At 47.6% G+C, this 113502-nt stretch overlaps 2 protein-coding genes across 3 annotated transcripts in view; both read right to left on the bottom strand.

Moving 5' to 3' along the window:
- DHX40 (DEAH-box helicase 40) overlaps positions 1-7036 on the bottom strand; it is a 28059-nt gene extending 21023 nt beyond the window's left edge. For both annotated transcript variants that reach the window (XM_081172050.1, XM_081172051.1), the window contains exons 1-5: positions 6929-7036; positions 5362-5563; positions 4708-4853; positions 4085-4204; positions 2754-2984 (exon numbers count right to left, since the gene is read on the bottom strand). In XM_081172050.1, coding sequence (XP_081028176.1) covers positions 2754-2984; positions 4085-4204; positions 4708-4853; positions 5362-5545 — 681 coding nt within the window. In that variant the 5' untranslated portion in view covers positions 5546-5563; positions 6929-7036. The remainder of the gene's footprint in view (positions 1-2753; positions 2985-4084; positions 4205-4707; positions 4854-5361; positions 5564-6928) is intronic.
- Positions 7037-48167: 41131 nt separating this feature from the next.
- YPEL2 (yippee like 2) lies at positions 48168-102804 on the bottom strand. The gene is made up of 5 exons (XM_081172240.1): positions 102678-102804; positions 65579-65893; positions 55153-55196; positions 54686-54794; positions 48168-52928 (listed from the first exon to the last, which is right to left on the bottom strand). The coding sequence occupies exons 2-5, from the start codon at positions 65693-65695 to the stop codon at positions 52839-52841; spliced, it is 360 nt and encodes a 119-aa protein (XP_081028366.1). The 5' UTR covers positions 65696-65893; positions 102678-102804; the 3' UTR covers positions 48168-52838.
- Positions 102805-113502: the final 10698 nt, after the last annotated feature.

The following is a 113502-nucleotide window of genomic DNA, read 5'->3' on the forward strand; positions in this document are numbered from 1 at the left end:
AGCCAGACCCCATCATAACTTAGAAGAGATGGAGAAATAATGCATTCATTGACACTTCAGAAGTCCTGGGATGCATCCTGCATTCACCAAGGCCACATTCACACATCTACAGCTGTATAGTATCACTTTAAAAGAGTCATAAAAAGGTCAAGGTAAAGGGAGCCCTGACCATTAGGTCCAGTCGCAGACAACTCTGGGGTTGCGGCGCTCATCTCGCTTTACTGGCCGAGGGAGCCGTCGTACAGCTTCAGGGTCATGTGGCCAGCATGACTAAGCCACTTCTGGCGAACCAGAGCAGCGCACGGAAACGCCGTTTACCTTCCTGTCGGAACGGTACCTATTTATCTACTTGCACTCTGACGTGCTTTCGAACTGCTAGGTTGGCAGGAGCAGGGACCGAGCAACAGGAGCTCACCCCATCGCAGGGATTCAAACCACTGACCTTCTGATCGGCAAGCCCAAGGCTCAGTGGTTTAACCCACAGCGCCACCCGCGTCCCAAGAGTCATAGCTTTCCCCAAATAATTTTGGGAGCTGTAATTTGTTAAGGGTGCTGAAAGTTGTTAGGAAACCCCTATTCCCCACATAGAGCTACAATTTTATTACAGTGGTGCCTCACAAGACGAAATTAATTCGTTCCGCAAGTTTTTTCTTCTTGCGAGTTTTTCGTCTTGCGAAGCACGGTTTCCCATAGGAATGCATTGAAAATCAATTAATGCGTTCCTAGGGAAACCGCCTTCAGACCAGGTCCGGGGACAGTCTGTCCCCCGACCTCTTCTGAAGGCTGGGGGGGGGGGGGAACAAGGGCTTTTCTTCCCACTGCCAGCCTTCAGAAGGCTGTTCTGAAGGCTGGCGGTGGGAAGAAAAGCCCTTCTTCCCACCTCCCGCCCCGCAAGCTCCGGGGACAGGAGGGCTTTGATGCCGACCGCCAGCATTTTAAAAGCCCCTGCTGTCCCGGGGCGATTTTAAAATGCTGGCGGGCGGGAGCGAAGCCTCCGCTGTCCCGGGGAGATTTTAAAATGCTGGGGGTCGGCAGCGAATGCTTCGCTCCCGCCCGCCAGCATTTTAAGATCGCCCGGGGCAGCGGAGAAGTCTCCGCTGTCCCGGGAAGGCAGGCGGGGGGGGGAGCAAAGACTTTTGCCCCCCGCCGGCCTTCAGAAGAGGTCCAGGACCTCTTCTGAAGGCCGGCTGTTGGCGAAAGTCTTTGCTCCCGACCGCCAGCAATTTAAAACAGGTCCCCGGAGATTTCCCTATGGGCTTTCTTCTTGCGAAGCAAGCCCATAGGGAAATTCGTCTTGCGAAGCGCCTCCAAAACAGAAAACCCTTTCGTCTTGCGGGTTTTCTGTCTTGCGAGGCATTCGTCTTGCGGGGTACCACTGTATCATTATTTATTAAGTTCCCAGGGTGGTTTAACAACCAATCCCTCTTCAGAGAGAACTCTGGGAATTGTAGCTCTGTGAGAGCCTCCTAACAACTCTCAGCACCCTTAGCAAACTACAGCTCCCAGAATTCTTTAGGAGAAGCCATGACTCTTTAAAGTGGTATCATAGTGTTTTAGATATACCAAGTCAGTGCAGGAAATGGCAAAAAGCCTTTGTAGGCCTAGCCATTTTCCTTGGTGACCCCGTGGAGGACCATAATGCAGTGGTAAAACACTGAAAAGTTTAAAAGGTTAAAAAAAAAGGTTTTAAAAATCATTAGAATGAAGAGTAAAACCTGTATAGGTAAACACGGAGAACGGCTGTTGAGCTCCCTTTGAAACTGATTTACAATTCTTGGGTCCCCCGAGAATAAAACAACACTAAAATGGGCCTTGCCCCCTGATAAATTAGATAGCGGCTGAACCAACACCACCACTATCACACAGAAAGAAAAACAAACAAACCCCAGTTAAACCATTAAAAGAGCCTGCGGAGATCAGCCAAGAACGACCTTTCTCGACGCCACCTTGGCTGGAAGTCCAGAGGCCCATAATGAAGAAAATGATGATTAGATGTGATTTTAATCCACTTCCAGAAAAGATTAACAGGCAAGGTGGGAGCAGCCAGAGGTTGTTAAGGCATTGGAAAGGTGCTTTCCTCACCAGAACTGAGCACAGAAAACAGCCATACCAGGTCAGAAAACAGCTCCATTTTGCTCAAGGCTGTCTACACTGCCTGCCAGTGGCCCTCCAGGCTTTCAGACAGCAGGACATTCCCAGTCCCTACCTGGAGATGCTGGGGTTGAACCTGGGACCTCTCCGCAAGCGAGGCCGGTGCTGCTTACTGCTGAGCCACAGACCTTCCCAATGCTACCAGCAAGTACTGTATTTTTCGCTCTATAGGATGCACTTTCCCCCCTCCAAAAATTAAGGGGAAATGTGTGTGTGTCCTATGGAGCGAATGCAGGCTCCTTGGCTTCAGCGATAGCAATGCGAAGCCTCCAAAGCGCAGAGGGAGCGCTCCCTCCAGGCTTCAGGGATAGCTGCCTGAAGCCTTTGGAGCGCAGCGGGACCTCGCACTGCGCTCCAAAGGCTTCGGGTTCCTTTTGCTGAAGCCGGGAGAGCAAGACTCTCCTGGCTTGAGCAGAGAGGGAGAGATGCGCAGCGCCCCGTCAGCAAAGCGGGAGGAGAAATGGAAGGGGCTCCGTTTCTCCTGCCGCTTTGCTGAAGGGGCGCTGAGCAGAGAGGGGGAGAATTTTTTCCCTTGTTCTCCCCCTCTAAAACAGGGTGCGTCCTATGGTCAGGTGCATCCTATAAAGCGAAAAATACGTTACCTCTGTAACATACGCAGAGCCGTCAGCATCCCTCGGGCCCACCAGACCACAGAACCTCTCCTCCACCGGATAGTTCCTTCCAGGAATGTCCACCACTGGGCAGTGATTGAAGAATTCAGAGAACTTGTCCGTGTCCAGTGTGGCCGACATCACCACCACTTTCAAGGGCCTTTTTCTCTCTGGCGGCTTCTTCCCTTGAAACATTTGCTTCAGCAGGCCAAACAGGATATCCTGGAAGCGGGAGGGGAGCCAAGCATCCAGTCACCATTAAATTCCCAGGGATGACATAAGAGGGTCTTCCAAGCCTTCTTCCACCCAGACACACAAAAAACCCACAGCCTGCTGCATCAGGCCAATAGCCCATCTAGTCCAGCATCCTGTTCTCACAGCGGCCAACCATTTGTCCACAGGGAACCCTCAAGCAGGATTCGAACACAACAGCACTCTCTACCCTCTTGTGGGCTCCAGTAAGTGGCATTTGGAAGCACTGCTGCCTCCAGCCGTAGAGGCAGAACATAGCTATTGTGGCTAGCAGCCACCGATGGCTTTTGCCTCCGTCAATCTGTCAAGTCGTCTTTTAAAACCGTACAAGTTGGTGGACATCACTGTCTCCTGGGGAAGCGAGTTCCACAGTTTAACTGAGCACTACGTGAAGAAGCAATTTATTTTCCTCTATCCTGAATCTTTCATCTGCATTGGATGTCCACGAGGTCTACAGGGAACCAGGCAGAGGGCCTTCTCGGTGGTGGCGCCTGCCCTGTGGAACACCCTCCCACCAGATGTCAAAGAGAACAACAACTACCAGACTTTTAGAAGACATCTGAAGGCAGCCCTCTTTAGGGAAGCTTTTAATGTTTGATGCATTACTGTATTTTAATATTTTGTTGGAAACCGCCCAGAGTGGCTTGGGAAGCCCAGCCAGATGGGCGGAGTATAAATAATAAATTATTATTATTATTATTATTATTATTATTATTATTATTATTATGACTACTACTGCTACTGTTAGGGAGAAAAACTTTTCTCTAGCCACACTCTCCATGCATAATTTTACAAACGCCTATCATGCTTGCCTTTCCCCCAATCTAAAAAGCCCCAAATGCTTTCACCTGTCTCCCTAGGGGAGTTGCTCCCTCCCTTGGATCATTTTGGGTGCCATTTTCTGGCCCTTTTCCAACTCTACAATGTCCTTTTTTTGGAGGTGAGGCATCCAGAACTGTAGACAGTGTCCCAAACTGTACGCTTGCTTCCCCTGCCTAGTCTCCTGAAGGCGATTTCTAGGCGACCAAGCAAGCATCTCTTTATAAGCCCATTCTGGCTTAGTTACTCACCGTGCTCAGACTCCGCTCGTGAGCTTCGTCAAGAATGACAATGCTGTATTTGGTGAGATGTGGATCTGCCAGTATCTGCCGCAAGAAGCAGCCATCCGTCATGTATCGGATGGAAGTATCCTGTGCGGTTTCAAGATCAGGCATTTGGTTAGAGCACATGTGGAGAACCTTTCTCAACCCGAGGGCCGCATCGCTTCTGGGGGCACCGCATGCCAGTAGAGGGCGGGGCCAGAGGCAAAAGTGGGCGGAGCAACAAATGTACACAGTTGTCAGGGCCTGGCTGGATGCCGAAGCATAGGGATCCCCTAGCGAAGCCGCAGAGGAAGAAGGCTTGGACCCAGAAGATTGGTGGTAGGACACAGAAGAAAGATCAGAAGAGGGAGAAAACTAGAGGGTGGAAGACACAGGAGACTTGAAGAAGAGCCTGAGGCAGGGAGCCCTCCAAGGACATGACTGGGTGCAGAGGGACACACTTGGAGCTCAGAATCTGGAGGAGAGGACAGGCGCTGCAACAGCTTCACAACCGCTTCCTGATCCCTCTGCCTTGAGCTCCCCTCCCCCTTTGACTCAGAGGTGGCAGGGGATACGAGATAAGGTTTGATAAGACTGATTCCGACTCGTACCTCCGAGACACATTCATCAAAGCGAACCTGATACCCCACGATGCTCCCTAAAGGGCAGTCCATCTCCTCCGCCACCCTCTGAGCCACGGACGTGGCAGCCACTCGCCGCGGTTGTGTCACGCCAATCGCCCCGTGCTTGGCAAAACCTGCAAAAGGGAGCAGAAGGACTTATGAAGTTGCACAGGAAGAGGAAAGAGACTGACTGGACTAACAACCCTTTAAAAAAAGAAAAAGCAGCAATTCATTATTTTATGTGGAATTGTCAGGATAAAGGACACAGACCCCTCTGGACAGAGAGACATGTGTAATCCATATACAGTGGTATCTTGGGTTAAGTACTTAATTTGTTCTGGAGGTCTGTTCTTAACATGAAACTGTTCTTAACTTGAAGCACCACTTTAGCTAATGGAGCACAATTTCTGTTCTCATCCTGAAGCAAAGTTCTTAACCCGAGGTACTATTTCTGGGTTAGCGGAGTCTGTAACCTGAAGCGTATGTAACCCGAGGTACCACTGTATTTTGCTCTATAACTCCCATTGGTTCCAGGAGGCACAGCCATGCTGCCTGGGGCTAATGGGATTGATATTCCAAAATGCAATAAAGGGGGGAAAAATATAGTCACTGCTTTTACCATATAGAAAAATATATGGTTACCTTCTTCAAATAAGTATTTTGGAAGCTGGGTGGTTTTACCACTGCCTGTTTCGCCCGTCACTACAATAAATGAGTTATCTCGAACGGCCTCAACTAATTTCTTCCGGTATCTGCAGATTGGCAGAGAGGGAAAGCCCAGATCATCTCTCCTTTCTCCTTGGTGCAATTTGGATTTTCGTTTCATCTGTACAACACAGCAGGGCTAAAGAGAGAGATATAAACACGCCATGATCAATGATGCAACTCCAGATGTCACCTGAAGGCCACAATTCTAAACAGACTTATTTGGGAGTAAGTCCCACTGAGCACAGGAGTACGGAGAGCTGTTTCTTTGTTTGCTGTTTATTACATTTATATCCCACCTTTCCTCCACAGAGCTCAAGCATGCTGAGTGGGGAAGTGGCACCTGCTAGATGTGTTTGTCAACAAGCTCAGAATCAGCTCAGTAAAAAAGAAAAAAGGGAGGCAGCCCTACACACAACCTCTAGCAGGAAGTGGCCTGATACAAATTGTTCACCAGAAGCAATGAGGAACTGACAACCCTCCAGATCTTAAAAGGTAAAGGGACCCCTGACCATTAGGCGACGCTAATCTCACTTTATTGTTCCGCCAGGCCTTTGGTCAGGGCGCAGCCTGACTCCCTCCTCTGGCAACCTGCACAGAATTTTGCTTAATTGGTTGCCATCAATTTGATTTAATTAATTTTTATAATAAAATATTTTTAGATTGTGTGACTATTTGACTGTTTGATTATTTGATTGTTGTTAGCCGCCCTGAGCCCGGCTTCGGCTGGGGAGGGCGGGATATGAATAAAATTTATTATTATTATTATTATTATTATTATTATTATTATTATTATTTATTGGTTGAAGGAGCCGGCGTACAGCTTCCGGGTCATGTGGCCAGCATGACTAAGCCGCTTCTGGCGAACCAGAGCGGCACACGGAAACGCTGTTTACCTTCCCGCCGAAGTGGTAGCTATTTATCTACTTGCACTTTGACGTGCTTTCGAACTGCTAGGTTGGCAGGAGCAGGGACCGAGCAACGGGAGCTTACCCCGTCGCAGGGATTCAAACCGCCGACCTTCTGATCGGCAAGTCCTAGGCTCTGTGGTTTAACCCACAGTGCCACCCGCGTCCCCCCAGATCTTACTGGGATACAGTTCCTTTTCCCCTCGGCCACTGACCATGCTGGCTGAGGCTGATGGGAGCTGGAGTCCAGCAACATCTGGAGCACCGCAGCTTCCACACGCCTGCTCTGACTGGCAACAGTTGCCTTAAGAGTCTCAGCTCGAGAAAGTCTGTCCCAGCCACGTCCGACCTGATCCGTTTTTTAAAAAAAGGCAGATATTGAACCTGGGACTTTTAATAATTGCAATAACCCGCCCTTCACCATAAGGTCCCAGGGCGGATTACACAATATTGGCAACAGTTTTAAATCACAAAATGTGGCTCCTAAATATAGAACATCTCCAGTGTTCTATATTCAGCAAAAGCCCCCCTTCCCATACCATTGAAGAGGGGAGAAACAGGAGCCCCCCCGCTTCTCCCTCCCTGAGCTCACACACCTTCTGCAGGTAGAAAACCACGTGGCCCGGCTAGAGGCGACTCTTCCCCCCTTGTTTTTCCTCTCCCAACTCAAAATCAGCAGGGAAGCGGCGCGCGCCTATGACGTTGCCGTCCTCCCTGCACAAGCCACGCCCACCGCACCGAGCCACGCCTACCGCTTCATTTTCTTGCATCTCCCTGCTGGGACGTTAGCGAAGCCGCGGCTCTTGCGTGCTCGGCAATTGCACTTGCTTTGCAAGAATGGCCAGGCAACCCATAATATCCTGTTGGGATTTTGAATATCCTCTGCCCTTACTAGGATCTGCTTTGCACGCAGAAGATGCCCGGTTCAACCCCATCGGCATCATCAGGCTGGAGTTGGGATGCCCCCAGTCTGGAGACTCTGCCGGATTTACATACGGGCCGAGTGGGCTGTATCCCAGGGCCTCGTTATAATCTCTTGCCAAATTACTATTTTTTAGAAAACAGACTATTTTGTTGTTGTTTAGTCGTGTCCGACTCTTCGTGACCCCCTGGACCAGAGCACGTCAGGCACTCCTGTCTTCCGCTGCCTCCCGCAGTTTGGTCAAACTCATGCTGGTAGCTTCGAGAACACTGTCCAACCATCTCGTCCTCTGTCGTCCCCTTCTCCTTGTGCCCTCCATCTTTCCCAACATTAGGGTCTCTTCCAGAGAGTCTTCTCTTCTCATGAGGTGGCCAAAGTCTTGGAGCCTCAGCTTCAGGATCTGTCCTTCCAGTGAGCACTCAGGGCTGATTTCCTTCAGAATAGATTGGTTTGATCTTCTTGCAGCCCATGGGACTCTCAAGAGTCTCCTCCAGCACCATAATTCAAAAGCATCCATTCTTCTGCAATCAGCCTTCTTGATGGTCCAGCTCTCACTTCCATACATCACTACTGGGAAAACCATAGCTTTAACTATACTATTCTAGAGTATACTATACTAACTAGACTATTTTACAAAGCTCTTATTCCCCTCTAAATGCTCTGTTTACTTTTGTAAACTTACTGAAAGTTATAAATTTATCAATGATATTTTCATCAATGCTAAAATTTCAGCGACGTTCTACTTCTGTTGAATAGGTAAACATAACATGAGGACGAAGTCTTACTTATCATGATGCGATTAAATTGGGTCCTCCCAAGGTCTCCAAACTGCCTTAATCCCGGGCTGCCTGGAGAGAGGTGCTGCCAGATAGTGTAGACAATATTGAGCTAGATGGATGTCATGATAATGTAACTCTGTTTAAAGTAGCTTCCTGTGTTCCTGTTTAAATCAGCTTTTAATGCAGAACCGCTCAGTCGGTAGAGCATGAGATTCTGAATTTCAGGGTTGTGGTTTCAAGCGTCACCATTGGGCAAAAGATTCCTGCATTCAAGGGGTTTGGACTAGACGACCCTTGTGGGCCCTTCAATACAGTGGTGCCTCGCAAGACGAAAAGAATTCGTTCTGTGAGTCTTTTCGTCTTGCGATGTTTTTCGTCTTGCGAAGCACGGTCCGTCGCAACTGCGCCTCTTCAAGCGGCTTTAAAAAAAAGCGCAAGACGTTTTCGTCTTGCGAAGCAAGCCCATAGGGAAATTCATCTAGCGAAGCAACGCAAAAACGGAAAACCCTTTCGTCTAGCGAGTTTTTCGTCTTGCGAGGCATTCGTCTTGCGGGGCACCACTGTACTATAATCCTATGAAGACTGGAACCCTCTTTTATTTCTAAGGGAGAGGAAGTGTGCAGCCTTTTGTATGCAGAAGGTCCTGGGATCAATCCCAGCATCTGCAGGTAGGAGATTGCCATGCAGTTATTGCTGTGCAGCGATTCCAGGGATTACCCGAAGGTGGCAGACTAACAATACGAAACACAGAGGGGGGTGAGGTAACAGGACAGAGCATCACAAGAGACCTGCATCTGGATCAGGCCTGTGACCCAATTAGCACAGGGTCCTCTTCCCGCAATAGCCCACCAGGTGCCACGATGGGAAGCCCAAAACGGCACTCTCCCCAGTTGCAATTCCCAGCAACTCCACAAATTTGTCTAATCTTTTAAAGCCTGCTAACTTAGTAGCCATCATTGCCTCCTGTGGGGATGAGTTCCGTAGTTTAATAATAATAATAATAATAATAATAATAATAATAATAATAATAATAATTTATTTATATTCCGCCCTCCCCAGCCAGAGCCAGGCTCAGAGCGGCTAACAACAATAAAAGTAACACAATTTACAGAAAATCACAGTCAATTAATTAAAATACATTCTAAAATCAATTCAGAATCAAATTAATGGCAACCATTGGGCTAGAGGTCTATGAGGATTACAGAAGGAGGGGGTCAGACTGTGCCTTGGCCAAAGGCCTGGTGGAACAGCTCTGTCTTGCAGGCCCTGCGGAAAGATGTCAAGTCCCGCAGTCCCCTAGTCTCTTGTGACAGAGTGTTCCACCAGATTGGGGCCACAGCCAAAAAAGCCCTGGCTCTGGTTGAGGCCAGCCTAACCTCTCTGTGGCCTGGGACCTCCAAGGTGTTTTTGTTTGAAGACCGTAAGGTCCTCTGTGGGACATACCAGGAGAGGTGGTCCCGTAGGTATGAGGGTCCTAGGCCATGAAGGGCTTTAAAGGTTAAAACCAGCACCTTCAACCTGATCCTGTACTCCACCGGGAGCCAGTGCAGCTGGTATAGCACCGGGTGAATGTGATCCCACGGTGAGGACCCTGTAAGGAGTCTCGCCGCGGCATTCTGCATCTGCTGGAGTTTCTGGGTCAGTCTCAAAGGCAGCCCCAAATAGAGTGAGTTACAAAGTCTGGAGGTGACCATCGCGTGGATCACAGTGGCAAGGTCAGGGCGAGAGAGGCGCGCTCCCCTCCACCCCCACTTTTTTGTGTCTGTAAAGCACAAAGGTAAGCACAGTCCCATAGCTGAAGGGAGATCCTCAGGTGCGCAGCGGGACCTCTCCCCACGAACCATCCCTGCCCCTAACAGATCTCACTCCTTTAGGTCAGGACTGGGCAGGCTGCAGATCTGTTCGAACGAAAGAAGAAGGTGCATCTTCTGTTCTTGTTTAAATCCAAACCATGAGGACTGGAATCTTGTTTTATTCTTAGAGGAACAGCCATAACTCCACAGTAGAACACCTGCTTTGCATGCAGAAGGTCCCAGGTTTAATCCCCGGCCGCTGGGAGAGAACCCTGCATGAAACCCTGCACAGCTGCTGCTGCTGCTGCTGCTGCCACTCAGTGTAGAGAATACTGAACTAGATGGACCAATGGTGGGACTCAGTTTAAGGCAGCTTCCAATGTTCCTAGAAGCCAGAAAGCCACCGATCAGGGAGTCTGTAGTTACTTTCTATCCTGTGATCCTACATTGAGCAAAACACTGGATTAGATCAGGGAATTCCAACCTCCTTGGGCCCAGGGGCACATTTGGGAAATCTAAGGAAGTATTGTTGGCACCGCACAAAATGCCCATCGCACAAGAGGAAAACTGGCGAAGCTCAGATATTGTTGGGATAGCTCAGTTGGCAAAGCGTGGGACTCTTAATCACAGGGTCATAGGTTCAAAACCTGGGTTGGACAAAAGATTCCTGCATTCCAGGGGGTTGGAATAGATGACCCTGGTGATTCCTTCCAACTGTACAATTCTCTGGTTGTGTGAAAATTTAAAATAAAAAGCTAGTAGGGGCAGCAGGCCTTGGAGGGGGCTATGGTGGGTGTCTCAGGGCACCCTAGGCCTTAATGCACTTTAAGCAGGCAAAGCTGACGTTCAGGTCTGCGGCTGAATCACTCCTTCAGAGCGCAGACGTTCTGCAGGTGCCCTTGGTCTGCAGATGTTAGCAGGAGCAGGTCCTTGTTTACCCTCCACCTGCAGAAGATCTTAAAGGCGCAGGAGATCCGTGGGCCATACCTTGGAGGACTAGACTGAAGGAGGGGTGGTTTTCAGCTCAACTCGGAGAGAACAAAAACAACATAAACCTTCCCCCCCCCCTAAAAAAAGAAAGAAAACAAGAGCACTTTGCTTCACAAATCGTTGCCTCCCTAGACTGCTGCTGCTGCTGCTATTTTGAGAAGGCCTAAAGGAGAGGGATGTTTTCTGTCTCAATAAAATACAGAGAGCCCCAAGCAGGGAAGCATGAAGTTGACAGAGGGCCCCGTTAACATCAGCACAATCTGAGCTGTCAAGCCAGTTTAGAAAGCAGAGGATGGCATGCCAGAAAAAGCGGTGGCTTCGGTGGCAGGGAAAAGAAGGGCTTCTTCAAAGCTCTGTCGGCATATGGGGTCTTTTGCAGAATAGCATAAGCCACACAAACACAGAGGGGTGAGGAGGAGCACTTCCAAAATGCATGTTGCCTCATTTGTGCTGTCACAAATATATATGCAGTGGTACCTCGTGGGTGGCACTGTGGGTAAAACCTCAGTGCCTAGGACTTGCCGATTGTATGGTCGGCGGTTCGAATCCCCGCGGCGGGGTGAGCTCCCGTCGTTTGGTCCCAGCTCCTGCCCACCTAGCAGTTCGAAAGCACCCTTAAGTGCAAGTAGATAAATAGGTACCGCTTTATAGCAGGAAGGTAAGTGGCGTTTCCGTGTGCTGCGCTGTTTCCGTGTGCTCGCCAGAGCAGCTTCGTCACGCTGGCCACGTGACCCGGAAGTGTCCTCGGACGGCGCCGGCTCCCGGCCTCTAGAGTGAGATGAGCGCACAAGCCTAGAGTCGGTCACGACTGGCCTTCGGGCAGGGGTACCTTTACCTTTACCTTTTTACCTTACATACGCTTCAGGTTACAGACGCTTCAGGTTACAGACTCCGCTAACCCAGAAATAGTACCTCGGGTTAAGAACTTTGCTTCAGGATGAGAACAGAAATCGTGCTCCGGCGGCACAGCAGCAGCAGGAGGCCCCATTAGCTAAAGTGGTGCTTCAGGTTAAGAACAGTTTCAGGTTAAGAACGGACCTCTGGAACAAATTAAGTACTTAACCCGAGGTACCACTGTATCAGGGATGTAAAGAGAGAGAGAGAGAGAGAGAGAGAGAGAGAGAGAGAGAGAGAGAATTTATTATGGTCGGAGACCAGCTTATAAAACACACTTGGGGGTACAGTCCCAGAAGGAAAACAAACAATTAAAACAAAGTACAACAATAAATTTAAAATTTATAAATGCGATAAGGTTCTCCTCCCCCCCATTTTATCCTCACAACAACCCTGGAAGGCAGGTTCGGCTGAGATGCAGTGACTGGTCCAAGGTCACCAGTGAGCTTTGTAGCTGAGTGGGGGATTTGAACCCTAGTCTCCTACGTTCCTAGTCCAACACACTAACCACTGCACCACCCTGGCTCTCACACTGTGTGTGTGTTTATATACCTGTATGTCTTCTAATCCAGGGTCCTTAGTAAATGTGGGCACTTGGGAATACATAACATCTCTGCCCGAGATCATAGGACTGGGTTTTAGCAAGAAGATCCAGGTCTCTGGTCCTCACTGAATTGGTGAACTCATCTCGGGGCTGCACGACATCGGGATCTGCAGTAGCGTAGCCTGCCCAAATCTCTGGGTGCTTGCTGTGGTTACAGGCCCAGGCAGGTAGAAAAAAACCCTGGTGGCAATGTCTGCATGGCATTTGACAAATAGAGCCCCTTCAGAGACTTTTTGGTGTATGGATTCTGCAACAACTCGTTGATACAATAATAGTGCATTCGTGGTGGGTTTCCTACAATCACCTGGTTGGTCCTTGTGAGAACAAGATGCTCGAATAGATAGGCCATTGGCCTGTTCCGGAAGGCTCTTGGGTTTCAAACTCCACCTCTGTGACATATGTATGGGTGTGTGTGTTTAATCATCTGTACCAAATCACCAGAACTTCCCACTAGAATTCTGCAGTTTTAGCAGAAGGGAGAGAGGCGCAGGCAGAGGCAGGAAAAAGCTGAGTCCACATTGCAACCCAGCGACCTTTCCCTTCGCAGTTTGCACCTGGTTCCTTTTGCACAGGAGGGCCTTGGAAACAGCTGCGCGTCTGATTCTCTCATTAATTAGACGAAATTGTTTAATGCCCAGATTAATCAAATCATGCATATTTTAAGGTGGCACAAACACACTGGAGAAATAACCTGAAGCCTGAACGGGAGCATCTGCTGTGGGAGTTTAATTACCACATGAAAATAAACTCGTACAATTAGCTATTCTTTGCAAGATGCGGATGAATCAAGGCTGCCATTCAGCATGGTTATGTGGGGCTTTTATCTTGCTAAAAACAAAAAACAAAACTAGTGGGATTGAAGCCCAGATAACTCATGCCGGCTGGCACCTGAAATAATAATAATTGCAACTCTGAAAGGTGAATGCAGGCATTTCCTGTGATTCTGATTTTAGGTGAGCTGCCTGATGTCCTAATGATGGGAGTTGGAGCAGCTTGATGACTCCACCGCCTTGACTATCCCTGTTTAATATTGACTTGCAGTGGCTCTCCAAGGTTTCAGACAGGCTTGTATCCCAGCCCTGCTTGGAGATGTTGGGGGTCGAGCCTGGGGTGTTTTGCATGCGTGTGCTCTAACCACTAGGCTATGCCGCCCGAGAGACTTAATGCATCTGATAAAGCAGGCTCGTTAGTTTACTGAATTTTCCCATGATGAATGTATTAAGCTGTATCGGCACCAAACATTTAAAGCACCAGGATGTACTGGGATTCCTCCAAAGAATCTTGGGAGCTGAGAGTCTGGGTTTGCTGAGAGTTGTTACGAGAGAGGCCCTTGTTCCCCTCCCAAAACTACATTTCCCAGAGTTCCCTGGGAAGAAGTATTGATTGTTAAACCCACTGAGAATTGTAGCTCAGGGAAGGGAATGTTGTCGTTGAGTCGTTGAGTCGTGTCCGACTCTTCGTGACCCCCTGGACCAGAGCACGCCAGGCACTCCTGTCTTCCACTGCCTCCCACAGTTTGGTCAAACTCAGGCTGGTAGCTTCGAGAACACTGCCCAACCATCTCGTCCTCTGTCGTTCCCTTCTCCTTGTGCCCTCCATCTTTCCCAACATCAGGGTCTTTTCCAGGGAGTCTTCTCTTCTCATGAGGTGGCCAAAGTACTGGAGCCTCAGCTTCAGGATCTGTCCTTCCAGTGAGCACTCAGGGCTGATTTCCTTCAGAATAGATTGGTTTGATCTTCTTGCAGTCCATGGGACTCTCAAGAGTCTCCTCCAGCACCATAATTCAAAAGCATCAATTCTTCGGCGATCAGCCTTCTTTATGGTCCAGCTCTCACTTCCATACATCACTACTGGGAAAACCATAGCTTTAACTATACGGACCTTTGTTGGCAAGGTGATAGGGATCTTCTAACCACTCTCAGTCGCCGTAACAAAGAACAGCTCCCAGGATCCTCTGGGAGAAACTGTAGCAGTAAAAGTGTTATCATACTGCTTTAAACATACAGTGCAGATAGAGGTCTCTGTTTCTAAGGTGCTGAAAGACTTTTTGTTGTCGGTTGTGTTTGCCTTCCAACTGTAGGCGTAAGCAATAGGTGGAAGCAACAGGAGGTTCACAAGCATGTTTGCAGAGAGTGTGCGATGTGCTCATGAATCATTCCTGCGTTCGATAATATGTGGGCTAGTCAAAGAGATGGAGGAGATTTGAAGTGGCGAAGATGAGCAATTGCCTCTCTTCAGTGCCTCACTATTACAAATCAGAACAAATTGGGCGGCCTTCTGTCCTCCTGTGACTCATTCTGCGTCATCCCCGGGTATTTTGAATAAAAATGGGGAAAGCTCCGTTTTGGTCGAGGAACAGAAAACATGCTACTAGGCCTCATTGCTCAGACTCAGAAAGCAAATTATATATATATATATAAAGAAGCCAAATGTTATGGTATCATTTACTCAACGGGCACTTAAGGTAAAGGGACCCCTGACCATTAAGTCCAGTCGCGGACGACTCTGGGGTTGCGGCGCTCATCTCGCTTTATTGGCCGAGGGAGCCGGCGTACAGCTTCCGGTTCATGTGGCCAGCATGAGTAAGCCGCTTCTGGTGAACCAGAACAGCGCACGGAAACGCCGTTTACCTTCCTGCCGGAGTGGTACCTATTTATCTACTTCCACTTTGATGTGCTTTTGAACTGCTAGGTTGGCAGGAGCAGGGACTGAGCAACGGGAGCTCACGCCATCACGGGGATTCGAACCACCGACCTTCTGATCGGCAAGTCCTAGGCTCTGTGGTTTAACCCACAGCACCATCCACATCCCACAACGGGCACTTACTTTAGAGTAAACAATGGGTTGTATTGTAAGTTGACCTACATGACCCGTGGTCATTTTGGCTGCCATCCTTATAAATGAGTTCCTGAGAACAGGATGGGAAGTCACGCAGAGGAATCTGCTGTTCATTTCATGGCGTTTTTGGCCCTCTGCTTACGCCAGCACTGCCACCCCACCTTGCCACCTCCCAGTAAGCACAGCAACATGGCTGACAGGAGGCCAGGAGCTCTACTGGGCAGCTCTACCCACTGGCCACCCCTCTTCCCGCATCAAGCAGCGGGTTGCACTAGATGGCCTCTGAGGGGCCCCCTCCAACTCTCTGATCAAGGATCTGCTAAGAACAAACAAACCAACTAGCCGCAATTTAGAAGCAGCTGACACAGTCGTTCTCACTTTGCTCGCCAACGGATCCAAACCCTCCCAACCAACAAGTTCAATTAACGGTTTCCAAATGACTTTCCTTAACTCTAATGGGTTTTCTTAATTACCGTGCCCATTAAGAGTTTAATCAAAATACCGTGCTGGGGCCCAGGAGGGTGGGGAACCCGTCTGAGAAGTTACTGGAGTTGGCACAAAGTCATTCCCGTCTTCCATTCGCAGCTGTTCCTGTCTTTGCTTTTGAACTCGTGAAATCCTGGTCAGCAACCACATTTGGGCAGAGGGCTTGTTTCAAAAAGGGAGCAAGGAACAGGAAGCAGAGATCTGGAGCTGTATGTCCTCAAACACCTACTAAAGTCTTGGTTGTCTTGAAGGCACACCTTGAATTTGTGAGAGGCTGAGGTCCTGTGTCAGCAACAAACATGGAATTAGAATATTTCAGAAGCTGACTTACACTAACTCCATACTGTCTACTCTGACTGGCAGAGTCTGTCCTGTGTTTCAGATGGCCCATTGCAGCCCTACCTGGGAATACCAGGGATTGAGCCTGGGACATCTGCATGCGAACCAGGTGCTCTGCTGCTGAGCAATGGCCCCTTCCCTACAAGCAAAGCAAGATGCTAGCTTTGAATTATAATAATAATAATAATAATTTTTTATTTATACCCCGCCCTCCCCAGCCAAGGCCGGGCTCAGAGCGGCTTACAAGCAATAATAAAAACAAGATGAGTGATTACAACTTAAAAACAAAAATAAAATACAACATTAAAATAATGGAACATTAAAATATTAAAATGGAGCCTCATTGCAGGAGAAGGAAAAGAAAAAAGAAAAAGGGGGCGGAGGGAATCAAATTGGCTCCAATCCAAAGGCCAGGCAGAACAACTCTGTCTTACAGGCCCTGCGGAAAGAGATCAGATCCTGCAGGGCCCTGGTCTCATGAGACAGAGCGTTCCACCAAGTTGGGGCCAGTGCTGAAAAGGCCCTGGCTCTGGTTGAAGCCAATCTAACTTCCTTAGGGCCTGGGACCACTAGGGTGTTGTTATTTATGGACCTTGAGGCTCTCCGTGGGGCATACCAGGCGAGGCGGTCCCGTAGGTACGAGGGTCCTAGGCCGTGAAGGGCTTTAAAGGTCAAAAGCAGCACCTTAAATCTGACCCTGTACTCCACCGGGAGCCAGTGCAGCTTGAAAAGCACTGGATGAATATGCTCCCATGGCAGAGACCATGGCAGAGAATTAAGGGCTGGTTTTAATAGGAACACAAGACGTTTGGTTATAGCAGTCAGGCTATTGGCTCACCTAGCTCAGTATAGTCTTCTGTGCTGAGTGGCAGTGACTCTTCAGGGTTTCGGAGAGGAAATCTTCCCCAGCCCCACTTGTGAGATGCTGGGGACCTTCTACATTCAAAGTGGGCACTCTACCAATGAACTACAGCCCCTCCCCTAATATGGTCCATAAGACGATGCCTTGATCTGAGTCAGACTCTCAGCCCATGCAGCTTGGTGTTGTCTACATTTGGGGATAGTGTTGCCAGATTAGGAGCACCCCGCACCCTGCGATTTCAGGGTTCAAAGCTGAGACCTAGGGGCTGCCTCAGGTGATGCCATGGGGACGGCTGAGCCCTGGAGACGGAGGTTAATTGGGAGAGGAGAGCACAGGAGGACAGACCCTGCAGAATGTCTTATGCTTTCCAGCTAGCTCCTGCTGGGCTAAAGCTTGCCATATACAGTCTTAATATTTTTATTTTTATTATTCAAGGCATTCTCACCTGCCTGCAGACTCAGGCCTATGCCTGCCACCAGGATGGGGCCAGGCAAGATTTTAGAGATCACCTGGAGGTCTGGGAACCCTTCCCAGGAAGGGGGACCTTTTGTAGCCTGGGGGCAGTCACGTTCCCTTCCAGGGCCAAACATGCCAGAGCAAAAGTAGTAAATGTCACCGTTGTGCAGCAGGAATAATAATAATAATAATAATAATAATAATAATAATAATAATAATAATAATATGCTGTCCATATTCCTGGGTTGCCCCAGCCACGCTGGACCACTTCCAACAATGGATAAAACCACAGTAAAAACTGAACATTTAAAACAACTTGGGGAGAGGAAGGATATGGCAAGGAGAGAGTCCTAAGGGCCAGACAAAGATGTAAATCAGGCCCCTGATCCTGAGAGTCTCTGCCCTACACTGAGCCTTTGCCAGGCCCACCAGGTAATTGAACCCAGAGCAGATGTTCTGTCAGTGAGCGATGCCCCTTTTCTGACAGGGGGTGTGTGCGTGTGAAGGATTGACACACTTACAACCTTGTACACAACACAAAAGCACTCTCTCTGTGTTCATCTGTCACAACGGCTACAAAAAGCTGAAGCCTCCCTGACTCGACACGCCGGGATGTATAAATATCTCCCTCTGATCTGCTTTTAGAACAACCTCCTTGTCAGGTTTTCTCTCAGGCAAAGAAAGCAGGCAGGAAATATATATGTATTAAAAAGCCACCTAATTAAATATTAACCTTTGCTTTTTGTTCCTGCTTTAGAAAACCCTGTTAAAAGCATTTAAATCAAAAGTCGGGAGAGAGAAGGGAAGGGAGAGGTTTGCTTGTTATTTGTTCCCAAGCCAGCTGCTTGGCCAAATATATCCATTTTATTTTATTTATATCTCACCCTAGGAGCTCAAGGTAGCAGACATGACTCAGGTCACGTTTAAGCTACCTTGTTCCCCTGCCCCCACAAAATTACTGGGAACTGTAGCTTCCCCCTCATATACGGAAAATACGCTCCTAACAAACTACAGTTCCCATAATTGGGGGGGGGTGCTTTAAATGTATGGTGCTGATGTGATTTCTTCCCCCTCCCATCTTCTCACAATGACCCTGTGAGGTAGGCTAGGCTGAGAGAGAACATCTGGCTCACAATCACCTAGTACAGTGATGGTCAAACTCCAAACGTGGCCCTCCAGCTGTTTTGGGACTACATCTCCCATCATCCCTAGCTAACAGGACCAGTGGTCAGGGATGATGGGAATTGTAGTCCCCAAACAGCTGGAGAACCAAGTTTGGCCATCACTGACCTAGTAAGAGCTGCATTTGAACCCAGATCTCCCCGGTCCAACCCTGACACTGTAACATGAGGCCTTCTGCACCCAAAACAGGTGATCTGCCACTGAACTACACCTCACTGCCTCCCTATAGTACGTGTTGGGATCCGTTGGTCCCCAGGATGTTGCAAGCGTGACCAAAAGCTGAGGATGGGAGGTGTAGTTCAGCAACATCTGGAGGGACAAAGCTACCCCACACCTGCTCTGTAGAGAGAAGGAGTAGCAGAGATTATGGCGACTGGTCTGATGGTTTTCCACTGGAATCATTTGACCGTTTTTACTAGGACTGTTATATTATTACTTTATAGAATTCGCTACCTGCCATGCTACTAATGTCTTTCCACCACTTGTTGGACTTTCCTCTTCCAACAAGTATTCAAAGTGGAGATAAAAAAAACAAAAACAAATCCCATTTAGTATATGTATTGGATTTGAAATGGTTTTCTAAAGTGCGCCTTCCCCAATGCTAACCATCTTGGACCGGCTCCTGGAAGCCAAGGCACTATGCCCGCCCATCCCTGTTGTTGTTTTTTTAGGTGCCAGGACCCCTCATAGTTCAGAGGGCATTTGGCTCTGCCCCCTGGCTCCTCTTGACATTGCATGCATGACGTCAGGACGTCACATCAGACCCCCTCATTGTCTGGAGAAGCTGGGACTCGACAATCAGCAGTTGAGAGGTCTTTTTGGTGGTTGCCCCGGTTGTGCTGACTCACACCAGGGCCTTTCTAATGGTGGCTCCACAGCTGTGGAATGCCCTACCTAGTGAGGTGTGCCTGTCTGCATCATTATTAACTTTCAGGAGGAATTTGAAAACATTGCTGCATTTGGTGGCCAAAGGACACTATTCCTGGCAACCCCATGATCATTGAGTGGAATAATCTTTTTAACTGCTTTCAGTCGTTTTTCATTGTAATTGCTTTGAGGCTGTTTAAATCTGTTTTAAAATGTTTTTGCTTTGTTTTGGTTTTTTTTACATCATATATCTCTTTGCTGCCCTGGGCTCCTTGTGGCGAGGAAGAGCAGAGTATAAATTAGATAAATAAAATTAGGTGTGCAATTGTTTAACTGCCTTCATTACCAGTAATCATATAAACAGTTAAAATGGTTGCATGGGAATTGTTGTGCATGCAATTGTTCCATGTGTTTTTAATTCTGTTGTGAAATCAGTTTGATATGCTTCACAGGAAGTGATTCGTAAATTAAGTTATTATTTTTGTCTTGCCAAGAGAGCCTCCGTTTTGGAGGAGAGTTCCTGCACCCCCTCATTTTACTTGACTGAGGTAGTTTGTATATAAAGGCCGCTATCCTAAGCAAGATGAAAGTAGGTCATCAGTAGGCACACAAATATTTGACTCCTACAGTATTGTGGTATAATTACATTAAGTAAGCAAAGTATTTCCTCCTTTGATCTTACCAACTGTGAAGTATTCCATTTCCCATCCTCTTTGATCTTCCAAAAGTGGGGAATCATATTTAAAATAAAATTATTTATGAATCCATGAGAGGGGTTGCCTTAAATTGATTTTGTTTCTTTTAAGTGGTTCCCCCCCTTTTCCTTTTTTAAATATAGCGCTTCATCCGTTGTTTCATTTATTGGTCCGAAGGCAGCCAAGGGAGAATGATGACTGAGCTCTTGCAATATTCAGTGTGCTGGAACAGGCAGAATTGGCTGGAGACGTTTCGCAGGAGGGATTGTCTAAAGGCCATTTATTGGCCATGGTTGAATTAGCAAATATATTGTCACTGTCAAAGTTAACTTATTTATATACCACTCTTTCCATCTATCCAGCTATCTATCTGCTATCTATCTATAGCTAATAGCAGTTTGCATCCAATATTGTACTGTGAAATCACTTTGATATGCTTGATCGGAAATGATTCATAAAGGAAATAAGCAACAGCAATAAGACATGTCGGCCCTCAACAATATATCACAAGTGATGCTATAAAAGCAGCTCGAAGCAAGTTCATAGTGCCAGCTTAAACAAAACATTGCGACAATACACAGTTACATACTGTATTAAAATGTTACATTAATACAGAGTTACTAACATACATATATATACAGTGGTACCTCAGGTTAAGAACTTAATTTGTTCTGGAGGTCCGTTCTTAACCTGAAACCGTTCTTAACCTGAGGTACCACTTTAGCTAATGGGGCCTCCCGCTGTCGCCACCGCACAATTTCTGTTCTCACCCTGAAGCAAAGTTCTTAACCCAAGGTACTATTTCTGGGTTAGCGGAGTCTGTAACCTGAAGCGTATGTAACCTGAGGTACCACTGTAAATCAGCATCAATCCATTTTCTTTCCAGCACACCCTCCTTCCCAGCACCCAGACATAGGAGTCAAGGCCTAGGATCAAGGGGGCTTTGGCCCCCCAATAAAATATCTGAGGAGGCCGGGACCTCCAAAGTTGATGGGCATTCCCATTCAAATGGTGTGCATGCACTGTGCCATGTGATCAATTCTATGTGTAAGCCTCTCGCCCCCCCCCCAATATTTTATCCAAGTTGGTACCCCTGCCCCCAGAACGCCCCATTTTGGGGGACTTAGATCAGCCTCAGCTCAGAGCCTAATGTACCTCACAGGGTTGCTGTGGGCATTAAATGAGGAGGGGGAGAACTAGAGCTCCTTGGTGGGGGGAAAGGCGAGACACAAACTCAATAAATATATAAATAAAGTTATGACAATGGATCTTTGGCAGAACCGGGGTTAGGGACTTAAGGCCAGCTGAGCTGGAGACCCACTGAATCCTAAGCTGCTCTCCCTGGTGGGTCTTGCCATAGGATTTCCCCCTTATAACTATCCATCATAGAATCATAGGGACCCTGAGGATCATCCAGTCCAACCCCCTGCAATATGCTGCTGCCCCATACAGGAATCGAACCTGCAACCTTGGCATTATCAGCGCCACGCTCTAACCAACTGAGCTTTCCTCTGTGTAACGAGCACAAACCATCACGAACGCACCACAAAACGGACGCCTACCATATGTTGAATTGGACCATTGTTCCCTCCCTGAATGTGACTTCCTTGGATGTCACCCACAGCACTGCCCATAAACATAGGCACAAAATGAATGTCCGCATGCTATTACTATTTCCATAGCTACTTTTTCCATGTTGCTATTTCCATAGCCTGAGTCAGGAGGGTGAGTTTTCGGTTCCCCGGGAGAATTATTGCAAAAACATTTACTCAATTGCAGTCGTGTGCAGGCAGCCTTAAGGTTTTTTTCTTTTCTTTTTCCAGAAGGCCTTAAATAAACTCTGCTCAATTCCCAGGGCAGACACCGGCTGCTGAGGAATCAGCTTTAGTTTCGTTTTTCGTAGAGGCAGCCTGGAATCTAAATCTGGAAGTGGGGGAGGAAATAAGTTGCTTATAGCTCACTTTGTTCAGACCCACGGGGCAAGAGTGACACAAAGCAGGCTGGATTTTTGTTTTTAAAACATGTTTTGCATGGGCTACGTAGCCTAGTGGTGCAACACATAGTTCTTATGTGAAAAGGTCATAGGTGCAGTCCCTGGTGTCTCCAGGTAGGAAGGGGGGAAATTTCCCTGCGTAAAGACCTGGGGAGCTGCTGCCTGTCAGTGTACTGTAAACAATACTAAGCTACCATATTTTTTGCTCTATAAGACTCACTTGTTCCCTCCTAAAATGTAAGGGGAAATGTGTGTGTGTTATGGAGCGAATGCAGGCTGTGCAGCTATCCCAGAAGCCAGAACAGCAAGAGGGATTGCTGCTTTCGCTGCACAGCGATCCCTCTTGTTGTTCTGGCTTCTGAGATTCAGAATATATTTTTTTCTTGTTTTCCTCCTCCAAAAACTAGGTGCGTCTTATAGTCTGATGCGTCTTATGGAGCGAAAAATACAGTAAATGTACAAATTGTCTGCCTCCAAATAAGGCAGCTTCCGGAGTTCCTATTCAATCAGCCCTTCACTCCAAAAGACACAGTCCTCCACTTCTTCTGAGACAGGCCAATGCTATCATAGGCATGGAGAACCCATGAGGACTAGAATCGTGCTTTGTTTTTAAGTGGAGGTCTGTAGCTCAGTGACAGAACATCTGCCTTGCATGAAAAAGGTCTCCTTCCTCAGCTTCTCTGAGCAAGGCTAGGAAATACTCCCTGCCCTGCTGTGTTAACTTAAAACACACATTCCCAGCATGGCTGCAGTCCCGTCTCAAGGACATCTGCACTGGCTTGGTAGATGGAAGATGGCAGGATCCCCAAGGACGTGCTCTTTGGGGAGCTGGCTTCAGGCGCCAGGCCCGTTGGGTCCCTGCCAACTCTACAATTCAATGATTCTATACAAATATGTCTGCAAACGTGACACGAAGGCTGGCAACGTCAACCCTGCTGTGTGGGAATCCCTTGCAGATGACTGCCTTGCCTGCAGGCAGACAGTCAGGTTGTGTATCCACAGCAGTGACTAGAGGAGGAATTACCTCTGGGAGGAGCGCAGAGAGAAGAAACGCCATGGCGCATCTGCATCAGCACAACTGGATGCCTTCCTCTGCCCCGGCTGCAGCAAAACATGTCTCTCCCACATCAGTCTCTACAGCCACAGCAGGCGCTGTAACTCTCCAACGGTTTGATTTCACCCCCCAAAGGCTTCACTCCTCCATTGTCTCCCGTGATAGACAGATGCCGACAAGGGATTAATTTGATTCCCTTTGCCTTTATAAGCAAGCCTACTTACCGTACATCACCCTGCCAACAAAGGTCTGTATAGTTAAAGCCATGGTTAGACTTCCGGGTTGGCGCGATCTGGAAATGGCGGATTCCCTCCGAGCTGCGGAGGGAATCGGCTCAACCGAGGACGGGTCTTTGCCGCGCCGGCGACGCGGGGACCCTTAAAAACCGCAGGCGCGGAAGCCTGCGGACTGAAGACTCGGCGGGTGCCTTAAGCGCCCCCCCGATCCACGAAGAGCCTTTTTAAAGGCTGCAGAGAGGATACGGAGGGTGGTGTGGCACTGAGAGTCGATCGCTACCTCGGTGGAGCGAAGCCGCGAGCCATGACCGGAGAGCGCTGACTTCCTTCCTTGAAATTTGGACTGAAAAGAATTACCCGTGAGTAAGACGGAATTGGATTTTAAAAATATTACCCTGAATTGGAGACGACCGGGGGGTGTGCTAAAAGGAAGTCCGCACCCCCCCCTCTTGCAGACGATCTAAGCAACGACAAAGTACTAAGTTGGAGAGCCTACCCTTGGAAGGGTGAGTTAAAAAGGACACTAACTTCCAAGATTTAGCTAAAAGAAATTTTGAGCTGGAGAGTGGAGACTGGGAAGCTTTCTTTTTGTTTTAAACAACCCCCCCTCCCGGGCCCGGGAGCGTCCTGTCACTGTGTCTGTGTAAGAGCTGCGGACTTTGACAGCTGTCAAAGCTGTCAAACGGGAAGTTTAGAGTGGAAAAATTGCTATTTAAGATCCCTCTGGACTAAGATGAGTTACAATTGAACCAAGATTGTTGGAAACAAAGTAATAATAATAAGTTAAAGGATTGTTGGAGAAAAGACTAATAAGTAACCAGATTCCCCCTAGGGGGAACTCTGTGAAACTACAATGGCTACAATGGCTGTGGATGGAAAGTTACTAGTGGAAATCGAAAGGATGTTTCAATTGGTGGGAATCTTACAAGAGCAGAGCTTGGCTATGAATAAACAACTTGAGACCTTGACTTCTGGAACAGCCAGCTCTGCTGTATGTATTGAGGACTTGGATGAGAAAGAATCCACAGCTGAATGGGAAATGATATCTAAAGAGGTGGAAGAGACTAAACAAGAAAAAGAGAAAGTAAAGCTGGGAAGTAACAACCAAAAGCTGACATCTGTGGAATACAAACAAGGAGACTTTTGGATTACATTCACCACAAGTCTGCGAAAGACACAGAAGATGAAGGAGGAGGTCCCAGGAGTTTATGGAATACAGAAACTTAAAACAAAGAAATATGATTGGGGCCTCCATTCTGACTTTGATTCTGAAGATGCAGGATTTGTGGAAATTTTCCAGCAGTTGTTTCCAAATGCCCTTGTGGGAAGAGGATATGGTTTGATGGCGAAAGAACTCTTTCCAGACTTGACAACTGATATAAAGGACTACCAACAAGCCCGACGGAGAGGGACTGAAAGAGACTTGAAAGCCTCGGACGTGAGGAACCCAGGCTAAGAACTGCTATTCTGGATATGGATTGGGAAGGGACAAAACCGGGGATGGGAGGGAGGGAAGAAGAGAATCTTAAAAACACTCAAGACCTTTAGGTTTAGTTAATATGACTTTTAATTAAGACAAAATGAGAAATCGATGGAAGAGAATTTGAGTCCAACTTAGGAAAAATTTATATTTCTTTATAAAAGAGGTAATAAGATGGTCAAGAGGAGAAATACTAATTTGCTGACACAATTTTGGGAATTGGGATGCAAGAGGGGGGGTGGGGGGAAGTCAGGGAATAGGGTTAGGAAACTAGGACTTTCTGAATTTATACATGTTTTTGTCTTGTGTCCTCTTTGTGTGTGTTTTGTCTTTATAAAAGTGGAAAAACCAATAAAAAATAATAATATATATATATATATATATAGTTAAAGCCATGGTTTTCCCAGTAGTGATGTATGGAAGTGAGAGCTGGACCATAAAGAAGGCTGATCACTGAAGAATTGATGCTTTTGAATTATGGTGCTAGAGGAGACTCTTGAGAGTCCCATGGACTGCAAGAAGATCAAACCTCTCCATTCTTAAGGAAATCAGCCCTGAGTGCTCACTGGAAGGACAGATCCTGAAGCTGAGGCTCCAGTACTTTGGCCACCTCATGAGAAGAGAAGACTCCCTGGAAAAGACCCTGATGTTGGGAAAGATGGAGGGCACAAGGAGAAGGGGACGACAGAGGACAAGAGGGTTGGACAGTGTTCTCGAAGCTACAAACATGAGTCTGACCAAACTGCGAGAGGCAGTGGAAGACAGGAGTGCCTGGCGTGCTCTGGTCCAGGGGGTCACGAAGAGGCGGACACGACTAAACAACAACAAACCGGATTCACACTTTGTGAAACAATCCATAAACTGAGACACAGTTTCAAAATCCACTCTTCTTCCAAATTTGCAATGCCAGGGTTCAAATCTCCACTCGGCCATGAAGTTCAGTGAGTGACCTTGCGCCAGTCTCCGCCTTTCAGCCTAACCTACATCACAGGGTTGTTGTGCGGATTCAATAAGGAAAACCATGTATGCTACCTTGAGCTCCTAGGAGGAAAAAAGGTGGGATATGTATGCAATAAATAAATAAAATGTGTTGGTCCAAGACTTTCTGTGGTCTTCTGCTAGATAGTTCCTTGCAAAAAAATAAATAAAAAGTTGCCTTCCTAAAAATCCACTTCTGCCCAGTCAAAGCCAAATGCTGTTTGAGATGCTTTCAGGGCCAAGAGGGACCAGAGAGGTAAGTCAATATTATTTTTTACCCAAAAGGAAATTTATATTGTGTTTACCTCTCAGCTCCTCGCAAAAGAAACTAGACAGGACCGAATTTCCTCCTTCCTAACTTAATATTTACTCAGCTGAGGAGCAAAGTTCAGCTGTCTTTATCAATACATTATTTTAGCAGTTCCTTAAGAAAACAGAAGAGGCTGGAGTGGGGGGTGAAGGGGAGATGGGGCGATGTTTGGCTTGAAGCACTAACTGTGGATGGCTCACTCCTGTATTCTCAAGAACCAGCTGTGTTCTCCAAAAGTGGGTGGGGGGCCTGGGACCCTTCCAGCCCCCCCCCCTACAGGGCCCAGCTCTATCTAAAAGCTGGCGCCACCAACAGTTAGGTAATTTTAGTCTCTGGACTTAGTGGACTTATTCTCTCTCTCTATCATACCACTTTAAACAGTCGTGGCTTCCCCAAAGAATTCTGGGAGCTGTAGTTTGTCAAGGGTGCTGGGACTCTGGGTAAGAGACCCCTGTTCCCTCACAGAGCTACAATTTCCAGAGTGGTTTTGCAATCAGTCCCTCTTCCTGAAGAGCTCTGGGGGTTGTAGTTCTGGGAGGGGAATAGGGTGCCTGGTAACAGCTCTCCGTACCCTTAACCAACTACAGCTCCCAGAATTCTTTGGGGGAAGCCATGGCTGCTTAAAGCCATGGCTGCAGATTTGCATAGTGTACAGCATAGCTGTGTACAGCATAGCTGTCAACGTTTCCCGTTTTTTAAGGGAAATTCCCTTATTCCGAATAGGATTCCTCGCAAGAAAAGGGAAAAGTTGACAGCTATGGTGTACAGTGGTACCTCAGGTTAAGAACTTTATTCGTCCCGGAGGTCCGTTCTTAACCTGAAACCATTCTTAACCTGAGGTACCACTTTAGCTAATGGGGCCTCCCGCTGCCACGCAATTTCTGTTCTCATCCTGAGGTAAAGTTCTTAACCCGAAGTGTTTGTAACCCGAGGTACCACTGTACTTTTCTTTAAAAGTGGATCCCAAATGGAATCAGTGAAGCTTACCGAAATGCGGCTCACGGTCAAACAAAATCTCTGGACGATCATAGCACTGTCAAAATTGACACATCTGACTAAGCTTGGGGAAGAAAGGGCAAGTTCATTGAAGAAATTAGGAATTATTGGGCAGGGGGGAAAGGTCTGTTGGATTGCCTCTCAAGAGCAGCAACAACATATCCAGTTGCGTAATTTAAACAGCAGAAGAAATGTCGTGAGGCTGATCAGATGCCTGCTAGCTCATGTTCAGGCTATGTGACTACATGTGCTATTAAGATAACGGACAAAGAGATAAGGGGGAAATTGACAACCAAACACGCACCTACTTGTTCCTGCTCAGAATGCCAGCCAGCCACCTTGTTTGGCCTCTCAGTACTCCATTCCATCCTTTATTCCAACTTTCTATTTATTTGCTATTTCCCCCCTAACACTCATATGGGCTATCTGTGTGTATTCGTAAGCATTTAGTGTCCTGTCCCACCCTGCATATTTTTTTATTCAAAACTCTTCTTCCAGTTTCCTTGAGTATGCTAATATCTTTGTTTTGAGCTCCTGGAAGGAAAGGTGCGATAGAAATGCGGCAAATAATCGCGGCGTTGATGATCGTCTCTCTTATGCGCTCATAGCGAACTCAGATGGTGGGTGCTGACTGGGACAAAAACTGAAAGGGCCACTAAGAAACCAAAAGGGAAAATATTAGGATACTCAAGGAAACTGTGGAAGAAGATTTTAATAAAGTTTTATAAAGTTCTCTCCTTCCTGTTTCAGCCTCACAACAACCCTGAGAGGTAGGTTAGGCTGAGAGAGAGACAGAGACAGAGAGATGGTAACCGGCCCAGGGTCACCCAGTAGGTCTCAGGCCTGAGCAGGGATTCGAACCCAGGCCTCCAAGTCCTAGCCTGACGTTCTAATAGCCACTAGGTCACACTGGTGGAAAAGTTCCAGGCTTGATTTAAAGACACAAGTGGAGATCAAATGGAAACCATGATGCACAAGTATGTGTGTGGATTGTTCATTCAGTCATTCAATCAATCAATCAATCAATCAATCAATCAATCAATAGATATATCTATATCCGATCTCAACAGATATATAGACAGCAAAAGAGAAAAAAAGGGGCTGCACGCACACCATACATTTAAAACACATGGCTTTCCCATTGAATCCTGGAAACTGTAGTGTGTTAGGGGTGCTGGGAATTGTAGCACTTTGAGGAGCAAGCTACAGTTCCCACAATCCTTTGAGTGTATCAATGTGTGGGTGTGTATAGCCAGAGAAATGAGATATGGATATTTTATGGAAGCGTTTAGAATACTTTAAAATATAAAGCTGAGCATTCAGGGGAGGCTGGGGGAAATGTAGGGTAGGATGGGGGCGGGCAAAGTCCTTGCCACTTGCCCACCCCATCTACATCCCTATCGGGAAAGCACAGAGGCCTTTTCTGTAGCATATTATCCATTTCCATGCTCTCGGCCAAACCGCTTTGGTTCCCCCCCCTCCCACCCCCTGGATCATTCCATCTGTGTGGGCTTGTTCTGTTTCGCCTGAACTGAGTGCCTTTCAGCTCCGCAAGGGGGGGGGGGGAGGCGAGCTCGACGACCTTTATGCAACTTGAGTGGAAGTACTACTGCTCCCCGAAGCATCGTAAAGGCTCCAGGCCTTCAAGCCAGGATTTTGAACACTGATGTCATTATATATATTTCCCACAGAGGCGGGATATGACCCCAAAGCTCTCAGAATGGGGGGGGGGCAGGGGAGAGAGGCGACGTTGGAAGTTTGAAGTAGGGGAGGAGCAGGTCCAGGATTCGAATTCGCAACAGCACATAATTTGGCACTGTGGGAGCCTTAGCCATTGGTTCCCGCCACCACCCCTCCAACGTTTCTCCGATGAAAGTAGGGAAGTCTATGATGATGATGATGATGATGATGATGATTTTATTTATACCCCACTCATCTGACTGGATTGCCCCAGCCACTCTAGGCAGCTTCCTACATATATAAATACATAACAAAACATTAAACTTCCCTATACAGGGATGCTTTCAGATGTTGTCTTCTAAAGGTTATAGAATTACTTATTTCAGGGGTCATATAACTCCATACTCTCCCATGGAAATAGGGACATCCTAAGGAAAAGAGGGACATTCTGGGATCAAAGGAGAAACTGGGATGACTTTTGTAAATCCAGGACTGTCCCTGGAAAATAGGGGTCTCCTAGCAGTCCTCAGCACATAGCTGTCAACCTTCCCTTTTTTTGTGGTAAATTACCTTATTCCAGCGCCATTTCCCACTGCTATCCCAGATTGTTAGATATCCCGTAGACTGTCCCTGGGACAGGTGAGACTGCTGATCCCTTATTTTCAAGGCTGCTGATCCCTTATTTTCAAATCTGAAAGGTGACAGCTGTGCCTCAGCACCCTTAATGAACTACATCTCCCAGAATTCTTTGGGAGGGGAAGCCCTGACTGCTTAATCCAGGCATGTCCGTTTTGGGGGCCTAATCCGGCCCACCAGTGAATTTAATCCAGCCCCCATGGCAGTATATGTCCTGGGGTAAAATTCTCAAAAAAGCTCAGCGACTTCAACCTCATGCATGTTCATCAAATCTGGCCCTCTTTGAAAAAGTTTGGGCACCCCTGGCGCCTTAATCGTAGTGCTTTAAACATATTGTGTGAATGTGGCCTATATTTTGGAGCACATCTGGAGAGGGCCCCAGTCTGCTTTCAGCCACACGGTCTGAAGTTGTTCAGAGCAGAAGGAATTGTTGCAGAAGGCAGCTCAGGAGTCTGGTGTGTCAAACTGTAATTTCGCCTCCTCACCCAACAGAGCACAGCTGTAAGCGGCGCGAAACATCTCCTCTGCTGGCCAGCTGCTGAGATTTATTTTTACACACACCTCCTTTGAAAGATGTTCTCAGTACGGATGTAGAGCTTAAATGTTACTCCCTCATCTGTCCGTCCGCCCTCCCCGCCCCGGGGGAAATAGGTCAAGAAGCTTTGAAAGTCAGGGAGCTCCTATGCCGCTGCTACTCTGTGTCTAGGGAGTCGATTGCACAACGGCACAAATTTAGGTTTGCACAACTAAAGTGCCTTTTGGCGCCCTGGCGCAACCAACACGCCTCTGTAGACACAAATCAGACACTCTCTGCAGTGAGAAAAGTGCCAGGAAAACGTCCCGGGAAGTGGGGGAACGTCACCATGGCTTGACGCAACCTCGCATAATGACCCACAGACAAATCAAAAGACATGCTCATTAAACAGCTAACGTCATATCTTCCTGGAAACTCTGTGCAAATGAATCAGGACACATGTTCTTAAAAACACGAGAGCTGGATGAGGCTAGAGGGGGACCCATCTAGGGCAGTATCCTGCTCTCACAGTGGCCAAATTGACTAATTCTCTCTTAAAGTTGTCCAAATTGGTGGCCATCCCTTTTCTCGTGGGAGGGAGTTCCAAAGTTTTAGCGATGTGCTGTATGTGTGGAGAAGTACTGTATTTTCTGGCGTATAAGACTACTTTTTAACCCAGGAAAATCTTCTCAAAAGTCGGGGGTCGACTTATACGCCGGCTACAGCGGCAGCTCCTGCAGCAACTCCCCACCAAAGGACAAAACGACAGCAAATTGAATCAGAGGACGCCGAGCTCTCTAGATGAAGCAGAAATATGCTTGAAAATTGGCCCCAGAAGCCCCCACAACCACCTGCTCTCTTGGAGTGCTAGCCACCGTGGAGTAGGCTCAGGTCGCCTTGACTGGTTTTTTTAATTTTTATTTGGTGTGCGTTGGAAGAGGGGTGGTCTTATACGGTGAGTATATCCCAAACTCTATATTTTAACTGGAAAAGTTGGGGGTCGTCTTAGACACCCAGTCGTCTTCTATGCCAGAAAATACGGTACTTACCGTACTTCCTTTTGACTGCCCTGAACTGTCCAGCATTCAGCTTCATGGCCACAGGTTCTAGCATTTATGCACAATAAACATGTCATTGTAGTTCCTCCTAGGGTAGGGGCTCTGAGTAGCTGCCTGGATGGCAGAAATTTAACAGGTCAGACTTCTCTCATGACTGCATTGAATCAGATTTGCATTGCATTTTACTCTCTCTCTCTCTTAGTGTATCTCATTCTGCTAAGGTTCCTGCCAGCATTCCGTCTGAGACTCCGATCCAGCAAAAATCTGGCTCTATCAGCGCTTAACTCATCAGTCTATGAATCTCTGTCTGTGCTGGCTACTGCCCCAGCCAAAGACAGACTTTTTTTTTAAAAAAAAGGAACACCGTCCTCTTCAAACCTCCCTTTGCAGGCTCATAAATCCAAGACACTTTCTTCCCCAGCTGTAAGCATTTGCTGTTTTACTTACAAAGGCTGAATAAAAATAGCTCCATGATGGGGAAAGAAACCCCCCCCCGACTCCCGTCACCCAGTGGAAAAGAAAACATCAGTCTAACTTTCCAAAGGAAGCATGGAATGCTGTTCAAACATACATAGCCGCACACACTCCTATATTGTATTATTTTTGAAAAGGGTTCAAGACTCCGCATGGAACAGTCTGGCGAGAGGATGTGCTGCGTACATTTTCCGTTGGGGCAGCAAAGCGGTTGCAAAAAACGCCAAGCTTTGTCTCAGCTGAAACAAATGACCCGTCTTCACTATATATTTAAAGCACTATCATGCCACTTTTAACAGCCATGGCTTCCCTCCCCCCCCCCCGCCCCAAGAACCATGGGAAATGTAGCTCCGTATAGTAAAAGCTATGGTTTTCCCAGTAGTGATGTATGGAAGTGAGAGCTGGACCATCAAGAAGGCTGATCGCCAAAGAATTGATGCTTTTGAATTCTGGTGCTGGAGGAGACTCTTGAGAGTCCCATGGACTGCAAGAAGATCAAACCTCTCCATTCTGAAGGAAATCAGCCCTGAGTGCTCACTGGAAGGACAGATCCTGAAGCTGAGGCTCCAAGACTTTGGCCACCTCATGAGAAGAGAAGACTCCCTGGAAAAGACCCTGATGTTGGGGAAGATGGAGGGCACAAGGAGAAGGGGACGACAGAGGACGAGATGGTTGGACAGTATTCTTGAAGCTACCAGCATGAGTTTGACCAAACTGCAGGAGTCAGTGGAAGACAGGAGTGCCTGGCGTGCTTTGGTCCAGGGGATCACCAAGAGTCGGACACGACTAAACGACTCAACAACAACAACAAAAGGGTGCTGATTGTTGTTAGAGGAGACCTGGCTCTCTTCCCAAAGCTGCAATTCCCAGAGTAGTTTAACAGTCCGTCCCTCTTCTCAGGGAACTCTGGGAAATGTAGCTGTGCTGGAGTAGTTAAGAAGCGCTTGTTCTTCTCAGAGAACTGCAATTCCCAGGTTGGTTTATTAGTTAATCCCTCTTCCTAAGGAACTCTGGGAATTAGGATCAGGCCCATAGCTCCTCTAGTCCAACATCCCAGTCTCACACTGGCTGCCCAGATGACTGTGGGAAACCTGGAAGTAGGATTCGATCCCAGAGAGCACTCTCCCCTCCCACAATAACCAACAACTGGTATTCAGAAACATTACTGCCTCTAACTGTGGAGGCAGAGAACAGCCTTCATGGCTAGTAGCCATTGTAGCCTAAATTAAGTATCATGAGGACTGGAGCTTCGGTATATTTGTAGGAAAGCAGCCTTGCCTTGGATTGTAGAAGCTCCCAGATCCAGTCTCTGGCATTTTATATTTAATAATAATAATAATAATAATAATAATAATAATAATAATAATAATAAATTGATATTTATACCCCGCCCTTCCCGGTTCAGAAAACCGGGCTCAGGGCGGCTAACAACAAATTTAAAACATTTAATTGATGCAACAAAAAAAGCATAAAATACAGTATAAAACATGAATAACCATAAATTCAGAATTCAAAAATCAATTTAGGGGGGAAATCCATCCGATAAACATAGGATGATCACCAGGGCTAGCTGGCTAAATTAGTCCTATTTGGGCCAGCGTGGAGACCAGGGGAGAATTAACTGTGGGATCCCAGAGTGCGTAATCTTCATAAAAAGGGGAGAAGGAGGGAAGGAAAGGTAATAAAAGATCAGGCTAAGTTCAGATTGAAAGCCAGTAAGAATAGCTCTGTCTTACAGGCCCTGCGTAAGGAAGTTAAATCATGCAGGGCCCTGGTCTCATGTGAACAGAGCATTCCACCAGGTTGGAGCCATCACTGAGAAGGCCCTGGCCCTGGTGGAGGGTAATCTGATTTCCTTAGGGCCCAGGACCTCTAAACCAGTGTTTCCCAACCACTGTTCCGTGGCACACTAGTGTGCCGCGAGATGTTGCCTGGTGTGCCGCGAGATGTTGCCTGGAGGGAGGCGGGCGAGTTGGGCGGCGAGAGGCAGGGCGGCGGTGGTGAGGAGAGGCCGCCCAGCACAGGGCTCTCGCCGTCTGCCTGGCTGGCTGCCTGCGAGCTCGGCGGGCAGCGCCTCCGTCCGCAGAGCCCGCCTCGCGGCTCTCATTCCCTGCCCCTGCCAAAGCTCACCCAGCCAAGCCGCGCTCTCCTTCCTGCCTCGCTTTGCTGCCTCCTCCCCCCCCCACCCCCAAAGCTTGGAGGTTCCCCGGCAAGGGGGAGGGGAAAAAATTGAAACTTACACTTTCATGCGTCCCTCCCGGCGTGACGCTGCACGCTGACGTCACGGGGCTGTAATGGTGGTGTGCCTCGAGATTTTTTTCATCAAACAAGTGTGCCTTTGCCCAAAAAAGGTTGGGAAACACTGCTCTAAACTATGATTATTCATGGAGCTTAAGGTCCTCTGTGGGGTGTACCAGGAAAGGCAGTCCCATAAATATTGTGATTTTATGTTGTGAACTGCCCTAAGATCTACAAGTATAGGGCGGTACACAAATTTAATAAATAACATAAAAATAAATATCCAAGTAGGGCTGCGAAAGACACTCTGTCTGAAACCCTGGAGGAAAACACACATATGCACAAATACACAATTCAGTCTTCTCTCCAGAGCTCACTTTATGCACCAGTAGCTCAGCTAAGCACTAGCCAGTCCTGGCCCGCTTTCTAGACAGAAAAGAAATGACATCTGCTCAGACCAGAGAACAGGCACCAAGAAACGGACTCCATCTGTTCACCTCTGTGCTCTGCTCCCAAAAGAACCACCCTGTGCATCCCTCGGGGCTGCCCACCTGCCGTTCTTCTCCCAGGTGATGTTTGTGTCTGCTGCGTTTGGCTGTTTCACAGATCCAGCCTCGATCTGTTGACCAAGAGGCAACAAGAATCATGCAGAGAATAGTTCCCTTTCCTCTCCCAAAGCAGTAGAACTCCATGGGCATCCCATGTTGCAGGATTCAGAACAGACAAAAGGAAGTGCTTAACACTGTATGTCAGCCACACTGGAAGCCTTTCATTCATTCAGAGCAGGGTACACATGCTCTGAATGAATGAATTAATGAATGAATGAAATTTCTGGCCCTGTAGATACTCTTGGACTCTATCTCCCATCAGCCCCCACCAGAAAAACCAAGAACCAGAGATGATGGAAGCTGTAGTCCAGCAACCTGGGGAAGGCCACACATTATCCCCTATCCCTGCTTTATGTATTAACATTTAAGTGTGGCAGCACCTACACTTTGGAACTCCATGCCACTTGACACCAGGGAGGTGTCTTCACTGAACTCTTTTCTGTGCCTGCTAAAAAACATTTTTATTTAGGCAAACCTATCCAGGTAAGTGGGACGCGGGTGGCACTGTGGGTTAAACCACAGAGCCTAGGACTTGCCGATCAGAAGGTCGGCGGTTCAAATCCCCACGACGGGGTGAGCTCCCGTTGCTTGGTCCCTGCTCCTGCCAACCTAGCAGTTCGAAAGCACATCAAAGTGCAAGTAGATAAATAGGTACCACTCTGGCGGGAAGGTAAACGGTGTTTCCGTGCGCTGCTCTGGATCGCCAGAAGTGGCTTAGTCATGCTGGCCACATGACCCAGAAGCTGTATGCCGGCTCCCTCAGCCAATAAAGCGAGATGAGTACCGCAACCCCAGAGTTGTCCGCGACTGGACCTAACGGTCAGGGGTCCCTTTACCTTTACCTTTATCCAGGTAAGTAAAATGTTGGCATGCATTTTAACCTGGCTTTTTGCTTATTGGTTATTTAATACTAGTGTACTGGAAGAAGCAAAGATCACCAGTGTCAAAGCAATGATTAGTCAACATCAACTTCATTGGACTGGTCATGTCGTGCGGATGCCTGATAATCGTCTTCCAAAGCAACTACTCTATTCCAAACTTAAAAATGGAAAGTGTAATGCTGGTGGTCAAGAAAAGAGGCTTAAAGACTGTCTCAAGACAAATTAAAAAACATGTAGTATAAACGCCAACAATTGGGAAACACTTGCCTGCGAGCGCTCCAACTGGAGAACAGCCTTTACCAAAAGGTGTGTTGGGCTTTGAAGACACTCGAACTCAGGACGCAAGGGAGAAACGTGCTAAGAGGAAGGCACGCTTGGCAAAATCCACACCGTGATCAACTCCCGCCCAGAAACCCATGTCCCCACAGTGGAAGGACGTGTGGATCCAGAATTGGCCTCCACAGTCACTTACGGACTCATTGTTAAAACCGTGTTTATGGAAGACAATCTTACTTGGCTACAAGTGATCACTAAATAATAATAATAATACAGTGGTACCTCGGGTTACATGCACTTCATGTTACAGGTGCTTCAGGTTACAAACTCTGCTAACCCAGAAATAATACCTCGGGTTAAGAACTTTGCTTCAGGATGAGAACAGAAATCATGCTCCGGCGGCGCGGCGGCCTCATTAGCTAAAATGGTGCTTCAGGTTAAGAACAGTTTCAGGTTAAGAACAGACCTCTGGAACAAAGGTAATAAATAATAATAATAATAAATGTTTTAAGTAGCTGTTTTTAACTGCTTTTTAACCTCTAACGTTATCGTTTTGGAAACAGCTTTGGAAACTTCCCCTGCATGCAAAGACAGGCTCTGGTGGATTGAACAGATGAGACTAATTGTGTATCCAAACGGTCAAGAAAGAGAGTTTTTGCGCATGCTGTGAGGGGCAGGTGGGGCTAATCCACCTGAGAACGTAGCTCATCTCGAAGAAAAACTCTGGTCCTAAACCTCCTCTGCCCTGCAGGATATCTTCAGAAGAAAACGCTAAAGAGTAAACCCTACACAAACCTGGAATGGAGTCCCTAAGGTATTTGGATGGCACCTGGTACACCTCCTTCCAGCAACTCCTGCAGCCCAGCTGGTGACAAATGTCTTGCTCTGCTTTCCTTTGGACCACACCAGGGAGGCCAAGGTGTGTGTGTGTGTGTGTGTGTGTGTGTGTGTGTGTGTGTGTGTGTGTCTTGTTATCTCAGCAGCGCAGGACCTCCCGCCACACTGCCCAGGCTTGTGCCCCAGGGAGCTCACTTTGATGCATTTGACTTCACCCCTGGAGGCACACTCCATTGCCTCTCAAGACAGACGGATGCCGAAAACAAATAGCTTTGATTCTGTGTGGTTTGAAAAACAAAGAAAGAAAGAAACAAGCAGTAGAGATATATATATAATGAAATGAAATCCAGTCATGGGGAAAAGAAATTTGAATTCTGTGGTTTTGCATATGAAGACATAATATCAATCATTTGTTCCTTAGCAGGTCTTCAAATTAGGTAAATACAACCTCAGATGAACAACAACCATGACACTAAAGCCAAAATGGAAAAGCCGTGTGTGAAAAACTAAGTACAGCACACCTTAGGATACAGTAGCTGGTAGAACCACCTTTGCAGCAATAACATGAACCAACTGTTTTCTGTAGGACTTTATCACTCTCTCACATCATTGTGGAAGAATTTTAGCCCATTCTTCTTTACAATGTTGCTTCAGTTCTTGGAGGTTTGCTGGTATTTGTTGATGCACAACTCTCTTAAGGTCCCGCATGGCATTTCAGCTGGATTGAGGTCTGGATTTCGACTGGGCCATTGCAACCCCTTGATTCTGTTTTTTCCCCCTCAGGCATTCTGTTGCAGATTTGCTGGTGTGCTTGGGATCCTTCTCCTGTTGCATGATGATGACGATGACGATGATGATGATGGTGATAATAATAATAATAATTTTATTATTTATACCCCACCCATCAGGCTGGGTTTCCCCAGTCACTCTGGGCGGCTTCCAACAAAATATTAAAATACAATAGTCTGTTAAACATTAAAAGCTTCCCTAAACATGACCCAATTTCAGCCAAACTTTAGCTGCTGGGCATATGGCCACACATTTGACTGTAGAATATTTTGGTATACAGAGTTGTTCATGGTCCACTCAGTGACTGCAAGGTCCCCAGGCCCTGTGTCTGCAAAACAAGCCCTAATCATCACCCCTCCACCACTGTGCTTGACCTTTGGTATGAGGTGCTTGTGCTGATATGCTGTGTTGGGTTTTTGCTAAACTATGGCAAACATCTCCACTTTGGTCTCATCTGTCCAAAGGACATTGTTCCAGAAATCTCATGGTTTGGTCAGATGCAACTCTTCAAACCAAAACCGTGCTACCGTGTTCTTTTTCGAGAGGCAAGGCTTTCTCCTGGAAACCCTTCCAAACAAACCATACTAGTTCAGTCTTTTTCTAATCATACTGTCATGAATTTTAACATTTAACCTGCTAACTGAGGCCTCTAGAGCCTGAGATGTAACCCTTGGGTTTCCTGCAATTTCTCATGAGCATTGCACGGTCTGACTTGGGGTGAATTTACTGGGACGTCCACTCCTGAGAAGACTGGCAACTGTCTTGAATGTTTTCCACTTTTGAATAATCTTTCTCACTGTAGAATGATGGACTTAGAATTGGTTGGAGACGGCCTTAGAACTTTTCCCAGTTTCATTGGCAACAGCACTTGCTTCTCTGAGAGCATTGTGTCGTCTTTCCTCCTTGAGGGACACGGGTGGCACTGTGATCTAAACCACTGAGCCTCTTGGCCTTGCCGATCAGAAGGTCAGCGGTTCAAATCCCTGCGATAGGGTGAGCTCCCATTGCTCTGTCCCAGCTTCTGCCAACCTAGCAGTTCGAAAGCACACCAGTGCAAGTAGATAAATAGGTACCACTGCAGCAGGAAGGTAAATGGCATTTCTGTGTGCTTTGGTTCCCATCAGTGTCCCATTGCGCCAGAAGCAGTTTAGTCATGTTGGTCACATGACCCGGAAAGCTGTCTGTGGACAAATGCTGGCTCCCTTGGCCTGGAAGCAAGATGAGCGCCGCAACCCCATAGTCACCTTTGACTGGACTTAACCGTCCAGGGGTCCTTTACCTTTACCTTCCTCCTTGGCATTGTGTTAAAGCACACCCGAATGCTCCAGACCAGCAAACTGCTAAATCTTTGGCTTTCCTAGAGATAGGCACACTTGCTGATGATTTGATTTGCACTCCTTGTCTGTTACTTAGCCTCTTAATTCCTGTGGAAGCGGTATGGGTGTTATCATGGGATTGCTACAAGCTATTGAATCCTAAGGTGTACTTAGTTTTTCACACATGATTACTCCATCCTGTCTTTATTTCTGTTAAATAAATCATGACACAGAGTCATATGTCATGTGTTGTTCATCTGAGGTTGCATTTACCTAATTTTAAGATCTGCTAAGGAACAAATGATTGCTATTATGTCCTGATATGTAAAACCACATGATTCAAAGGCATTTTCTTTCCCCCATGACTGTAAAATAACCTAGGAGCAAGTCTTGTTGAACTGAATGGGACTGACTTCTGAATAGAGGCATATAAGATTGCACTGACTGCCAGACCCCAAAATATGAACTTCCTGCCAGCAGGGGCCTGTAACAGGATCCGAGGACTTAGGCTCTTGGAAATATGTACTAATCTACGCAGGGTTCAAAATGCGCCAACAGCCTGTGCAAAGCCTTTGGGGAAGTGGGGCCACTGAATGGGAAACAATCTCCCTTTTGGATCTGAAATAGCACCTTGTGACTGGAACAGGTGCAAGAAACTGACCGGCTAAGCTGCTCGTGGGTCGTACACAGCTCTTTGGGAAGGAGAGGGTCGGGTGTCAAGGAAGATTTGCTTGACAGGAAGAGAAGTATATGTCTTAATTTTTTAAAAGCCTCTTGCGGCATTTTAAAGACTAACAGATTTAGTGCGGGCACAAGCTTTCGTGGACTCAACTTCACTTTGTCAGGCATGAAGAGCAAACTACTGTGGCCCATGTTTCGTTAGCCGAAAAATGGAAAACGAGCGAGGTCCCAACTAAAGAAGAATGGTCACTTAAGCTGATGGAATATGCGCAGCTTGCAGACCTAACATATAGAATAAGAAAACAAGAAGAACATATGTTTAAAGAAGGTTGGAAAATGTTTATTGAATATATGGGGGGAAATTGTGTACACTTGAAAACATTGGCAGCATTCAACTGTGTAAATAAGTTTTGATGGATGTAATAAAGGAATACTGAATACTGAATGGTTGAGTTTATGTAAAATATGCAGGGATTTATGGTATGCAAAATGAACCATGGAAAGAGAAGAAAGGAAGTCACTGATATTTTAAGGCTGTTTAAATGAGTATTCAAAATTGTAAAGCAGAACATTTAATAAAAATTATAATAAAAAAGGTCGTCAAAGACAAGACGCAAAGCTGAAATGCATGAAAGTTTAAGCGTAGCGACCGTTTTCAACAGCTAAGTGGCAACAATAGTATTCTAATTTTTCACCCATGGGGGGAGGCAGTGTGGTGTAGTGGTTAGAGTATTGGGCTAGGACCTGAGAGACGGCCGGGTTCAATTCCCCTCTGGGCTATGAAGCTGACTTGGTGAGCTCCAGCTGCTTTTGAACAATATTATTTGTTTGTTTGTTTGTTTGTTTATACATACCCCACCCATCTGGCTGGGCTTCCCCAGCCACTCTGGGCAGCTTCCAACAAAATATTAATACACAGTAATGCATCAGACATTAAAAGCTTCCCTAAACAGGGCTGCCTTCAGATGTCTTCTAGAAGTCTGGTAGTTGTTTATCTCTTTGACATCTGGTGGGAGGGCGTTCCACAGGGCAGGCGCCACCACCGAGAAGGCCGCTGCCTGGTTCCCTGTAACTTGGCTTCTCACAGTGAAGGAACCACCAGAAGGCTCTCGGCGCTGGAACTCAGTGTCTGGGCAGAACGATGGGGGTGGAGGCGCTCCTTCAGAGCATCATCCCTGACCACTGGTCTTGCTAGCTAGGGATGGTGGGAGTTGTGGTCAGAAAACAGCTGGAGACCCAAGTTTGGGAAACTTTGTTTCGGACAGATGTCTTCTCCAGGCCTACCTGAGGATGCAAGGACCTCAGTCTGTCACCTTCTGCATGCAAAGCAGCTGCTCTAAGCTGGTGGTGGCTGGGAGGCAAGAGAGAAGGCAGGGAGCCCAACAGTAGGGGAGGCCAGAGTCAATGAGAGGCAGATTCTGCTAAATCCTGCTGAGACTATGAAGAGGAGAAGGGATGCGGGTGGCGTTGTGGGTTAAACCACAGAGCCTAGGACTTGCCGATCAGAAGGTCAGCGGTTCGAATCCCCATGACGGAGTGAGCTCCCATTGCTCGGTCCCTGCTCCTGCCAAACTAGCTGTTCGAAAGCACGTCAAAGTGCAAGTAGATAAATAGGTACCACTCCAGCGGGAAGGAAAACGTTGTTTCCGTGTGCTGCTCTGGTTCGCCAGAAGCGGCTTAGTCATGCTGGCCACATGACCTGGAAGCTGTACGCCGGCTCCCTCAGCCAATAAAGTGGGATGAGCGCCGCAACCCCAGAGTCGGCCACGACTGGACCTAATGGTCAGGGGTCCCTTTACCTTTATGAAGAGGAGAAGGAAGCTGGCCGGCAGGGACAAGCCCTGAACTGGTTGTAAGTAAGGAGGACAGTCGAGTGGGGGGCTGGCTGAGAGGGCAGACAGAGGATGATGAGGCAGTGCCCCATTTACCCTAATAAACCCACCTCCACTTGCAGACTCTCCAACATTTATCCAATGAAAACAGGGACATCTTCATCAATAAACAACAACAGTTTTACTATTATTATGCAGCTTCCAACAGATTTTTTAAAAATAAGAAAACACTAAGCATTTTTTTAAAAACTTCCTTATCCAGGGCTATTTTCAGGTGGCTTGGGGGTCGGATAACTCCAACATTTATCCGATGAAAATAGGGACATCGTAAGGAACAGCGGGACATTCTGGGATCAAATCAGAAACTGGAACGACTTCTGTAAATAGGGGCACTTAGAGGGTCTGCACTGGTTCCCCGAACCCCAAGTTACCGCTCTGACCCTTAACAACAATTAGAAACTGACCTGCAATCAGTTTAAAATGTAGGGCAAGAAGCCAAGTTACAGGGAACGAGGCAGAGGGCCTTCTCGGTGATGGCACCCGCCCTGTGGAACGCCCTCCCACCAGATGTCAAAGAGAACAACAACTACCAGACTTTTAGGAGACATCTGAAGGCAGCCCTGTTTAGGGAAGCTTTTAATGTTTAACAGACCACTGTATTTTAATACTTTGTTGAAAGCTGCCTAGGGTGGCCCAGCCAGATGGGTGAGGTATAAATAATAAAATTATTATTATTATTATTAGGTGTAGGCATCTTTGCAAATGCATAGCTCCAGGCACCTTGGTGCAGAATTTGGAGTGATGTGGGAGGAGGCAGGGGAAGCAGATAGGTGCTTCAAAACAGTAGCCAAACCTCCTCCATTTCCTTAGAGATCTTTTGGCACCAATCCTGTGAACAGCGGGAGATGATGACCTCTAGGTGACCTCTCTCCCCTGCCTTGCAGCTGCTCTCTGCAAGGCATTTAATCTAGCTATGCCCTGTCCCAGGAAAAGAATAACCCACTGTGCTATTTATACCCCAAAGCGTACATCTTGAACAGAAATAGCCCCCCGGGCGTCAGAACGCGCTGTCCAGCTTCAGGGCCCATTAGAAAATCTGCTGTCACCAGAAGCAGAAAACCTACGCCATCCAGAATGCTACCTAAATATGTCACAGGCAGGGATGCAGCGAAGAAAACAAGCACCACTCCACTCAGCAGTCATCGAGGTTCCCAGAACCACAAGGCCCCACAAGCTCAGGGTCAGGACACCTGCGTGGAATGCAGAAGGCCCCCAGTTCGTATTCAATATAGTTAGTTTGGCTTGCCAGGTCACTTTGCAAATTTGCACAAAAATTCATCAAATCTTTAATGCTGCAATAGACACATTTCTCTAAGCAATTTTGCCTAATAGGAACTCTTGCAAAGCAATTTCCCTTACTATAATGGTGTAGTGGTTAGAGTCATGTACTAGGACTAGGGAGACAGCAGGGTTCAAATCCCCTCTTGGCCAGTCCACTGGGTTGCCTCGGGCCAGTCACAGCCTCTCCGCCTACCTCACAGGGTTGTGAGGAAGGTAAAATAGGACAAGAACCCATGCATGCCACCTGGAGCTCCCTGGAGAAAAGGTGTGATATAAATGTAACAATATATTATAATGCACTTTTGCAGGTCTTTTTCATGATTATACACACTTTTATGAACACTTTACCCCAGTGTATGCATTTGTTTTGTACCCATTACTTGGCTGGGTAAGTGCCCTACAAAACCACAAAAAGACGGGCGTGTTTTGGCTAGGATTAGGCGGGCTTGTACCTTTTCATGTGAACTGAACCTGATTTTTCTCCCATTGCTACATCCGGTTAAAAGGATGTTAGGCAGAGCAAGGGATGGGGAAAAGAGCCTCTTCTCTCTGCCGTATAATAGTCTGGAGAGAAGGCCAGACAGAGTAAGCCAGAACTGGGTCGGATTCGGCATCAAGCAGTTTCATACACAGAAGAAAACAATTAACACCCCCATCCTTAATGACCCGGCTAGCAGCTTGGCTGTGACAAGACGAACAGATGCCAAGCCTTGCTCTCGGTTCCATGCGGCCATTACGGACTATTAGCCGAGCTTCTGTTCCAAGATGCAAACGAAATGGTGATTCATAGACAGGGTGGGTGTTTTATCTGCAAATCTGCTCCCTGATCACAACAATCCCACGGAAGGAGGACCGTTGCAAATCGCCCAGGGGGATGACAGCAACACAAGGCTATGCTTTGCCTTATATGGTGTCTTGCCATATGTCCACCCAGTTCAGTATTTTCTACGTTGGCAGCAGCTTTTCAGGGTCTCAGCCAAGCAGTGCCTCTTCCAGCCCTGCCTGGAGAGGCTGGGGACTGAGCCTAGGGCCTCCCCCTAAAAATGAAGCAAGATTCCAGTCCTCATGGTTCTGAATTAAGTGGAATTTAATTGGAAACTGCGGGAGCTGCCTTTAGATACTGGGGAAGATCATTATTCTAGCCCAATATTGCGCACACTGACTTACAGCAGCTCTTCAGTAAGGGCCTTACTCTACCTGCTTGAAAAGTAGATGTTGTAGCGTGGAGCACACATTTAAAAGCTGATGTAGCCATTCATTTTGGAGTAAGACTGGGAAAGACCCGGGTTCAAATCAATTCAGCCACAGAGCAGCAGCAGCTCACGTTACAATGGAGCGTTTGAGTGCTCTCTTTGCCACCCGCCCGAACCCATCTTCACATTTCGGCAACACAACACCAAGAGGCTAGCGGAGGTGAAACCCAGTACCAGGGTATCATCTGTCACCATGGAAACAGTGGGCTCCTCCATGCCGCTGTCATGGAAACACAAAGCTACAGAGCAGGATGAGTGAGAAGGAAGATTCTCTGCAGGAATAAAAGGGAGGGGGGAGGTCAAGCTGTTTGGATTTGGGGTATAACTTCTGGCCACTTCAAAATAAACCAGGCCCAAAGGGCCTTTGCTGTCTGAGGGCGATGACGAGACGTAGACACCAACAGCTGTTCAGTCTTGTTTTAATGGCCTGCTCCTCCACCTGCCTCACTTTGTCCTAAGGTAAAATCATAGAACTACAGAATCCCAGTGACGCAGGAATATCAACTAAAGCATCCATGACAGATGGCCACCCAACCTCTGCTTGAAAACCTGCAATGAAGGCAGGTCCACAAGCTCCTGAGGGAGACTGTTCCACTGTCAAACAGCTCTTGCTGTCTTCCTGATGTTGCCTCGGAATCCCCTTTCTTGTAACTTGAAGCCATTGGTTCGGGTCCTACCCCACAGAGCAGGAGAAACAAGCTTGCTCCATCCTCCATGTGCGAGCCCTTCAGATATTTGAAGTTGGCTCTCATATCTCCTTTCAGTCTCCTCTTTTCCAGGTTAAACATACCCAGCTCCTTCAACCACTCCTCATCAGGCTTTGTTTCCCAACCCTTGATCATCTTGGTCTCCCTCCTCTGCACACCTTCCAGCTTGTCAACATCCTTCTTAAATTGGGGCGCCCAGAACTGGACAGTCTTCCAGGTGTGGTCTGACCAAGGCAGAATAGAGCGGTACCACTCCTTCCCTCTGGACACTAGACTTCTTCTGTTGATGCAGCCTAGAATAGCATTAGCTTTTTTTGCTGCTGCGTCACACGCTGGACTCATGTTAAGCCTGTGGTCCACTAAGGGATAGCACCACTTCAAGCCTAGAATCTGGGCATAGCTGTCAACTTTTCCCTTTTCTTGCGAGGAATCCTATTTGGAATAAGGGAATTTCCCTTTAAAAAAGGGAAACGTTGACAGCTATGAACTTGGGAGGTTTGCCAGGTGAGCTCAAAAAGGTCCTGGACCTGTGCGTACGCCTGTCACAAAGGAGACAGAGATAATCACCTCCTAACTCAGGGGAAGGGATTTTTTTTCACCAAGGGCCATATTCACTTCTAGGTAACATTCTGGGGGCCACATGCCAGGAGTAGGCGGGGCCAGAAGTAAAAATGGGTGGAGCAATCAGCATTACAAATCTCAGGTATGCTTTCTTAGAATCTCTTGATTCCCCCACTCCTTTGAGATATTTGATTTAATGCATATGTTCAGAAACTATAGGGTTTGTTTGTTTTAAGCAAAAAATAAGAGGGAGGCTAGAAATCACCACTACCACAGAGCTGTGGCTTTTTAATATTGGAAAACTTTTATTTTATTTTATTTTCTCTTCCAAATGAGCACCAACACATATCGTAAATAGGTCAACAAATGCTTCCTTCCTTCCAATACTGAAGTACTATGTACAATTATACAAAGGACATGACGAGGTGAAGACCCCCCCCCAAAAAAAGAAAACCCCAAAACAATTAAAAACATTTATTACTGAAGCAAAAAAACGACCTGAAGAATATGCCAAACAATAAAAATAAAATACAAATAAAACAAAAACACAAGAAATATGTACACACAGTTTGTAAACACAAGGGCGTCAACACGACAGGCTGGTATTGGAAAAATAGTTGCTTCATTTAAAGAAAGCATTAAGGTGCCCATTGTATCTTACCCATAATGCTATTCTGCTCACAGTTAAGTGGGCAGGGTTTTTTTTAAAATTTAAAGTTAAAAACCATTTGTTTTCTCCTTCTTCAACCGTTTTCCAGCATTCAACTTCCTTTTTCTTTTTTCTTTTAAAAAAAGATTCCTGAAAGTCAACACACAAACAAATATTCCAGAACATTCCACTCCCCGGTTTTCTCTCAGACAGGTAAAGCATTTCTTCAGCTACTCATTCATTTCTTTCATCATGAGCGACGCAAAGCTGGGTTGTGTGTGTGGTGGGAAGTGCGATTCTTCCTCATCTTTGAAATGATACTATGAAATGTATATTTAATGCATAATTATCTCAGTTCGAAAACACATACATACACACAGGAATAAAAAACAAACAAACCAATACGCGAACACGAGGAACAAGAGATTTCACCTGCTTGTTTTGTCGTTTAAAATGTGTGTGCACCAGAAAGTTTTATGGGAAGGGGCAGGGCGTGTGGAGAAATGAAGCACATGCAGCATTGATCAAGCATACTGCCAAAGAGTCATATTGCCAAAGCGCAATCCAATCATTTGTGCTGTTGGTCCACTTGGGAGATTTATAGAGCAATCAAAACTGGGGTAAAAGGAAAGACTGAACAGCGACGAAAAAAAAAAGAGAGACCCATTAACGCCAGAGATGTAAACATGTCGCCAGAATCTAGAACAGTGATGGCCAAACTTGGACCTCCAGCTGTTTTGGGAGTACAATTCCCATCACCCCTGACCACTGGTCCTGTTAGCTAGGGATGATGGGAGTTGTAGTCCCAAAACAGCTGGAGGGCCTAAACAGATAGAATCAGAGGTTGCCACCTTTTCTTTCTGACCCTGCTCCTGCGCCTTTAAATGACAGCTAAATAGAGCCACTGAGATGTCACAGGAGGGGAGGAAAAAGACCCCCCCTCACTAGTTCCTCCCCATGCTGAGAAATTTTGCTCTGCCTGCAAATTTGTGTGTGAGGGTGCTGTTAAAAAAAGGTGGCAACCCTAGACAAGATCTGCTGCCGCACACCCCAAAAACCTAAAACAGGAGGCCTGCTTACAATACAGAGACCCGTGGCTAAAGAACAGGACAGGAAGCAGCTTGTGCTGTTTGGAGATATTATTATTTTAAAAAAGGACAATCTATGTTGCCAACTCACTTGCCTTGCTAAGCTGCCTGCCACTTGAAGCCTCATTCTAGAAGACAGTTTCCATATTATTCACCTTACTGAATTAGATGGTTCACCTGGTAAAACAGAGATTTACGGAAATCCGGCAGCAGAGATTCACGAGCTACTTCTTATTGTGAACAGAGCACGGCCATTGCTAGTGCTATAGTGACTCCGGAGGCAATGAACAAGCTCTGAAATTGATTCTTTGGTCTGGTTCAGAGGAAGTCTCTACATACAGACATATAGACAGAGGTGGCCCAATACATTTGGTGGTGCCTAAGGCAAGAAAATCTAAATGGTACCTCCCTCCCGCCCCTCCACGGTAAACATATAACAAAATAAATAAATCATAGACAAGTTTCGATACGAAATCATTCCTGCATCGTGCAGCGGAACCTAGCTAATGTGTCCGGAGGGAAAGTCTGGGGCGGTGCGAGAAATTAAGACCCGGCGAGTCCAATGGTTGGGGTGCCTGTTGCACCTCTCTTGCTGTAGGGGAGGCACATGCTGAACACGGACTCATGCAGAAACACACAAGAGATGGGCTTCTCTGGGGCAGTGGAGAGGGTGGTTTCACTGGTTGTGGCTGCTCCCACTGATGGCAGGGATAGAGGGGAGAGAGATGTTGATGGACAAAAACTCCCTTCACCCCCAACACCACTAGCCGCGTCCGGAGAGCCATTGATGTTCCCTAGGCTGTCAATCAAGTTGAAGGGAACGACAAACTAATCCACTCCTGTTTGGATAGAGAACTGCTCATGTTAGCCTACAACGCCAGAAAGGAGGAAAGAAGACAGTGTCTTTCAAGAACTGTTCCCAGGTCCAGATGAGGGTCTCAGCTAGGCCAAGGCCACATCCACACCCAGCATTTAAAAGCAGTTATAACATTTTAGCATACCCCTCAAGTGTCCCGGGGGGAAAAAAAGGGAAACTCTGTTTCTTATTGTAAGAGAACAGTGGCCATTTGGGTTGATCTCGCGGCATGATTTCTCCCGCAAAATGTGTTTTTGTGGGGGTTGCGATTTCACACGGTGCCCAGAACTTAGGCTGTGCAATTTTTGTTTCCCCCCAAAAAAGCTCACAACTTTGCGGGTGTCAGGAATTTTACTTTTTGAAATATGGCAACTGATCCCTCTTCCCAGGGAACTCTGGGGACTGTTGTTCTGAGTGGGGAATAGGGGGCCTTCCTAACCGCTCTCAGTACCCATGACAAACTAAGGCTCCCAGAATTCATTGGGGGAAGCCATGACTGCCTAAAGTGGTACCACAGAGCTTTAAATGTATGGTGCAGATATGGCCTAAGGCCCAGGCCACAGCTTTGCAGCGGCTGAGGTGTTCCTAGGGTGTCCCTTGACAAGAAGATCAGGCAGCTCAGAAACTAGAAAGCAGTCACAGAGTGGCTCAGGAATATACTTTAAGGCAGTGTTTCCCAACCTTGGGCCTCCAGCTGTTTTTGAACTACAATTCCCATCATCCCTGACCACTGGTCTTGCTAGCTAGGGATGATGGGAGTTGTAGTCCAAAAACAGCTGGAGGCCCAAGGTTGGGAAACACTGCTTTAAGGAAGCAGACAATCCCAGTAAGTCTTGAGAGATTTCCCAAACCGAGGCTTCCCTCTAACACCCCGCCGTTATCAACCCCGGACACAAAAGACTAGACAGCCTGGTGCTATTTAAATCCTTGCAAACCACAGCCTAAACTTCCTTGCTTCTAAGTATAGCTCAACATCTGTCTCTGCCTACCTTGCGCTTTAGCCGTGACAAATGCCACCCCCTTCAGATGTAGGTACAAGTCACATCCCAACTGAAATCAATGAAAGTCCAGCTTATGTTAATGGAGTTAGAATTATATCTTCAGTCTCTTTCTTTTGACACTACATTTGGCCCTGCCTTGACAAATAAATATATATGAGGGTTTGCTCCCATTTTATCCTAACAAGAACGCTGAAAGATGGCCTTTCCTGAAGAGATTCAGGGAGCTCTTTGACACTCAAGTGCCCGATTTGAAAACATGTTCCCCTGATTCAAATCTGAACACCCCAATTATTGTATCGTACAAACATGTTTTCCACACTTCTCTCTGGGACAACGATGAGGGGGCTCCAAAGACAGAGAATTTGAAAAGACGAAAAGGCACAAGATTTAAAACAACATCATGCAAAAGTTAGCAGCATAGCGTAAGCCATTGAACGGCACTCACTGAGATTATCAGGAGCAACCCATATACACTCAAATGGAAGTCCCAAGACAAGAAATTATTTCAACATCTGTCTCTGTCTACATTCAAGAGTGTGAATTACCGTGCGTCCCTGAATTTATTTATATACTTAAAAGTGAATCCTTGCCTCCAGACGTTCCAATGGGCTTTTCATTAACCACGAAACTGGCTGTATATTAGTTTCTTCCCTGCCCTGCATTTCTTAAGGTCTTGTTTGATTTGAACGCAACTCCCTGCTAACAAACATCTGCCTAACATCTGCATTATTTCCCTTTAAATAATAGTTTGCAAGACAGAGAGAGAATAAAAGTTTAGAAAAATCCAAAACTGTAACACGCAAAAGTGGTTTGGTGGGGGGGCCGGCGGGGTGTAAAAGACCACATATATATTATTTTTTAAATTCAACATTATTAACATAAAAAGTACATATGCTACTGCCTTGTATGGTATGTAGATATTATAATCAGGGTGTCATTTTTATATGATCCAGGAACCCAAGGGAAGAACAAAGTAGAACGGGCAAGCAGAGGAATACTGTAACCCTATCAAATTCTGCAAGTCAGAGGGATATAATTCAAGATCTATTCTTTCCATCAGCCAAGGGGAACTCACTATGAGACAGGGACGGTGTTTCCACCTACAACCTGTAGGATTCAGGGGGGGAATGGCCGTGGTTCTAGCCCTCATGATCAGGAGATAACTTCAACTCTCATTGCTTAATGCTCGTTTTAAATCCCCCCCCCCGGAGACAACGGCTGACCTCTGCAGTCTGCTACCCATCAGGAAAAGATGGTACCTATCAACTAACTTGGGGACAAAAAAAAATAGCCAAGTTCTTTGGTCATGCTGTAAAAAGAGAGAAATCAAATTTCCAAAAGCCATTGATTCAGAACACAGTGTTTTTGAGCATAAACTCAAAATCACCGGGGGGGGGGGGGAGGGCATCAGGATGCTGATGGGCTTCCAACTCCCAGCAGCCCCAGCGGCCAGCATGGCCAATGGTGAGGGACGATGGGAGTCCAACAACGTCCAAGAAGGCCTCAGGTTCCCCACAAGTAGTTTAGGGCATCTACTTTTGCTTTTCCCCCTACCATTACCAAACACAAAACGCTGTCACACGAGTCTGTACTCTAAGAGCAGGTGATGGGCGATTTAGCAGCAAAATCTAGCAAAAGTTAAGAAGCACTTGAGGTTAATGTTTCAGCAGAGCAGGAAGACTGAAGCTAGATCTCAGAAGGGACAGGCCAAAAGGGTGCTTCCGATATCAAATGGTTTAGAGAGGGGAATGGGCTGCAGCCACACAATAAAAATGGGATGTCCTATCAGGTAAACAACAGACGCTTGTAGTGGAACAGGCTTGGATTTTGAGAGACTGGACTTCCCAGGTCCAAGCTGGGTATTGCACTGTTATTAGGACTAGCATGTAAACAGGTGGTGTGGAGATGTATCCAGACTCCTGCTAATCCTTTCATCTGCAAAGGCAGCAATTCGTGGATCTGTGCCCTGAAATTAAGCGTTTTGCTACAAAGTATGATTATGGGGGTGCTTCTCTTGCACCAGAGCCAATTAATCAGCAAACATTAGTGATTGAACCTAATTCCCTCCTCCTCACCCCAAATTTTCTCTTTGCTTATCACTCTCAAGTGGGCATCCCCCCCCCCCACTGCTGCTAACCTGAGTTTCTGCCGCAGAAAAAGGAATCCCAACAGGAGGCCAGGAAAACCGGATGGTTCTCAACGCCTGCCCTGTCCAAAATAAACAACAACAAAAACCCACACCATGGGCTATACTGGATCTCTTTCTTGCCAGCAGATTGCGACAGATTTGCAGAGCAGATTAACCTACATGAGAAGATTTCCACCAATAAAGCAAGGGTGGAATGAGAAAAAGAGAGGCAGCGAGGGGGGAAGGATGGAAAGGAATTCATTTAGATGTGTACAAATTCAGCCTGACTTCACTTGTCAGACACCGGAGTCGCTTTGATGCAGAATGCAAATTCACAGTGTCATTGACAATGCATTGAAATGCAAAAGAACAGGGGGCTCTCAAAGCTCTCCCCTTGCGGCCTCCTGTGCCCCCCCCCAAAAAAGACCCCTTAACTTGACCAGAGGGAGGCCTTGAAGCAAAACAGGAGTGATTCAAAAGACGGCTACCCCTCTGCCATGCACAACCCTGGCCCTACATAGAACATTGGCAAGTAATATTCTACACACACCCTGCAAATCTTAACAGACAGTTAACATGTTTAGCCAGATCCAACAGAGAAAGCAATTTCTTCTAATATAGTGGGGAGGGAGAGGCAGACAAGGATTCTCACAGGTCTTGCATTGTGAAACTGAGGCCACGCTGCTTTCTGATGGCCACTGAACCTTGGTGCAACATCAGGAGTAAGACAGCATCTTTCCTTCCCAACTGGGAAGGACAATTTTGACAGTAGCCCCAGATTTGGGCAGGCTAAAATGGCCCACCATCGTTTGTGAACTCTCCCCTCTTCTATACAGAGCCGTTGCTCTATCTCTCGCACCGAGTAGAGAACACTACTTAACAGAGTAGAGGAAAACTGTGGCCCTCCATATGCCACTAGACTACAACTCCCATCATCCTTGACCTTGGGGCCATGCTGGCTGCTGGGAACTGGAGTCCAACGGCACTTGGGGAGGCTGCAGGGTTCTCCACCTGGAGGTTTTTAAGAGTCCTCTGCTTCTTTCAGAGCTGCCTCTGTTCAAAACACTCACCCCCCCCCCCACTGCTGAACCAGAACTTAACACACACTTAAGGCTCTGAAACATTTGTTACTGCCTGAGTCCACCACCCCTGTTGTGTTTTTGTTCTTTTTAAAGAGTCACACTTAACAGCACAAATGCAGGTCGTCCAACTTATCATCTGCAGAAGCGATCCAGGCTTGTTTCCATCATCCTAGTGAGACCAGTCAGCCCCCCTTCCCGCAAAAAAAATATCAAGCAGTCAGGAGGCTGCAAAATTGCCAGCAATTTTGTTAAGCATATAGATCACCACCTCCTTGTTCTCCTTGCTCCCCGCCCGCCTCAATTGTTTTAGTTCCATTCAATTTTGAAGCGGGACATGCTTCCTGCACTTGAAGTGTCAACGTCGTAGGAAGAAAATGGCAAAGGGTTTCCGATCTCCCAACATCAGCACCGCAGTGTTTGGGTGGGCTTGCTCACTGGGAACAGGAGGCCAGGGAGGGCTAGGCCCGGGACCTGTGTTTACACCCCCCTCCTCTCAAATCAAACATTAGTACGAAAAAGACAAAAAATCCAAAGAGATCACTTAAAAAGAAACAAGCAATCAAACGAGGAACACAGACCAGTCTGGGGATGCCACTAGCAACGAGTTTTTAGGCTACAGTCTTTGAGATGCAGAGAGGATACAGCCATGAGGTATATATATTTTTTTCTGCGGTCCACAAGTTTCAAGCCATGGTTGACCAGGAATTTTTTTTAAAGGCCAAGCGGGGAAAGGGGTAGGGGCGATGCAACTCTCCCGCGCGCCCGACGTCTGAAGACCCAGCACTCCTTCCCTCGTGCCGGGACCCTTGGATTAAAAACACACACACACACACACCACCCCAAAACCAACCTCCAGTTTGTACTGAGACAATGTCACTTAGGAAACGGTTTTGGGGGGCACCGAGTTCGAGTTCTCCTTATATCTATACACACCCCCAATGCCAGAACACAGAGGAGTAAGGGAGCTGGGCAGGGGAGTGGGGGAGGAGGAAGGAGACCAGAAGTCAACTCACAAACAAGAGACAAAAGCAAAGAGAGACAGAAGTTATCGAGGCCGGTCACCGCTAAGGATGGCAGGAAGGGTTCTGTGAGGAAGCATCTCAACACGACGATGACGACGACAAGCCCCCAAACGCACGGAACCAAACGGTTGTCAGTCACTCGCTCATATATATATGTGTGGGGTTTTCCGGGAGATAAAATGTTCGGTAGGATGACAAACTCCCTATCTCTCTTGCCCGTGTTCGGCGTGCGTCTCCTCGCCATTTAATCCCAGCCGTTGTCCTTGATCATGTGAGCTAATTCAATGATGTATTTGCCTTCCTTATACTTTTGACTGCTTTCAAACGCGTGTTCCTGGAAAGGGAAAGAGACAGAATCAAAACAAGGGAAAGGAGCGAAGTTCCTCCTGGGTCTCAGTCCAGGGACTGCGATGTCCGGAAACAGAATCAAGTACTTTCCGCATGCAAAGAAGATACTGTACTACACACTGAGAGCCAGTGCGGTGTAGTGGTTAAGAGCGGTGGACTCGTAGTCTGGTGAACTGGGTTCGATTCCCCGCTCCTCCACATGCAGCTGCTGGGTGACCTTGGCCTAGTCACACTTCTCTCTGAAGACTCTCAGTCCCACTCACCTCAGAGAGTGTTTGTTGTGGGGGAGGAAGGGGAAAGGAGGTTGTTAGCCGCTTTGAGACTCCTTAAAGGGTAGTGAAAGGCGGGATATCAAGTCCAAACTCCAACTCTACTGAGCTACAGCTCTTCAGTAAGGAATCTGGACAGCACCAGGTTAGGGAAGGAGGTCGGGTGGGCCCAGGAGATTTCCCACCCCTCTTGCATTACTGTGGGAACTGTGATCATCATCTCACAGTACAGCTCCAGTGTGAAATAGACAGTCAACACAAACAGGAGCTCAGCTTCTTTTAAAACCCAGCTGAAGTGTGCAAAAGTTGTGGGCCTTTTCTAAACATTGTGTATTAGCAGAGGTTTTGGAAGGAAATTTACAGAGGCTCACTTTTTTTCTTTTTGGTTCCTGAACTGCCCAACCATGTTTTGGAAACATAATCCGATTGTTCAAAGGACTGAGGGTTTTAGCGCCTGGCTGGCGTGAACTCCCAAGGTCCCTTTTGCAACAGGATCAAGTTCACGGATTTATCCCAGAGGCTGAAATGTTGCTAACTTCCCCAGCTGCTCAGCAGCCAACCCCAACTCCAGCCTTGCTGTGGAAGAGGGCACCTCTCTCGGGTCTTTTGCACAGCTCAAAGCCAGAGTAGGCTTCGCCACACCGCCAAAAGGATCAGCTAGCTGGTATTCAGAAAGAGACCTTGTCCCAGGAATAAAGCATGTGTTTTATGCAGAATCAGAGCGTTGGTGCATCTAGCTCAGTACTGTCTACACTGGCCGGCAGCAGCTCTCCCCTAGGTTTCGGGCAGGGAGGGGACATTCCCAGCCCTATCTGGAAATGCCAGGGAATTGAACTTTCCTGCATACAAAGCAAGGGCTTTGCAACTGAGCTACAGCTTGCCCTCTAAAAATAAAAGGAGATTCCAGTTATAACAATAATAATAATAATAATTTAGTATTTATACCCTGCCCATCTGGCTGGGTTTCCCCAGCCACTCTGGGCGGCTTCCAACAAAACACTAAAATACAATAACCTATTAAACATTAAAAGCTTCCCTAAACAGGGCTGCCTTTAGATGTCTTCTAAAAGTTTGGTAATTATTTTTCTCTTTGACATCTGGTGGGAGGGCGTTCAACAGGGTGGGTGCCACTACCGAGAAGGCCCTCTGCACTGGACCTCAGTGTCCGGGCAGAACGATGGAGGTGGAGATGCTCCTTCAGGTATACAGGACCGAGGCCATTTAGGGCTTTCAAGGTCAGCACCAACACTTTGAATTGTGCTCAGAAACGTCCTGGGAGCCAGTGTAGGTCTTTCAAGACTGGTGTTATGTGGTCTTGGCGGCCACTCCCAGTCACCAGTCTAGCTGCCGCGTTATGGGTTAGCTGTAGTTTCCGGGTCACCTTCAAAGGTAGCCCCATGTAGAGCGCATTGAAGTAGAGTGCATTGAACGAAGGGCCAAAGGGGACAAGATTTTAAGAAACAACAACACTCACGTATTTCCAGCCCAGCGTGGTTTTGCAGTTTTCACAGTAAATGTCAGCAACCGCATGCAGTCCTGTTAGCAAAACCCGTTCTTCCGCAGGGCCACAGCCCACATTAACTCTGCAAATGTGGGAAGAAGGAAGAGAGAAGTTTTGATTTGCAGATCTTGGTCCATTTTGCTGCAGCAGCTGTGCTCCTCACTAAGCACACCTCTGTTCTTATATGAATAAATCAGTATCATGCCACTTCAAGCAGACATGGCTTGTTAACTGGAAAGGGCAGGGATGGGGAAACCCGTGGCTCTCTAGACACTGCTGGACTCAGACTCCCATCAGCCTCAGCCAGCATGGGCCAACACAAAGGGATGATGGGAGTTGTATTCCAGCAACAATCTGGAGGGCGGAAGGTTCCACCTCTCCCTTTCTGACGACAACAGTGACAACGGAGAGGGGGGTGGGGGTGGAACCCAGACACTTACACTGAATTGAAGAGATAGGCCCGGCCCTGGCTTCCTTGAAAAGACTGTAAGGCAAAATAAAAATAGTGTTTGTCATGATGAAAGTCACACCCTGTCAACAACCAAAAAATAAAAATCAGTCCCTGGTGAATTATTAGCAGTGATCTCAGTTGCAGCAGCACGATTTTGCACCTGGGTGGGTAGGGGAGAGAGCATCCTTTTAACCCAGAAGAGGCTGGCAGCGATTAATTCGCTCCATCCTTGTGGATCCTCTCTGCAAAGAAAAAAACAACACCACCCCAACTCTAGTTGGTGCAAATCCCTGACCTCACCACCCTCTGGAGCAGTTATGGGGAGAAAGAAAAGACCCAGAAGTGTCTGTTCAAGGAAACTTGGATTCTTGCAGTCTGCAGGTCAGAAAAGTTAGCAGTGTAGGAGGAGATGTTTAAGAGGATGAGAGAATAGTGTACGTTGTAGGTTGGGGAGAGGGAGAGGGAGAGAAGCTCAGATTCTAGTTTTAAGAGAGAGAAATGGTCTTTTAGATTACATCTAGTTATAATCTGGATTGCATCTAGATTACAAAAATGCATCGAGATTACAAAAATAAAAATAAAAAGGGCTTGCAATATTTTCAGACTTTGGAACATAGTTAATTGGCATAACAAACCCCAGACCTTCTGATCCCAGGGTCCTCTGTTGACATACCAAATGCTGGATCTCCAGATTACAGGACTGCCCCCTCCCCACTCCAGCCAGAGGTTTATGGCACCTCTGACTCCGTGTCCTCAAGTGACATTAGCAACCAGCTCTCCTCTGGCCTCACACCCCCCCCTTCAAACACACAAATGTACCAGACACCTTTTGATTGGTCCCCTGACGGCTGGCTCAATTACATGAAATGTTAAAGGGCTACCCCCCACCCCATCTCCCCATCTGAGTTTTGCAGAGTGGAACACAGACCGTTTCCCCTCCCCTCCAACCTCTTGGGATGTTTGCAAAAACACACACACACAAAAACACAACACCATTTGGTTTGAATTAAATATGTGGCAAGGAAACTTTTCCATCTCATGCGAAGGTTTCAAAGAGCCACACACCCTTTGTGAAGAACAGAGAACATAGTAAGACTATGGAAAACAAAACAAAAGCTGTGTGTGTATGTGTGTTCCCCATCCCAGCTCAAATAAATAGGTAGGGTTGGTTTTTGAGTTTCTCATCAAAACCAGCCAAGAATAGTTCCTGCACTGCTAACTGTAAGGCAGACACTCTCATCTTCCAACAGAACAATTGTTTTCTTCAAAGTCTGGTGAAAGATACACCAGCATATTACTTCTGCCTTGCAGCAACCAAAGTTTCTGGCCCACAGACATTCCTGCTACCCTGCCTGCCCAGACAGAATTTCTAATAAACTAGGGATGGGTGAGCTGTTTCATGGCCAAGGGCAAAGAAAGAAAGAAACAACTACTCTCTGATTTGAAGAAGAAACCTTGACTGCCTGATCACCTAGAGGAAAACTCTGACTCGCCACAGGAGACTAAGCATAAATCACCTCCCCCAGAAATGCAAGGCTGAGCTAACTGTTGGAACTGTTTAGCCACCCATATGCACAAGATAGGTATGAATTAATTTGATAGCTCCTGACCCCAGTCTTTCAACCAAATCCACCTGATTTCATGGCTGCTTAACACAAGGTCCTTGCTCGGGTCTCTGCACTAGAGACATTAGGAATCGTAAACAAGGGACTGCAGGAATAATTCATTCTTTCTCACACACTCTCTCTCTGCAGGGTTTTCATCCGGCTTAAAAAAAATCTTTGATTAGCCCCAGAGAGGGACCCAATTACCATAGAAACACTTAGCAGATTTCAGATCCGAAAGGTCAACTCCGAAGCTGTTGATCCCCCTCAGGTCAGATGGAATGATTCAGATCTATTTTTAATCAGCAGTCGCAGCTCCTACACCCACTCCATTTCCCTTCCAGCCCACCAGTTCAGAAATCTCCACCAGAGGCTTAAAAATAAAATAAACAAAGCACCTCACCCCCCCCCCCAAAGAAGCAGGCCACAAGATACCTCTGGAGTGTGCAAGGGGGCGGACAGTGGGGGATGGACTTTAAATTAGTTGAAGGGGGAAAGGAGGCCAAACCACAGAGTGGGAAGGAGCCGTAACTGAGTGGTAGGACATCTGCTTCAAATGCAGAAGGCCCCAATGGCATCTCCAGGTAGGGGCTGGGAAAAGACTCCCTTACCTGAAATCCTGGAGGACTGTGGACAATATTGAGCTATATGGACCAATGGTCTGACTCTGTATATGGCAGCTTTCTATGGGGATAGGTAATCAAGAGGAAAGGACGCTGCTGGCGCTGTGGGTTAAACCACCGTGCCGCTTGGACTTGCCGATCGAAAGGTCGGCGGTTCGAATCCTCGTGATGCAGTGAGCTCCCGTTGCTCAGTTCATGCTCCTGCCAACTTAGCAGTTTGAAAGCATGTCAAAGTGCAAGTAGATAAATAGGTACCGCTCTGGCGGGAAGGTAAATAAATGGCGCTTCCATACGCTGCTCTGGTTTCGCCAGAAGCGGCTTAGTCATGCTGGCCAAATGACCTGGAAAAACTGCCTGTGGAAGCGGACAAATGCCGCAACCCCAGAGTCGTTTGCGACTGGACCTAATGGTCAGGGGTCCCTTTACCCTTTATCTTTAATCAAGCGGAAAGGTAACTTTGGCCCCCCCAAATTATGATGAACACACATTAGTATAGGGGCAGACTTTGGTAATCTTTCATACTATGGAGCCCTGTGCAAGGCCCCAATCTGGCACTCCTAAATGGGTCGTCTCAATTTTGTGCCCCCTCGGCTCGGCACCCTTTGGGGGGGGCAGCCCAAAATTGGGTACTGCATTAGCATATAAATATGTGCATTCTCCCCCACAGGCTGCCCTGCTATGGCAGGGCGTAATCTGCCCCTCAGGAATCCTAGGCTCCCTCTGGAAGATACAAAGCTAATATACATGCAGCCAATCGGAAGCCGCGTGAGAACATTCGGGTTCCAAAGAACGTTCACAAACCAGAACACTCATTGAGATCCAGCGCCGAGGGCCTTCTGGCAGTTCCCTCATTGTGAGAAGTGAGGCTACAGGGAACCAGGCAGAGGGCCTTCTCGGTAGTGGCACCCGCACTGTAGAACACCCTCCCATCAGATGTCAAGGAAATAAGCAGCTATCTTATTTTTAAAAGACATCTGAAGGCAGCTCTGTTTAGGGAAGTTTTTAATATTTATTGCTGTACTGTTTTTAACACTCTATTGGGAACCGCCCAGAGTGGCTGGGGAAACTCAGCCAGATGGGCGGGGTGTAAATTAATAATAATAATAATAATAATAATAATAATAATAATAATAATAATACAGGAGGCAGCACATTTGACTTGCAAGGCATTTGGGATCCAAGGTATGACTGTATGTGCTTTTCAAGGGGTTCATACTAATTCTGCTGGACTCAATTTTTGCCCAGATTTGTCTTCCTGGGTGTCAAGAGAGGGAGTGATTTGATGGAGGCGGGAAGAGATGTCACCGGAGGTGCTGGCCGTCACGGTCCTTGCTCAAACGTCTTAATGCAGCTGCTGTAAAACGTAAACATGCAGCCACCCATAATGCAATGTGGAGATAATAACACCGCTTTCTTTCACATACCTGTTGGGAAGACTGCGGTGTTAATATTCACAAGGAACACCGAACATCCGGAGCTCTATATAAATGCTAATTCTTTTTACATAATATTACCCTTACAGTTCTCTCTTATCTCGTTGGGAAACAGCCTTACAAACAAAAGAATCCTACTTCTGAAAACAGGAGAACGGCAATTTATTCCCTCAAGACTGACAGGTGGTGGAGAAACCCAACAAGTTAAATCATCCAGATTTACTACTGGGGGAAAAATAATAATAATTTAAGCAAGTAGACTGCCTTGGCCCAATAAAAAGCCCAGAGGATTCGCGGCCCTGACATGAATTATGAGATGATAAACGGGATCTGTGTGGTTTTTATCTGAAATATTGATCTGGAAATGAACGGAAATGCAGGTGCGAGGAAAACATGAGGCAGAAGCGTGACGCAGCGTCTAAAAGGGCTAATGCAATTCTAGGCAGCACCAATAACAAAGAAACAAAAAGGCGAAGTGACCAAATAATGAGAAGTAATGGCAATGTTCTGGAATGTTCCCCGGGGCAAAGAGATAAAAATGGCGAGGGGGTTGGAGACCAAGTCGTGTTTGGGAAAGGCAGAATATGTTTAGCCTGGAGGCAGGAACAGGAAGAATAACCTGCTAGTTCAGGCTAAACCAGTTCAACGCCATGATCTCACAGGGGCAAACCAGATGCTTAAGCGAAGCCTGAAAGTAGGAACTGAGAGAAACACTTCTGGTTCCCAGTCTACTGTCTCTGAGTGAGGGGAGGATTAGGGGAAGGGGCAAAGAGACAATGTAGAGCAATGGTCCTCCAACTTCTCCCTCTACCTCGGACCATTTGAAAATTGCGGGGGGTCTTGGTGGACCGCTTAACGAAACGCCCTCCCGTCAGATGTCAAGGAGATAACTAACTATACACTGGTACCTCAGGCTACATACGCTTCAGGTTACATACAGGTTACAGACTACGCTAACCCAGAAAGAGTGCTTCAGGTTAAGAACTTTGCTTCAGGATGAGAACAGAAATCGGGCTCCGGTGGCACGGAAGCAGCAGGAGGCCCCATTAGCTAAAGTGGTGCTTCAAGTTAAGAACAGTTTCAGGTTAAGTACGGACCTCCAGAACGAATTAAGTACTTAACCTGAGGTACCACTGTACAACTTTTAGAAGACATCTGAAGGCAGCCCTGTATTGGGAAGTTTGTAATATTTGATGTTTTATTATGTGGTGGAAGCCACCCAGAGTGGCTGGGGAAACCCAGCCAGAGGGGTGAGGTATAATTACATTTTTAAATAATAATAATAATAATAATAATAATAATAATTATTATTATTATTATTATTATTATTATTATTCCTTTCGTAGGAATTGTAATGTGCTGTGCTAGGTGCTGTATGGTTTTTAATTGCATTTTTACAGGCATGTAAAACACAAACCACCTGAATGTGTCTCGGTCACAGAAAGGATTGAAGGACTCAATCGGAATTACTTGCTTCCCCGCAAAGGAGTCCAACTGGAAAGTGCTCAGAGGATGGAGCTATGGATCACACAGAGACCCACCGGGCACCCTCCTCTGCAGGCAATCTCAGGCCATGCCACACAGTTTGGGCTTTACTGTCCTGGTTTTTTAAAATTTGCTTTGATTTCCCTCCAGGAGGTTTGCAGCTGTGCCCAGAAAAGGATTCTTAAAAGGGAAGAGATTTATGGTGGGGGTGGGGGGGTGGAATTATTGAAAGGGCAGCTGAAAGCCCTACAGACGTCTCCAAGAGAGCAGTCTGAGTACTTGGACTGGGAGAGCCCATTTGAAGAGAAGAAGGAAAAAGGAGGTGTGGGAAGGCCGGCAAAGCATTCCCTACATATTTCCATAATCAAGCACATCACTGTTGGGTTATTTCTCCTTTTTTAAAAAAAGAGAGACAGATGGAGGCATCCAAGTCAGAAAAAGCAACCTATTGTTAGAACGGCATGCAAGTGTTTGAGAGAGCTACAATGTATCACAAAAAACACCAAATTTCCCTCATTTAGGGCAGGGTTGGGTGGCATCTCAAGTCGGGGGGGCAGATGTGGCCCCCAGACATCTCTCTCTCTGGCCCTTGGAACTCTCTTGAGGCCACACCCTCTTTCCCCAGGCCACGCCCTTCACTGGACTTGCTGCACATCGTAAGTGAGGGTGTTTGGGCTTAGCTGAAAGGTGTTTTTGATCTCTGCTCATGCCCCTTGGTTGCCAGGACGGAGGACAGGCAGAGGGGCATGTATGAGTGGGTGCCGAAATTAGCCTGCAGCACATTTACCTTTGTTTCTTGGGGGACAGGAGGCGGGCGGGTGTGGAGGACTCCCTGGTCCTGAATGGGGCAACTGTGCCCCTGAAGGACCAGGTGCGCAGCCTGGGAGTCATTTTGGACTCACAGCTGTCCATGGAGGCGCAGGTCAATTGTGTGTCCAGGGCGGCTGTATACCAGCTCCATCTGGTACGCAGGCTGAGACCCTCCCTGCCCGCGGACTGTCTCGCCAGATTGGTGCATGCTCTAGTTATCTCCCACTTGGACTACTGCAACGCGCTCTACGTAGGGCTACCTTTGAAGGTGACCTGGAAACTACAACTAATCCAGTATGCGACAGCTAGACTGGTGACTGGTGGCGGCCGCTGAGACCACATAACACCAGTCCTGAAAGACCTACATTGGCTCCCAGTACGTTTCCGAGCACAATTCAAAGTGTTGGTGCTGACCTTTCAAGCCCTAAGCGGCCTCGGTCCAGTATACCTGAAGGAGCGTCTCCACCCCTATCGTCCAGCTCCAAGGAGGGCCTTCTGGCAGTTCCCTCCCTGCGAGACGTGAGGTTACAGGGAACCAGGCAGAGGGCCTTCTCAGTGTTGGCACCCGCCCTGTGAAACGCCCTCCCATCAGATGTGAAGGAAATAAACAACTAAGTGGTACCTCTGGGTACGAACGAGATCTGTTCTGGAGGTCCAGTCGCATCCCGAGGAATTCACAACCAGAGGACCGCTTCTGCGCATATGCGCGCGATCAAAACCTGGAAAAATACTTCTGGGTTTGCCATGTTCGCATCCCGAAGTTTATGTATCCAGAGGGATATGAAAGCGGAGATACAACTGTATCTGAGTTTTAGAAGACATCTGAAGGTAGCCCTGTTTAGGTAAGTTTTTTATGTTTGATATTTTATTCTGTTTTTAATCTGTTGGGAGCCGCCAAGAGTTGCTGGGGAAATGCAGCCGGATGGGCGAGGTATAAATATATTTATTATTATTATTAAGACCAGTAGCAGCAGGTAGCAGGATGGTTCCGTGAATAAAGAGGATGCATACATTCTGCATAATGCCCCCCACCGGACTCTGTGGCTTTGTTTTGAGTGGACCCAAAGGCCAGGAGGCTCTGGGTTCTAAAAACCCACTTTGCAGGGCAAAGGTGCAGTTGGTTGCTGCCAGACCCACTGGCCACACCTCCAAGTCGTTAAGACATTTGTGAAAGCAAGTGGGATACAAGAATCCACAGAAATAAACTGAGCCGCATCTGCCCGTCGCCACTCTGTTTTCGCTTAAACCTCCTAAGAACTTTCTTGGCCGGACTACAAAGCCACCATGTAGCTCTTCTTACAGATGAGATACAATGCAGCTGAAACAAAACCCTTTCACCATCACACCTGCCAAAGACGGGGGGCGGGGGGGGGAGACAAGACCCACTAAACCACCCAATGAGAAAGCAAAAAATGAGTTTCCATATGCTCACTTCCCGGAATGGATTTAAGGGGCCTGCTTAAAAGCACTGGGTGATCAATGTGCCTCCCCAAATAGAATCTGCTGATTAAGGACCACATTTTCCTTTGGAAAGCAACACATCTATGTGTTGAAAAGTTTCCGAGAGAGAAAGAGAGAGAGATTTGGTGGAGGGCAAGAGAAAGGGTCCTAGTGTTCTTGTTTTTCAATTTGATCCTTTTACATGGGTTTGTACGTTTTGTGGTATTTTATGCATTGTGACTTTCCATTATTTTCATTGATTATAGTTTACACTTAAGAATTACAATAAAGAATTACCTAACAGTTTAATTATTATTTGCTGACATTTAATTTTACGCTTTGCTATTATGTTCTAACAGATTACTGACTCTTGCTTTATTCAATATGTTGTTAGTTGTAAAGTAATGTTTTTATTGTGACTTTTTTTGGATGGGGTCAGATTGTTATTAGGCGAGTGATTTGTCTATTTTGTTGTTCCTTCAGTTTGAAAACCGCTTTGTGTATGGCGTAATATAGAAAGGTGGAACACAAATAAAAAGTGGAAACGAAAAAAGTGAAAGGAAAGGGTAGGGGGCTTCCAGATCGAGGGCCATTTATGGGCCCTTTGCACCTCTCCGCCTGGCCCTCGGGACTTTCCCCAGGCCACACCCCCTCCTCCAGCCTCACCCCTTGCACACCCTCCTTGCATGTTTTTGCCTGGCAGAAATGTGTTCTTGGACTCTGATAACGCTTCTTGCTTGGCTGCATGGAGGGCCGAGAGTGGTTATAGAAATGAACTTCCTGTCCAAAGGTAAAATGCTAATTCGTTGATCCACCCAGTGGCGTAGCGTGGGGGGTGCAGGGGGGGCCGGCTGCACCGGGCGCAACATTTGGGGGTTAGGGTTAGGGGGTGCAAATCCACGGGTTAGGGGGCGCAAATCCACGGGTTAGGGGGCACAAATTACTTGCCTTGCCCCGGGTGCTGACAACCCACGCTACGCCACTGGATCCACCCACTTTTTCCTCTGGTCCTGCCCACCAACAGTATGTGGTCCTTGGAAGGATGGTCAGAGGAAAAGCGGTGCCCTTCTCTGACCCGCAGCCAGCTTCTCTGGGCAGCCAAAGTGACTTTTCAAGAAGCCTGCAGTTGGCAAAAGAGCTCAAGGCAGGTTCCTGAGAATGGTCCTTTCCCTGCCGCTTTGAAGGCCAATACAGTGGTACCTCAGGTTACATACGCTTCAGGTTACATACGCTTCAGGTTACAGACTCCGCTAACCCAGAAATAGTGCTTCAGGTTAAGAACTTTGCTTCAGGATAAGAACAGAAATCGTGCTCCGGCGGCGCGGCAGCAGCAGGAGGCCCCTTTAGCTAAAGTGGTGCTTCAGGTTAAGAACAGTTTCAGGTTAAGTACGGGCCTCCGGAACAAATTAAGTACTTAACCCAAGGTACCACTGTAAACGTATCTCAGCCTGGCCTACCCGGCAGGCTTGTCGGTAGGATAAAACTAGGGGTGGCGGAAACCTACACAGAAGAAGGGAGATAGATAGGGGATTAATAAATGCACTGCATTTTATCGCAAGCTTAACCCTGCAGCCATCTGAAAAGTCAAGGAGGCAGATGAGGAATGCCTCTCCGAAGGAGCGTAAAAGAGGCAAACTACATCAGTGCTTTCGTACAGGAGAGTCCAGCTCAACATCAAGAACTTTCTGATAGCAAGAGCTGTTTGGGAAGTGGAAAGGTCTCCCTCAGAAGGTTGTGCGCTCTCCTTCCTTGGAGGCTTTTAAGATTGTCTGGCCATCTGTCTAAGAAAAAGACAACACAGACTTTGAAAAAGACTGGGAGCCATTCCTATTATATTTGCAGAAACAAAGAAAGACAATAGACTTGATGGCAGGATTTAAATAAACATCCCCATTATTAGCATCAGAAAATGTTTGGAAGCTAGCGAAATAAGACGATGTCTTTAATTTTATTTTTATGTTTTTAAGGTTTGATGTTATGTTATTAATAACTTCTCCTGTTGAGAGATAGCAAAGCGGGTGAAAATAGAAACAAACCAGAAACGCAAGTTGTGAGAATTGTTGGAGGGGAGGGAGGAATATATATTAAACGCTAAGAATTTGAGATGTATGTAATGAATGAAAATGAATAAATAAATAAAATAAATGTATGGCCATCTGTCATCGCTGCTTTAGCAGAGAGTCCCGCATTGTGGGCGGTGAGGGGGCTGGACTAGATGACCCCACGGGGTCCCTTCCAACTCCACAATTCTATGATTCTACAGGAATAGGAACCAAGAGGCAGTGTGGTGCAGTGGTTAAGGTTTCAGACTAGGAGGGCAGTGGCGGGGGAGGGCGGGAAAGAAGCCACAGTTCCCACATCTCCATTCAGCCATGACGCTCGCTGGGTGACCCTGGGCCAGCCTCTTCCAGCCTTGCCTACCTCGCAGGGTTATTAGTGAGGATTAAGAAGAACCTTTCCTGCCAACCTAGCAGTTCGAAAGCACACCAGTGCAAGCAGATAAATAGGTACTGCTCCAGCAGGAAGGTAAACGGCGTTTCTGTGTGCTGCTCTGGTTCGCCAGAAGCAGCTTAGTCATGCTGGCCACATGACCCGGAAGCTGTACGCCGGCTCCCTTGGCCAATAAAGTGAGATGAGCGCCGCAACCCCAGAGTCGCCCATGACTGAACCTAACGGTTAGGGGTCCCTTTACCTTTACCTAAGAAGAAACTTATATGCCTTTGGAGGAGGAGGGGGCAACACGATTCCATAAAACCTGGTGGCCGTCTTGCGGCGGCTCCTCGGCCTAAAGCTTTCCACACGGGTCCTTATTATCCAAGGCAACGAGGCGTTCCAAAAATCCCCATAAGAGATGCCCGGTCCACACAGGAAGAGCTCTGCTGGACCAAGCCCAAGGCCGATTCAGCCCAGCATCCCGGAGCCAACCCTGACGCCTCTGGGAAGCCCACAAGCGGGACGGGGAGGCAAGTGCCCCTTCTCCCCGCTCGCAAGCCCTGGGGTCCGGCGCTCCCAAGGCGTACCTTGGAAATGAGTTCGTCGTGGTTTGCCAGGTGGGCTCTGCAATGGATGCAGCTGTAGGTTCTGTGGCAGGAAGGCAGGTAAGCTTGGAACGTCTTGGACCGTGTCATCTTCACCATTGGAGCCACGGAGCGCTGGGTGAACTCGGGGGTGGCCCAGGAGGCGCTCCCACAAGACGGGTCGCAGGGGAAACACTGGAACACGCAGGTGAAGGCCGTGGCTTGGCAGGGGGCAGGTGTGGGGCAGGCTCCACACGCTGGCGACGGCTTCGGGGGAAGAGAACCTGGCGCAGGGGCCGGTCGATGACCTGCTCGGACCTGCGGAGGGCGGAAGAAGGAAAAACAAGTGTGAGGGTTTGATTAGCTGCTTGTGCGTGAAAACGTGCTCCCTCAGAGTTTGTGCGCCCCCACAAACCTCCGTGTGTGACGGAGCTCCTCAGACATGTCTGCTCTAGTCACTAGTAGAGTCCGACAGTGGCTGTCTGCGGAAGCGTTTCCAGCAAAGAAGTTCCTTAACGGAAACGCGTCTCCTGGACTCACGGCGTGACAGTTTCCTGCGAGGTATGGGTCTCCCTATGGGAGACTCCGATACCTCCCCACTGTTCTCGCTGGAAGCCTCCCTGAGCCCTCCCTCCTGCTCGCATTCCCTCAGAGACCCACTCCTCCCCCTGCTGGTCCCTGCTTCAGCAGTTGAGTCTCTTTCATCCTGCCTGAGTCCCTCCACCACCTGATGCTCTGATGGCAGTTCCCTGACATCCACCTCCCCTCCAGGGCCCCCCTCACCCCCTCCCAATTCCTCCCCCCTGGGAGGTGAAGGGCTAAAACCCCGAAACGAATCTTCCTCATCTTCTGACGTCTCGAACAATTCTCTCCATCGATCGTCGTCCTGGCCAGCTGAATCCTCCTCCTCTTCAGAATCTGGGAACCCCTCCAACTCCTCTTCCTCGTCGGTGGTGGCAAAGTATTCCCTTCGGAACCTCGCTACAGGCTGAGGTTTACGTGGGAACCTCTGATGAAAAGTCTCTATTAAAACCTCGTCATTGACATCCTCTGCCCTAACCCAGGTGTTTTCCGACTCCGGTTCCCCTTCCCACATTACCAAATACTCTACTTGATCTCCCTTCCACCTGGAATCGAGGATCTCCGCTACATGGTAGCTGTGTTCCTTCTCCTCCATTGCTGGTCCCCTAGTGACCCTCCCCTCACTGTCTCCTCTATACGGTGACAGCAACGACCTGTGAAAAACTGGGTGCAGCTTCATGTGGTTCGGTAACCGGAGCCTGAAAGCCACTGGATTGACCTGCTGTATGACTTCAAACGGACCCAGCCTTTTGGGTCTTAATTTCTTACAACCTCCTTTGAATGGCAACCCTTGGGTTGACAGCCACACCTGGTCCCCCACCCTGATGCTTTCACCTTCCCTTCTGTTTTTGTCTGCTTGCCTCTTATATTCCTCCTTAGCCCTGTTTAAGTTGAGTTGGAGCTGGCGATGGATCGCTTCCATTTCTTCCACGAACTGTTCTGCAGCTGGAACGCTCCAGTTCTCCCCCTCCCCCCCTGGGAAGGCTCTGGGATGGCACCCGTGATTAGCCAAAAAGGGGCTCATCCCCGTGGACACGTTCTCTGCATTGTTGTAGGCAAATTCTGCCAACGCCAGCTTCTCCACCCAATCATTCTCTCTGTCATTAACATAACACCTCAAATATTGTTGGAGAACCCCATTTGCTCTTTCCGCCTGCCCGTTGGTTTCAGGATGACGGGCCGTCGAGAAATTAACCTCTACATGCAGTAAGCTCATGAGCTTCCTCCAGAACCTGGAAGTAAATTGTTTCCCTCGGTCTGAAACCACCCTCAAGGGGGCGCCATGCAACCTAAACACATTCTCTACAAACAATTTGGCGGTTTCTTCTGCTGTAACCGCATGTGAGCAGGCTATGAAGTGGGCCATTTTAGTTAACAGGTCTACTACAACCATGATGGCTGTTTTCCCTCTAGACCTTGGCAGATCAGTCATGAAATCTATTGCCACTGCTTCCCACGGTCTCTCAGGTGTGGGCAGTGGTTCTAATAAACCAGCCGGCGCCTGCCTCTCCCCCTTGGCTCTTTGGCATTGTTCACACCCTCTCACATACTCCCGCACATCTTCCCTGACCTTGGGCCACCAAAATTCCCTGGTAACCAGCCACATGGTTTTGTGTTGCCCAAAGTGCCCTGCTGTGGGGCTATCGTGCAGCTGCTTGAGTACTTTCTCCCTCAATTCCCCTTCAGGTATATATAACGCTCCCTTATAATACAATGCCCCATTTCTCTCCTCAAAACCACCGGGTTTGTCTTCCTCCCCTCTGAGATCCCTGAGTTTCCCCTGGGCGTATGCATCCTGCACCGTACCCTCTACCAATTCCCTTTGCCCCACCAAAGTCGCCCCACACACCCAGCGGTCCTCTGGAATGATATGGGTTTCTTCGGGTGCTCCCTCCCCCTCCAAATATTCAGGCTTGCGTGAGAGAGCGTCCGCCCTAACATTCTCTGGGCCTGGCACATAACAAATCTCAAAGTTAAATTTGGAGAACTCTTGGGCCCATCTCAACTGCCTTTGGTTGAGCACTCGCGCCGTTCTCCAGTACTCTAGATTTTTATGGTCCGTGCACACTTGCACTTTATGTTGTGCACCAACTAGCAGATGCCTCCATCTCCGGAACGCCTCATGAATAGCAAGCAGTTCTCGGTCGTACACCGTGTAGTTCCTCTCGGATTTGTTCAGCTTCCGCGAGAAGAAGGCACACGGACGCCACTCCGACTCCTCCTTCCCCGGCTGCAGAAGAAGCACCGCCCCTATGGCTCTGTCAGATGCGTCTGTTTCAACCCTTAGCTTCTTTCGTAAATCCACATGCAGAAGTTGTTCTTCAGAGGCGAAGGCCCTTTTCAGTTCCTCAAACGCTCGCCCCGCCTCCGCCGTCCATACAAACTTCTTCTTACTGCTGAGACAGTCAGTGATGGGCGCCGTCAGATGGGCGAAGTTGCGGATGAACTTACGATAAAAGTTTCCAAACCCTAGGAACCTCTGCACATCCTTCTTGGTTTTGGGTGTTTTCCATTCCAGCACTGCCTGTACCTTGCCGGGATCCATGGCCAATCCCTTGTCTGACAGGCGGTACCCCAGGAATTCCACCTCCTTGGTATGGAACCGACACTTCTCCAGTTTGACCCACAGCCTGTTGGCTTGCAGTCTGCTCAACACTTCTCTGACGTCTCTCACATGTTGCTCCTCATTCTCAGAATACACCAACACATCATCTAGAAAGGCAACGCAATTCTTGTAGAGCAAAGGGCCCAGCACGTGGTTCATAAAAGATTGAAAACACGCGGAGCCTGCTTGTAATCCAAATGGCATAACGAGGTATTCAAACGCCCCCAAAGGGGTAAACATGGTGGTTTTCCATTCATCCCCTTTCCTTATGCGTATCAGGTTGTACGCCCCCCTTAGATCCAGCTTTGTGAAAATCTTTCCCTTCCTCACCATGGTCAAAATATCATCAATTCTGGGCATAGGGAACGCCACCGGTTCAGTCACTGCATTCAGCCGCCTAAAATCACATACAAGTCTCGGCTTGTCTGCATTTTTTTTGTCCACAAAGAACACTGGGCTCCCCCCTGCTGCTTTGGACTCTCTGATGAAGCCTCTCTTCAGGTTCTTGTCAATGAACCCTCGCAACTCCTGCATTTCCCTGTCTGACATGGCATACAACTTGCCCACGGGAAGCTGTGCTCCAGGGAGTAAATTGATCTGACAATCAAAGGGTCTATGAGGTGGTAGTTGGTCAGCTTCCTTCTCGCTGAACACGTCGCTGAGATCTGCATACTGTGGTGGTACCTTCACCTTCCCCATTACTTCAGTCCCTGCTAGGGTGGCTTGGGCCCCTACTGAACCCTTCTCCCCTTTGCAGTGTTCTAGGCAATGTGCTGAACCAAAGGACACCACTCTTTGATGCCAGCCAACCAGCGGATCATGTAGAGCTAGCCAGCTCATTCCCAAAATAATGGGAGCGCCTCCCAGGGTGGCCACATTAAACGCTATCAGTTCTGTGTGCCTTGCCACCCTCATTATCATTGGGACAGTCTGCAAGCGGACTCCTCCTCCCAACAACTCCCTGCCATCAATCGTGGTCACCTGCAGGGGGTTGCTTAAAGGGATGGTCTGTATCTGGTGTTCAGCAGCAAACTCCTTGCTCATAAAATTGCAGGAGCTGCCTGAGTCCAATAGCGCCTTTATTTTTAGGGGGTGCCCATTCTGCAGCTCTAGCGACACTTCAATCACTAGAGCAGGTCGAGGAGCTTCTGGCACGGGCACTTTCACTGCTCTTTGGCCTGGCTGCAGTGCCCCAATTGTGGCAACCAGGCGTTGGCTTTTACCTGCTCCGCTCCCCCTTCTTCTCCCCCCTCAACAGCTCCCACCATCCCTTGCCATTCCTTCCTCTGGGGGCAGACTCTGGCAAAGTGGCCTGGCTGTTGGCAGAGATAGCATTTCCGGGGGCCCTTTCCCTCCTTCTTAGCTCCCTCGCTGGTTTTTGAAAATGCGCGCGCGCGCGCTGTTCCGATTTCCATCGGCTCTGCCGGCGGGAAAGCTGGCTCAGGAATGTCTGGAATGCGGAACTCCTTCCAACGTTCCCCTCTCCCTTCCCGCCTCTCCAAGGCTCTTGCCTCCTGCCGCGCTCCTATGGTCAGCGCAGATTTGGTCAGCTGATCCATAGACTCCGCCCTGGGGCTCCGTGCCAGCTCGTCTTTCACCCCCGAAGAAAGACCTTCTTCAAATAGCATTTGAACGGGTGCCGCCGATAAATCCCAACTCAGTCTGTGAATCAGCATGGTAAACTCAGTCCAATATTCACGGACAGATCGACTCCCCTGCTTACAAGCCATTAGCTGTCTGCGCACCACCCCTTCCTCAATATCGCTGGAAAACATGATATCCATTGCACGAAAGAACTTCATTGTGTCCTTTAGTATGTCATTGTGCGTTGCCATTAGGGGTCGCACCCAGTCTCTAGCCCCTTTCTCAAGATGCCCAATTACAAAAGCAACTCGCGATTCCTCATCAGGGAACTCATCGAACTGCACATTAAGGGCATATTGCATCTCTGTCCTAAAAGCATGGTAGTCCTTGGGGTCCCCCCCAAATTTCTGCACCAATCCTGGTACCTTTCTGGGGAATTGAGTGGCTCTCCCCTTCTTGTCTGCATCCTGAGCCCTTCTCTCCTCCAGCCTCGCCGTCTGCAGGGCCAGTTGAACCTCCAACGCTCGGTATCTATCTTCCAAGCTTGGACCAGCTCCAGCCCCTGCTCCTCCGGTTCCGGTTGGTTCGCTCATGATGCCTTCTCTTGCACAGGCAGCGTACAAAGACTGTCGGACTGCTGTGAGGGTTTGATTAGCTGCTTGTGCGTGAAAACGTGCTCCCTCAGAGTTTGTGCGCCCCCACAAACCTCCGTGTGTGACGGAGCTCCTCAGACATGTCTGCTCTAGTCACTAGTAGAGTCCGACAGTGGCTGTCTGCGGAAGCGTTTCCAGCAAAGAAGTTCCTTAACGGAAACGCGTCTCCTGGACTCACGGCGTGACAGTTTCCTGCGAGGTATGGGTCTCCCTATGGGAGACTCCGATACCTCCCCACTGTTCTCGCTGGAAGCCTCCCTGAGCCCTCCCTCCTGCTCGCATTCCCTCAGAGACCCACTCCTCCCCCTGCTGGTCCCTGCTTCAGCAGTTGAGTCTCTTTCATCCTGCCTGAGTCCCTCCACCACCTGATGCTCTGATGGCAGTTCCCTGACAACAAGGAAGTGAAACAAAGGGTTTAAACAGATAAAAAGGCCGCACAGGCAGACACCTGAAATTTCCCAGGTTCCCGTTCTGAAGGAGCAACCCTGATATTTTTCCAAGCAGAAAGTTGAATTGGCATGCAGACACCCCTGAAATCTCTCAAGTTCCCGTTCTAAATGAGAAACACCAGGTTTTCCAATAGGAAAATTGAATTTAAGCCTGGGCTTACACACACACACACACACACACAAATGCACACACACATGCAGAAACATCTATAATAGCTTAAGTTCCAGTTGTGAATGACGAACTTGTGTTTGCAGATGCACACACACCTAAAACATCTCAGGTTTGTTTCTTGCATGAGCAGCCCTAATCATTTTGCAATGGGGAAACAAATAAATTAAAAACCTGTCCCGGTTCACACATCAACACACACCTGGAATCTGTCAACTCCCAGTCCCCAATTATTTGCCGAGAAGAAAATGCAATTTGAAATATGCTCGGGTTTTCCCCTCAGAAGTTAGTCCGAGCAAAGCCAATGAAAAATTTAGCAAGCATGCCGACGTCTCCAACACCAGATCTCTCGAAAGGTGTCTTTGGTGGATATGCGAACACTAGAAATTTCCTTTTAAAAAAGGAGATAAAAAATAGGGGTGGAGAAAAAGAGCTTCTCCAGAAACACAGTTGTGCTTTCACAACACAGAATACAAAACAGGTTAGGCCTGTTTGCTTCCTGACCAGTTTTCAAGTTTCTAGCCCTCTGTCTCTTTATTTTTAAATCAACAAAATGATGCCTCCAGGGGTGCATTTGTGGGGCTAAAACTGCCAGTTTTTACAGTGCAATCTTATATATATGTTGACTCAGAAATAAGCTCCGTGAAGCTCAATGGGACTGAAATCCCAGGAAAGTGTGTGCAGGAGTTGTAGTCTTAGCACCTAAGTATTTCAAGTATGAGGAAGGGCAGCCTGCAGCTCTGTGAGAGAGCACTTGCTCTGCATGCAGAAGGTCGCAGGGTTTAATCTCTGGCATCTCCAGGTAGGGCTGGGAAACACGCCTGCCTGGAACCTTGGAGAGAGGCTGCCAGTCAGTGCAGACAATACTGGGCTAAATGGACCAAAGGTCTGATTCAGTATAAGGCTGGTTCTTATGTTCTCAAGAGACCCAGGTCGCCTCCCAGACAGGCCTATATCCTTTTACCCAGGGCAGGCAGGGAACCTGTAGCTTTCCAGATGTTTGTGAACAGGGATGATGGGAATCCAACAACATCTGGGGCAGAGTTTCTCAACGTTTTTAGCTCCCCTTATAGCTAAAAATCCTACGCTGCCTCTTCAAACATGGCTCACCTGATTATTTTATTTGCAACAAAATTTTGGGACTTTCACATTTTTTAACTTAGGCTGCTGGTGTTTTTTGAAAATACTCACCCGTCCCTCCCCATATCTTCAGAACCCGCCCCCCCCCCGGGAGAGGCATACCCTCCTAGTTGAGAAACCATGATTGGGAGGGGTGTCACAGACCCTCCCCCAATTCAAAATACAGTGGTACCTCAGGTCACATACGCTTCAGGTTATAGACTCCACTAACACAGAAATATTGCTTCGGGTTAAGAACTTTGCTTCAGGATGAGAACAGAAATTGTGCTCCAGCGGTGCAGCGGCAGCAGCAGGTCCCATTAGCTAAAGTGGTGCTTCAGGTTAAGAACAGTTTCAGGTTAAGAACGGATCTCCGGAACGAATTAAGTACTTAACCCAAGGTACCACTGTACATTCATTATCGTGTCCAGGCATCCCCAAACTCAGCCCTCCAGATGTTCTGGGACTACAATTCCCATCATCCCTGACCACTGGTCCTGTTAGCTAGGGATGATGGGAGTTGTAGTATGGAGGGCCGAGTTTGGGGAAGCCTGATCATGTCTCTAGTCCTTTTACTTATAGCGATTGTCAACGGATGGGGTAATTGTCAAGGAACTGCTTTTACTTATTGAATAAATTGCCATATATTTGTGGGGCTAGAACTCCCACCAGAGTTGCCCGGGGCTGATGGGAATTGTAGTTCCAAACATCTAGAAGGTGCAAGGCTGGTCAACATGGGTTTACAGTTTACAACCCTATACTGACAGCAATGGGGGGTTGTAGCAGTTGAAAAAATATTGAACGAAATAGATCCTTTGCATGTTTACTCAGAAGTAGGAAGTTAATCCTACTGTGTTCTACGGGACCTACTTAGCAAGTGTGTGCTGTTATTGGGCTACTATTTGTATTGACTTAAACGGTGCTTATATTTAGGCAAGGCCGATTCTTTAAAATATATATACAGGTACCTTTTTTAAAAACAAACAAACCTTCAAGCAGCAAGATGCACCATTTTCATATAGATATAGATAGATATATAGTTTTGGGCATATGGTGATTTGATGGAGGTTTCAAATACCGTATTTTTCGTTCTATAGGACGCACTTTTTCCCCTTCAAAAATGAAGGGGAAATGTGTGTGCGTCCTATGGAGCGAAGACGCCATAGCCCCGCGACCCTCTCCCGGCTGGAGAGGTGATGCGCGGCTATGGCAGGAGCCTCTATAGCCGCGCGTCACCTCCCCAGCCGGGAGAGGGTCGCGGGGGGCTGCTTTAGCCCTGCGCGTGCTCTCTCGGCTGGAGAGGTGACGCGCAGCTATGGCAGGAGCCTCTACAGCCCCGCTTCACCTCTGCAGCCAGGAGAGCGCGCGCGGGGCTAAAGAAGCCATAGCCCCGCAACCCTCTCCCTGCTGGAGAGGTGACGCGCGGCTATGGCAGGAGCCTCTCCGCTGCGCCTTTCCGCTGCTCCCTGACCTGCTCTTTGGGGCTGGTGGTGGGCTTCCCCCGCCCCAAAGAGCAGGTCGAAAGGAACCTGAAGCCTGGAGAGCGAGAGGGGTCAGTGCACACCGACCCCTCTCGCTCTCCAGGCTTCCAAGGTGGCCGCCAGAACGCACCTTAAACGGCACCTTGTTTTAGAGCGGGAAAACAAGAGGGGGAAAGTTCTCCCCCTCTCTGTGCAGCGCCTCCTGCCGCTTCACTGAAGGGGCGCTGGGCAGAGAGGGGGAGAATATTTTTTTCTTGTTCTCCCCCCTCTAAAACAAAGTGCGTCCTATTGTCCGGTGCGTCCTATGGTGCGAAAAATACGGTATATTAAAAACTCAGGCAATCGATCAACTGAGGACCAAATGACACAGAATATTTTTCATACACAGAAACTGGCTGTTTTTATTCTGAAGAGGAGATAAAAAGCAGCAGCCTCCATTTGGTCAGGAATGTGCCCCGATCGAGATTGGGGTCCACACACCAGGTTGAAAAGAGCATCTTTGGGAGCCAAAAACCACATGGATAGCATTGTCGTGGGACAATCTCTGATCTGCATTATGGCCCCAGCTGTTCTTCCTCCAATTTAGAAGTGGCCCGTTTAAACAATCCTTCTGCATATTAAGCATTTCACCTATATTTGACGTAACACAGCCTAAAAAAGGTATTCATTCTTTTTGATGTAAATACACTTCCCCCATCTATTGTATTGCTTAGGTTTTTGTTTTTTTAATCACTTTTTTATCTGGTTAACTTGGAGGGGAAACTCCCCAGCAGACAAAATGAAAGGGGGAAAGCAGAAAAAGTTTTCTCTAAGCTGGCTGAAGTAACTTGCCAAAAGCAGAAGAATTGATCTCCCAAAAGGTGACCTCCAACTATTTCTGTCCTGCTGAAAACCATCTCCATAACAAAGACCCCAAACCACATATCTCAACACAATGAAGGCGTGCCCCCAGCTTGAGAGTTACCACAGTGGATGGAGACACTAGGAGAGAAAAAATAAAAAAATTCCTTCCTGTAGCACCTTAAAGACCAACTAAGTTAGTTCTTGGTATAAGCTTTCGTGTGCATGCACACGAAAGCTTATACCAAGAACTAACTTAGTTGGTCTTTAAGGTGCTACAGGAAGGAATTTTTTTATTTGGACTATGGCAGACCAACACGGCTACCCATCTGTAACTAGGAGAGAAAAAGAGATCCCAATCGATCCAGCCGCCTGGCTCACTAGACAGAAGGGAAGTTTCAACCACTGGGGTGTTTACAGAATGTGAAGCAGAAAGACCCCCAAACTGTGTGCTGGGGTACCAAACCCTCCAAGTGTCCCTATTTTCCAGGGATGTCCCCGATTTAGAAAAGCCATCCCAGTTTCTGATTCGATCCCAGAATGTCCCACTTTTCCTTAGGATGTCCCTATTTTCATTGGAGGAATGTTGGAGGGTATCGAGTTATCCGACCCCTGAGCTGTCTGAAGGCAATCCTGTATAGGGAAGTTCTTTAAAAAAAATGTTTAATGTTTTATTATCCTTTCATATATGTTGGAAGCTGCCCAGAGTGGCTGGAGCAACCCAATAAGATTTGTGTGGTACAGTGGTACCTCGGGTTAAGTACTTAATTCGTTCCGGAGGTCCGTTCTTAACCTGAAACTGTTCTTAACCTGAAGCACCACTTTAGCTAATGGGGCCTCCTGCTGCTGCTGCGCCACCACAGCACGATTTCTGTTCTTATCCTGAAGCAAAGTTCTTAACCTGAAGCACTATTTCTGGGTTAACGGAGTCTGTAACCTGAAGCGTATGTAACCTGAGGTACCACTGTATAAAGAGTAAAATTATCATTGTGGAATGGGACATCGCTATTTTCACCGGAGAAATGTTGGAGGATATGGGATACCATTGCCCCACAGGATAAGAAGGCCCCAGGCCCCATATGCGCCATACATGAAAAGTGGGATCATACCAAGGAATTCTGGGAGCTGTAGTTTGTTAAGGGTGCTAAGTGTGGCGAGGAGGCCCCTACTCCCTTCACAGAGCTACAATTCCCAGAGTTCCCTGGGAAGGTGAAGCATTAAATGAAATAGCTCACAGCTACCGTAAGGCTGGCGTTGAGGGGTTGGACTAGATGACCCTTGGAGCCCCTGCCAACTTTGCGATTCTAACGTCAGATGCTCCAAAATGTCCCTAGCTGAAAGTTTTCTCCCCAGCCAGCCACCGCGGATCCCTGTTCCGCTCTGCCCCAGGAGGGCAATGACAGGCACGAACGCCTCACTTGTCTCGTAAACTGCTGAGCAAGGGCCCTCTGCCATCACCATCACAGTAAACTCAGCGCTTTTAAGCCTAAAAAAAAGAGAGAGAAAGGGAATGCAACACTTTGCAGAGCTGCCAACTGAGCAGATCGGCTTTTCAGCAGGGGGGAGGAAAGGGAGGGAAGCCCTCAAGATGCTCTGAGCTTGCCTGCCGCTTGCCAAACCTCTCCGAATCCGGATTACAGAAGGTGAGGCAAGCTTGGAACGCAGGTGGGCTACCAGCCACAATGGCCGGATTCAGCGTCCACTCAGAAGTGGAGGGAGTGTTTTTGTGGCGCTTTTTGGGCCTCGCATTGGGGCATCTGGTCTATTTGTTTACTAGCGGGGAGTTCCTGGCACCACCAAGGAAACCCAAAAACATTGTGTTTTTTAATATGGATAGTGCCTTTTGTGAGTTTTAGGGCACAACCAACCCAGGGCTCCTGCCTGACCCAGCCCCAAATCCATTTGTGCCTGTGTGCTAATGTCCAATTAAGGTTCACTGGTCCGCCATCTTGATTCAACATGGCGTCTGGTTTCCAAACACAGATGAAGACTACTTCCTCCACCTCAGGGACCCTCATGACACATTGGGCGATGCGATCTTCGGAGGCCTCCATATCAGCAAGGGGTTCTAATGAAACCAACCCTTAATCCAGAATCGCGAGGATGGGAGATTGTTCTGTTTCAGTGGAAGAGTCTCAGCTTTGCCCCAGCAGATCCAAGCAGGGTGGACAAAGACCTGCTCGGCTAGAGACCTGCTGCCAGTCAGTGTAGGCCAGGGGTCAGCAAACTTTTTCCGCCAGTCCACTCTCCCTCAGACCTTGTGGGGGGCCAGACTAGATTTTGAAAAGAAAATATGAACGAATTCCTATGCTCCACAAATAACCCAGAGATGCATTTTAAATAAAAGCACACATTCTACTCGTGTAAAAACACGCTGATTTCCAGACCGTCCGTGGGCCAGATTTAGAAGGCAATTGGGCCGGATCCGGCCCCTGGGCCTTAGTTTGCCTACCCATGGTGTAGGCAATACTGTATTGAGCTTGATGGGCCAAGAGCCCAGCTCAGAATTAAGGTAGTTTCCAGAGAAAATGGGCTGCCAACCTGCGGATCCTAATCTAACTTCCCGCTGTGTAAAGAGCCGGTGTGAATATGCCCACACGTAGCCATTGTTGGTCGCATAAAAATATATAAATAAAACCAGTTGCAGCCTCCCACGGCCCCTTCTTTTATGCTTCGACCAGCTTCTGGCTGGGTGGAAAAGGCCTTTTCGAGCTATTTAAAGCCCAGAGCCTTCTGTTTCCATTCCTGATGGGAGGGCTGCCGGAGTATTTCAAGATTAGGGTGTGTTTGACTTCCACTCCCTGCTCCTTAAATAGGGGCTTCCCTCAAATCAACGCCCCCTCCAGCGGTTTAAAGCTGCGCCCTCTCTTTGTTGGGAAGGAGGTTTTTTTTTGGAGGGAGCCTTTGCCTGGGTGGCAAGGTCTGCTCTGCCCCACATGCCCTTTCCCTCTCATTCACACACACACACACACACACACACACACACACACACACACACGAAAAGGCTTTCCCTGCCACTCTCGGCCAATCAGCTGGCTATTATGGGCAGAAGAGCCAGCCAGTATGAGATCAGTTGGCAAACCCTACTGAGCTGTAGATAAGTGTAAACTTGCTGACAAGTGTGAATGATTGCCACCAGCTGGAATGTGTCCTTGAACTCTGATAAGTGTCTCTTGCTTGTCTAGATGACAAGAGCAGCTTGTGTAGCCTACTGTCAAAAACTGAAAATCCCAGCTACGTTTGGGAAATTCTGGTCATATGGCAACCCTCCCTACTGTATGAAAAAGCCACAGAATTCACAAACAGAAAGGAGTGTGGCCCTTGAACTGAAAACACTTCCTCACCTTACCGTATCCTGTAAGAATCTACAAATCTTATGCCAGATCATTTGCTCATTGAGCCCAATATTGTCTGCTCTGACTGGCAGCAGCTCTTGCCAGCTACCTCAGGTTCTTTCTAACTGGAGATGCTGGGAATGAAATTTGAGGCAAAGCATATGTTCTATTCACTGAGCAATCGTGTCTTCCCCATATATACACAACTCTTTTCCGAGTATGGAGCAGCTATGCCTTCTTGTTGGACATTCTGCACTCCGTGTATGCTCAGGAGCAAATTCCTCTCTTACTACTGCTTGATGTGCATTTTAAACGTCTAGACTGCACTCATCTCACAAGGTCTGACCTTAAAGAAAAAAATTAACATCCCACAAATCTCTTCCACCAAACTTCCTCCCTTCCTCCCTGCAGTTTTCATTTTGCCAGCCCCTCTCCTGAAGAAATGAGGCACTTTTCACACATTTGTGAGGCAAGGGACCCCAGTGAGAGATACTGGCTGAATCGTGACTCACTCCAGTGTCGCACTCTGCTGTGCCTTTTTATGGTGAGACAGAAGCTGTATCCTACTTTCCCATTAAATATATATATATATTCCACCAACACAGGAGGCTGCCTTATGCTGAGTCACACCATCCATCCATCAAGCTCAGTATCGTTGACACTGATCAACAGCATCACTCCAGATTTTCAGGAAGCAGGTATTTCACAGCCCTACCAGGAGATGCCATTTGACATTGGACCTTGGACCTTCTAGATGCAAAGCAGATGTTCTACACACCCACCCACCCCAAGCTAGGGCTTTGGAAAGGAGAGAATGTTGCAGGTTAGGAAGCATCACATTATTTGGGGTTGCAGGGACACATAAACTTTATTTTTCTATTTCAGCATGGTCGGGCAGCCATGCGCCAAATAAGCAACTGAACTTCCACTTCATGGCCACGGAATAGATCAGAGATCCTTTAAACTGGAAATCCAGAACTGAAATGATGCTGATAAGAACTCCACCTTTCTCTTTTTGAAAGCTGAAGACATATACTTGGGAAACTTCTTCAGCTCTAGGCAGTGGTGTAGCGTGGGTTGTCAGCACCCGGGGCAAGGCAAGTAATTTGTGTCCCCTAACCCGCGGATTTTAGCACTCGAGTGCGAGTGCCCCCCCCAGATGTTGCGCCCGGTGCAGCCGGCCCCCCCTGCACCCCCCACGCTACGCCACTGGCTCTAGGGCCGCACCCAGTGATGGGCAACCTTCCAAGGGCCACATGCCACAGGTGGGCGGGGCCAAAGGCAAAAGTGGGCGGGTGTGAATTTTAGCTAGTCACATATTTGGGCATTATCAGAATGAGCAGACACACTCCAGCCAGGGGTAAACAATGAGGGTGTAGAACTGGGCTGGTGAGAGTCCAGAGGGCCACATAGAGAAGCTTGGGGTCCGCATTTGTCCCACCGGCCGAGCCCTGACGTAACACAACCAGGTAAGAGATTGAACCACAACCCCATGTTTGCCTGGGTTGTTGGCATCTACCTTTCTTCCAAGACAAACCACCGGGGAGTTACAGCGCCTGCTGTGGCTGTAGAGACCGATATGGGAGAGACATGTTTTGTTGCAGTTGGGGCTGAGGAAGATGTTTGGTTGTGCTGCTGCAGCAGATTCACTATGGTGTTTCTTCTCTCTGCGCTCCTCCCAGCAGCCATTCCTCCTCTGGTCACTGTTTTGGATGCACAAACTGACTATTCATCTGTGGCGATCACACAGGGTTCCCGGACATTTGACGGTCTATTGATCCCCGGTGCCACCACTGTGATTGCTTCCCCGCTGCAACCAACCTGTTTCTCTCGGGTACACACGGAGTCCAGACAGTTGTTAACATTAATCCCAATAAACAAGTTTATTTTATAAGCATTAACAAGTGTATGGTTTCAGATAATTTCTCTTGTCAGTTTCTTAATCTTAGTTTCTTTACCAGCCTATACCTTCCTAATAACTGCTAACTGATTATCCCAACTGTCTATCTGACTCCTATCACTTTTTCTCTCTCTCTCTCACATCAAAACTTGACCAACCCATAGACTTATCCTCCCTCTTCCTTCTGCAACTCCCAACTGACTTCCAAACAACTCCAACTCTAACTCTAACTCCTCCCCTTGGGTTCCCACTGGCCAATCACTTCACACTCATTTAACCCTTTCCTTATGACCCACCTAGGAGGGCAAACGCCACACCAACTTTCAAAGCCATTCCCACACAGCAAGGTTGATATAGCCAATCTTCATGCCACGTTTGCAGACATTTTTGTAGCGCAGAGTTGGGCTGCCAACAGGCCTGGTGCCTGAAGAATGTCCTTGGGGATTCTGCTATCTTCCATTCTGTGAACATGACAGAGCCAGCGTAGATGTCCCTGAGACAGGATTGCAAACATGTTGGGAATGTGGGCTTGGAAGAACACCACTTTGAGACTCTGTCCTGCCATTTCCTGGGTAGCATAGCAACTTTTAGGCTCCATCTACACTTTAAAGCGACAGGGACATGCGTGGCACTGTGGGTTAAACCACAGAGCCTAGGGCTTGCCCATCAGAAGGTCGGCGGTTCGAATCCCCACGACGGGGTGAACTTCCGTTGCTCGGTCCCTGCTCCTGCCAACCTAGCAGTTTGAAAGCACGTCAAAGTGCAATTAGATAAATAGGTACCGCTCCGGCGGGAAGGTAAACGGCGTTTCCGTGCACTGTTCTGGTTCGCCAGAAGCGGCTTAGACCTGCTGGCCACATGACCCGGAAGCTGTACGCCGGCTCCCTCGGCCAATAAAGCGAGATGAGCGCCGCAACCCCAGAGTCGGTCACGACTGGACCTAATGGTCAGGGGTCCCTTTACTTTTACACTTTAAAGCAGCCACATACCACTTCAAACTGTCATGGTTTCCTCCAAAGCACCGTGGGAACTGAAGCTTCCCTGGGAAGCGGGACCCATTGCTACACGGCTCTGGAAATTGTAGCTCTGCGAGTTGTCTCCTAATGCCTTTCAGCACCCTTAACAAACTAGAGTTCCCAAGATTCTCTCTTCTTCTTTTTGCGGGGGAAGGAATACTTGACTGTTTATAAAGTGGTACAATACTGCTTCAAATGTAAGGTGCAGATGGTGCGCAAAAGTTGGCTGGATCCATCAGATTCCCCACCCACCCCCTCCAGGCAGGATCTCTCTCCCTGCTTCGCCAAACAGCAGTTTCAGTCTTGGGTTGCAACCAGCTTCCCCACCCACCATCAGGATTGGCACCCATCCCACGGTGGCAGAGCAGAGGGCAGGGAAGCCCTCAAGCCGGCAGAACTGAGAGAGTTGTGAGCGCCTTTCCGAAAGGAGAGATATTTATTTTGCGGAGGGGCTGGACTAGATGACCCCCCTTGGGCCCCTTCCAAGCCTACAGCGCTATGCATATAAAAATAAATGTCCATTTGCCCTTGCTTTTTCTGGATCGTGCCACATAATCGCCACCTCCTGGCATTGCTCCATGTGGAGCAACAGATGTTTTGCTGAGCACATTTTGGCAGCTGGCCAAGAGCTGCTCGAATAAATATATTCTCTTGCTCTCCTGCCCCCCCCCCCGCCACAGTGCTTCTCTTCCAAACGATCAAGTTCAAACAGCTAATCGGAGCTTAGATAGGTCAGCAACGCAAGAACACAGCATCTCCAGAACGTGTGTGTGCATCTTCGCCTTCCAGAGTGCTGACCAGAGCTTTTCCAAAACATTGGTGGCAAAATTATTATTAATTTTTTTTAAATGGAGATGTGTGCAGGTCTTGCACTGCTAAAGGTGTAGGTTGACTGCAGCCTTCGGCAGCCTGACCTACAACTCCCATCTTCCCCAGCCAATTCAACCAGGTTGAATTTGACTCTGAATTGATTTTGGCATGAATTGGTTTTAGAATGTATTTCAATTAATTGACTGTGATTTTATGTAAATTGTGTTATTTTTATTGTTGTTAGCCGCTCTGAGCCCGGCTTCAGCTGGGGAGGGTGGGATGTAAATAAATTATTATTATTATTATTATTATTATTATTATTATTATTATTATTATTATTATTATTATTATTCCAAAACACCTGGAAGGGCACCCTTGGCCAAAGGTTGAGCCTTAAAGGGGTGGCTGACTCGCAGTTCTCCAGAGGCTGCCAAAATGCAATCCCCGCCATCCCTGATCCCTGGCAGAGACCAGTGTCTAGTTCAACAACAGCTGGGCCAACTAGCAGTATCAGAAACTCAGATATATGAGCTAATAGCCAAATGGTGATTAGAACAGTGCAACCCTCCCAGGACATGGCGTGATTTGGGTAGCCTCCTACATCAGAGGCATTGAGTGTCTATGGCCAATAACAGCAATTTCTCTCTCTTTTCCACGTGATAAACGCTTTTAAAAAAAGGATATGCTAAAATATGTCCAAACCAATGGGTGTTCCACGTAACAAAATGGTTACCAGCTTTAGAGAGCTTCCACCATTGGCTGGCTTTGCAGGATTTGGGGAAGTAGCAATTAAAGGCATCGAGGCAAGCCAATGCGCCAAGGTATATTATATGTACCTGCTGTTGTCCCAAGTCATCCCCTGGCAAATCACAGAGAAATAACAACGAGTGATCATTATTCTGCCAAGAACTCATCAATACAAAAAAAGGAAATCCTTGCAATTATATTAATCACGCTCCTCAGCAGGGCAAAATAGATGCTTTGCATGCAGAGACGCTTTCCAGAATAAACATCTATCCATTTCACAAGGCTGCCTTTAATTCTACAATAGTCAACCTGGTGAACACCCCCCCCCCCCGTTTTTGCTTAACTGCATTACATTCCTGATCGTTGGGCAGAGGTGGCTGGCGGCTGATGGGAGTTGGGAATCCATCAAGTTCTGGGGGAAACCTCTCTCTCAAAAAACACTAGAACCCAAACAGGGCCATCCAATGGAGCTGCATGTTTGAAGGTTGAGGACGAACAAAAGGAAGTACTCAACAAACAGCTAAACTGTGGAACTCATTCCTGCAGGAGCCAGTGATGGCCAACACCATCTCGGACAAGTTCATGGAGGAGAAAGGCTATCAAAGGGTACTAGCCATGATTGCTCTGCCTCCACGTTTGGAGGTAGTAACAAGACCTTCCAAGTGTCCCTATTTTCCAGGGACAGTCCCAGATTCACAGAAACCATCATGGTTTCTGATTTGATCCCAGAATGTCCCGGTTTTCTTTAGGGTGTCCCCATTTTCATCAGAAAAAGGTATGGAATTATGTGACCCCGAGCCAAGGAGATAAGCAACTATACAACCTTTAGAATACATCTAAAGGAAGCACTGCATATGTAAGGTGTTTTTTTTAATGTTTAATGTTTTATTATGTATTTATTATTTATTATAATTTGCTCTTTTTAATGTTTAATGTTTTATTATGTATTTATTATTTATTATAATTTGCTCCCCCAAGGATGTAGGGATGGCTGCCAACTTGGATGGCCCTATTGGATTCCAGTATTATAACATACACAACCCCTAATCTGGTAGTGGTACAGTTAAGCGTTGCCACCTTTTTAAACGGTTTCTGCTTCTATGCCATACGTCTATATTTTCCTGGTATTGAAGGAAGTGATATATGGGGGAATTTCTAAAAGACAGCAGTTTGTCCTAGATCAGGAGTCAGCAAACTTTTTCAGCAGGGGGCCAGTCCACTGCTCCTCAGACCTTGGGGGGGAGGGGCTATATTTTGAAGGGGGGAGGGAATGAACGAATTCCTATGCCCCACAAATAACCCAGAGATGCATTTTAAATAAAAGGACACATTCTACTCATGTAAAAACACGCTGATTCCCGGACCGTCCATGGGCCGGATTGAGAAGGAGATTGGCCCAGATCCGGCCCCCGGGCCTTAGTTTGCCTACCCATGTCCTAGATCTTAGGCAAGTCAATTGAAAAATCATGGGGTGTTTGGGTTTGGGTTTTTTTTAGGTTTTTGGGGTTTGTCTGAAAAAAGATACTCTGCAAATTGTTTTCCAGGTTTCCCTAAGAAAAACGCCCCACAAATTTGGGGGTTCCCTAAAAAATATATATGGCAACAGCCCCCATCAGCAGATGATCCTGTGTTGTGAAAAGCTGCAATTTGCTAGTTTGGGATGCTGTTGCTGCTGCTCTGGAGGGTTTTGCTCTGGCAAAGTGGCAATCCAAGGATCAGTCCAGGAAGAAGTGCACTCTGCCTCTTTTCTGCACCATTGAACAGACAGTCCATTTCCCTTCCCTTAAACCTGACGGTTCACATTTCTCAAAGCTCTTTTTGCTTTGATCCAACATATGCTGGCCATAAAAACTTGGACTGCATTATCTATCCAAAGAAAGGCAACCTTAAGTGATTAAAGAGGCCACTCTTTAAATGAAGGTCACTCTTTGAGGTAGGCCGTAAACCTTCAGCTACAAGGAGCAGGTTGTCTATAACCAGAACCTGTTGATCTGGTAGAGATTAACAACTGATTACTACTTCATTAACTTGTCTTTTTAAAAACAAAACAAGGCAACATGAATTGCAGGAGCTTAGATCAATGTATATTGAAACACACACACACCTCTAGTAAATTACGTCACCAAAATTACGTCTAACACAAAGGTTGTAAAGTTACTTGACAGTGTTTTAAAAGCAGTCACTGAGGTGTGGCATATATCCATTCACAGCCATGAAAAGCAAATTGTTATCCAACCACCAACCAAGAGGACCTCCTTTGTTTACTCCTAAGACAGCCTGCCCCAACATGGCAACCTCCAGAGGTTTCGGCCTACAACTCTCAAAAGCCCCACTGGGACTGAACCATGGGTTTGTTGTTGGCTTATGAACTCTGACTTGTTTTAACTATGGTTTGCAGTTATGTGTGAACCCCACCACCCCTTCCTTAACCATGGTTTGTTTGGAGCAGCCCAGATGCTCCCCAAATTACAAAGATGGCAAACAAGCCATGGTTTGTCGGACTGTCTGTGGGACAACTCATGGTTTGTTAAGCAAACCACAGTATAGCAGTGGCAGAAGCTGTTAGGCAGAGCTGGGGGCCTGCAGAGAAGAGACGGTTGAAATAAATGCACCAAAGCAGTATTCAAATGTCTGACGGGCTGCAACACAGAAGAGGGACTTGTTCTCCAATTCTGACTAAGCATCAGGAGAAGCTTCCCAATGGTACAAGCTATGTGACAGTGGAACAGACAGCCTCAAGGAGGTGGAAGACTAGGTGAACTCAAGGTTACCAGAGCATTGGCCACTGAAGCCAGACTATCCCCATTCAGATTGGGGAGAGAGAGAGAGAGAATTCAGCTAGGTGTGTAGATCATGTGTTTAACTGAGGAACCCAACCATTTTGGCAGCAGTGCCTGGTGCCTATTAGGACTTGCAGGGTAGAAGGCAAGGAGGCCAACAGCAGGTGGCGCCAGAGCCAATGACTAAGACCCAACAAGTGTTTTTTTTTGGGGGGGGAGGCAGGGCCATCTTACCCATAGGCGCTAGGGGTGCGGGGCACCTGGGCACCGGGCTCTCAGGGGCGCCAGGCCAAGAGTCCGGGGAAGAGCCCGCCCGTCGGTTGGAGCGCCACAACAGGCTCTTCTGCTGCAGGCGGCTCTGTGTCGCGAGTTCGGGGGCGACCGAGCCAGTGAGACACTGAGGCGGCCCGCTGGCTGTGCCCTCCTGCACACCTGGGACAGGGCACCGGGGGGACGCCGCCGGCGGACAGATCTTTGCACCCCGGCACCGCATATGCTTAAGAGAGCCCTGGAGGGAGGCCAAGGTTGGTGGTGCGATGCACAGTCTGTCCTACTAGACCAGGCCCCCTATGATTCAGATAAACAATAGGACAGCGATCTTTAACAGATCTCCAAATATAACAATGGAAGGATATTGACCTTCATCCTTCAGACACCTGTAAAGACAGGTGAAACAACATCACCTTTCCTAGGATTGGGCGGTGGGGGGGGGTGAATACGCAGGGAACCAACTCTGTATTGCCATCCATTTCCAATTTATTTTATGTTTTGCCCTACGAGAGCTTGATATATATTTAGCCCATTCAGTTTAAGGCTTGGCATATCATGTTACCAACCGAGAGACTGCTGAGCTGGTTTTCCACCCCCACCCGCCTCATTTAAATGTAAAGAGAAAACAGATCCCCTTTTGTCTTCTAAATCAGTTCAGCTTGCAATTTTCCCTCTCTCTCTTTTCTCGCCCTGCAGACCAAATCACTGGTTGTTTTATATTTTCCTGCCTGCCTGCCTGCTCAGTTTCTCACTCCCCCACCTCTGCCCTGGCAGTCTGGCATCCCAACTCCAGTATCTGTCTGCATCTGTCTGCAAGCATTATCTGATCGGTGGGGGGCCCAGGAGCCAGGAAACTGACCTGCCTACGGAGGCAGCTGCCCTGCTCTGGTGTCGCTGGGAGCACAGATTTGCTTTATTTTTCTGCTCGCCAGCAATAACGCCAGCCAGGGTTGCCAGAACCAGGAAAAGGAGGTGGCTGCTTCTGTTGTTCTTAGAAAGACGAGTTTGATACCTGGCAAAGCTGGTACATTAAGGACCCACCAACTTCAGCCTGTCCCTGTCTGCCCAGCAACCAGTTCACAGGGCACCTTCTGGACCCCTTCCTCTTCCTCCTGAATCTCAGTGTTGCCCCTGAAGAACTCAGGATGGAGACAAAACTATAATCCATTGGCCCTGTGTTTCTGGCTCTGCCTACCACTGAGTTCTGTGTACAGTGGTACCTCGGGTTAAGAACTTAATTCGTTCTGGAGGTCCGTTTTTAACCTGAAATTGTTCTTAACCTGAGGTACCACTTTAGCTAATGGGGCCTCCCGCTGCAGCCGCCAGATTTCTGTTTTCATCCTGAAGCAAAGTTCTTAACCCGAGGTACTATTTCTGGGTTAGCGGAGTCTGTAACCTGAAGCATCTGTAACCCAAGGTACCACTGTACTAACATGCACCCAGAGGTACCTCAGTTGTCAAACGACTCCATTGACAAATGTTTTGGAACTCGAACGCCATAAACCCAGAAGTAAATGTTTCCGTTTTCGAACACGCCTCGGCATCCACTGATGTACCACTGTATTTTCCTCAACTTTCTCTGTAAATTTGCAGACCGCCTCGGGGTTTTCGAACATTTCAGGAGCCGAACGGTCTTCTGGAACGGATTACGTTCGAAAACCAAGGTACCTCTGTATAACCTAATTGCCAAATGTTACCTTAAACCCAGGTTGCAGTTGCCATGATGGAAGGTCTAGGTGCCTCCCCCCCCCCCCCGTGAAATTTATGCAGTGATAGTATTAATTATAGGGACGCGAGTGGCGCTGTGGGTAAAACCTCAGCGCCTAGGGCTTGCCGATCGCATGGTCGGCAGTTCGAATCCCCGCGGCGGGGTGAGCTCCCATCCTTCGGTCCCAGCTCCTGCCCACCTAGCAGTTCGAAAGCACCCCTAAGTGCAAGTAGATAAATAGGTACCGCTTTATAGCGGGAAGGTAAACGGCGTTTCCGTGTGCTGCGCTGGTGCTGGCTCACCAGAGCAGCTTCGTCACGCTGGCCACGTGACCCGGAAGGGTCTGCGGACAGCGCTGGCTCCCGGCCTCTTAAGTGAGATGGGCGCACAACCCCAGAGTCGGACACGACTGGCCCGTACGGGCAGGGGTACCTTTACCTTTACCTTTAGTATTAATTACATTTCTATACTGCTTTATATTTTAAAGAAAAAAATCTCAGAGTAGTTGACAACACCTTAAAACATGAAATAAAACAATCCAGAATAAAACGATTTCAAGCTTCAAGGAAAATATTTCTTTTTTAAAAAAAATAATATTTATTAATTTTTCAACCGTTTAAACACAACAAAACAGAAAAAAGAAAAGAAAAAAGAACATAACAAAATAAGACACAAACCATTTAAAACACAAAACAATTTCAATATCTTATGTTTCATTCCCTTATTTCCACGACCTCCTCACACCTCCCTTTTTGTATTCCACTTCTGTTAATTGTTTCAGCAATTCCTTTCCATCTTCCTCTGTTTTCTATCCTATAATTATCTTAACATATTCTAACCTCATTTTTCCCTTTAATACTCTATTAATCTATTTATACTTAATTCCTTATAACATTTCTACTAGAGCCATATAACTTCATTCCAACATTTTTCTTACATTCATTATTTTTACAATATTTCTATAGATAGTCTTAAACTTTTTCCAGTCTTCTTCCATCGACTCTTCTCCCTGGTCTCGGATTTCTGCCAGTCGTTTCCGCCAATTCCATATAGTCCATCAACTTCATCTGCCATTCTTCCCGAATAGATAAATCTTGTGTCTTCCAGTACTTCACAATGAGTATTCTTGCTGCTATTGTTGCATACGTGAAAAAAGTTCTATCCTTCTTTAACACCAATTGGCCGACCATGCCCAGGAGAAAGGCCTCTGGTTTCTTCACAAGGAAAATATTTCAGATCCTTCTCTAAGTGACCATTATTACCTTTCTGCAATAGGTTAGTTGACCTCTGGTTTTAATTTTTTTACCCAGTTTTTATGGTACGTATGGCATGTATGAATGTTATAAGCCACTTTTTCGTAATGGATGGCAGCGTGCAATATTTTGATCAACAACATAGATGAAATTCATGGGCTGAACCAAAAGATCCTCAGGTCTAGCAACCTTTTCCCACCTGTATAACATCGGAAGATGCCTTGCCAGGAAACTCCTCTATCCTCTTTCTTCAAACCTTGCCCTCAAGAAGCTCTGCTGACTCAGTGTCTTTGAATTCACGCTCAAGAGGATGCCACCTGCATTACTTTTCCCCCTGAAGTCATGAGGACTCGACACTTTGCGACTTGTTTTTCTTCTTCTAACAGGATTACTTTACTATGGATCCAGCGTGCTCCAATGTACACCCAAAGTCCTGGTGTTTTGGACACACAAACACATCGCCCACTTGTTGAGCCTAGAACGGCAGTCACAAATTTAGTTGGGATGGGAAAAAGGAGACTAATTAAGGCTTGCTCAATGACTTTGGACACTGTCATGCGGAAGGTGTGGGTGAGCTAAATATTATCATTACCATCCTGTTTCCTGTCTGCTTTGGTGACACGGCAGCCAAGGTTACACCTGCCCTTTCCTTTCCACTTACAAAACACAAGAATTATGTTTGGGATAGCTGGGATGCAGAACGCCTGATCCCAGGAAAAGGCTGTATATTCAGGGTTTATCCTAGGAAGTGCTGTGCATGCATTCCCCACCACCACCCCCAGTAATAAATGATGATATAAAGAACAATAATTATCCATCATATATTATGCATTGGCAACATGCAGGCTCAGAACCTATCGTTCAGCTTTGTTGTTTTTTTACAGCAGGTTTCTGGCCTTGGAGGCAGCCTAACAGGTTAAGTCTGCAGAGGTTAATCATATGGTACCAGTATTCAAGCAAGTCAGCCGATTGGTACAAGCCGTTCCCCTGACTAATCTGAGCATCAGATACAAAATACATATTTTCATGTATTAAACGCTGGGTCAATGGTAAAGTAATCCTGTCTCTGTTAAAAGAAGAAGAAAAAAACAAGTTGCAAAGTGTCTAGTCCTCCTGACTGCCGGGGGGAAAGTATTGCAGGTGGCATCCTCTTGAGCATGTCTATATAGAAACTTAGGATGGATATGAAGCACAAACATTTTTAAAGAAAGTATTATATCTTTACTCTCACTCAAGAAAATCCCTCTAGGTCCTAGGGCTTCTTTCCTCTCTACAGACCACTTGAAAATCACAGACAGTCCACGTAATGTTTCTGCCTGTTGCAGCAATCGTAAGACACTGTGCTAGATGCTGTACGTTTTTTAAAATTGTATTATTTCTTGCTTCTTACATATTGCATTTCATTGTACAGTATCATGATTCTGAATTTCACAGAATTCAAATTGTAGTACTAGACAGGAAATAAAAGATGTAATACAAACACATTTTTTTTAAAAAAAATAAATATTAATATTGAATGCAGATCCACTGAGGACCAGCTGAATGAAAGTTGTGGTGCATTGGTAGTCCGTGGACCAAACTTTGGGAACCCCTAAGACCCTGCCTACTTGAAGAAACACACACACCTAACAAGTTATTCTGCTTGCTTGATAGCTATCCTTCGCCCCCTCCATACATAAATTTTAATTGGTGGATCCATCAATGAAAACTCACATGCCTTATCTGCTACGGTAAGATTTCTTTCTGTCAGGTAATAGCTCTTGTTATCCTGTTTTCCTAAAAGTACCCTAGCCATATACAACAAGCTGTCGGGTCATTTGTGACTGACTTCATGAAAGGGCAAAGGAAAGCCAACTCTTGTCCAATATACAGAAAAGGGGAATTTTTCGTTCTTTCCACTCGCTTGCACGTAACTGTTCTCACCGTTGGCGACTATAGACAAAGGGGTTTCAAGGTAAGCCACGCACTTTCAAGATTGTCAGAATTCAGAGCAGGATCTGGGGTGGGATAAAGAGACAGTTTTCCACCTTGACTGGCAAAAGAACACATTAGGAAGAACAGTCACATATGCAAATTAAACTACCGTATTTTTCGCTCTATAAGATGCACCAGACCATAAGACGCACCTAGTTTTTGGAGGAGGAAAACAAGAAAAGAATATTCTGAATCTCAGAAGCCAGAACAGCAAGAGGGATCGCTGCGCAGTGAAAGCAGCAATCCCTCTTGCTGTTCTGGCTTCTGGGATAGCTGCGCAGCCTGCATTCGCTCCATAAGGCGCACACACATTTCCCCTTACTTTTTAGGAGGGAAAAAGTGAGTCTTATAGAGCAAAAAATATGGTAATTTGCTCCTATGATCCACAGAGGCCAAATAATTCACCTTATTTGACCCCTGCGCCCCAGCACAGAGCATAGCATAAACACCTCTGAGCATGTACAAAATACTTCCTGCTTGCCACAGAATAATTCAACAGCTTGGGGTTTTTTTGTGGGGGGGGGGGGAGGCAAGAGCTTAAAATCCCAGTCTCTGTGCAGACTTAAATTCTGGAGTCGTTCTGCACCATGAATTCTCCCTCCCCAAAGAAAACACAAGTTGAAGCAGATCACTTTGTCAGGAAAGAGAAAAACAGAGAAAGTCTGTTCAGCGTCAAGTTCAATATAAAATATTCTGGATGCCTTGCTACTTATTATGCAGACTGTCTGCATAATAATGAACTTAAGAGGGCTGATAAATTTAAGTCTTTCAGTTACCTGAACCCCACAATCACCGGGACTTTCCAGATACCTGCTCAATCCATTCAGGTCTGTCACAGGCTGTGCATTATTGATATTACGTTACTGATACACAGATACTCAGAAGTAAAGAAGGGGCTTCCAGGAGGAGAGACCAAGATAACAAACGCTTGAAAGCCCTTGCAACAAAACAGCCATCAAGCTCACTTAAGCAAATTTAGCAGTCGTAAGCATTTTGTGAAATAAATAAAAATATGAATCTGTCTGCCGGTTGAGATCAGTATCAAAGGCCCTGGTACCCCTACACAAGATCAGACAGTTTGGAGACCAAGGCATGACCTTCTTAGTGTTGGCACCAAGACCACAGAGCTATCTTATCCAGGGAGATCCGCCAAGCCCCTTTTATTTTAGTCTCCAGCCAGCTGCTGAATGAATACCTATCTATTAACATATGCTTGATTTTAGGATTTACCAGCCTGCGGTTCCCTGATTTTAATACTGGGTGCTCTTTAAAACCACTTAACTTTCACTGCTATTTTACAAGCATTTTGTATCAAGTGTTTATATTTTATGGTTCCTGTTTTACTGCGCATTCCAAGCTTTGCAAGCTGCTGGGTGTGCATTCTCCCCCAAAAAGGAGAATAACTCCATCCTTAGCAATCATTCATGAAATAATCACCAGTGTCTAGAACTCTTCTCTCCAACATGCTAGCTTTCTAAGTGCAGGGATTATTTTTTAATTGACCGGGAGGAGGAAACATTTAATGCTGCCATTCCTTATCTACTGTCTGGAATGGATCAGCCCAGGAACTGGATAACACACCCAATCTTTTATTTGTGAGAATAAGGGAATATAGACAGCATCTTAAAAAGCAGAGACATCACCCTGCCAACAAAGGTCTGTATAGTTAAAGCTATGGTTTTCCCAGTAGTGATGTATGGAAGTGAGAGCTGGACCATAAAGAAGGCTGATTGCAGAAGAATGGATGCTTTTGAATTATGGTGCTGGAGGAGACTCTTGAGAGTCCCATGGACTGCAAGAAGATCAAACCTCTCCATTCTGAAGGAAATCAGCCCTGAGTGCTCACTGGAAGGACAGATCCTGAAGCTGAGGCTCCAAGACTTTGGCCACCTCATGAGAAGAGAAGACTCCCTGGAAAAGACCCTGATGTTGGGAAAGATGGAGGGCACAAGGAGAAGGGGACGACGGAGGACGAGATGGTTGGACAGTGTTCTTGAAGCTACCAGCATGAGTTTGACCAAACTGCGGGAGGCAGTGGAAGACAGGAGGGCCTGGCGTGCTCTGGTCCAGGGGGTCACGAAGAGTCGGACACGACTAAACGACTAAACAACAAGAAACGGGAATATCAACTCTGATCCATAACTTTCCTGCAGGAGGTTGAACTAGACGACCATTGGGGGTCCCTGCAGTTATATGATTCCACTTACCAGCTATTAGCAACTCCCAAATCACAACAATGGTTGTGATGGGGAGGGGAGGAGACCCACAGTACTACTGAATGAGAGAACACAAAAAAGGGTGCTTGCGTGGAAGAGACGAAATTACTTTTCGATGCACTGTTAGTGGGACAGACTGCGTTACACGTAAACCACACTGTAACCTCATTAGCCCATATAGCTCACTAAGCCTCTGCAGCAGAGATCCCGATTAAAATCAAGTGATCACAGTGATCAGGGCCTGGTGGTTTCCTCCCTCTCCCGGCCACCCCACCCCCGTGGCTGCAGCACAACCAAGTTTTTATCTCTGCGCTCACTGAAGAATCACTGTCGTATATCATTCATTGAGTCGCAGCTGGCATAGATGCCGTTGACCTGTGGAACTCCCTGATCCTAGATATGCCAGGAGGAAGGGTGGTTGTGGTGGTTTGGGGAAGAACCGTAACACTAACACCACGTGGGGCAGGGGGAAACGTTTGTCACGAGCAGATTATACTTTGAAAGCGATTTAATGGAGAGTGAAATCACCACCATAAAAGTCGAATTAAGTCAAATTATACTGATCAGGGGCGCAGGTGGCGCTGTCCACAGAGCCTAGGACTTGCCAATCATAAGGTCGGCGGTTCGAATCCCCACAACGGGGTGAGCTCCCGTTGCTCGGTCCGTGCTCCTGCCAACCTAGCAATTTGAAAGCACGTCAAAGTGCAAGTAGATAAATAGGTACCGCTCCAGCGGGAAGGTAAACGGCGTTTCCGTGTGCTGCTCTGGTTCGCCAGAAGCGGCTTAGTCATGCTGGCCACATGACCCAGAAGCTGTACGCCGGCTCCCTCGGCCAATAAAGCGAGATGAGCGCCGCAACCACAAAGTCAGAGTCAGGGGTCCCTTTACCTTTACCAAAAAGTTCACCTCCCACCAGGAAATGGAGACCCTCCACTGGTGGGGGGCGGGGAGACGCTGACCAACCCCAGTGCAAACTTTTCTGAGCTTTTTATAGAAAGAGTTAAGAGAAATAAGATCATATCGCGGAATAAGATCCCACCAGACGTTAACTTTCTAAAATGGAAAACTTCTGGTGTGGGGGGATGTCAAGTGAGACTCAAAACCCCACAGTCAACCCCAGCCCCAAATATATGGGGCTAGGATGAAGTGACAAAACATTTTGCATGTGCTCTTGTTACTCTTCTACAAGGCCAAGGGAACCAGCGTTTGTCCGCTTCCGCAGACAGTTTTTCCGGGTCATGTGGCCAGCATGACTAAGCCACTTCTGGCAAAACAGAGCAGCCCACGGAAACGCCGTTTACCTTCCCGCCGGAGTGGTACCTATTTATCTACTTGCACTTTGTGCTTTCGAACTGCTAGGTTGGCAGGAGCAGAGCCCGAGCAATGGGAGCTCACCCCGTTGTGGGGATTCAAAGCACTGACCTTCTGATCGGCAAGCCCTAGGCTCTGTGGTTTAGCCAGTACGCTGGCTCAAAGCAAGACACCCTGCTGCCGGGTCTTGGGTGCAAAACATGACAAGATTGCAGGGTCAACCTCCCACCAGCTGCCACCCCTTTTCTGCTGCTGATGCCACCCACCCTGGGCCAGGATCCTCATCAGCCTGATGAGCTAATTAATTAAATGGGTTGCCAGGGACGGCGAGCAAAGTAATCTGGAGCCAAGAGAGACGCAGAATCTGCAGGTAGGAAGACTGCTGCCTCAGCCTCAACGCAAGAGGAACCCAGCCCCTAGCCAGCCGTCTCCAGTGCTGCCCTGGGGTTGTTAGACAAGTTCATTCCACACACACACACACACACACACACACACACCTGCCTCCACCTTGACAGAGACTCAGGAGCACAGTGATTCGCACACATGACACCTGGATAAGGAACAAGAAAGATACTTTCAGCCAGGGGTGGGCCATCTTTTTCAGCCAGAGGGCCACAATCTAATATTCTGGGGGCCACATTCTACATTGCCATTCAGGCAAGAAAGACAACATCTGGTGCGTAATAAGTGTGTCAGACTAGGACCTAGGAGAACCAGGGTTCAAATTCCAGCTTCAGATATGAAGGAGACATTGAGCTAGTCCAAATCTACCTCAAAGGGTTGTTGTGAGGACCAAATCTGGTGGGGGGGGGGGGGAAGAACCATGAAGCCACCTTGAGCTAACTGTAGGAAAGGTGAGATATAAATGCAATAAGCATAGAGCTGCCTTGAGTCCCATCAAACAAAAGGTGGAGCATAACTAAATATTACACGTCAGGGACAGACTCCAGACTGCGAGAGACACTCGCAAGGGGCGTGAAGCAAATGGTAGTGAGGGCTGTGGGACTGGCGAGGGTGTCAAAAACCAGACAGAGAGGCCTGGGAGATTCTCCAAGCGTGGCTTTTGTTCTTTTAAGAAAGTAAGAATGGCGGTGTCAGGTCAGGATTTTAAATCCACCTAGCCCAGCAATCTGCTTCCAACGGAGGACAGCTCAAGGCTACCCGAGAGATCACATGCAGGGTATGGAAAAAAAGTCACCCCTGCCTGCAAGTCCAGACTGCAAGCCAGGAAGCTCACCCCCCCCAAGAGCACATGTCAGGCCCCCAATGCACTAGGGGGACTGAGACAAGGCACATCTTTCCCACAAGCCCAGACCACTCACCCCACAATCTTCAGAACAGTGACCACAGGCCTACCAGTACGTTTCCGAGCACAATTCAAAGTGTTGGTACTGACCTTTAAAGCCCTAAATGTCCTCGGTCCTGAAGGAGCGTCTCCACCTCCATCATTCTGCCTGGACACTGAGGTCCAGCTCCGAGGGCCTTCTGGTAGTTCCCTCGCTACGAGAAGCCAAGTTACAGGGAACCAGGCAGAGGGCCTTCTCGGTAGTGGCACCCGCCCTGTAGAACGCCCTCCCACCAGATGTTAAAGGGAAAAATAACTACCAAATTTTTAGAAGACATCTGAAGGCAGCCCTGTTTAGGGAAGCTTTTAATGTTTAATAGTTTATTGTATTTTAGTGTTCTGCTGGAAGCCGCCCAGAGTGGCTGGGGAAACCCATCCAGATGGGCGGGGTATAAATAATAAATTATTATTATTATTACTACCGAAGATTAGCAAGGAGGTGGCGGCAGTATCTTGAAATGGCAGGTCTTGAACATTAAGGAGATGTTCCCTCACCTCACTTCTTGCAATGATATTTTTGGGGTTTTTGGGGGGGGGCTTGCACACGGGATCATTTAAATCAGAGGCCAGTAGGTGCCAGCCCACAGGCCAGATGTGGCTCACAGACTCCCCCCTCTTCACCCCCAGACTCTAACCAGTCTTGGGAAAAACCTTCCGGTGAAACAAACAGGAACTTGTTCTCAAGCCTAACTTCAGGAGGCAGGGGGCTGTTCTAGGGGGTGGGCTGGGGGTGTTGCAGTTAGAAAGAGGTAACTCTACCCTCTATGTATTGTGACACCTGCGTGTATCTCTGGGCACATCTATTTGAAGGACACTGCTTCCCGCAGAGGATTCTGGGAAATTTAGATCCCCCATTATGGGTCTATAATTCCCAGCACCTGCAGTTCCCAGGATTATTGGGGGGGAGGGAAGCCACATGCATTAAATGCACAATGTGGAGGACCCCTAACATGCATGGCTGACTCTGTTTGTCTAGGTCCATGATACCTGTAAAGCACTTTCTTTCCCCTCAAAGAATTCTGGGTACCCCTTGACAAACTACATTGCCCAGAATTCATTGAGGGGAGAGAGAAATGTGCTTTGAATGTGCTTCAAAGGTACAGTGTGTGTCTGTGTGTGGCCTTATCCACTTCCAAATTCGGCCCTGCCCATCAACTGGAACAACTACAACAACAACAACAACAACAACAACAACAACAACAAATTATATACTCTTCCACCTTTCATCACAAGATCTCAGGTTCACAAGATACAGTGGTACCTCAGGTTACATACGCTTCAGGTTACAGACTCTGCTAACCCAGAAATAGTGCTTCAGGTCAAAAACTTTGCTTCAGGATGAGAACAGAAATCGTGCTCCGGCGGTGCGGCGGCAGCAGGAGGCCCCATTAGCTAAAGTGGTGCTTCAGGTTAAGAACAGTTTCAGGTTAAGAACGGACCTCCGGAGCGAATTAAGTACTTAATCCGAGGTACCACTCTAGAAGGTTCCCCACTCCCTATTTAAAAACCAAATCCCCACCAAGTCTGAAGTGGTACAGTCCATATGAGGGGCAGCCAATGCAGTGACCTCAAGAAATTGCTGGACTACAACTCCCATCATCCCTGACCATTGGCCGAGCCAGCTGGGACTGATGAGAGTTGTAGTCCAACAAGGTTCTGCCGGGCGTCTCATTAGCTACTCCTCTTCCAGATGCCACCACTTCATCCTGCTGCTTCTGTAAGCCCAAACTTGATGTAAAACGTTCTATAATAGTAACCTAGTATTTGAGCTCCAAACCCCAAGAGCCCCAGATCCTTGATGTGCAGTTTGATTACCACATTGAGATTCTTTAAAAAAAGAAAGATGTTTTTTTAAACAGAGCAAGCTGTTACGTTAAAAAAGAAATAGCTTTAAACGAGCGGTTCTCAACCTGTGGGTCCTCAGATGTTGTTGGACTACAACTCCCATCATCCCTGAGCTCTGGCCTTGCTAGCTAGGGGTGATGGGAGTTATAGTTCAACAACATCTGGGGACCAACAGGTTGAGAAAGGCTGCTTTAAACAGAAGCTATGGTAGCACACTTTAAAAGGTAAAGGTAAAGGGACCCTTGACCATTAGGTCCAGTCGTGACCGAGTCTAGGGGAGCGGCGCTCATCACGCTTTATTGGCCGAGGGAGCCGGCGTACAGCTTCTGGGTCATGTGGCCAGCATGACTAATCCGCTTCTGGTGAACCAGAGCAGCGCACGGAAACGCCATTTACCTTCCCGCCAGAGCGGTACCTATTTATCTACTTGCACTTTGACATGCTTTCAAACTGGTAGGTTGGCAGGAGCAGGGACTGAGCAACGGGAGCTCACCCCGTCGCAGGGATTCGAACTGCCGACCTTCTGATCAGCAAGTCCTAGGCTCTGTGGTTTAACCCACAGCGCCACCCGCGTCCCTGGTAGCACACTTTGGCTTGTTCAAAACTCACAACCACCCTTCAAGGTAGGCTAGGCTGAGATGCAGCAACTTGCCCAACACAATTTGAACCTGAGTCCCTCTAGTCAAATCCACCCCCATCAGGGTGCTATTTTTATCCTAGCAGAGTTTCCACTAACCAAGCCTCCTTCTGTGGTTGCACTGTATGTATGAAAGTGCATGATCAAGCAAACATCCTCTTTGTTACTGCAGCAAGGCCTGTTTCTGAGCGCAAATCAGGGGAGTTTGTTGGCTGTTTTATTTCACAGCCTGAGGATTTCCCCCTTCTGCCTGTATCTCAGAAACCACTGCCTTCAAGACATGCACTCAGAGACAGAACATTTGCTGTCTCCCCCGGCCCCCACGGGAGAGATAAAGCCAGCGACTGCATCTGCATGTTTTAAAAAATAAAATAAAATCCCTAGGGCTTCAGCAGGCTCTTAATTTCATCTGCCCTGCTGGAAGCAGAGTCTGAAATGAGGGCGGGGGCACATGACTGTTGTGATTCTGTGCCAAAGGGGATTTATTTGCAGTACAGGGCAAAGAGAAGCGAACTTTTATGGGAATAACATTTTTTTAAAAAGATTAAAAATTGTGAACTTTTAAGTGAGTTTATTGTCCTCATGGAAAGGGATGCTTGGAAGCAGATCGGTAGGTGGAGTCTCAGGAGCTAGCGATGGCAGAGTAGAGTTTCTATGGGGAGGGGGGGCCCACTGCCTCCCCCCATGATGGACAGAAGGAAAAGCATGCAAAAAAACAAACACTGCAAAATGAATGATGAAAAGAAAAAGTTGTATGGTGTACAGACATTGAAAAACCCAGCTTCTTTTGGCATAGGGTTCTGATTTCCCCCCATCTCACCTTTGCCCCCTACTTTTGGCATACATTTGAATCCGAAAGAACAACATTTGTCTTTATAAGAGCAGGATCTCTTCATACCCAGCTCTGATAAAAATGGGGTCCTCTCCTCCTGCCCCTTGGACTGGAAGACTGTGGTCAAGGCATGGAAGGGGCCATAACTCTGTGGAAGAACATCTGCCCTGCATGCAGAAGGTCCCGGGTTCATTCCTTTGCTTCGCCAGGCAAGCCTGGGTGGGAGAGACTCCTTGCCACCCACTGTGGACAATACTGAGATGGATCAGAGACCTGACTCAGTACAAAGCAACTTCCTATGTTCCTATTAGAATCGGTTCTGAATTCAAAGCCATGAGGGCTAGGATCTTGGTTTTTATTTTTTATTTTTAGGGAAAGAGCTGGGGCTCAGTGGATGAGCATCTGATCTAGATGGAGCAAAGGGCTGATCTGATATCTAAGGCAGCTTCCTATATCCTTATCTCCTCTGCAGGGTGAAATTGGGGTGTGTGTGTTTCCCCCTCTTGTTTTAAGGACAAGATGCACAAGAGGAAAGGCACCATTCTGTTAAAACATGGGAACATCCCCCTTTCCTTGCACAGCAGACGAAATTTTGTACTTAAAAATAGCACCTCCCTCTTTTGCGTAGCACTCTTAAGCCCTTTGCAGCACCAGACCAGAGAGCAACAGCAGCAGCAACGTTGGTAAATAAATAGAAACAGAATCACTTTTTGGGTGCGGATGGGGAGAGGAGGAAGAGAGAAGGACAGAAGTTAGCAGCTTAACTTCTGCAGGGTGTGAACAACAGGGGTCAGCAAACTTTTTCAGCAGGGGGCCGGTCCATTGTTCCTCAGACCTTGTGGGGGCCGGACTACTTTTTTTGGGGGGGGGGAATGAACGAATTCCTATGCCCCACAAAAAACCCAGAGATGCATTTTACATAAAAGTACATATTCTACTCGTGCAAAAACACCAGGCAGGCCCAACAAATAACCCAGAGATGCATTTTAAATAAAAGGACACATGTAAAAACATGCTGATTCCCGGACTGTCCATAGGCCGGATTTAGAAGGCAATTGGGCCAGATTCGGCCCCAGGCCTTCGTTTGCCTACCCATGAACTACACTGTGAAGAAGGGTGCCAAATACCCCACCCTACAGCTTCCATCTAAATCCCTGGGTAGACTTTCCTGAATTGCAGAAAGTCTTGAAGGCTTGATTGCTTTTCTTGGCCTTACATGGAGGAAAATCTCATCCTGAGCTATTAAGTCCCATGTGATCCAAGTAGATCCCCCCCCCCACACACACAGAGAGAGAGAGAGAGAGAAGATGCAAGGTGGGGGGTGGATACAACTTACTACTACTTCCATCCCAGCCTTGCAAAGTTCACAAGCAATGTTTCTGTTCCACAAAATCCATTTAGTGGCCTGTCTTGCCCCCACAGGTCAAAGTTATTCATTTGCAGTACATCAGTCCCTGGGGTGCAGGGGGGAAAGTACGGACTCCTGCCCCAAACCATGTTCCTAGCTTGGTTACCTAGAGCTAACGGTCACTCGCCACAGGTGAGTAGGCTATTTGCAATACAGTCACAGCCTTGCTTTTAGGACTTAATCCATCCTAGGGTTACAATGCTGGTCAAGCTTGAAAAAGCAGAGGCTTTCCCTGAAATATAGTGCCTTTGTGTCTGTGCAGAGTGCCCTGCCAATAAGTCTTCAGTCAGTTCCCGCCCCCACACATTAGGACACACGTCTTGCAAAAGGCACCTCTGTCCTTCCGGAAACCGAACACACACAAACCAGGTGCCAATCCACCGCCAAGAAACTTTGATCCAAACACACAGATCTGTTCCAGGGTTTTGGATCTGGGAAACAGCCAGGAGTTCTGGCCAAACTGGCCCCGCCACACACTGGCTGCCCTGCTCAGTCTTCCGCATGTGTAAAATGGGCATAAGAGCAACCTGATACTTGATGGGTCTGTGGCAAAAGGAGAAAGGAAGCAAGGGCTGAAATGTTGCAAGATGTTGCAGAGACTGAAACATATTTAAAACACTGTTGCGGCTTAACACTGCGATGGATTATTCCGCCCCTAAACGCATTCCCTAGACAGTTTTGTAATTGTGGAAATTATAAATGGGGAAATAGGCACCCAGACATAATTGTGAACAGCTCACCCCACAAGCTACAGAGAGAGAGAAAGAGAGAGAGACTTTCTCAAAAGCAGCTTCACTTAGGGTCCTCAGGACTCTGGTATATTGTGAAAAGGGGCACCCAATTGCACCCTCTCCAAATCCTTTTCGAATTGCACAGTACCATTGATAAATCAAGCCCTGGGGATTGACGCAAACCGGAATCAAAACAGAGAAAGGCAGCCCTCTGCCCAGGCTACCATTGATTCCACGTTGACCTGTGGAAAAGCTTAAACAGCAGCAAATAAACCATTTCAAAACCTGGAAAGAAATGAAGGGGGGGGCTGCTGGATCTAGGCTTCCTTCAGTAAAAATGCTGTACCTCTAAACACAGGGTTGCAGTCAACTACCTTTTACTCACAGTAGACCTATTTAAATTAATGGGGCCGTTTATACCCTTCACCCTAAAGGTCTTTACAACAATCGAAGCACAACGCTAAAATCAGTTTGCAGCAACTTATTATCACGTAAATAAGTTGGGTCTCAAACACATGCGCCTCAAGCGGAAGAGGTTCAGCCGCGGACCATTGTAGTCAGTGGACCTACTCTGAGCAGATCCAGTACTGGCTGCAACACGCAGTTACTAGGAATGGCATCCAGCAAAGTTCTACTCGAGAGTAGACCCGTTGGAATTAATGGGTCTGTAATAGCCACGCTCGTTTTATTTCAATGGGTCTATCCTAGTACGCCTGACGCGGGGCACAACCCAAGGGATTGCAAGCCCCACCGGCGTCCAGGGGGTCTTACTTCCGAGTAGACTTGCCTGCCATTGCATTGTGCCCACAGAATGGAGGTTATTTCCCCCCCCCCAACCCAGCTTCCCAATTCAAAAAGTGGGCAGGAGTGGAAATAAATGAAAACAATCAGAAATGGCCAGGAATCCAGGGAACCCTAGAGATGCTCTTTTTGGGGGGGAGATCCGGGACAGAGAAAGAGAGAGAGGAGGAGGAGGAGAGCGGCAGGAGATTAAAAGCGTAATAACGCCGGGAATTAAGTAGTGACCCTTGGCGAGGCTGGAACACAGCTCCAGACAGAGCCGTCACGTCTCCTGCGGTTCGCTCGGCGCGCGCCATCCCAGGCTTCCCAGGCGATTTGGCCTCTGGGCGCCGATCCAGCCCCCGATCTCCCTCCTGGACGGAGTGGCGGAGTGGGGGGGGGGGGAAGGACGGCGGCGGCGGGAAAGAGTCGGATCTGGCCAAAAGGATCGCCCTCCCCACCCGCTTTCCCAAAATAATCCCGGGATCCCGGAGTTGTTCTTCATTACGCACGGCGGCGTTTGTTTTCCTTCTGCGCCCCGCACCGTGCGTAACGAAGAACTCCGGGATCCCTGGATTTCCAAGTGCTTGGCGCGCCTCCACTCCCAGATCACCCCGCTTTCTGGAGGTTGGATCCCCGCAACATATTTTTTAAAAAAACACATTTTGATTTTATAAAAAAGCAGCAGCACACAGATCGATCAGGACCAATTCTGCACTCACCCGCACCTGCCCGGCGCTGGAGCCTCTCCAGCCTCCCGCAACGCAAGCGGCGCGCAGAAGGAGCAGGCCCCCCCTGGAGAGATCCAGCCTCCTCCAGCTCTGCAGCTCCCTCCCCTTTCCCCGAAGGCGCCCCTGATTTCCAACCCCCGCTGGCGAACACCCCTCCCCTTTATAAAGGGCAGGAGAGGGCCCTCCCCCTGCTCCTTTGATGGCCACCCCAGCCAGCCAATAGACGCGCCCTGGCACCTAGCAACACCCAGCCGGTTGGCTGCCGGCGGCCGCAGCCCCCTTTTTTCCGAGGGGCCAATGGGAAGCGGCGGCGGGTTGGGTTCCCGGGGCTGTCCCCCCCCAGCTCGGAGGAAGAGGGAGCTGAGAGGCGCAGACAACAGCTGGGCGGCCAGGCAGCCAATGGCAAGCGCGGAGGCCCCGCCAGCATGGGAGGTGGGAGGGAAGATAACAAACCGAACGCAGCGCGCCTTAAAGGGGCCGCGGGGTGCAGCATCCCGAGCCAAGGCGGAGGAGCGGGGAATGGGCTTCCTCGGGAGCAAGCCCCGTTCACCTCTATGGGGCTTGCTCCCAGGTAACGGCTTGGAATCGTGCGAGGCGCGGGTGTCCCAAGTTGCCGATCTGCAGTCCTATGGCTATTGTTGTTTAGTCGTGTCCGACTCTTCGTGACCCCATGGACCCCTATGGTTATTACTCAGAAGTAAATTGCATTGGATTTGTTGTTGTTGAGTCGTTAGTCGTGTCCGACTCTTCATGACTCCATGGACCAGAGCACGCCAGGCACTCCTGTCTTCCACTGCCTCCCGCAGTTTGGTCAAACTCATGCTGGTAGCTTCGAGAACACTGTCCAACCATCTCGTCCTCTGTCGTCCCCTTCTCCTTGTGCCCTCCATCTTTCCCAGCATCGGGGTATTTTCCAGGGAGTCTTCTCTTCTCATGAGGCGGCCAAAGTATTGGAGCCTCAGCTTCAGGATCTGTCCTTCCAGTGAGCACTCAGGGCTGATTTCCTTAAGAATGGAGAGGTTGGGTCTTCTTGCAGTCCATGGGACTCTCAAGAGTCTCCTCCAGCACCAGAATTCAAAAGCATCCATTCTTTGGCGATCAGCCTTCTTTATGGTCCAGCTCTCACTTCCATACATCACTACTGGGAAGACCATAGCTTTAACTATAGGGACCTTTGTTGGCAAGGTGATGTCTATTACTCAGAAGTAAATTGCATTGAATTAAATGGTGCTTATTTCCACCACCCCACCCCAGTTAATTGGGTTTAGGATTGTAGGCTTGGCCAGGAGATAAGAATCAGGAGAATTCCGCTTGCCGGTTGTTTACTGCAAAACAAGAACAACAAACCCCAAAGAGTCTTGTGGCACGTTGAAGGAGCACACGTTTGTTATTCCGGCCCAAGGTGTGCTGAACTAGAGTCTACTTCATCCCCATATATGGCGGTGATTCTCAGTTACAGGGGTGTATACACACACTCACATGTTCATAGCAGTAGAAGGAGAGATGTATGCATTGGAGTCAGAGGAAAACAGAAATGCCAGAAACGCAGGTAGTGACCATTCAGATTAGAGCTACAATGCAGGCAGGATAAGCACAGAGACTCTTTAGGGAAGCAGTTGATAGGCTATGAAACAAACCGACTTGGTAGTGCTGAGTGAATTTACAACTGCAAACCACTGTCTCTATTAAGTCCCAAATGAATTGCATTGGATGTCTCCAGTATTTGCAATGTAGCAGCTTCACTCGTGATCCTTCCTTTTAAATTCCATCCTTCAAGTCTGGCAATTCTAACATCAGTGGGGAATGCCCTGACACCTTGAAATGTGCTCCTACTCCTTTCTGAATGCTGCCATTTCTGAGGTCAGATTTGTGTCCTTTTATTCTTTTGCTTAGGACAGCTTTCCCAAACCTTCCATATGTTGTGGCTTACAGCCTCCATCATTCTTGACCATTGGCCATGCTGACTGGGGCTGATGCAGGTTATGACCAGTTGTTGGGAATCCCAGGTGGGCAGAGTGCCTAGTTCAGTCCCTGGCACCTCCAGGTAGGACTGGGAATGCCCCCTGCCTGAAACACTGCAGAGCTGCTGCCAGTCAGTGTAGACAATACTGAGTTCTGTGGACCAGTTGTTTGACTCAGGAGAAGGCAGTTTCCTATATTTCTGGGCTCCCTGTTCTCTTTCACACACAGCAATAACATCACCTCCAGGGGAGAGGGGAGGAAGAAAAAAAGGCCCTCTCCAGCTCACCTTCCAGAAGGGTCTCCAGCTATTAGCTCCTATGGCAACAAATCACTTGTGCCCAGCAACTCTAGTTATGCAAAGGTTCAAACAAAAGAGAATGTCCCAGACTATCTGTTTGACGTGAGACACTAGCTTGACCATAAAATAATAAAGTAAAACTATCCTCTTCTGCAGACTCAAACCTTACACAGCTGTAAAAACCACAGGATTGGAAGAGACCCCCAGCCCAACCCCAATCCTAGAACAATTTGAATTGCATCATTTAAATTTACTTGTTAAGGGTATGGGAGTCAGTATTGCACTTGGCTTAACCAAAGGAGGAATGACAGCCAAGACAAGCGCAGAGGGAATAAGCCTGCATCAGCACAACCGGACGTCTTCCTCTGCCCCAACTGCAACAAAACATGTCTCTCCCGCATCTGTTTCTACAGCCACAGCAGGCACTGTAACTCTCCAACAGTTTGACTTCGCCTCCCAAGGTGCACTCCTCCACTGTCTCCCAAGACAGAAGGATGCCAACACAACAACATTTGGGGGTTCCATGATCAATGGCTACAGTCGTACCTTGGAAGTCAAATGGAATCCATTCTGGAAGTCCATTCCTACTTCCAAAATGTTTGGAAACCAAGGCGCGGCTTCCGATTGGCTGCAGGAATCTCCTGCAGCCAATCGGAAGCTGCACCGGACGTTCGGGTTCCAAAGAACATTCGCAAACTTCTGGGTTTGCAACGTTCGGAAGCCAAAACGCTCGACTCCCAAGGCATTTGGCTTCCAAGGTACAACTGTACTAGCCATGGTGACTATGCCCTGCCTCCACAGTTGGCAGAAGCCATCATGCTTCTGAATACCAGTTACTGCAAAATGTAGGGCAGGCAGTAGGGAGAGTGCTCTTGGGCTGCAGTCCCTCTTGAGGTTTCCCCGCAAGCGTCTGGTTGGCTACTGTAAAATCAGGATACTCAATTAGCTGGGCCTTTGGCCTGATACAGGAAGCTTTTCTTACATGCTGTGCAACTCAAAAGGAGCCATCCAGCCCAGCCTATGACACTAGCATCCAGAATCTGAATAATTATACTCCCCTCTCACTGGCCTTGGGTGTAGGGCGTGCGATTCCTTGCGGATCACCTCCGAACCCAAAACAGCAACTCACCAGCAACAGCAAGACGCAAAACAGGTGTCACGAGAGAAGTTTATAAAATTATGCATGGCATGAAGAGAGTAGGCAGTTTTTCTCCTTCGCTCATAACACTAGAAGACTGAGTGTTGGGAAACTCAGGACAAATAAAAGGAAGTCCTGGCTCTGCCAATAAGGGGTTCTAGCGCCACCTGGTGTTGGGCTCCTTGCTTTCCGCCCTACCAGACCCTATAGGCATCACAGCTACGCACCAAGTGCAAGGCTTCATGCCTAAACAGGACTCTAGTCCACAAAGGGAATGCCATAAATAAGTCTGTTGGACTGAAGAATGGATAAGTAAGATAATGTGACTATGCAGAACTGGAAAAATTAACAGCAAAACTAAGAGGATCTAAGAGGCAAGGGTTTTATGGAAGAATGAATGCTTTTTTTTTGGACTATTTAAAGAAATACTATAGTAGGATGAACTCAAGAGCAGGATTTGAGCTATGAGCAACACATTAGATTAGATTATAAAATTGTGGTTATGATTTAATTGATAGAAGATAGGGTGAAGCAGAAAAGGAGAAACAACAACTCTATGGAAAACGGGGTGGGAAGTCGACAAAGATAAGAGAAAATATGAAATTGTGTTTGTGTATGTTGAAAATTAAGAAAACATAATGGAAAAAAATGAAATGCAATGAATCTGTTGGAGTTTGCAGGGCCCGCAAGACTTTTCTCTTTCTTACTGTGTTGGAGGCTAACCAAACTCCTGCTGTTTCAAGTCTGCTGTTTCCAACCCCTGCTAGACAGATACGTTTAACATTTCATTTTTATACTGTTTTAAAAATTTATAGCCCTTTATCTTTGTCAAAACAAAAACAAAACAAAACCTTGAGACTGACGGGTGTTTAGCATGCAATAACGGCAAGGCAGTAAACACAGCAGAAGAGAAATCATTGAGCACATCACACACAGCGCATCACACACTAGCACCTTCCGGATGTTAGGTAAAGGGTAAAGGGACCCCTGACCATTAGGTCCAGTCGTGACCGACTCTGGGGTTGCGGCGCTCATCTCGCTTTATTAGCCGAGGGAGCCGGCGTACAGCTTCCAGGTCGTGTGGCCAACATGACTAAGCCACTTCTGGCGAACCAGAGCAGCGCACGGAAACGTTTACCTTCCCGCCAGAGTGGTACCTATTTATCTACTTGCACTGGCATGCTTTCAAACTGCTAGGTGGACAGGAGCTAGGACCGAACAACGGGAGCTCACCCCGTCGTGGGGATTCGAACCGCCGACCTTCTGATTAGCAAGCCCTAGGCTCTGTGGTTTAACCCACAGTGCCACCCACGTCCCCTTCCAGATGTTATTGGACTCCGACTCCCATCAGCCCTGATCACCATGGCTAGTGGTTAGGGATGATGGGAGTTGGAGTCCGGTGACATCTGGAGGGCTGATGGTTCACCAACCCTGATCTACACCGCCTGGCAGAAGTTCTTGCAGGATTTCAGGCAGGGGCTTCTCCCAGCCCTACCTGGAAGTGCCTGTGATTGAACCCGGAACCAGCTTCAGGCAGTCAATGGCCCCCCCGTTTTAAAACGGCTCTGATCATAGTTTGTGCAGCAAATAAATGAAGGGATCGCATTGCACACATGACCTACAGATAGCTCCCTTTGTGCCCAAGATTTATTTGGGTGCCAGAAGAAGCAGGATCATCTAGGCAAGGTTTCCATGCAGAGAAAGACAATGAGGAAGAGAGAGGGGCCTGGCTCTTGTTTTATATACAGCCCTCCTCAGTTGAACGCTCTGGAAACATGGGGGGGGGGCCTGGAGGCAGGCAGGGGAGGCTTTGAAAGGGAGTAGAATGCAATGGAAGATGTGATTCCCTTCAGAGAGGGGGGGACGACAGGTTTTAAACTGCTTTATCTTATCGTTGATCTTAACTTTTTTTTTAATTTTCAAATAGCTGCTTTTTATTGATAACTATTGTTTTATTCCTTTTAGAAATGGCATACAGGGTTTTTGTGCATCTCGCCACATGCCCACTAGCAAGTAACCCTTTTAAACAACTCTGTCAGTAGATTGGAGGGGTTTCAGCAGCCTGGACTGCCAACGCCACTTGAACTACCGGAGATCTAACACCACAGTTCAGAACACTGGCCCAGCTCCCAGGATGTGCTAAGATCATTTGCTTTCCCCAGATCTGTTGGCTCTTCAGAGTTTGCAAGCACAACGGAACGTGCCAGCGAAGCAAGAAAGAACAGATCTAATGCATCAATATTTCAGCTAGCCTGAGAAGGAATTCCCAAGAAAAACCACCGTGTTGTAACAACGGGGAAGCAGCCACCCACCACTGTTTCGAAAACAACTGGCAGATGGCTTGTTTGGATAATTCAACCCCACCCCGCAAGAATAGTCAGCTTGAGCTATATAGTAATCTTGCTGGTTTCTCCCCCATTTGGGTATCCAGCCCAGCTAATCCTGATAACTGTTGAGATTTACCAAAGGCTTTTTGAACAGAGAGTTGTGCATGTATCATCTCTGCAAGGCACACAACGACCCTGCAAGCCGTGCCAGTGCCATCCTCATTGGGAATCATCTCCTGCCGCAGCTGACCATTGATCTGCCTAACTCAAATGTTGCCATCACTGGCTGGCAGCAGCTTTCCAGGGAGTTTTTCCTAGCCTTACCTGGCAATGCTGGGGGTTGAGTCCGGGAACTTCAGCATGGGCTCTGCCACTCACCTGGGCTGGACAAACATTCCCCCCACTACGGTTGAGGCTGCATGTGTGTGTGTACTCTGCACAAGGAAGTTCACTGCATCTTGCAGCATTCCTCCATCAACAAGGCTCAAAGCATCACAGATATGGGGAGATGTTTTGTCTTGATAGCTGGAATGTAGTTTAGGACTTCTTATCCAGGGAAGGGGAGAAAACAAGAATAGCTTCATGCATGCAACCCTCTGAGCCTGAGGGGGCTAAAACCTAGAAGTGTAGAACAAAATCTCTTATTTCTGTCATTTTGGACTCACAGATGTCCATGGAGGCACAGGTCAAATCTGTGTCCAGGGCAGCTGTTTACCAGCTCCATCTGGTACGCAGGCTGAGACCCTATCTGCCTGCGGACTGCCTCGCAAGAGTGGTGCATGCTCTGGTTATCTCCTGCTTGGACTACTGCAATGCGCTCTATGTGCGGCTACCTTTGAAGGTGACCCGGAAACTACAACTAATCCAGAACTTTGGCTCCCAGTACATTTCCGAGCACAATTCAAAGTGTTGGTGCTGATCTTTAAAGCCCTAAACGGCCTCGGTCCAGTATATCTGAAGGAGCGTCTCCACCCCCATCGTTCTACCCGGACACTGAGGTCCAGCCCTGAGGGCCTTCTGGCGGTTCCCTCACTGCGAGAAGCCAAGTTACAGGGAACCAGGCAGAGGGCCTTCTCAGTGGTGGCGCCCTCCCTGTGGAACACCCTCCCACCAGAGAACAACAACTACCAGACTTTTAGAAGACATCTGAAGACAGCCCTGTTTAGGGAAGCTTTTAGTGTTTGATGTATTGCAGTATTTTAATATTTTTTGGGAAGCCGCCCAGAGTGGCTGGGGAAGCCCAGCCAGATGGGCGGGGTATAAATAAATTATTATTATTATTATTATTATTATTATTATTATTATTATTATTATTATTATTATTATAGATCCAATTATAGTTTATTGGGAGAAGGGGTCTTCAGGCCCAGGGTATCAAATTTTGCCCTCTGGGTCTGGCCCTCAGAACTCTCCCCAGAACACACCCCTCACTCGACCTGCTTTGTGCCTTGAGTGTTTGCCCGGCTGAGATACGTCTTTGAACTCTGGTCCTATTTTGTGCTTTCCTGGATGGGGGAGCAAGTGAGCTGAGTGTGTTTTTGTTTGCATGCAGAAACCAGTCTGCTGAAGAAGAGGAAAATTCACATTCACTGGGTCACTCACACTCTTGCCTCTGGTCTTGTGGCACCTGGAAGCTTTCTTTGCCTTGTGAAATTTAATTCCAAGCAGGCCTTACAGAGAATCTTCTTCTGCTGTAATCTCTTTATATCAACCTTCCTTCTGCATGTTTCCCCAGGAAGAGGAACAAACACACATCTCGGAAGACCATAGCCCCGCGGAACAGACCCCTGGACAATTGAGATAATGTTGTTTCAACTTTTCTTGTAAAAGTATCCTGAAGGCTTTTGAAAACAACAACAAAAAAACTTTTGCATCCTGCTATTCTACCTTTTAAAATTGTCAGAAATCTCAAGGCATATGTTAAAGCCCACCCACTTAAACCCTTTAAAAAAAATGTGGCAAAAAGTAGCAGGATTTCTGGAGAGGCTGGAGGAGTGTCTTTGGTTTCAAACAACAGCAGCCCGCTGCATTGCAGATCCTACATCATTCACAGGCCAGAGAGAGAGAGAGAGAGAGAGAGAGAGAGAGAGAGAGAGAGAGAGAAATACTCTGAGCTGAATTAATTCTAATGCACAAGACTATTAGAGAGTAATGGAGAAAACACTGAGTTACTGTGACCCCTGGTGGCAGAGAGAGGTACCACAGCTTAAATAAACACGGCCCAGGATGTGCAAAGCCAGGGAAAATATTCACCTGCAGAGTGGAGAAGAGGTAGCTGTGTCTTTCTAGTGGCATTAGGGCAAGATGACTCAAGGGTTAAAAGGGTGTGTGTGTGTGTGTAGCACAGTTCAGAGCAACCTGTTGGTTTGAAGCATTAAACCACAGTCTCTGGAGGCAGAGTTATGGGAAACAGGGCTCGTTCCATCAGCTTTGGCTATCCCTGAAATATGAAAGCTGGCCATTATAACAACTGTTTTAAAAATCGGCACCCAAGTTTCCCCCTCCCTCCCTTTCCCCTAGTGTGCAATTTATTTACTTACTAAGCTTGAAAGCTTGAATCCACATTGGCAGAGTGCAGCTGAGGAAGCAAAGAATACCCTGCTGATAAATAAAACTATCTCCCAGTACGTTTCTGAGCACAATTCAAGGTGTTGCTGCGGACCTTTAAAGCCCTAAATGGCCTCGGTCCTGTATACCTGAAGGAGCGTCTCCACCCCCATCGTTCTGCCCGGACATTGAGATCCAGCGCCGAGGGCCTTCTGGCGGTTCCCTCATTACAAGAAGTAAGGTTACAGGGAACCAGGCACAGGGCCTTCTCGGTAGTGGCACCCGCCCTGTGGAACACCCTCCCATCAGATGTGAAGGAAATAAGCAGCTATCCTATCTTTAAAAGACATCTGAAGGCAGCCCTGTTCAGGGAAATTTTTAATATTTAACGCTGTATTGTTTTTAATACTTGATTGGGAGCCGCCCAGAGTGGCTGGGGAAACTCAGCCAGATGGGCGGGGTATAAATAAATTATTATTATTATTATTATTATTATTATTATTATTATTATTATTATTATATCTCAGAATGTTTGTGGCTACCAATTTTGGGGGAATTGCACATTTAGGTGAATTCAGACTAACAATCTAAAACACAAACATCTCTTGCATAGAAGTACGACCAGACTTGTTTGATTCCGGCTGAGGAGTCAAGTGGAATTGAAATGACACTTTTTCTTTTGCTTCAATTCATAAAAGCTTTCCTCTCAGTGCTGTTTGGCGCCTGGTGGGACTCTTAGGGCAGAAGTCAGGGAGACTCCTTGCTGAGTTCCACAAAGGCAACACTGAGACTTGGAAGAGTTGACAGCGACAGTGCCGCCCCGTTACTGTAAGAAAGGCAGGCAAACGGATGAGGAGGGGCTGGGCTGAGGGTAGACTGAGGTTGGTGGGGCTCATTCGTCCTAATGGGCGACATCCGCTGCCTAGAAGTGAGCATGAGAGTACATGGAGGGTTTACAGAGTAGCATAAGCAAGCGCATGCTCTCTGCCCCAAGGAACTTAGCAAGGATAATGTGCAGTGTGGGGCTGGAAGAGGGGAAGGCAACAGAGCTGAGGCAGCAACGGGCTTTCGGTCAAAAATGCCTACATATCATGTCTGTGATTCCCTCCCCTAGGCAAATGCTTCACGCAGGGTAGCAGGCAGGCAGGAACCACCACGTTCACTGCAAGAGGTGACGCGAACGAGATCTGAAGTGGAATTAAAATGCTTTCAAGAGCCAGGCCACCAAGTTGCACAGGCATGGCTGGTTTGCAATGGCAGAGCGGTGGTGGAGCGCCCTTTCAATCTGAAAACCGTTTTCAGGTTAACGAGGGAAACCGTTGCATCACAGACATGGCTCAGAGAGGTGCGTTTTCTTTCTTTTTTTTAATTCGCTGATTCAGAGACCGCTATGTCCCTCACAGTACAGTTTAAGCTAAATTTAGGAGAGGCGACACAGAAGTGTACTTCGGAATATACATGCTACAGTTTCAACTCTTACACTTTAAAGGCCTTTTAAAGTCACAGTTTGTATCAAATCCCTCCAAAGAATTCAGGGTGGTCTACAGTGGTGCCATTGGTTTTTTTTTTTAAAAAATACCCTGTTATCCTCATAACTGCCCTGTGAGGTAGGTTAGGCTGAGAGATTGTGACTGCTCTAAACTAGCCCAGCTACTTTTTATTTTAATCAAGCGGATATTTGAACCTAGGTCTAGGTCTTGATCTGCACTGGTTTTCCATACCTTTCTTCTGTGGCTTGCCACCCCCTTATATTTAAAACTTATTGACTTATTTTAAAGTAAACGTGATGCTATTTTCTCCAGGTGTCAGTAGGTCAGAAGACATCCTTGTGCGTGGGAGTGGAGACCAGCTCAGTTAACCAAAGCGCACTTGCAGAGGCGAAGTTAAGACCTTTCCTTGCACTCAGCACTTCCTCCAGGAATTCTTAAACCAGACTTCTCCTGGGGAGGCAACAGTGTTCCAACAGTGGTACAAAGTGCAGAGACCTCTTTCTACGTATGCCAGTCAATTAGAGAGGCTTTGTTTTGGGAATTTCAGCCTCTTGGTTCAAAATGTGGCATGTGCTACTAGGCTTATGACTATTGAGGCAGGTGAGCCTGGAATCTACAAGAATTATTCTACATTCTGAATTCAGGCCAGGTGGGAAAAAAGGTTGCAGCTTTTGATACCGTCAGCCCCTGAAAAGTGGTGTCGCATCTTACTGTTATATGTCTTCTGCTCCCACTCGGAGTCAAGGACTGCAGTGCGAGCCCTTCCCAAAAATGCTTCAGGCTAAAAAAACATGGCAGTACGTACAACAAACTGGCCAAGACATCCCTACATTGATACAAACAGCACTATTGCTAGTTTTAGGGTTCGCTGTTGGACACACACACACACCATAAAAGAAGGCTAACTTTCATGAGTTATGCTAGAGGACTGGCCGTTCCCTGGCCAAGATTTGCTGTGGCCAGATAGCCTGCTCAAGAGGCAGGAATGGCGCATGGAGCAAAGAGTGTCTGCCGTCAAACAGCGCTTGAAGCAGCCTACCGGATTTGGGTGGTG

This window comes from Podarcis bocagei, assembly GCF_964188305.1.
Source record: "Podarcis bocagei genome assembly, chromosome: 15".
NCBI classification, from domain to species: Eukaryota; Metazoa; Chordata; class Lepidosauria; order Squamata; family Lacertidae; genus Podarcis; species Podarcis bocagei.

What these genes read in the sequence shown, in the direction of transcription:
- YPEL2 (XM_081172240.1), bottom strand. Translation starts at nt 65,695, where the DNA reads ATGGTGAAGATGACACGGTCCAAGACGTTCCAAGCTTACCTGCCTTCC. An exon ending in ACGACGAACTCATTTCCAAG is followed by an intron (nt 55,197 to 65,578) that starts GTACGCCTTGGG and finishes TTTGCCTTACAG; the next exon opens with TCTTTTCAAGGAAGCCAGGG. An exon ending in CCACGCTGGGCTGGAAATAC is followed by an intron (nt 52,929 to 54,685) that starts GTGAGTGTTGTT and finishes TTCCCTTTCCAG; the next exon opens with GAACACGCGTTTGAAAGCAG.